Source organism: Oncorhynchus tshawytscha, linkage group LG08 (assembly GCF_018296145.1).
Source record: "Oncorhynchus tshawytscha isolate Ot180627B linkage group LG08, Otsh_v2.0, whole genome shotgun sequence".
Taxonomy (NCBI): Eukaryota; Metazoa; Chordata; class Actinopteri; order Salmoniformes; family Salmonidae; genus Oncorhynchus; species Oncorhynchus tshawytscha.
This window is the reverse complement of record NC_056436.1, coordinates 25,294,128-25,401,269: the sequence shown is the minus strand read 5'-3', so window position 1 is coordinate 25,401,269 and position 107,142 is coordinate 25,294,128. Positions and strand designations below refer to the sequence as shown.

The window sequence follows — 107,142 nt, the reverse complement described above, 5'->3', positions numbered from 1 at the left end:
TCACAGGTTAATAGTCTTTCAGGAGGTAATGTTACAGTAATAATCCATCTCACAGCATCAACTTTAGTGCAACAATCTCCAAACATTAGCATCAGAGGGGTATGTCACCAAGAAAGATCAATAAGTTAGCCTGTCAAACGTTGAACCCTCCAGAGGGGTATACTACAAAGCTAGATCAAGGAGTTAACTTGCCTGAATATTTTTTAAATACCTTTGTTTTTTTGGGGGGGGGCTTGAAATGGGGAAGACCCAGGACAACAACACAATATCAAAGTCCTATAAAACACTATTTTCATCATTCTCATTCAGTTTGGACATTCTAAATGGAAGAACATAAATCAGCAGTACATAACTAGAATCAATATTGCTAGGGGCAACAAGAGATATGTCCAAGCTGAGGGACATGGACACATCAACATTAGAAAAATGTAAACCCTCACCAAATAAAAACACTAATATATTTATTTATTAAACTCCTTGAGATGAACCAACTATGTAGTTTCAAGGGGGTCCTGTGAGTTCAAAGGACGTAATGACTTATGTCATAACTTCTATATCACACCTGTACAATACATCCATGTTAAGTTTGGTTAAAGGTAGATTCAACAATATGACATCATCATTTATGTTAACTGCAGGAATTAATTTTACTGTTGATTTTTGTAAGTAGGAAGTTGACCCATATGATGATGTCATATTGCAGTGTACCTTTAACCTGCTCTGTGCTTGTAAGAGCTGGCTCCAGCTCAGCCTGATGCCCTGACTGACTTTATTTTTTATAAAACTAGTTTCTGATATGAACCTGGAACAATACAGCCTAATCTCTGAGCCGATTGCGTCTCGAACTTTGGCTACAAAGTTCAGACCCTTTACCTGCTGTTACTTTTGACCCAGAACAGAAACAGAGAGAGGTTAAAGGTCAAATGTAGAATGCTGAGTCCACTTGTGACTCCAAATGCAGATGCTCAAGTGTATTATTGCTTTTATAAATAAAGTTAATATATATTTGCACCATATGAAGTTCATATATGTTGATATATATTTGCCAAAAAAATAAGTTCATATTATGTTCATCTATATTTGCACCAAATAAAGTTCACATATATACAGTACCAGTCAAAAGTTGACACACCTACTCATTACAGGGTTTTTCTTTATTTTTTACTATTTTCTACATTGTAGAATAATAGTTAAGAAATCAAAACTATGACATGACACATGGAATCATGTAATAACCAAAAAAGTGTTAAACAAATCAAAGTGCATTTTATATTTGAGATTCTTCAAAGTAGCCACCCTTTGGCTTGATTACAGCTGTGCACACTCTTGGCATTCTCTCAACCAGCTTCATGTCACCTGGAATGTTAATTTGTGGAATTTCTTTCCTTCTTAATGCATTTGAGAAAGTCAGTTGTGTTATGACAAAGTAGGGATGGTATACAGAGGATAGGCCTATTTGGTAAAACACCAAGTCCATATTATGGCAAGAACAGCTCAAATAAGCAAAGAGAAATGACATTCCTTCATTACTTTAAGACATGAAGGTCAGTCAATCTGGAAAATGTCAAGAAATTCTAACGTTTCTTCAAGTGCAGTCGCAAAAACAATCAAGCACAATGATGAAACTGGCTCTCATGAGGACGACCGCTAAAGGAAAAGAAGACCCAGTGTTACCTCTGCTACAGAGGATAAGTTAGAGTTAACTGCACCTCAGAAGTTGAAGCCCAAATAAATGCTTCACAGAGTTCAAGTAACAGACACATCTCAACATCAACTGTTCAGAGGAGACTGCATGAATCAGGCCTTCATGGTCGAATTGCTGCAAAGAAACCACTACTAAAGGACACCAATAAGAAGAGACTTGATTGGGCCAAGAAACACAAGCAATATACATTAGACCGGTGGAAATTTGTCCTTTGGTCTGATGAGGTCAAATTTGAGATTTTTGGTTCCAACCGTCGTGTCTTTGTGAGACTCAGAGTGGGTGAACGGATGATATCCACATGTGTAGTTCCAACCATGAAACATGGAGGAGGTGTGATGGTACTTTGCTGGTGACACTGCCAGTGATTTATTTAGAATTCAAGGCACACTTAACCAGAATGGCTACTACAGCATTCTGAAACGATAAGCCATCCCATCTGGTTTGTGCTTAGTGGGACTATCATTTGTTTTTCAACAGGACAATGACCCAACACACCTCCAGACTGTGTAAGGGCTATTTGACCAAGAAGGAAGGTGATGGATTGCTGCATCAGATGTGCCTCCACAATCACCCAACCTCAACCCAATTGAGTTGGACCGCATAGTGAAGGAAAAGCAGACAAGTGCTCAGCATATGTGGGAACTCCTTCAAGACAGTTGGAAAAGCATTGAAGCTGGTTGAGAGAATGCCAAGAGTGTGCAAAGTTGTCATCAAGGCAAAGGGTGGCTACTTTGAAGAATCTAAAATATAAACTATATTTTGATTTGTTTAACATTTTTTTTGGTTACTACATGATTCCATATGTGTTATTTCATAGTTCTGACATCTTCACCATTACTCTACAATATAGAAAATAGTAAAAATAAAGAAAAACCCTGGAATGAGTAGGTGTGTCCAAACTTTTGACTGGTACTGTATATTCATATATATTTGCACCATATAAAGTTGATAGGTGGAAGGCTTAGTGTTGATTGGTGGAGGGAAGGTCAGACATAGTCAGGTAAAGGTCTCTGTCACCATGACGACCTTAGGGATGAGTTCATCAGAAAGAGAATCACATATCCGTATTCTACATGACAGAAAATCTTATCTGTTCTACACAATTCATGTCTATCTTAACGTTCTGTAATGTTGTGCCTTCCTGAGCAAACAAACAAGCAAACATAATTTACTATGACTCACAGATCAGGCACAACACACACAGTACACACACACACATCTCTGTACATATAAATATATACACATTCAGTTAAAAACTAAAGAGATCACACACCCAGTTAACCAAACTATAGAGAATACACACCCAGTTAACCAAACTAAAGAGAATAAACACCCAGTTAACCAAACTAAAGAGAATACACACCCAGTTAACCAAACTATATAGAATAAACACCCAGTTAACCAAACTAAAGAGAACACACACCCAGTTAACCAAACTAAAGAGAACACACACCCAGTTAACCAAACTAAAGAGAATAAACTCCCAGTTAACCAAACTAAAGATATTAAACTCCCAGCTAACCAAACTAAAGAGAATACACACCCAGTTAACCAAACTAAAGATATTAAACTCCCAGCTAACCAAACTAAAGAGAATACACACCCAGTTAACCAAACTAAAGATATTAAACTCCCAGCTAACCAAACTAAAGAGAATACACACCCAGTTAACCAAACTAAAGATAATAAACTCCCAGCTAGGAGACAGCTTTCAGGCCGCTGTTTATATTACATTCACATTTTTTCTAATTTCATATTATCTTTTAGTATTATTCATGAAGATTTGAAAATAACATGACATGCTGTCTTCTGTCACCATCCAGTCTTCTCAGCAGAGTGAGGAATACAAAACAGAGATGAAGAGATAAAAACAGAGAGAAGAGTCACATTTGTGTGTATCAGTGTCGCTTCCGTCCCTCTCCTTGCCCCAACCTGAGCTCAAACCAGGGACCCTCTGAACAGATGGACAACCATCACCCACAAAGCATCGTTACCTGTTACTCCACAAAAGCTGTGGTCCTTGCATAGCAAGGGAAACAACTACTTCTAGGTCAGAGCGGATGAGGTCACCGGTTGAACACTACTAGCGAGCACCACTAAATAGCTAGCCATTTCACATCGGTTACATGTGCGCACTTGTAAATATGTGTGTTTGTCTATGTGTGTATGTGTCAGAAAGAAGACTCGTACTGCAGTAGTTCATAGAGCAGAGGTCTGTCCCTGTATCGTATGCCTGCGGCTGCAGGCGTCAGGTACTGTAGTAGGTTGATGGTCCTTCGCAGCCGTCTGTCCACGTAGTGAGCGTCCCAGGCTGGGTAACGTTTCCTGGGCATGTCAATCTTTATCAGAGGACCTTCGAAATGCCTCGAGGTGGGGGGCTCCAAACGCACCTGGAACACCGGCAGACAGCCTTCTGCGATGATGTCATCACTGTGAAACGGGGCAGCAAGGTGGGCTGGGGTGGGCGGAGCTGAAGGGGGCAAGGGGTTACCCCACAGCAGCTCATCACACCAGGTCGATGCCGGGGTGGGGTGTGTGTGTGAGGGGTGAAGAAGGCCGTAGTATAGAAGCATCACCAGTACTCCACCCGTAAAGGACAGGTAGACACCACACAACGCTGGAACCGCGTAGCTGTCTGTCTCTTCATGGTCACGATACACATACCTGTAACACATACGCACACACACAAAACTGTTATGATATCCACGCACACACATTTGTCTCTGTACAATCATGAGAGATACACCTATTTGAAGATAAAACACATACTGTAGGTGTGTGCCTGTCTGTCTATCTGTCTGTCTACATACCACAGTCCAGTAAGCAGTGTGTTCTCAGCCAGTACCACAGAGTAGTAAGCCACCATGCGTCCCCTGGTTTGTCCCTCCTTGACGTTGAACCAACAGAAGATGTAGACGATGCCCACCACCATGTTAAACAAAACCTCCTCCCAGCGAGACATACAGAAGTCTGTTCCGCCATGCACCACCCACAGGGCCATGCCACACCAGTGGAGCACCACGAAGATGCCAAAGTACAGGTGGAAGAGGGATGCGAAGAGGGCGAGAGAGAGAACGCGGGAGGAGATGGTGAGGAGGCGCCAGAGAAGGTGGAGGAGGGCACCGCGATAACTCAGACTGCGCTGGTCGTCTCTGGAGTCGCGCAGGAGCTTGTGGTACGAGGCCAACACCCAGGATAGAGACAGAAGAGAGCCTAGACTAGATATACCTAGGGAGAGAGATGGAGTGACTCATCTTGATAGCTGTAATACCAGTTGACCAATGAGTGTGTGTGTGTGAACTGTGTGTATACGTACACTGTAGAGTCTCAGCCCGGTTCTGCTGTATCATAATACAGAGCTGTAGTACTAGTTGAGGAGCTGACTCCAGGAAGGTCTCCAGTAGCCGCAGCATGTTGACGTCTGCGTACTCAAACATCATGGCCCAGTAGAACCTCCTCTGTGCCTCCTTATGCTCCTTCATACGGTGGGACTGGATACCCAGGTATAAAGTACGGATATACCTGGCGGTCAGAGGTCAATAATTATGGCAGAGAGTGAGAGAGACGGTTTGTGTATAATGAATCAGATTAAACACTGAGTGCCCCAGGCTGTGCTTGTGGTGTGTGTGTGTGTCTGTGTTTCTCTTGTGTGTTTGTGTATGTGTGAGCATGTGCGTAGACATGCTCATACAACCATCTGGGCTGCATCATATGAGCTAATTTCATACGACATCAATAATTCACTGGTCACATACAGTAGAAACACATGCACGCACGCATTTCACCAGATAAACCTGCAAGATGCCGCATCACAACAGAGTTTAATTTGGCAAAAAATTGTATGTCGCTATCCATCATTCCCCTCCCCCCTTCACTTCTGTTCTGCGTGTTCAAGCTCTTTTTTTCTGTCAATTCTACTTCCTCCCTCCATCTCACAGTGATCTAACTCAATCAGACTGAACCATTCCACACACACCACTCTTTGGGAAAGACTCTATTAGGGAGATTGTTACAAACGTACACACACACTAGCTCTTAAGCCCACTCAACATCTCCCTCAGGCACCTAGGCCATTAAAGATTAGTCTGACAGAGAGAGGGAGAGAAGGAGAGAGGGGGGAGCGGAGAGGGGTTACATACAGGATATCCAAGTGGAGTGGCATGCCTTTGACCTTTGGTGTCCGGTCAGGATGTTTTGATGTAGTGTTTTTCCAGTTTGATGGCTAACTAGCCTTGTGACTATCAGCTCCGCTAGCTAGTTAGCTATCCAGCTAATTGTCTAGCTGTGTCAGACACAGACAGTGGAAGTGTAGAGAAAACACAAGAGAAGATGGAAATCGATTGAGCCCAAATAGGTTCAAACTGTTTTTCAGGTCAATGCTGGTTCTGCATATGTGCCCTTCCTTGCTAATTATATAGGCCATTAGTGTATGGTTTGAGTAGCCTAGCTAATACTTACAGCCAATCACATCCTAAATATCACCTCCTTCACTGACTTCCAGTGTGTGCGTGTGTTTGTGTGTCAGCGGCAGATACTCTTTCTTCTTTGTTCTCCACCTGTGCACACATGGTGAGGTTAACACGTGATCTAGTACATGGACTTTATTTGATAGTAGAGAATAGAGAATGGGAGAGGAGAACAGAGGAGAGAAGAGGAGAAGTGAGGAGAATGACCTAAATGGCCATGTACTCCTTTTATCTCCACCAGGCACAACCAGACTGGCCACCGCTCACAGCCTGGTTCCTAGCCACTGTGGTTCCGCATTGCTTGCTCTTTGGAGTTTTAGGCCGGGTATCTGTATAAGCCAAGGGGAAAATTGTGGTGTAGATATTGGGGGATGAACAGTAGACGTGTGGTCCTGGTGGTCCACCCCGGATTTTCTTTTTGACATTTTAAAACGCATTCTCTGCAATTCTACACAGTTTGAAATGACTTATTATGCCTCTCTCGAGTGGTATTTTGAGGGGTATATGGAGGGGTATTTTGAAAACACAGCACAAGTGGAAGGATAAGTAGAAGGCCATCCAAACCCTCCCAAAATAAATATATACATATAAATATATAATTAGGAAACCAGCTAACTTCCTGCATTTCAACACCTTTTGTCATGGGGCAGAGAGAATAATGTGCAGTTTTATAATGCTATTCTACACATTTTCTCATGAGTCTGAGAACATTTAGCAGTTTTAAAGCAAATTTCCTGCAATTCTACAAATCTTTCCATGTGGCAGAGACAAAAATGTGCTGTTTTATAGCTTATCTCATGGTATTCTTCACATTTTGACATTGTCACACACTGACCTTAGAGAGCCTTTTTATGTCTCTATTTGGTTTGGTCAGGGTGTGATTTGGGTGGGCATTCTATGTTCTTTATTTCTGGCCGAGTGTGGTTCCCAATCAGAGGCAGCTGTCTATCATTGTCTCTGACTGGGGATCATACTTAGGCAGCCCTTTTTCCCCACCTGTGATTGTGGGTAGTTGTCTATGTGTAGTGGCCTGCGAGCACTACGTAGCTTTACGTTTGTTATTTCTTGTTTTGTTGGAGACATTATAAATAAACTAAAATGTACGCTGACCACGCTGCGCCTTGGTCCATTCATTTCGACGAGCGTGACAGACATGAGGCAGAGAATTTTGCCGTTTTAAAGTAACTGTCCAGTGTAAATCTCACTTTTAAAAGTTAATAACTCATACCCAAATAATGATGTTGACTCATCCTATACTTGTATTTGTGGCCAAAGCATAAATTGGAGAAAAAACACTTAAAAAAAAAAACATTTCAAACAGTCCTTCAAAAATAATTTCTATTTCCTCATAGAGGATGATGTCATCCTCCTGAGTAGGATGAGCTGGCCAATCAGCGGTCTACTTGCATTAACATTTTTAATGATTGGTATATGCCCACACCATTCTGTTGTTGGGATACACCCACACCATTCCAAAGCAGAACAGCTGTGTTTTAACATACTTCATTTTCCTTCCAAATTTAAAAAAAACTCATATTGTAATTAATTCTAGGTCATATTTCATAGAAATCTGGAAACACTGGACAGTTAGACTTCGGGCAAAAACACAAAAATAGTTCCTTTAAACTGTATAACCGATCAATGCACCATCACACCAGGTCATTTAATGTTTAAAAAAATAACTGAATAAGATTTTGGCTACAGAAGTGGCATTTCGTACCAATCTCTACAGCTTACGTCCAAAAACATATCCTGTGAAATGACGAGTTACTAGCTAGCTACAAGTGTCTAGCATAGCTAACTTTTTTGTGCCCCAAGTTCCCAGTTAAAGCTAATTTCCTGCAATTCTACAAATTTTGACATGTTCATATGCTATCTGGGGGCCCCACAACCCAATTAATAAAAATAAAAAAAGAAGTATTTTAAAGAAATTATTGGGGGGAATGAATCAACCCATTCTGAATATTGGGTAGGACATATGTCCTACCCAATATGGTATAGGCACTTTGTGACAACTGCTGATGTAAAAAGTGCTTTATAAAATACATTTGATTGATTGAAGAAGAGAGGGGAGAACAGGGGGGCATGCTCTGTCCTTACCTCTAGACCTGCCCCAGCTTTAGAATGTGTATGGTGATCTGTCCTTACCTCCAGACCTGTCCCAGTTGTAGAATGTGTATGGTGATCTGCCACAGCCAGACTGAGGCCACTCTGACCCGGTCTGTTCCAGGATAAACCCCCCTGTGGCCAGTTGGCCCTTGCCTGGTCAGCTTTTCTCTCTCTCCTCCCATGCTGCAGTCCACTGTCCCCAGCCAGGTGGTCAGACACTCTCCGCTGTAGTCCTGGATGAACCAGCGGAAGCTCAATATCTGAACTACAATCGACGGCACCAGCACCAGGAAAAGCGTCAGGCCAAACCACAGATAGTCCTGTCTGTCATAGTAGTCTGCAGCGAGAAGCAGATCTGTTCCCACATCCCAGAAGAAGACAAGGAGAGCCAGGATCAACCAGAGACAGTCCAGCCACAGTCCCTCCTCTGGTGGGCAGCGAGTCTCCCTCAAACTCCTACCACCTCCAACTCCGGTACCCCCGATCCTTCTATAATAATGATCATAATAATAATGGTAAAAGGCTCAAGATGAGAATAGCAGAGACTCTCTCTCTCTCTCTCTCTCTCTCTCTCTCTCTCTCTCTCACTCTCTCACTCTCTCTCTCTCTCTCTCTCTCTCTCTCTCTCACTCTCTCTCTCTCTCTCTCTCACTCTCACTCACCCAGTAGTGTCTTTCCCCAGCAGGTTTCCCAGACAGTTGGAGCGACAGCCCCAGTAGCAGACAGCAGAGTGACAGCAGAGACAGATGTGGATAGCTGCAGAGTCCAGAGGCTGACAGTCTTCCTCTGTGTCTCCATCAAACACCCCCTCCCCCACTCCTTCCTCCATTTCTCCCCCTCCATCAGACTGCGCTGCCATGTTCCTCCCCTTTCCTCTCGTCCCGAACCAAAACACACCCTCCTCTGAACCCACGTCACTTCCAAAATACCTCCTGTCCCTCCCCAGCCGCGGTGTTTCTGTCTCTGACTCTCCCGGGGAGCCATCAGAGCCGGTCACCGCACGAAGGCGGCTGCCCCTCTCCCTCCTCCTTCTCTCCCTGCCTCCTCGCCCTCCTCTCTAGGAAACACTCTATCCCCTCTCCTACCAGGCGCTCCTTGCGACCAGCGGCAGCGGTTGAATCCGTTCCTATTCCTCTCCTCTTCCAGCCAATCTTCATCTCCCAGTCTCTCGCTCCCTCTGCATCTTCTACATGGCTGTACTCACCACGGTCATCTAGGGAGACAGTGGCTTGTTATGACGTAATGCAGCATCTCCCAGCTAAGAGACGTGTGTGTGTGTGTGCTGAGACATGAGTGTGTGAAAAGCCAGTGAATTAATCCTCATCTATGCGGAACTGTGGTAGCATTTCAGCCTTCCCCAGCCTGTCTCTCAACCTGTCACACATACACCACAGCAGCCTATGAGCTGTCCGCTCCACCTCACTGCTTGAGCCCTCTGCGCTGCTCAGCTCAGGTCAGAACGCACTCACACACACTCCGCCTCCTAGCGGCAAGACTAGACACAACATCTGCACATCTGTACATACACTCTCTCTACCAACCCCCCTCTCTTCCCTTCCTCAGCAGGCTTCAGGCCAATAGCTCAGCCAGCCTAATCACCCAGAACATATGTGTGTGTGTGTGCGTGAGCCCTGCCAGAGGAAGGAGACGGGAGAATAGATGGAAATAGAGAGAGAGGGAGAGAGGAAGGAGAGGGGAGAAGAGATGGAGATAGAGGGAGTGAGGAAGGAAGAGGGTGTGGGAGATGGGAGAGATAGTGGGTAGGGGAGGAGCAATTATAATGATTTAAGAAGAGGGGGATGAGAGAGGGATAAAGCACAAACCAGCCTCTTCACTCTTTCATTCTCTCCCTCTCTCTTTCTCTGTCCACTGGAGATTAGCCTCTATGTTGCCATGACTACCATCCCAGGGTGGCTGAAGGGGAGTCTGGTAATTTGGTCTGTGAAGGAAAGAGAGATGGAGAGAGAGAGAGGTAATCAGTTGTAATTTGTTCTATAATCAATTCTCCTATTTCTCCATGTTTTTCCTAATGTGTATCAGTTACAAACCACACTAGTCTACTGGCTACACAGACTCTTATGCATGCTTTATATTAAATTGGACAGAGTGAGAGAGGAAGATGTACTGCTCACTTGAGATTAAAATAATAATTGTTTTTTAGAAGCGGGATTGTATGTGATTTTAATTGATGTGACACTTGGTGCTCTGCTTTGAAATGTAGTCCTGTGGACTGTTAGATAACTAGTGTTTCTGAATGCAGACATCTTGGTTGGGTTTCCCAAAGTCAACGTTTTTTTACGAAATCGTTGGTTACTAAAGTGCAATATTAGTAACCAGTTTCAAATAAGCTGATGAAAATATATGATAATAACACAAATGCGTCAGGACTGACAGTTTCAATATTGTGCATATATACTTTTTTACCAATTACATTTTTGTTTGTTTTATTCAAATCAAATCAAATCAAATTGTATTTGTCACAATGTTATGTTATTTGTTTGTGTGTGTAACCTAGGCATCTTGCCAGATTCTCTTACCTAATTTTGGGTTTGTGTGTGTGAGGCTGCAAAGGGCCAGGATTCCACTCTAGAATCATAGTTTCGACTGATCCTACAGTTTTGTTTCGGTACTGCAGTTTAACTGTTGCCCAGCTCAGAAAGACAATTTCCACAGATGGCCACATAGAAAAGTCAGATTTGAAAATTCCTAATAAGACACTTTAGTCATCACCTTTGTGCACAAAACATCCATTGAATTATTCAAATAATTGTAGCTGAGGCCAATTTTTTTTAAATCACTCAAAGATATTAACAGCCGAACATATGAACATTTTATATTCATCCAATGTCTGCCATGTTTCTGGATGACGTCGTCGCTGCTGAGTGCTAGTGTGCATGTGACGTCGGTCCGTATAAACCGGATACAACCCGAATATAGACGGTTTATGAATCAGTATATGCGAACGTGAGTAAATTACCTTGAAAACAACGGTCCGACATCTTGGATCTTAATACACCTCAGAATTGTGATGTCAGTGTGCATGTGTGTGAAGGCTTCCCCCGGTGGTCAGGGGTATGTGTTGCATGCTGAGCTCTAGCAGGTCATACACCAGGCTGCTCTCCTTCAGCAGACTCACCAGCAGCTGCTCTCTTTCAGCAGTCCTACCAGCAGCTGCTCTCTTTCAGCAGTCCTACCAGCAGCTGCTCTCTTTCAGCAGTCTCACCAGCAGCTGCTCTCTTTCAGCAGTCTCACCAGCAGCTGCTCTCCATTTATTGGACCAGGTCTCTCTTGGAAAAGAGATGTTATCTTAATGAGAAAAAAACTGTATAAATAAAAGGTTAAAAAATATATATAATTCAGCAGTCTCACTCACTGCTCTTCCTCTAGCAGTCTCACCAGTGGCTGCTCTCCTTCAGCAGTCTCCGACAATGCTGAATAAATGTTTTGCCTGCGATACTGATGGCTATATGAAGACTAGTAAAGGCCAAGTGCACTACTTTTGTGAAAAAAATATTTTGATTTGTATTTTATTTGGAATATTTCAGAAAAATATTGTGGTCTGTCAAAAAGCAGTGTCACTTGCCACATCATTTTGTCACACTTTGCTTTTTGAAAGACCAGTATCTTGAAAACTTGACTGCTGACATGCAAAAATTTTTGGGACTGTATCAGAGGCTTAATAAAAAAAGAATCATAATTGGTTAAAATTAGGTTGGGGTTAAAGTAAAGGTCAGTTTTAGATTTTGGTAGGCCGTTTTACAGGGCAGAAGTGTTTTTATAGCTTCTCCTGTTGCATTCCACTTAAACCGCGACATTTGGTCTCCATCTTCTGGCCACAAACATTTGGTTCACCATAACCCAATCACATTTGGAATGGGATTTTCCCATTCGTACTGACGGTTCATTGCACATAGTGCATAACTGTAGCTAAAATATATGCAGGATAGTCTGAACAGAACCCACAAGAGGTCTGGAGTATAGTAACCTTCCCATTGCTCGCACACACAGCAACCAGGTTAAAGCTTTTCTTTGTTGAGAAACACACAACTGTCACTTGACTCAAATCTAGAAAATCTGATAAATAACAGTGTACAAAACATTAAGAACATCTTCCTAATATTAAGTTGCAACTCAACCTTTTGCCCTAAGAACAGCCTCAATTCATCTGGGCATGGACTCTACAAGGTGTTGAAAGCATTCTACAGGGATGCTGGCCCATGACTCCAATGCTTCCCACAGTTGTGTCAAGTTGGTTGGATATCCTTTGAGTGGTGGACCATTCTTGATACACATGGGAAACTGTTGAGTGTGAAAAACCCAGCAGTGTCGCAGTTCTTGACACAAACGGTGCGCCTGGCACCGACTATCTTACCCCGTTTTAAAGGCAGTTAAATATTTTGTCTTGCCCATTCTCCCTTAATGGCACACATACACAATCCATGTCTCAATTATCTCAAGGCTTAAAAATCCTTCTTTAACCTGTCTCCTCCCCTTCATCTACACTGATGGAAGTAGATTTAACAAGTGACATCAATAAGGGATCATAGACTGACCAGGTGAAATCTATGGTCATGGAAAGAGGTGTTCATAAGGTTTTGTACACTCATTGTATATGACAACGAAGTCAGATGTAAAATTGGATGGCAATGATTTTATTATATTCAGAAATCAACACTTAAGAAATTCACAGTCATTTTATATACACTGATCTATTGCACATATAAAAAAAACAGGTTTGATACACCCAGCTCACATGTGTTTTAGACTATACATTTCTGATCCCCATTAAATTAAGATACAAAAAAAAATAATTAACCATGGTTTAGCATTACAATACATTATATAAGTGGATTTAAACCATCCAATACTTTTTAGTTCATAGGAAAATTTTCCAAAAACGGTTGTCATTGGGATGAATTTAGAAAAACTGACACTTAAAATGAGATTCCTCATTCCAACTTTACCATTGGAAACAAAGAAAAGGCAATGATTTAGAAGTAACCCCCACACTCATCAGAAAAAAGGTAATGAACCATAAAAGTATCATAAATGATGACTTCAACGTGTTTGTTCTGACAACAACCATATAAAGCATGTATATCATATAATTCATGTTGCGGTTTTTCAGGGTTATTATTTTAAGCTGCCAAATAAGACTTACTATTTTGTTCAAAATATACATAAAAACAGTGCACATTTTTCTGTCAAAACCCATAGTGGCATGCACCACAGTAAACATCTATGCTGAAATTCACACGGCTTAGCAGTAAATGTGCCTATGACGCTATCCACTGTACAGCAAGTCAAGGAACTATCCAGTGTTTTCCAGTTATCCAGTGTTTTGTTTGTTGACGATTTATTGTCTGACCTCCAGTATTTAAAGTGTTGTGTTAGAAGGTATGGATGTTGGTGTTAGTGCTCTTCCTTGTCTCGTCCTATCTTCTCCTTCTTCTCTTTCTCGTCCTGCAGGGCCGTGCCCAGTTTTTTGATGAGGACAGAGAGGACCTTGTCCAGGGGGTCCATCACTCCCCTCTGGAGCCATTTGGGAATTGTAGTCCTTGCGTGGTGGAAGCCTAGCTTCTGGAGAATGTAGTCCACGCCGACAGGATCGATCTTCCGTCCCGTCCAGGAGATGAGCCTATGGAAATTAATTATTAAGACCGTGTCAAGAAACGTCAGAGATGTATGACAAAAGGGTTTAGGGTTAGTGTATAGGCCTAAAAGTGGGCTTATGGAGTAGTTGACATGCTCAGGTGAGGGGTTAAGGAGTCAAACACAGGGATCATATACACATACTACAAATGTATGCACTTACTGTACTGTTAGTTTGGATAAAAGTCTCTACATAGTGGCATATATTGGGTCTGGTTTACCTGAGTGTGGGCTCCAGCTGCCAGGTGTTGCACATGAATTCTCTCCAGTCCACCGTAGTGTAGTTGATGCCATCCTCCTTGTCTGTGGAGTTCTCATCATTAAGGGCCGTTGGGCTCTTCTGGCCAGGCCGAGTGGCAAACATCCGGGGGTTGAAAAGGGCTTCAGACCAGGGAAGGGAGAGAGGGAGAGAAACTATAAAGAGTGCCTTGGTTCTCCTTTCTTTTGACTACTAGTTCCAAAATCAAACAGCACCTTCAACTGAAATTCTATTTTAGTTGTACCTTTGTTGCTCTTATTGTCTATATAAAGTTCAGTACTATTTATCTAATGTAAAGTACAGTTTATTGTTCTAGGTTGCGCAATGTAGTGTGCTGCTGCTGTTGACATTTCAGGTGCTCTCACCCTTCTCTTTCTCCTTCAAGTAGGCAGAGACCAGGTCATGCAGGAACATGATGAGCTCTGCGTCCATGGTGACACAGATGTGGTCGGTGAATTCAGTCACCAGGCTGCACTCCACCTTAGGCTTACTGTTGGAGTCTGAAACGGACGGGAAACAATAGTGTCGTTACCTTGCTTTCCAACAAAGATATATATATATACACACACATACACACACACACACACACACACAAACATATGTGGACACCTTCAAATTTGTGGATTCTGCAATATCAGCCACACTGGTTGCTGACAGGTGTATAAAATTGAGCACACAGCCATGCAATCTCCATAGACAAACATTGACAGCAGAATGGCCTTACTGAAGAGCTCAGTGACTTTATGTGTCGCTGTCATAGGATACCACCTTTCCAACAAGTCAGTTTGTCAAATTTCTGCCCTGCTAGAACTGCCCCGGTCAACTGTAAGTGCTGTTATTTTTTGGGAAGTGGAAACGTCAAGGAGCAACAACGGCTCAGCGGTAGGCCACACAAGCTCACAGAACTGGACCGCCGGGTGCTGTCCTCGGTTGCAACACTCACTAACGAGTTCCAAACTGCCTCTGGAAGCAATGTCAGCACAACTATTGTTTGTCAGGAGCAGTTGTACACAAGCCTAAGATCACCATGCACAATGCAAAGGTTCAGCTGGAGTGGTGTAAAGCTCACTGCCATTCAACTCTGGAGCAGTGGAAATGCGTTCTCTGGAGTGATGAATCTCGCTTCACCATCTGGCAGTCTGACGGATGAATCTGGGTTTGGTGGATGCCAGGAGAACGCTACCTGCCCCAATGCATAGTGCCAATTGTAAAGTCTGGTGGAGGAGGAATAATGGTCTGGGGATGTTCTTCATGGTTCGGGCTCAGCCCCTTAGTTCCAGTGAAGAGAAATCTTAACACTACAGCATACAATAACATTCTAGACAATTCTTTACTTCCAACTTTGTGGCAACAGTTTGGGGAAGGCCCTTTCCTGTTTCAGCATGACAATCGAACACCTTTGGGATGAATTGGAACGCTGACTGCGAGCCAGGCCTAATCGCCCAACATTAGTGCCCGACCTCACTAATGCTTGTGGCTGAATGAAGTCCCCGCAGCAATGTTCCAACATCTAGTTGAAAGCCTTCCCAAAAGAGTAGAGGCTGTTATAGTAGCAAATACGGGACCAACTCATTATTGATTCCCATTATTTTGGAACGGGCGGCAGGGTAGCCTAGTGGTTAGAGCATTGGACTAGTAACCGAAAAGTTGCAAGTTCAAATCCCCGAGCTGACAAGGTACAAAATCTGTTGTTCTGCCCCTGAACAGGCAGTTAACCCACTAGGCCATCATTGAAAATAAGAATTTGTTCATAACTGACTTGCCTAGTTAAATAAAGTAAAAAAAATAAAAAAACGTGATGTATGATGAGCAGGTGTCCACACATACTTTTGGTCATGTAGTGTCTCTCAGATATAGGTCAGACACTTCAGAACAAAATTCCTTTAGATATTTTGGGGACTGTTGTTCCATGCAGTGAATCTGTTATTCAATATGGGCTAATAAAGGCCTAACATAATTTTCAAGGGGTATTACAATTCAAAATCAAATAGCTAAATGATCCTTGGGATGACCTTCTTAAAACAATTCCATATAGCTTAGTAGACCCCCCCCTCGACTTAGACTCTTATGGGTTAAGTGTCTTTGAACAGGGTATGGTAGTAGGTGCCTGGCACACCGTTTTGTGTGTGAAGGACTGCAACGATGCTGGGTTTTACACTCAACAGTTTACCGTGTGTATCATGAATAGGCCACCACCCAAAGGATATCCAGCCAACTTTACACAACTACTGTGGGAAGCATTGGCATCAACATTGGCCAGCATCCCTGTGGAACTCTTTCGACACCTTGTAGACGCAATGCCCTGACGAATTTAGGCTGTTCTGAGGGCAAGGGGGTGGTGCAACTCAATGTTTTGTACACTCAGTGTATAACTCAACTGAGCCTACCAGTCAAGGAGGGTTCCTCAGGATCCTGAAAGTTTTTGGAGCTGAAATTCAGTTGCATCCTGGGAAGGGCGAAAATTGTCTCCGTCTCGTGGTTGTAGCTGGAAGAGCCGCTGAAGCTGCTGAGCAGGCTTGAACTCTTGGCGGCCGCCCCGCTCTCTGGGTTGTTGGCGTGTACGTTGCGCAAGAGGTTCAGTTCTGGGGAACAGGATACATTAGAATGAGGCAGAGGTCTTGAATAACATTGGGTCAAAGGAAACAATAGACCTTGAATTTGACATTGGTAGTATTTAGTACCCTTTACCCTCATTCCTCATGGCAGTTACGTAGTTGAACCACTCTTTGACCGTGGCTACTCCGTGAGGCGGGTTTTCGTGCCTGCGACGGGTGATTTTGGTGATGGTGGCCATGGGGCTCTCTAGCGCCCCGCAGGGTTTGGTTTCCATAGTGTTGTGACCCAGATTAAAAGCCAACGTCTGCACTATGTAGGTGGACTCATCAGTGGAGCCTGATTGGATAGAAAATAGGTTGAGGTTAGAGGTATTTAGGGCAACTTGCTTAGGGATGATGTGCCACTTTGTTTGTATGCCTATATGAATGTAATGTGGTTGTTCATAATTCTTTTTAGTTTTCGATCATTAGATGTTTGATTTATTTTTACCATTGAGGACCACTTTGGAAACAAAAGTATCAATTAAAACACTTAAGTCCTATCCTCTGGGAAGACACTGTACATATTGTTGTATAGTTTTTTACCCAAATAAATCCAAATTCCCCATCCCTCCTCTCAGTCTCTTGAAAGCCTTACCGTCCTCCAATATCTTCTGAGCCTCAGTCAAGAAAGCTATGTTCGGCTCTTCCAGGTGGAATAAGGCCCAGGACTTGGAGCGGAAGTTGGGCCCATGGAAGCAGGCCAGGGTCATGTGGTTGCCATGGAGACTAATGGAGCCACCCAGTTGCACTGCGTCTTCTGGAAGAGGCATCTGGAAGAGGGAGATGTGGCACCCGGCGATCACCTTCAGAACTCCAGGCCAGTGTCGATGGTGGGCCGCATCCATGTCTAGGAGAGAGGAAGGGAGAGATCCGGAAGGTGCAATGACAATAGAGGGGGAAAGGGACGGAAAGAGTGGATGAGCATTTAGATTGAAACCAGTCCATTTATTTGATGAACCCGGGAACCCAGTCATAATGGATACTTACACAGCTCTGCAGCACCTTTCTCAATGTTGATGACCGGCGCCTTGGGGGGCAGGTAGGGGACTGGACCCCATGTGGACAATGCTCGTTTGCTTGTGTCAAACTGCTGGGTGAAAAACTCCTGCAGCTTCATCCCAATCTTGATGAGGTCGGGGGTAGTGGAGCGCGAGATGATCACCTGGAAGATATCCCACTGCAAGTCCCCTTGGACAAATATCTTACTGGAGAGAGGGAGGGATAGGTAGAAAGAGAGGTAAAAAAAGAGGAAAAAAGAATGAGAAAGAGAAGAGGGGGAAGGGACAGAGGGAGAAAGGGGCCACAAATGAGAGAGAATGAGAACATACAAGAATGTAGCTTCCAGGGGGGTTATAGCTATACATTTTCTCTGGTAGGCTCGGCTATCTTATTGACCTTTTCTCTGATAGGCTTGTCTCCACAGTGCACAGGTTGACCTTCCACTCATCCTTAAGCTTCAGGTCTGCGTTGCTGAAGACGCCCATGAGGATGCTGGAGCCCATGTAGTCCACACGGGCCTCCGTGGAACCCATGGTGATCTGGATGTTATGGCTGGGCTGTTGGTTGGGGTGCTCCGAGATGTGGGCTTCAACAAACATGTGTTGTTAGGATCGGCAGAGGGATTTCAAGTTCTACTCGTTTGACAGGGATATTTAAGTTAGAGGTGGATGCATTTATCATTTAAAAACACCAAGACCCGAGGCCAGAGTTCAATCTTTGACATCCATAACAATGTATTTAGGAATCGCACAAAAACAGTACATGCCAGTGGCATAATACATGATTCCCCATCCCTGTACTTACAGACCATCTCCAGGGTGTTGACATCTATATTGCCCCCCACCACGCCGCCTTTAGAGTCCAGTTTGGAGCGGCCTAGACCCACGGACATGCTGATTTCTCTGTCTCTGTTACTACCCACTGACAGACGACCCTGACTCTTCAGCCCACTGGTGGTCCAACTAGAGGTAAACAAGAGCAAAGGGGGAAAAGTTAGTTCCACCCACCTCCTCATGAATAATCAACATCTGCTTTCTATGAGGCATGGTTTGTTTCAACAGAAATATTTCAATGTTTAGAATCATAGCTTTGGTAAGGGTTATATGTCAGATTGTGTTATGTTTTTATAGGTAGTCAGATATAGACATTAAGTCATATGCTGATATGAATTATAAGGAATAGACTTAAATCTGTGTCTGGGAAACTGGCTCCTAGTGTGTAGAGTATAGTGTGTTGAGTGGGAGGGGTAAAAGGAAGACATACGTGTTGTTGCCCATGACATTGCTCATGTTCATCTGAACGTTGAGCTGCTTCAGGTTGATGGCGAACACCACTAGTGTCTCCCACGGGGTCCCCTGGGGGCCGGCTGCCTTGCCGCTCTTATTGAACGATGGCGTGGACGTCTTGGTCACAGAATCTGCATGGGAAGGGAAATACATTACCGTTCAAAAGTTTGGGGTCACTTAGATATGTCCTTGTTTTCGAAAGAAAAGCCTTTTTTTTTACCATTAAAATAACATCAAATTGATCAGAAACCCTTTTGCAATTATGTTAGCACAGCTGAAAACTGTTGTACCGTTTAAAGAAGTAGTACAACTGGCCTTATTTGGACTAGTTGAGTATCTGAAGCATCAACATTTGTGGGTTCGATTACTGGCTCAAAATGGACAGAAACAAATAACTTTTTTCTGACACTCGTCTGTCTATTCTTGTTCTGAGAAATGAAGTCTATTCCATGCGAGAAATTGCCAAGAAACTGAAGATCTCATACAACGCTGTGTACTACTCCCTTCATAAGAACAGCGCAAACTGTCTCTAACCAGAATAGAAAGAAGAGTGGGAGGCCCCGGTGCACAACTGAGCAAGAGGACAAGTACATTAGAGTGTCTAGTTTGAGAAACAGATGCCTCAAGTCCTCAACTGGCAGCTTCATTAAATAGTACCCGCAAAACACCAGTCTCAACGTCAACAGTGAAGAGGCGACTCCAGGATGCTGGCCTTCTCGGCAGATTTGCAAAGAAAAAACCATATCTCAGACTGGCCAATAAAAATAAAATATTAAGATGGGCAAAAGAACACAGACACTGGACAGAGGATCTCTGCCTAGAAGGGCAGCATTCCGGAGTCGCCTCTTCAGTGTTGACGTTGAGATTAGTGTTTTGCGGTCAAAGTTATTACGGACAAAGTTATTCCCAGTCTTAATGAGGGATAAAGTATTCATTCATCATTCTAACTGCATTTTAAGTCTAGCTTGTGAAAACAATCTCCATACTAAGCTAAAATAAACAACATTAACACAGTTTTAATTAGATAGTGTTCCTTGATGATGCTGAGCACTCATTTTTGAGTTGGTACCTCTTCTGGGGGCAGAGGAATCAGAGACACTCCTGGTGCGTCCAGGGGCCGGGGATTTGAGGTGGGAGGACAGGCCCCCGGGGGACATGTTGCTCCCAGTGGAGTGGTCTGAGAACACGTTGGGGGACTGGGGAATGTGCTGCCCAGTGCTACCGTCCCAGGTCCTCCAGTAGGCTTTACGGCTGGACTCTGGTGACAGGTGTTGGGCCATGTTCTCTACAGAGTCTGGGGTGGCTGGACCCGAGGCTGGAGGAGAGAAGCAGGTTCAGGTAAAGGGCATGTTCTGAAACCAACACAGGTTTGGTGAAAACATCCCTAAGGTTTTAAAGGGACTGACATTAACAGAGTCGGAGAGTGAGAGAAAACAGAGTAACTAGGAAATAAACCCAGTCAGAAGTAAAAATGTTGATAATTTATTACACAAGGAAAATTACACTCACAGGGCGCAAAGGCCTATCGAGGAGTTGTGTTTCTACCTGTTGGCATGTTGATGGTCTGGTCTCCTAGGAAGAGGCGTCGGGCGATGCTGCGGCGGTACCAGGCTCTGGGGAAGGCCAGGATTTCACTCAGCCTCCGCATGTCATACTTGAAGGAGGCAGAGCCGATGTCACACACAGCTAAGAGAGAGAAAACATTCAAAGTTGGCCAGGAATACCAATGTCTGTGGATTAAACCATCTTGGCAGGGGAATTGAAATGTCAAAATGAATCAGCTTCATTGTCAAGATACACATGACATTCCCATTTTGAAGACCAAAGATTGAGCTCAGGTTAGACAGTGTCCAACCATTAACCCCGTTCCAAGGCACCTGAGATATTGATGAGGGTGGTGTCCATCTTGCCCCCCTTGCCAGGTATAAAACTCTCGATAAAGGTTGGTCCTCCGGTGCGTCTCATTCTGGACAGGCTGACCTTGACGAACTCCAGGTTGATGCTGAGGGAATCCTTCCTCCCAGTCACAGAGGACGGCTCTTCATCCACTGTACCTTAAAGGAAAGAACAGCTATGAGGCGACACTTCATAGCGCTGTTTTAATGCTACACATTGAACTGATGGAAGACTGAACAAGCCTGCTGTGAAAGTACACTATCACTATGAGGCATGCTGTACAGCGTAGTTGGTAGACTTCACTGCAATATAATGCACAGTACTAAACATAGGCTATAGAACAGGGGATAAGGCAGCCGACTGTACCTACGTCAGACAAGTCCCAAGATGTTTGTGGGCGTCGTACAGCAAAATTAACTATTGTGTTCGTGATAGTCTCATCTTTCCATAGGGTCCATAATAGTTTGTAGGCCAAAACTGTTCAGACGCTACAGACGATTTTGAGAGAAGACTGATTTTCGGGATGTCTCATGATCTGACAAACACTGCTCTAGCTGTCACCACAGATGCGGAAGTGCAACATCGGCGGATGCGGTGGATTGAGACACCCGTATCCAATACAAAAAAAATATAGATATCTCTAGTTTAAACTGACAGATTTTTATGGGGAATTTATGATGCTAATTACAGTGTCTTCAGAAAGTATTCATATTCCTGGACTTATTCCACATTTGTTGTGTTATAGCCTGAACTTTAAAAAAAAGTTCTCACCCATCATCACACCAAAGTTTGGATAATTTATTGAAAAAGAAATACAGAAATACCACTGAGTCAATACATGTTAGAATCACCTTTGGTGGCGACATACAGCTGAGTCTTTCTGGGCAAGTCTCTAAAGAGCTTTGCACACTTGGATTGTACAATATTTGCTAATTATTTTTTCAAATGTATTCTTCCAGCTCTGTCAAGTTAGTTGTTGATCCTTGCTAGACAGTCATTTTCAAGTCTTGCCATTGATTTAAGACGATTTAAGTCAAAAATGTAACTAGGCCACAGGAAAAGTCAATGTCATCTTGGTAAGCAACTCCAATATATATTTGGCCTTGGGTTATGGGTGAATTTGGCTCCCAGTGTCTGTTGGAAAGCAGACTGAACCAGGTTTTCCTCTAGGATTTTGCTTGAGCTCAGATCTATTCCGTTTCTTTTTATCTTAAAAAACTCCCTAGTCCTTGCCAATGACAAGCATACCTATAACATGATGCAGCCACCACCATGCTTGAAAATATGAAGAGTGGCACTCAGTAATGTGTTATGTTGGATTGGCCCCAAACATAAGAGTTTGTACACAGGACATAAAATTAAAATGTTTTTGTTTTGCAGTTTTACTTTAACACAAACAGGATGAATGTTTTGGAATTTTTAAAATTCTGTACATGCTTCCTTCTTTTCACTCTGTCATTTAGGTTAGTATTGTAGAGTAACTACAATGTTGTTGATCCATCCTCAATTTTCTCCCATCACAGCCTTTCAACTAACTGTTTTAAAGCCACCACTGGCTTCATGGTGAAATCCCTGAGCGGTTTCCTTCCTCTCCAGCAACAGAGTTAGGAAGGATGCCTGTATCTTTGTAGTGACTGTCTGTATTGATACACCATCCAAAGAGTAATTAATAACTTCACCATGCTCAAAGGGTTATTTAATGTATTTTTTATTTATTTATTTTTAAACCTACGAATAAGTTCCCTCCTTTGCAAAGCATTGGAAAACCTCCCTGATCTTTGTGGTTGAATGTGTTTGAAAGTCACAGCTTGACTGAGGGAACTTACAGATAATTGTATGTGTGGGGTACATAGATGCTGTAGTCAAAAAGCACGTTAAACACTATTATTGCACAAAGTGAGTAACTTACACAGAGTGTAACTTATTATGTGACTTGTTAAGCACATTTTTACTCCTGAAGTTATTTATGCTTGCCATAACAAAGGGATTGAATACTTATTGACTCAAGACATTTGTGCTTTTCATTTTTTATTAATTTGTAAAAGATTCTAAAAACATAATTCCACTTTGAAATTCTTGGGTATTGTGTGTAGGCCAGTGACACAATCTCAATTTGATTAATTTTAAATTTAGGCTGTAACAACAAAATGTGGAAAAAGTCAAGAGGTGTGAATACTTTGAGGGCACTGTCTATATTTTTTTAGGATTTTAGTTTTAGGTAAATAAATAATAAAAATCACCAGGAATTCAGTTAAGAAGAAGTTTCATTAAAAAAAAATCTGTTCCCAAGTATTACCATGAATAAATAAGGAAATGTGATCGTGTCTCAATGTAATAAAGGAATGAAATGGGCTTAGTTTCAGGTCAATGTTCCGGCACCCGACCATCCACTCCGAAAAAAAAACATTCAAATTGCTATAGAATATTAGAATATACATGAGAAATGTTAAAGTTGAGAAACTTTCCACTACACTTTTCCATACCTAGAGGTCCTGGGCCTGGTGCCTGCCCTGTGACAGCAGATTTCTGTTTCCCTGCCCCGTAAGGGTGGAACACGTAGAGGGAGAAGTCTGACATGCAGGCAGTGAAGCTGAGCCCTGAGGAGTTGCTGGGGGGGGCGCTGAGGTCTGACTGGCTGCTGCTGTGATGGGTCCGGCCCAGAGGGCTACCCAGAGATGGAGAGGGACCTGGAGATTAGATCAAAGAGGTTTTATTATGGACCAGATAGGCTTAGAAAACAAAATGAATCCACTCACACACCTAGAAGTTGCTTTACAGGTGCTTTGGAGTGTTGCTATCTATACCTCCTTTGCCAGGGGGTGGTTTGAGGATGTGTTGGCTCAGGGGGGTGGAGGAGGGTGTATTTAGGCCATCGGTAGGTTGGGTGCTGGATGGGATCTCCAGTTCACCGCGATTAGAGGAGAATACCAGGTCTAGAGATGGCAGTTTCAGCATACACTCCACTCTGGACATGGGCAAGCAGCTGAAGCGGATCTGAGAGGGCTAGAGACATTGAGTCAGATTAGAATAGAATTTGAAAACGTCATTACTTTGAGTGTGGTGTCTCAGGGATTGGACATTACGACAGCAAAACATACTCATATTGTACAATGGAGAACAGAGTTACAAGAACTGAGCTATGGGGGCCACAGTAAGGCGGGCAGACAGAGGTAGGTTACCTGTACTCTGACATAAACCACCACATCCACAGGAAAGGAGGAGTAGGCAGAGGTGGATGAGGACACCAGGGATGTGGTGGACTCCTCCAGGGGCTCCACTGGATCAAACTGGCCTAAGTCCTCCTCCTGAGAGTTTAAATCTGAGACACACAGAGACAAAAAGGGGTCAGCTTTGAGCAACGGTTTTGTAAGTTGTTGATGTTTTAGGTCCAGCAAACATTTATGGATTTTTTGCACAATTAAAATCCAAAGAGGTGAGGTGAACAGGTGATCTATTTGCAATGGAATGACCTACATACCAGTATAGTTCCTTTCCACCGGTGTGATGGGAATGGTCTCCAAGGCTTTCTCCAGGAAGTCCAGAAGACAAGGGCTTATGACCATCTCTTCTGGGAGGGTCTGGAGGGCCACCCAGGCATACAGCTTGGCTGTCTTCACCCCACCACTGCCCTTGCCTTTGGCTGCAGGGGAGACATGATCGGAGTTTGGACAGGGTCACATATACAAGGCCTACACCCACCAACATTGGTAAGAGAGTGAAAACACAAAGTGAAACAGATATTGGGACAGATTTAACAAATGTTTTTCGCTCCCAAGGAACTGAAACAAAAAAGGTAAGAAATAAGATCTTGTGCTTTCATTTACTTTTTGGGTCTACATGTTACAGTGTCAAGAAAAAGTATGTGAACCCTTTGGAAATACCTGGATTTCTGCATAAATTGGTCATAAAATTTGATCTGATCTTCATCTAGGTCACAACAATATATAAACACAGTCTTCTTAAACTAATAAAAAAAAATTATACGTTTTCATGTCTTGAACACACCGTGTAAACATTCACAGTGCAGGGTGGAAAAAGTATGCAAACCCTTGGATTTAATAACTGGTTGACCCTCAATTGGCAGCAATAACCTCAACCAAACATTTCTGTAGTTGCGGATCAGACCTGCAAAACGGTCAGGGAGAATTTTGGATCATTCCTCTTTACAAAACTGTTTCAGTTCAGCAATATTCTTGGGATGTCTGGTGTGAACTGCTCTCGAGGTCATGCCACAACATCTCAAATCGGTTGAGGTCAGAACTCTGACTGGGCCACTCCAGAAGGAGTATTTTCTTCTGTTGAAGCCATTCTGTTGTTGATTTACTTCTGTGTTTTGGGTCATTGTCCTGTTGCATCACCCAACTTCTGTTGAGCTTCAATTGGAGGACAGATAGCCTAACATCCTCCTGGAAAATGTCTCGATAAACTTGGGAATTCATTTTTCTGTTGATAATAGCAAGCTGTCCAGGCCCTGAGGCAGTAAAGCAGCCCAAACCATGATGCTCCCTCCACCATACTTTACAGCTGGGATGATGTTTTGATGTTAGTGTGCTGTGACTTTTTTCTGTAAGTCTTTAGCTGACACTCTAGGATTAGAGATGAACCTCATTGAGCATTTTGCGCTATGCTCTTGCAGTCATCTTTGCAGGACAGCCACTCCTAGGGAGAGTAGCAACAGTACTGAACTTTCGCCATTTATAGACAATTTGTCTTACCGTGGACTGATGAACATCAAGACTTTTAGAGATACTTTTGCAACCCTTTTCAGCTTTATGCAAGTCAACAATTCTTAAGTCTTCTGAGATCTCTTTTGTTCGAGGCATGGTTCACATCACGTCTCATTGATTGGAGTCCAGGTTAGCCGACTGCTGACTCCAATTAGCTTTGAGAAGTCATTAGCCTAGGGGTTCACATACTTTCCCCAAGCTACACTGTGAATGTTTTAACTATGTATTCAATGTAGACAAGAAAAATACAATAATTTGTGTGTTATTAGTTTAAGCACACTATGTTTGTCTATTGTTGTGACTTAGCTGAAGATTAGATCAAATTTGATGACCAATTTACACAGAAATCCAGGTAATTCCAAAGGGTTCACATACTTTTTCTTGCCACTGGAGAATATCTTTGCAACAGCGTTTAGAAAAACAGCCACTCTGCGTCTATCCACCCATCCCCTAAGTGTTTAAAACGGAATGAAATCAAACCGGATATTAAAAGATTCCAACACAGAAATCACTGGCGTCTTCAACATTCACAGATCAAAGCCTTGGACAAGACAGATTGAGCATGCATTAGATTTTAATGGGTGGGTTGATTAAGGATGTCTATGGGCACGATGGAGACGTGGCGCTCTACTGCAGGTAAACACAGAAGGCGAAAGGGCATGCAGGTAATGATGAGAGCTCTCAGTACCTGATGGTAGAGGTGGGGATGGGGGAGGAAGGAGCGAGTTAGTCTTGCTTTGGCCAGCATTGGGAGGGTTGTGAGGGCCGCTATCATTCATACCATACAGCTTGGACTCTTTGGAGAGGGTGCGGGGGAGGGAGGATCCGCGTGAGGCATCAGGCGACTCGGTCTTTATGGTCTTGGAGTTGTAGTGCAACTGGGGTTGGAGGAAATTGAAAAATGGTTTTGCATCAGAATAGTTGAACTCTTAGGTCATCAACGGCAATATAGATCTTACCATTTAATGCCTCCGATTGATGGGTCATCGTTTACACCATTCTATAGCTAGAGGGAAACAAAACCGTAATGGCCTGAAAGCAAAATAACCGACCTTGACATCTACTCCAGGAATGTAAAAGACAGTGGTCTCCAGGTCACTGGATTTGGTCTGCAGAGAGGAGGGCACCTTCTTCCCGGCCAGGAGCTGGGTGGTGGAGGTATAGGTGGGCTGGAGCTTCTTCTTCTTGGGTGGAGATTCCTGGTCCAGACTCCTGGAGCTGCGGTCACAACTCCTACAGTACAGGAGGAGTAGGAACACTTTGGTTACATAGCATTCTTTGACAAAGAAACTTTGGTAACACTTTACTTAAAGCCTGCAGCTATAATGCTTTATAACTTGTCTAGATTATAATAAGGCATAGGTCTCTCTATATATCAAAATAGTTAGAAGATCCCGAGGGTTCAGGTGCCGTACCTTCTGAAGGAGACCTCCTCGTTCTCCGGCTGCTGGGTAGTGGGGTGCAGGACACACTTGCCGCTGTCAATCTCCACGCGCACGTCCAGCTCAAAGTCGATGTTCCTCTCGGTGACCGAGCTCATGAGGCTGCGGTTGGTGGGCGTGCTGGGCCAGCGCTCGCTGAACAGCTGGCTGACGGCAGCGAAGCCCGATGGCTTCCTGTGTGGTGGTTGGCTGTGACAGAGAGGAAAGCAGGGTCATCAGCAGGCACAAAAACAGGAGGAATAAAATAATAAATAGTTTGAATTATTATTCTCCATTGAGCATGTTTTTTAGTCCAAGAGTAGGCTTAATCTGGGTCCAAGAAACAGGCCAAATAAACAGTATTGAGAGCGGACTCACACAGGCCTCCTGAAGTAGCAGGAAGGCCTCTCGCGGTCAAACTCTTCCTCCTTGTCGGAATCCTCTGAGGAAGAGGAGGAGAGCTCGTCGCGGCGCATGTCGTCGTGCTGGAAGGGAATGCCAGGTGAAAAGACAGCAGGGGTGGCAGGGGCACTGAACACTGAGTGGGGCCCTTCGCTAATGGATGGGAAATCATGAAGGTGATGAAGATGAGGATGGAGTCGCTCATCAATGGTGATAGACAACAGATCCATTTCTGTCTCCTCCGGAAACTTCAGCAGAGGACAGATGGGAGGTGTTGAGAGGGGGACAGTTAGACTCTCTCAATTAGAAAAGGTCAAAAATGTTTAGTGATATAAACTCTGTAGCAGATAGCATCCTGCTCAAAGGAACTGTATGCACGTGTAGTACTAATTCATTTATCACGATTGTGGATAGAAAATTGTCATAACCAATGTGTGTGACTAACATCTACTCTAACTTAGCATATATACATACAGTACCAGTCAAAAGTTTGGACACACATACTCATTCAAGGGTTTTTCTTTATTTTGGCTATTTTCTAGATTGTAGAATAATAGTGAAGACATCAAAACTAGGAAATAACACATATGGACTCATGTAGTAACCAAAAAAGTGTTAAACAAATCAATATACCTGGAGGTGTGTTTTGGGTCATTGTCCTGTTGAAAAGCAAATGATAGTGGGACTAAGTGCAAATCAGGAGGGATGAAGTATCATTGCAGAATGCTGTGGTAGCCATGCTGGTTAAGTGTGCCTTGAATTTTAAATAAAAATCACTGACAGTGTTAACAGCAAAGCACCTCCAAACCTCCTCCTCCATGCTTCACGGTGGGAATCACACATGCAAAGATCATCCGTTCACCTACTCTGCATCTCACAAAGACAAGACGTTTGGAACCAAAAAACTCAAATTTGACCTCAAACCAAAGGACAGATTTCCGGTCTAATGTCCATTGCCTGTGATTCTTGGCCCAAGCAAGTTTCTTCTTATTATTGGTGTCCTTTTGTAGTAGTTTCTTTGCATTAATTCAACCATGAAGGCCTGCTTCACGCAGTCTCCTCTGAACAGTTGATGTTGAGATGCGTCTGTTACTTGAACTCTGAAGCATTTATTTGGGCTGTAATCTCAGGTGCTGTTAACTCTAATGAACTTAACTCTGTGTCTTCCTTTCCTGTGGTGGTCCTCATGAGAGCCAGTTTCATCATAGCGCTTGATGGTTTTTGTGACTGAAGACACTTTCAAAGTTCTTGAAATTTTCCAGATTGACTGACTTTCATGTCTTAAAGTAATGATGGACTGTCGTTTCTTTTTGCTTTTTTGAGCTGTTCTTGCCATAATATGGACTTGGTATTTTACCAAATAGGGCGCTCTTCTGTATACCACCCTGCCTTGTCACAACACAACTGATTGGCTCAAATGCATTAAGAAGGAAAGAAATTCCACAAATGAACTTTTAACAAGGCACACCTGTTAATTGAAATGCATTCCAGGTGATTACCTCATGAAGCTGGTTGAGAGAATGCAAAGTGTGTGCAAAGCTGTCATCAAGGCAAAGGACGGCTACTTTGAAGAACCTCAAATATACACTTTTTTGGTTACAACATGATTCCATATGTATTATTTGATAGTATTTCATGTCTTCACTATTATTCTGTAGAAAATAGTAAAAAAAATAAAGAAACCCTGGAAGTAGGCGTGTCCAAACATTTGACACACACACACACACACACACACACACACACACACACACACACACACACACACACACACACACACACACACACACACACACACACACACACACACACACACACACACACATGTCATGACTATTGCTAGATATAATATATATTACTAGAGGATACAATGTCCTGTAATACAGGTTGCCATGTGCATTAAGTTTTTTTCCCCCCACAGGAGGCTCAGAGATCATGCAATGCTCTGGGAGAGGACATAGGACAGAGATACAGAATGGGAGATAAAGAGGATTAAGAGGATGATAGGATGAAGACACCTGGGTAGAAAGAAGCTGCAGGACAACATCTGGTTCCAGGACAGTGGATGAAACTGACAAACTCCCAAAACGGAAAACATTAAAAGCCCTCACAAAAGACAGTATTAGTCATAAACAACCACCAACTAAGAAAGAAAGAAAACTCAATGTCACCTCTAGTCATGGCTTTGATGCACACTTATTCTGAGGTTGGCCAACGTAAGGGTTTACAGTTTTAGGCTCAAACTATACAACCTAAGGTTTTGAAGTTGGCCATGCATAGTTGCTGTGGTTTGGAAAAGACATCTGTGTTTGAAGGAAGTTGATTAGGAATTCCATAACAGGATGGGAAGGTGTGAATCAATTGTAATACTCAAATATAATTTGAACCACTTAGTACCTACATGCATGGCATACTATGCATGTATACTACAATGCACATGCATAGCCTATCCATATCTACGTAGCAGCAAAATATTGTCAATGACGTAGCAATGCAGTGAATACATCGTTTTCTTTGTAACACATAACCAGAGGCAACGGCTGGTTGAAAGCCTTGTTATTCCGAGCATATTATTCCCTACTGACCATATTGCAATTAGAGTTGTATTTGAATGCGTAAAATGATTAATTAGAGTGCACTTGACTAGTTCATCTCTAGCTATTATAGATGGCAAGGAATGACTCAAACCAAGATATGACAATCAAGCATTGATTGATAGTTCTAGCCTATATCTCACCATCCTGTTTGGAATGTCCACGTTTTCAGTTTTAACCAATTTATTAGAAGAAAGGAGAAAAACTGGTTATTTTAGGATTTTCATTTGTTCGGGATAGTTTTTTTGGGGTTTTACAAATACCTTGAAGACTTCTCCTGGACTGACCGGTCGGTTTGTAGAGTCCTGATTATTAATCTTCAGTTGAACAGAAAGAGAACAATGGAATCCATCCAGAAAATGAAAGTATGGCATGTTCAGGATGGGATTTTGCGCTCAAAAAAGGCACACTTAACTCTCCCTCAAGCTACAAGCAAGCGAAAAAGCTAATACTTAGCTTCCGCTGACATAGAGCGTTTCCACAATGTTTAGACACACACAGTCAAGAGGCCTGTCATAGTGATAAACAAACAAGGACATGGAAGATGAAATGATGCCATAACTCAGGGATGCACATCTCCAGTTCTCTTCAGCTGCTGTACAACTGCCATGTTGGAGAATTCAATTGTTTACAGCCCTATCTCAGGGTCTACATGGTAATAGCTACCATGAAGACTATTTCAATACACTACCATGTCCTGGATGTTGAAGGTGACTCTCGGTCCTGGGGAGGACGCATCAACTCTGATGTCCGGTAAGTCATCAACGTCTCCTATTCTGGAACTGAAAGGGAAATAAGAATAATAACAATCCAACCCATTGGAAATTCAATTCACTTCCTGAATTCCTGATTGACCCCACGACTGCTAGGTTCCAGCTGCAAACAAGGATTCCTCTTCCAGTACCTTTGGCGTTCAATCCTTTTGAGTGGAGGCCTCCCTGCTGCTGTAGAGATGCTCTTGGAACGGTTATAGCTGGGTTTGTATCCCAGACCCCACTTGTCCTTCAGAGACGCAGCCTGGTAGAAAAGCAATGATCAGGGCTCATCAGTCATGGTGTCCTTTCCATTTCAGCTCAGGTTAATGACATTTTACATTTTAGACCGGAAAATGCCAGTTGAATAAAGGGTGGTATTAAATGAGTTGTCTCACCCTCATGCTGGAGCGTCGTAGTTTCTTGCGCACGTCTCTCCTGATGTCGTTGACGGCCACAGACTCCAGCTGCTGGTAGCGCTGGATCTCCTGGTTGATTGTGCCTTCACTTGCTCCCAGTTTCCTGTTGAAGGGTGGGGAAGGGAAACATGATTGATCCTTGTTTTAGGTGATAAAATATACAACATGAGGTTATAATTGCATTTGACAGGAATAACTCTTACTTGAGGTCATCAATGACTTTGGCCTGCTCGTTCAGCTCTCTGATGTCCACTATTCTTTTGTTTAACTTCCCCCTTCTGGGATCCACGATCTGGTTGCCCACTGCCGTCTGCCGCCTGAGGTCTATGGTCTCCTGTGGAGTATAGAGGACAAATGACACCCTGTAATTCACATATTACACCACAGAATGTTTGGTTATTTATATAACCTAAATTACCAACATTAAATAACCTGAATTAGATTACACCTCCACCAACCTGGGTTACTGTATTACACCACAAAAAAAGTATTAAACCAAGCATGAATTATTACACCAAAGTTACATAGCTCACCACCTAATCCACATTTTATACTCACACCAATAATCAAGTTATACACACACATAAACAGCAGAGAAATACACAAAATGGAAGTCACCATCACCATAATCCTTGAGACCAATTGATGACCCAATTCTCAGAAAAGGAAGTAATCACAACATGTGTAACCAGGTGACAAGGGATCCAAAAGTGCTTAAACCCCACAAAGTCAATTGCTAAGTGATAGTATTTTGTTGGCCCTCTGAGATTACCACATTTCATGGTGTAACTTAGCAATTGAAATCTATTCTGCAGCTTGAAACATGGACGGGAGTCTTAATGCCACCCTAAACGTGATTGTGGGGCCCAGAAGATAGGAGACTAGAGGGTGGGGCAGTACATACACATCCCCAGGATATGGGTCTGGGAGCCCTGGCCCTGTTCCCGCTGGACTGGGGAGGAGAATAGTCGCTTAGGTAGTCGGCTGGTACCGAGACGCTCTGGACACTGGGGCTTTTCAGGCCCAGGATGCTGTTTACTAGCCGCTTCCTGAACGTGAGCCTGGGACTGAGCCTTGGGCTGCTGCACTCTCCCTCTGGGCTCCCCTGCAAGCAACGGTAAGGATACACCCAAGGCAAGGTTCAACTGGGTGCATGGACTTCAGTAGCTTGGATAGCTTTTAGCGCTGTCACAGTGGTGGGATGGGGTTGACGTGGCTTGAACAGATATGCAAAGCCTTAACACTCACAGTGGATTTTGACATTTTTGACACAGACTTAGGGTTTTTACACACACAGAGCTTCAATAATCTCTTACACAAACAGTCTTTTAAAGCGTCTCGTGGTTGTACTGCAATAGAATCACAGGTATTAGCAAACTCCAACAGGGTATTAAACACACTCAGACTTAGGCAACAATTCCAACTATTTTACGGAATTACAGTTCATATAAGCAAATCAGTCAATTGAAATAAAAATTAAACCATGGATTTCATGATTGGAATACAGATATGCATCTGTTGATCACAGATACACTATATATTCAAAAGTATGTAGACACCCCTTCAAATTTGTGGATTTGGCCATTTCAGGCACACATGTTGCTGACAGAAGTATAATTGAGTACACAGCCATGTAATCTCCATAGACAAACATTGGCAGTAGAATGGCCTTACTGAAGAGCTCAGTGACATTCAACGTGGCACTGTCATAGGATGCCACCTTTCCAACAAGTCAGTTTGTCAAATTTCTGTCCTGCTAGAGCTGCCCTGGTCACCTGTAAGTGCTTTTATGGTGAAGTGGAAAGGTCTAGGAGCAACAACAGCTCAGCCGCAAAGTAGGCCACGCAAGCTCACAGAACTGGACCGGCAAGTGCTGAAGTGCGTACAAATCTTCTGTCCTCGGTTGCAAGACTCACTACCGAGTTCAAACTGCTTCTGTAAGCAATGTCAGGAGTTTCATGAAATGGTTTTCCATGGCCGAGCTACAGCATACAATGACATTCTTGACAATTTTGTGGCAACAGTTTGGAGAAGGCCATTTTCTGTTTCAGCATGACAATGCCCCGGTGCACAAAGCGAGGTCCATACAGAAATGGTTTGTCGAGATCGGTGTGGAAGAATTTGACTGGCCTACATAGAGCCCTGACCTCAACCCCATCGAACACCTTTAGGATTAATTGGAATGCCGACTGCGAGCCAGGCCTAATTGCCCAACACCAGTGACCGACCTCACTAATGTTCTTGTGGCTGACTGGAAGCATGTCCCCGCAGCAATGTTCCAACATCTAGTGAAGAGCCTTCCCAGAAGAGTAGAGGCTATTATAGCAGCAAAGGAGGGACCAACTTCATATTAATGCCCATGATTTTGGAATGAGATGTTTGACAAGCAGGTGTCCACATACTTTTGGTCAAGTAATTGTACCTTAAAAAAAAGAAGTAGGGGCGTGGATTAGAAAACCAGTCACTATCTGGTATGACCACCATTTGCCTCAAAACATCTCATTTGCATAGAGTTTATCAGGCTGTTGATTGTGGCCTGTGGAATGTTGTCCCGGTCCTCTTCAATGGCTGTGCGAAGTTGCTGGATAATGGCAGGAACTGGAACAAGCTATCCAATATGTCAATCCAGAGCATCCCAAACATGTTCAATGGGTGACATGCCTGGTGAGTATGCAGGCCATGGAAGAACTGGGACATTTTTAGCTTCCATGAATTGTGTACAAATCCTTGCGACATGGGGCCATGCATTATCATGCTGAAACATGAGTTGATGGCGGCGGATGAATGGCGCGACAATGGACCTCAGGATCTCGTCACTGTATCTCTGTACAGTCAAATTGACATCAATAAAATTAAATGGTGATCATTGTCCGTAGCTTAAGCTTGTCCATACCATAACCCCACCGCCACCATGGGGAACTCTGTTCAAAGTTGACCACTCGCTCACACTACGCTGTATGCCATCTGCCCGCTACAGTTGAAACCAGGATTCATCCGTGACGAGCACACTTTTCCAGTGGCCATCGAAGGGGAGTATATGCCCACTGAAGTCGATTACGACACTGAACTGCAGTCAGGTCAAAACCCTGGTGAGGACGATGAGCATGTAGATGAGCATCCCTGATATGGTTTCTGACAATTTTTGCAGAAATTCTTTGGTTGTGAAAAACTCTTTGGTTGTGCAAACTGGTTGTGCAAATAGTTTCATTATCTGTCCGGGTGGCTGGTCTCAGAAAATCGTGCAGGTGAAGCAGCCGGATGTGGAGGTCGTGGGTTGGCATGGTTACACATGGTCTGCGGTTGTGAGGCCGGTTGGACGTACTGACAAATTCTATAAAACGATGTTGGATGAGGCTTATGGTAGTGCAATGAATATTCAATTCTCTGGCGACAGCTCTGGTGGACATACCTGCAGTCAGCATGGAAATTGCACGCTCCCTCAAAACTTGAGACATCTGTGGCATTGTGTTGTGTGACAAAACTGCTTATTTTAGAGTGGCCTTTTATTGTCCCCAGCACAAGGTATACCTATGTAATGATCATGCTGTTTAATCAGCTTCTTGATATGCCACACCTATCAGGTAGATGGATTATCTTGGCAAAGGAGAAATGCTCACAAACAGGGATGTAAAGAAATTTGTGCGCATAATTTGAGAAATAAACTTTTTGTGTGTATGGAAAATGTCTGGGATCTTCCATTTCAGCTCATGAAACATGGGACCAACGCTTTACATGCTGTGTTTATATTTTTGATCAGTATACAATTCAAATGTTCAAAGTGATTTATACAAATATTCAGCATGGTTATCATGTTTAGGCAAAGACTGAAAGACTGACCATATGGATGGTGGGCGACATGGTGTCAGACTCATCCTCATCAGAGTCCACCATGTTGATGGAGTTGAGGTCAGCGATGTCGTCCACATCCTCCTCGCCAGTCAGCGAGGTCAGCGTGTTGCCCAGGGCGTTGAGCCGCTTGCCGATGTTGGGGTCCATGTGGACATCGATACCACACATCTTCCACAGCACGTTCAGTGCCCAGGTGCCCGCACTGCTGCTTTCTGAGGGTCGTAGAGGGAGAGAGAATATTACCCTACACTAAATCCATCTATCACTCAATACAAAACAAAGATCTTGTTCACAGAGAAGTAGAAAACAGCTGTGCTGTGTCTTGGATAACAGCTTGACAATGTTCACACGGACCCCTTTCATAATAAACACAAGGTTCAATGCTCATTATCAGCGCAGTACTTACCTGCAGACGGCTGGCCTGTGGTTCTGGAGCAGACTTCATATGTGCCATCAGGAACAACACCTACAACAGCAAAACAAACAAAATTACATCAAAAAGGGGAACAGCACAGTGTAGGGAACCACACTGCAAGAAGTAGGGCACAAGTAGACCTTAATTAGGGTGGAATATCAAAAGGTATTGGTCCGTTCGATACACAATATTTGGGTGAAGCCCTTCCCTATGTAATTTTATCTACTTATTCTTAAACTTCAAAACTCAGCTTTCCCAGGCCCAGCTCTAAATACAGACAAGCCATCCTATTTTCATGCTTTTTTCAATCCCAGTCTGCATGTAAAAGTCAACATCTCGCGGTCCAATCACTCACAGGCGTTCATGATCATGTCTCCTCGGATCTCAGGCTTCCAGTCGTCCCAGGACGTCTCAAAGCCCTCGGCGAAGCGGATGCAGAAGTTCTTGAAGTGGCCTTTGCTGACCAGCGACTCAGAGGAGCAAGCGGTGATCAGCGTGCTCTCGATGGTTAGCACCAGGGCCGAGCCTGTGTCAAAGTCAATGCTGTGGTTTGCCTGTGAGAACGGAGGTTTAAAAGTGGAGTAAGATGTTACAGTTAGGCCATCAGATAAGTCTAACACATGGATAATATTTAGGCTTAAGTGTCAGTCGTTTGTTGGAAATAGTGGTAACATTTTATTTGACGGTCTGCCTATAAACACTATTAAATAGTTTCGTAACAATTAAATGAAGTCGACACACACACACACACACCAAATAATGTAAGAGGGGCGTTGCGCCACCTTGTTGTTCGCACTACACCACTATGTAAAAAAATTAAATAAATAAAAATAAGTAAATTTATTTGTTATATTTGTTATCAAGGCCAGGCACCACACCCTAATAGTATTTTCTTTATTTAGATTGCAGGAAATGTCAATTAAAAGGTGTTTAAAAATGCACTAACCCCCTTAATAATATAATGGTTTACAAATAGTTAAAAACATTGTAATAATTGTTTATTGGCAGAGCCTCAAAATAAGTAGGTTACTGAGAATAGGAAACGTGCCTGTGTGTAATGTTGAAAAACACATTGCTCCTTGGAAACACCCATTTAGTTGCAGCCTGTTATAAAATTCTGCAAAGTTGATGAAAGTGTGACATTGTGCGTGCCATACCACTCCATGATACATGAAAACAATAGAGCTGTTCCAATTGAAGGTAATCATTTAAGATTCTTGAAATGGTGAGAAGTTAAACCAGTCAAACCATTTCAAGCTTAAATGAAGTTATCCCAGTAGTATCAATAAAATGGTTGGTTGTAAACTGCCATAACCTGTTATGTCAGCATTGTATCAAGACTGCATCATAAACACTAATGACAGGTTGTTACAAGTAAAGCAGTAAGACCACTGAATAACATCACACAAGTGTTCAAAAGAGATTGAATAGGTTGTAAGGTTACTTTTCGTGCATATTTTTTCTGGCCTACAGATCTGCTGGCCCCAGCTTCAGAGCGGATGCCTTCGAAACCTGGTATATGTCCTTTCTATGGAGATAAGGGATACAATTATAACTTTAACTAACTTGTAGGAGAACTCACCAGGGACAGTGGATGTAGTCATCAAATTCTAACTGATTAATCCCCAATATCTATTTTCCTATATCAGTCAGTCATTCACCAAGTCACAAAAGCAACCTTTAGCATTTATGAAGACATTTATCTTGGATACATTTTGTAATTTGCTGCTAATAAAAAATTGTTAACTGCACTGACAAACCTTTCCCCACCATTCCTTTCTCCACCATTCCCATGTTTCCTACATTTCCAAGTTTATCAAGGTAGGTCTAATTACATATATACAGCTACATACTACTGCAGCGAGCTATATATTTATATATACTGAACAAAAATATAAACGCAACATGTAAAGTGTTGGTTCCATGTTTCATGAGCGGAAATACCAGATCCCAGAAATGTTCCATAAAGCACAAAGAGCTTATTTCTCTGAAATGTTGGGCACTAATTTGTTTACATCCCTGTTAGTGAGCATTTCCCCTTTGCCAAGATAATCCATCCACCTGAAAGGTGTGGCATATCAAGAAGCTGAATAAACAGCATGATCATTAGACAGGTGCACCGTATGGCCACTCTAAAACAGGCAGTTTTGTCACACAACACAATGCCACAGATGTCTCAAGTTTTGAGGCAGCGTGCAATTGGCTGACTGCAGGAATCTCGACCAGAGCTGTTGCAATAGAATTGAATGTTCACATCTCTACCATAAGCTGCCTCCAACATCGTTTTTGAGAATTTGGCAGTACACCCAACCAGCTTCACAACCACACCAGCCTAGGACCATATTCATCTGTAATAAAGCGCTTTTGTGGGGAAAAACTCATACTGACTGGTGTGCCAATGCCACCCATGGATGCGCCTCTGCCCAGTAATGTGAAATCCATAGGTTAGGAATTTAGGTAATGAATTTATTTAAATTGACTGATTTCCTTATATAGACTAACTCAGTAAAATCATTGAAATTGTTGCGTTTATATTTTATTCAGTATAGCTAACTATATTTAAATAAAATCAATGAAGCTCCAATGAAGCATTGTGAGAATGGTTGAGAAAAAAACAAGACAATTTGGATCAGTTCTTTAGAATGAAATTACCTATGATTTGATGACTACTCACAGAGAGTGCCACTTTCAGACAAGAATATTTCTTTCAATTTCGCTCATATCAATATAAAACACACAAACAGTTCCAGGACAGGATCTGAAACAGAATTGATCTAAGACAAAATGGGTCTAAGTGTATAAGACAAAATGGAGCACTGTCAGGGTTGAGGTAAAAAATATCCCACACCATTTTAACATGCAAAGGTTTTCTCCTTAAAACATATATGCAATCTTTGGTTGCAAAAATCATTGTTCAGATCATCATTCTCCTCCTACCAGTGAGGTGTTGGTGATGGGCAGACAGATTCCCAGGTCGTTGACGGTGAGCTGCAGGAACAGGGTGCTGAAGGCCTGGGCAGAGGTCTGCTGGATGCCCGGCAGCTTGTCCACCACCTCCTTGGTGGCCATGTGAATGTCTTTGTTCAGTGCCAGACGCTGCTCATTCCAGTTGTCATAGGCCGCCTTGTAGTTCAACCAGAAGAGTACAGCTGCAATGAGAAGGGAAAAAGGGATGACGTTTCACTATAGAGGTTATATGATTTAGACATTTTTATTTAGAGAATTAGAAAACGTAGTCTATTATCAAGGCCTGACCTCTGTCAAAAGCCACAGGCTGAGCAAAGACGATTGGCCGGTTGAGTGTGATGAGGACCGCCTCTTTGTCTGAGGAGCCACTAATCTCCTCCTGAAGGGCGTTCCGTAAGCCAATACGAGTGCGGAAGTAGGCCACCTGGTGAAAGTCTGAACCTGCCTCCTCATAAACCTGTGGAGAAAAAAAGGGTTATATCTAACAAAACCTGATTGCAGCAGCCAATAGAAACTAACACAACCTATATTGATTTGCTGTAGCCTACCTGGTGTTTGACTATCTGGCCCAGGGCGAGGTTCAGATCCACTTGGCACTTCCCAAACAGTTTGAGATAGCTGCTGCTGCCGCCAGCCTGGGCTTTACACTGGATCCTGTTGGAGAGCTCCAGCTCTATCAGCCCTGTCTCGAAGCGCACCGCTCTCATGGACGGAGTGGTGGCCGTCATCTGGATCCCCTGCAAATCACAAGTGTTCAGGAAAGTCAATTTATTTAATTTTCAAATGATTAGGACATGTGACGATAGGTGGGTATATATGCATATTGCAGGACTTTTCTTGCTTCTCATACTGGTACCTTAAACATCAGACTGAGTGAGTAAAGCAGAATCTTGGGCTTGTCAGCGTCTGTCGAGATGTCGTGCTCATTCCATAGAGGGATGGGCTGCTCTCCTCCTGCATAGACACAAACAAGCATTTACCCAAAGTGTCTAAGCAAAATACTGAAACATAACAACTTTCAGTGTTCTTGTGTTATACAGCGGGACAGACCTGATACTTTCTGGATGACCTCGTTGACTTCCTTCATGAAAACCTTCTGCAGGAACACCAGGTGGTTCAGGAGGTCCGTTGTGAGGTTGTGCTCAAAAGAACCAATCTAGGTGAAGGGGGATTGAAATCAATGAAAATAACAAAGGCCTGCAAACTGAATATGCTCATAATTACCACATTTCAGGGCTCTACAGTGTGACCATTTTACTCGCATATGCGCCTAAATATTTTGCTGTGTGACCTGACATTTATATTTAGGAGCACCAGTGTACCTAGAAAGAATCCTTAATTTATCTTTATTAACACAAATATTTGTAATTGTTCTCCTAAATGTCTTTGTGTGGGCCTACATTCTTCAACATAGGTGCACACGTGCTCCTTGTAAAAAAGGTCAGCGTAGAGCCATGGCTGTATAGACAATGTTTCAATCCACAAGGATCTTTGTCAGGTCAAACGGAGTGCTCACCACTCCAAATACACTGAGTATACAAAACATTAAGAACACCGGTGTCAAGAACTGCAACTCTGTTAGAGGATTCTTCAAAGTAGCCACCCTTTGCCTTGATGACAGCTATACACACTTGGCATTCTCTCAACCAGCTTCACCTGGAAGGCTTTTCTAACAGTCTTGAAGGAGTTCCCACAAATGCTGAGCACTTGTTGGCTGCTTTTCCTTTACTGTGAGGTCCAACTCATCCCAAACCATCTCAATTGGGTTGAGGTCGGGTGATTGTGGAGGCCAGGTCATCTGATGCAGCACTCCATCACTCCACTTCTTGGACAAATAGTCGCTACACAGCCTGGAGGTGTGTTGGGTCATGATAATCCCTCTAAGCACAAACCAGATGGAATGGCATATCGCTGCAGAATGCTGTGGTAGCCATGTTGTTTAAGTGTGCCTTTAAATTAAAATAAAATGTAAACATTTTTTGGGCGGTTTTGGAGCAGTGGCTTCTTCCTTGCTGAGCGGCCTTTCAGGTTATGTCGACATAGGCCTAATTTTTACTGTGTATATAGATACTTTTGTACCCGTTTCCTCCAGCATCTTTACAAGGTTGATTTGTACTTTTCGCACCAAAGTACGTTCATCTCTAGGAGACAGAACGCGTCTCCTTCCTGAGTGGTATGACAGCTGTATGGTCCTATGGTGTTTATACTTGCGTGCTATTGTTTGTACAGATGAATGTGGTACCTTCAGGCATACAGAAACTGCTCCCAAGGATGAACCAGACTTGTGGAGGTCTACAATTTATTTTTCTGAGGTCTTGGCTGATTTCTTTTGATTTTCCCATGATGTCAAGGAAAGAGGCACTGAGTTTGAAGGTAGGCCTTGAAATACACCTCCAATTGACTCAAATTATTTCAATTAGCCTATCAGAAGCTTCTAAAGCCATGACATCATTCTGACCCACTGGAATTGTGATACAGTGAAATATAAGTGAAATAATCTGTCAGTAAAAAATTGTTGGAAAAATGACTTGTGTCATGCACATGTCCTAACCGACTTTCCACAAATTTGTTAACAAACTATATTTTTGGCGTGGTTGAAAAACTAGTTTTAATGACTCCAAACTAAGTGTATGTAAACATCCGACTTCAACTGTATGTATGTCGGTATGCATGTATGCATGTATGTATGTATGAGAGGTCGACCGATTATGATTATTCAACGCCGATACCGATTATTGGAGGACCAAAAAAAAGTCGATATCGATTAAATCGGACAATTTTTTATTTATTTATTTGTAATAATGACAATTACAACAATACTGAATGAACACTTATTTTAACTTAATATATCAATAAAATCTATTTAGCTTCAAAAAAATAATGAAACATGTTAAATTTGGTTTAAATAATGCAAAAACAAAGTATTGGAGAAGAAAGTAAAAGTGCAATATGTACCATGTAAAAAAGCTAACGTTTAAGTTCCTTGCTCAGAACATGAGAACATATGAAAGCTGGTGGTTCCTTTTAACATGAGTCTTCAATATTCCCAGGTAAGAAGTTTTAGGTTGTAGTTATTATAGGAATTATAGGACTATTTCTCTATACCATTTGTATTTCATTACCCTTTGACTATTGGATGTTCTTATAGGCACTTTAGTATTGCCAGTGTAACAGTATAGTTTCCATCCCTCTCCTCGCTCCTACCTGGGCTCGAACCAGGAACACATCGACAACAGCCACCCTCGAAGTAGCGTTACCCATGCAGAGCAAGGGGAACAACCACTCTAAGTCTCCACTCCAAGAGCGAGTGACGTTTGAAACGCTATTAGCGCGCACCCCGCTAACTAGCTAGCCATTTCACATCGGTTACACCAACCTAATTTCGGGAGTTGATAGGCTTGAAGTCATAAACAGCTCAATGCTTGAAGCATAGCGACGAGCTGCTGGCAAAACGCACGAAAGTGCTGTTTGAATGAATGCTTTCGAGCCTGCTGGTGCCTACCATCGCTCAGTCAGACTGCTCTATCAAATCATAGACTTAGTTATAACATGATAACACACATAAATACGAGCCGTAGGTCATTAATATGGTCGAATCCGGAAACTATCATCTCGAAAACAAGACGTTTATTCTTTCAGTGAAATACGGAACTGTTCCGTATTTTATCTAACGGGTGGCATCCCTAAGTCTAAATATTGCTGTTACATTGCATAACCTTCAATGTTATGTCATAATTACGTAAAATTCTGGCAAATTAGGCGGCCCCAAACTGTTGCATATACACCGAATCTGCGTGCAATGAACGCAAGAGAAGTGACAAAATTTCACCTGGTTAATATTGCCTGCTAACCTGGATTTATTTTAGCTAAATACGCAGGTTTAAAAATATATACTTCTGTGTATTGATTTTAAGAAAGGCATTGATGTTTATGGTTAGGTACACATTGGAGCAAAGATACGCACTGCATCGATTATATGCATCGCAGGACACGCTAGATAAACTAGTAATATCATCAACCATGTGTAGTTAACTAGTGATTATGATTGATTGATTGTTTTTTATAAGATAAGTTTAATGCTAGCTAGCAACTTACCTTGGCTTACTGCATTCGCGTAACAGGCAGTCTCCTCGTGGAGTGCAATGTAATCAGGTGGTTAGAGCCTTGGACTAGTTAACTAAGGTTGCAAGATTGAATCACGGAGCTGACAAGGTAAAAATCTGTCGTTCTGCCACTGAACAAGGCAGTTAACCCACCGTTCCTAGGCCGTCATTGAAAATAAGAATGTGTTCTTAACTGACTTGCCTAGTTAAACAAAGATTAAATAAAGGTGAAACATTTTTAAATTTAAAAACAAAAAAATTGGCCAAATCGGTGGCCAAAAATACCGATTTCCGATTGTTATGAAAACGTGCCTAATTAAATCGGCCATTCCGATTAATCGGTCGACCTCTAGTATGTATGTATGTATGTATGTATGTATGTATGTATGTATGTATGTATGCATGTATGCATGTATGTATGTAAGCATGTATGTATGTAAGCATGTATGTATGCATGTACAACATACAAAGTTGCACAGAAAAAGCCATGTGTCAGACTTGCCAATAAAAAGAAAAGATCAAGATGGGCAAAACAGACACTGGACAGAGGAACTCTGCCTAGAAGGCCATCATCCCAGAGTCGCCTCTTCACTGTTGACGTTGAGACTGGTGTTTGCGGATACTATTTAATGAAGCTGCCAGTTGAGGACTTGTGAGGCGCCTGTTTCTCAAAATATACACTCTAATGTACTTGTCCTCTTGCTCAGTTGTGCACCGGGGCCTCCCACGCCTCTTTCTATTCTGGTTAGAGTAAGTTTGCGTTCTGTGAAGGGAGTAATACACAGCGTTGTACGAGATCTTCAGTTTCTTGGCCATGGAATAGCCTTCATTTCTCAGAACAAGAATAGACTAACGAGTTTCAGAATAAAGTTTTTTGTTTCTGGCCATTTTGAGCCTGTAATCGAACCCACAAATGCTGATGCTCCAGATACACAACTAGTCTAAAGGCGGTCAGTTTAATTGCTTCTTTAATCAGAACGGTAATGTAATGTATGTATATAAAGTATAGTCAGGAATACTGGAGCTACTCTACTTGACTGTGGCAGCCTCACCTCAGCCACACAGCGCAGGTAATTCCCTTGGAGGTAGTTGCCCTGCTTCATGGGGATAGGGAAGTCGTCGGTGAAGTCCGAGTGGCCCTCGTGGTCCTCCATGATGTACTCTCCGGACATGGTGACTGGCGGGAGGTTGAGGCTGGCAGAGGGGGGCATGGCGGACATGGTGTCCACCGGAGACACCTTGGACTGAAAACATAGCTTGTGGTTGGGCAGCTCAAACGTGAACCTTGTCTGGGCTCCTGCACAGAGAACAAACAAGGATGAGGAAGTCCAATTGAAGTCAATAACGTTATCAATCAACGCAGAGGAAATTAAGAAAACATTGCCATATCACAAATAGTAACATCATGTACATACACAGTGATAAAAATACAATATCCCATTACCTAAGTCAGGGGTTAAAGCTTGGTGCTACGCTACCTGTCATGCCGTGGCTCTTCATACGGCCCATCTTGTACTCAGCCTTGAGGGAGGGCAGCAGGGCCGCTCCTATGGTGATGCCGTCCATCATGGCACTGAACTTGAGGACGATGGGCTTCTTCTCCAGCCCCTCCGGCAGCTGGGGGAACTCGTTGGCCTCCACAGGAGTCTGGTTGATGCTGGACGCCTTGTCAGAGGGCTGAGGGGTGGGAGTATCCTCCCTGTTGGAGGGTGGCCTACAGAGAAAAGAACGTAGTTCAGAATGAAGACAAGTATTGCTTAGTCCATGAAGGAGATACAGAGGAAAGGAAATGGTTTCATCTCTAAATGTTACAATTCACAGAAGTGCTTTCCTCTCATACAAGATCCTTTTGGTGAGGACCACACTGAGCAAGCAGTTCTGCCTACTCAGCCCCAATTCATGGCAGGGGCTCTCCTAGGAGATACCTTTTGATTTCAATGGGACTCAAAGTATATATAATGCAACTTATGAATAATCCAACCATTTCCTCACAGAGACTCACACGTTGGATGGCTGGCGGATGAGGTCAGAGATCTGTTTGGAGAGCTGGTGGGAGCTACGGACCATCATGCTGTGCAGCGTGGCTGGGTGCTGGGGGATGTTGATCATGATGGCGCCCACCTTGAACACAGCGGCGTTATTGTTCTTCAGGCCCCGCTGGGCGCTGTACAGGGCCTGGGACTTCGCTATGTTGCATTTCACAACTGTTCTGGAATGGTAGAGCAGAGTGTCAGCGTTACAAATATGACTGTTTGACTACAGGTTAATACAGGACAACGTCGATAGAGCAACAACAATGTACAAATATGACTGTTTGACTACAGGTTAACACAGGACAACGTCGATAGAGCAACAACAATGTACAAATATGACTGTTTGACTACAGGTTAACACAGGACAACGTCGATAGAGCATCAACAATGTACAAAAATGCTTGTTTTGGTCATGTTAGACAACAAGCACACTAAACATTAACAGGCACACAACGTCATCCATGTTATGGGGGCATAAGAACTACAGGGTTCTATATGACCTTGCATTGCATTGCCGAAATTATCAACAAAAAAACTAACAAAATAATAATATTGATCACGATTACAGGAGGAATCACTGTCATATGGCTGATCTATAAAGATGATCTACCCGCCATACACTTAAAGGAAGGAACACAGAAACAGAGGAGAAAAGGAGTGGGTGATTATCAGACTAACATGAAGAGGGAGAATAACATAACTAGAGCTGTACACTGATGAAACACTGCGTTACCACAGACTCGAGACAAAACGAAAGCTGTGCCTAAACTTAGTACTACATTGCATTGCTATGTGCCAAGGTGCAGTAGTTATAAACACATACAGAAACTCTTGTTTGGCAGTGCTGGTAGGAGATGTAGGGAAATCCTCCAGTCTATTCAAGACGATGGAAGAGAAAGCCAGGGAAAGTAAAAAGAAAAAAAAAGAGAGCAAATGAGATAGACTATTCACGCATAGATATACGGAGACAACAGACTAGATTAGAATACTTATTCACCATCCTTCAACTGCCAAAAGTACTTCCAGTGTTGCCAGCCGAATATGTGCAGTCCTTTGAATATTTCTAGGATTTGTTTAGAGTGAAGTAACTGTAGGAATTACTCACACATTAGGTTGACATGCAATCAGTAGGCAGGTTTCCATCCATTGAACAAGATTGATTTGACAAACGCAAATGTCTCAAAAAATAAAATCACTGCGACATGTGTAATGGAAACGGCAGATATGAGACATTTCTAAAGACAGACAACATTTTTATCCATTAGATAGGGGTGGATGTGATGGGCACGTGATGTGATCACGCAACTATAAAGCGGCACTTTAATTCTACATTTTTACTGCCGGCAAAATCAAAATGTTCAACTATAAAAAAAAAAATGTTTCTTTGTAGGATAGGTATTGTCCTGACGAAACACTTCACTTCGCTTCTTCTCTGGTTGGCTGGCAAGTTTCACTATCCAATCATTTTAGATCTACAGGACTTCAAGTTTCAACATGGGACAGACTGTGGCGATACATTGGCATGATAATTATTACAATATGACATTATTGCATTCTATCCACGCTGGCTTTCGCGGGCTATTTAAGACATGAAACAGATTGGTCTGACGTCATTACGTCCAGCTGTTTTTATTGACACAAGGGGTGCATTCGTAAATTCGCTCTGGCCATCTACTCCAATTTCAGAGCACTCGCGTCTGAATGTACCAGAGTGCAGAATAACTGATGTATTTACGAACTCTCAACACCCGTTGAATATGGCCATATATGGTCAGTAAACATTGACAAAACAGCGTAATTAAATTGTTACCAGCATCAGTTGCAGTCACCAACGCTCTGGATAACCAGCTCTGCTAGGGAGAGTAAAATGGTCAGAGTGAGGTGTTCTCTCATTTTTGAAGAGGGAAAGCTAGCCAACGTTAGCCAGTTAGCTTGGGTGCATGACTGCCGTTGTGAGGTTAGAAAGCTCGGATCAACCCTACTACTCGGCCAGAGCGTCCAGTCAGTGTGCGCTCTGAACGCTCCCAGACGGAACGCTCTGAATTTAAGAAAGCCCAGAGGACACTGAGCTCACTCTGGCACTCCAGATTGGCTTTACGAACGCACCCAAGATAGTTAAATGGAAAAGCACCCAATTGTCGCATCCATTTTCTATATTGAGGCAAATGTTAAATGTCGACAAAATCACTGGAGAAGTTCAATCGAAACATAGCTACAGACACTGTGGGGTAGGAAACTCAAACGTTCATAAATAATCTTAATGGTTACCAAAATGACAGGCAAACAAATTAGAAACGGAGTGTATTTTAGGTTAATTAACAGACCTAATGCACAGTATCAAACTTCAATCCTCAATGTGGCAATTCAAATTAAACAGTTATCAACTTAAATTGGAGCAGTCCTTACTGAATGTCTGGGGTTATACCCTCCAGGAGCACAATGTTAACTCCTCCTATGTGGGCTGATGCACAAGTCTCTGTCATCTTCTGGTGCAGTATGTCTGAAAAACAGATTTGGGAATTATAATCCAGATATGGCACTGAATAACGTAATACAAAGAGGCGGTGTATTGAACTAGTGACAAAATAATAAGAGCTAAGAGCCTCACCCTTCATCTTCTCCTTAAGTGTGAAGCTGCCGTGGATCTTCTTTAGCTCTGCCTCCATGGTCAGGCCCCCGATGTCTGCCTCCAGGTGGGTGCGGTTCACAACGCCGATGCCAAACACGATGAGGGTGACGTGCTGTGGCTCACAGCTCACCAAGCTACGCCGTCGGCCCCCTGCTCCGAGCCCGGCCGGAGGCTTGTTGGTGGGGTCCTGCTGCTCGTTCTCAAACATCACCCTGCACAGGGGCTCCGAGGGGCTGCGGCCACCGTCTGTACAGCACACATAACGCACACACACAAAATGATCGAACGATGAGTGTGAGGCTTTCTTAAGAGCCTAGGGGGTAGGGGCTAGAAGTGGCTAAGTGGAGGGAGAGAGATAGCCTTACCCGAGAGGCAGTTCTCAGGGGAGCTCTTCTCCAGGATACCGGTGGGGTCGGAGATGAGGGAGTAAAAGTTGAGCAGCTTGTACATGTTCTGCCAGCACTCTGCAGAGGGCTCGCTCTGCTCTGACACTGTGATGGAGTCTGAGTCGTCCATCTGGATGGTCATGTGGTCCGCCACATCCCGAGAGCCCTTCCGCGACACCTTGATCAATTGGATTGATTGAATTTATTAGATACCAATTAAAACAGAGCATACATCATTTGATAGGTCACTTAGAAATATAGTCTATATGATTATTGTGAAATAAAGATACATACTGGTTGGTGTACCTTGGAGGTACGGCGCTCCGAGCGACCAAGCGTGTTGCGACCCCGGGGCTCCCTCCTGCCCAGCGTGTCCAGTCCTGACTGGGGGCCGTTGGGCAGTTGACCCCCCCCTCCACCTCCACCCCGCTTGCTCTTCTGAGCAGTGTTCCCGCCGCCGCCAGCCCCACTCCGCCCGGCTCCGTTGACGCTTCCCCGCGAGCTGCGGCTAAAGTCAGAGGAGCGGAAGTGGCGGTAGGGCCGCACCTTAAAGGTGGGTGTGGGGGAGGCAGAGCCGGCGGTGTAGCGACTCAGCTTGATGTCTGTCTGTGTGGCCTTGATGTCGTCCACCATGGTGCTGAACTGGTGGATGAGGCGCACCAGGGCCATGTCCACACGCTGGCTGATGGCCTGGCAGGCGATGGTGAAGTCGCAGTGGAAGGTGTTGTAGTGGCGACGATTCAGGTCGTGAAAGGCGAGGGGAGCAGCGGCAGCCGTGGAGTTTGGCGGGCCAGTGCTGGTAGACTTCTCCATCACCACAGCGTTCAGGCTGAACGTCTCGATCAGCAGGGCAGGCTTGAACTCCAGCAGAGGGAGGTTTGGCATGCCCTGCCTAGAGAGGGAGGGAGAGAAGATTACCTTTACATGGCAGGATATCTTAGAGCAGGGATCATTAACTAGATTCAGCCACGGGCCAAGTTTTTCTTTTGTCAGAACATACTAAAAAATACATTTTTAGACTGCAAATTGACTGCAATAAGCACAAAAATGTATACTATTTGTCTAAAACATAATCATTACAAAACATTGATTACATATGGGGACATTGCCCAGCGTAGGGTGCAGTCTTTTGGATGAGATGTTAAAATGGGTGTCCTGACTCTGTGGTCATTTAAAATCCCATGGCTTATTGAAAGAGTAAGGGTGTTCACCCCGGTGTCATGGCTAAATTCCCAACCTGGACACATTTCATCATGGCCACCTAAATCATCCCTCTAACGGGCATATATCCCTCCTCACCTCTCTAGCTGATGTGATGAGCGGTCTGGTACAAAAATGGTCGCCGTGCATCACTGAGGTGGGTGCTACACATTGATGGTGGATGAAGTCAGTTTCCCCCTACTACAGTATTGTTAAGGGAATTTTTATCAATGATGACTAATTATGTATACATTTCAATCAGGATGTACTTATCAGAATACTATTATGTTACTGTGTATGTATGAATTTTCTTTCTTGATCCCAGTACTGAATATAATGTGTGTGAATGTGGTCAAGTTAGAACAATGACTGTCTGTTCCTTGGTACAAATGAATGAACAATATCTTCAGACTGGCTAGAATGCTTATCTACACGAGAAAACCTTGACTCGTAAATTATATTAAATTGGTAGGGAGACGGATGTGGGAAGGCTTGAGATACAGCCTTTGTACTGGAACGGAGATGGCACGGGTTGGTGTTGAAACTAATGACGTCATTTTCAGTTTATAACCTGTGGTAGACTGTATCGTATTCAGTACTCTCGTGAATAAACTCTGCTGTTTGACTTTAAGACTGGGCTCTGTCTATTATTATAGAATAAGGGTCTTACAAATCCTTATGAATTGACAGTGTGTTTAATTTGAATTGGGTATTAAAACAGAGCAATTTAATTCCTTTACCAAGTATGTAAAGTGCCTTGAGAACCTCAGTTGGCAGAAAAGCCAATTATTATTAATTATTTGTATACGATCAAGTCTCTCTATTATGCAAAAAAAAAAAGACCCCTTACTCAGTACTTTTTGAAGCATCTTGGCAGCGATAACAGCCTCGAGTCTTCTTGGGTATGATGCTATAAGCTTGGCAAACCTGTTTTTGGGGAGATCCTCCCATTCTTCTCTGCATATCCTGTCAAGCTCTGTCAGGTTGGATGGGGAGCATCGCTACACAGCTATTTTCAGGTCACTCCAGAGATGTTCGATCGGGTTCAAGTCCGGGCCACTCAAGGACATTTGGAGACTTGTCCCGAAGACCCTCTTTCGTTGTCTTGGCTGTGTGCTTAGGATTGCTGCCCTGTTGGATGGTGAACCTTTGACCCAGTCTAAGGTCCTGAGCGCTCTGAAGCAGGTCTGTACTTTGCTCTGATCATCTTTCTCTCGATCCTGACTAGTCATCCGGTCCCTGCCGCTGAAACACTTACACACAGCATGCTGCCACCACCATGCTTCACCATAGGGATTGGTGCCAGGATTCCTCCAGATGTGACGCTTGGCATTAAGGACAAAGAGTTCAACCTTCGTTTCATCAGACCAGAGAATATTGCTTCTGTCTTTTGGCAAACTCAAAGCGGGCTGTCATGTGCATTTTACTGAAGAGTGGCTTCCGTTTGGCCACTCTACCATAAAGGCCTGATTGGTGGAGTGCTGCAGAGATGGTTGTCCTTCTGGAAGGTTCTCCTACCAATACAGAGGAACTCTGAAGCTCTGTCAGAGTGACCATCGGGTCCTTGGTCACCTCACTGACCAAGGCGCTTCTCCCCCAATTGCTCAGTTTGGCTGGGCAGTCAGCTCTAGGAAGAGTCTTGGTGGTTCCAAATGTCCATTTAAGAAGGATGGAGGCCACTGTATTCTTGGGGACCTTCAATGCTGCAGAATGTTTTTGGTACCATTCCCCAGATCTGTTGCTTGACACAATCCAGTCTCTGAGATCTACGGACAATTCCTTCTACCTCATGGATTGGTTTTTGCTCTGACATGGACTGTCAACTGTAAGACCTTATCTAGACAGGTGTGCACATTTCTAAATCATGTCCAATCAATTGAATTTACCACAGGTGGACTCCAATCAAGTTGTATAAACATCTCTGTGATGATCAATGGAAACAGGATGCACCTGAGCTCAATTTCAAGTCACATTGCAAAGGGTCTGAATACTTATGTAAATAAGGTACCTCTGTTTAAAAATTTTAATATATTTGCTAAAATTTCTAAAAACCTGTTTTTGCTTTGTCATTATGGGGTACTGTGTGAAAATGTATATGGATTTTAAGACTAACGTAACAAAATGTGGAAAAAGTCGAGGGGTCTGAAAAATATACAGTGCATTCGGAAAGTTTTTTTTGCTCAAAAAACATGGTGGCCAAATAAAACCACCCCTGGGCCAATTTCATCCCGAGGGCCACCAGCTGGGCAACCGGGTCTTAGAGATTGCACCTTTAAGACTATTGGGACTCGCTAAACATGATTTACTTTAGATACTTGGTTTATTTACCTTTTCAACCGTTTATTTTTCCGCTCTTTGGACGTGTCAGAGTCCACAATGTCTGCTCTGAGACACTCCAAAGTGCCAGAGAAGGAGAGGTGCTCCCCGAAGTACATCTTGTAGCTGAGAGGAGTGGTGTCCTGGGCCTGGATCCCTGTGTGACTCAGTAGAGGCTTGAACACAACCTGTGTGTTGTGAGGGAGGGGAGAGAGAATCATCAGAATTATAACACTCACTCAGTCAGTCAGTCAGTCACTCACTCACTCACTCACTCACTCACTCACTCACTCACTCACTCACTAGGTTACCTGAGCGTCTGCTAGCTGAACGGCGGCGGGACACTGGTTGCCCTCCTCAATGTCGGCCATCATTATGTCATCTTGGCTGGTGCTGTGCTGAGAGTGCTGAGACTGTGTTCCATCAAGAGTGTTCTGGTCGCTGGACAGCACCGTGTTGAAGTCTGATGCTGATGGGATGGTGTGGAGGTTACAGGTGATGCCTGAGGAGCAACAGAAAGACACTTAGGGTGACCTTATTTTAAAAATTATTTTACTGTGAGCAATCAGGGTTGGTTACATCACCAACATTTCCCCCAACATCCACAGAATATTCTCACAACATTCCCCATACCTGTCTGCAGGATATTGTGCTGGGAGCGGTTGACTGGGGACTCCTGGGGTACAGCATTCCCTCCGCCCCGGTTGCCCACAGCGTTGGACATCCAGTTGTAGAAGCTGACGGAGGAGGGCTCAGACAGCAGGGGGTGTTCCGTCACCACATCTGGGCCCACACTGTTACCTAAAGGGGGGAGCAAACAATGTCATGTTGCAGTCCAATTCTATACCAATTCTCTATCATGATAGTTTGAAAAGGAATCAAAGTACTATAAAAATACGGTGGAAATTCCCTATAACCCATGCTTTAGGAGAATGTTCACACTTTCAGGAATGTATGGGTATGGAATTGGAACCCAAACCAAGTCAGAACCAGGATAATGTGAGCGTACCTGTGCTTTTGGTGGTGGTTTCATTCCTCTGGGGTGTGCCCTCCAGCAGGTTGTGCAGGCTGGGGAAGCTGCCTGTCAGGTAGCTCAGCAGACTCTCCTTACGGGGACTGTCCTTGGCAGTCATGCCCACGCGACTCACATGGGCAGGAGAGTCAGCTGCTGTGTCCCCGCTGGTGTAGCTGAGGGACTGGTATGGGTGGGAGCCCTGAAGAACATACACCAATATCATTAGTGTGAAAACAAATGCATTCCTATGGTATACTAATGAAAAGTGGTACCGCCCTGTCGCCCCTGTCCACCCATATAATTAATTATAATGGTACAAAGTTAAAGTAGACAATGCAGACAGACGGACGGGTGGATAGACATACCTTTACCTTTATTTTGAGGGCAGATTCACTGTGTGTGTGGGACTTGGAGAGCTTCCTCATGATCTCCACCCCGCTAACTGGTCCAGATTTGTCTCCTGTGGGCAGGGGGCGGCTGCATGCTCCCTCTAGCAGCATGGTGTGTTCACTCACTGTGGCTGGACATTATAATCATTATCAAATTCATTAACACGTGGGGGGACTTTTCAATATAATTGGTTTAAAAAAGTACATCTGTCATGTATTCATTTACCAGAAATGTCATCGTCCCAAAAAGAACATACGTTCCTACCTGCGTCAAACTCAAACTCAGCCCCATCAGCACTGGTGTCACTCTGCAGCGCAGCTCCGTTGTCCAGGCCCTGGCTCTGGTCCTGGAAGGTCTGCTGCTGGGGGGTCTCCTTGGGTTTGGGCAGCTGGTTGGGCCTCATCAGGCCAATGGCCTTGAAGCCCTGGGTCACCACAATAAACTTCATCCACTGCCGGGCCAGAGCCACCAGCCCCTTCTTCAGGGTCACCAGGGCAGGCAGCCCGTCATTCTAGTGAGGACAAGATCAGATGGGTTTAATAGTTAATTAGGAGGTAAGTTAAGGTAGATCCATAAGAACTATTTCCAGCCCAGCACTAGCACACATGATTCAGTCAGTCATGGTCCAGACTGAAGTTCTCAAGCCTCTAAACACACATCTCACCATGGTGGCCTCCTCTATCACAGTGTAGTCAGCCTGCTGTAGGTAGCGATGCAGGATGTTACACAGCAGACAGGAGGGGTTCTCGTGGAGGTAGCGTGCTCGCTTGGTCACCCTGTTGTACTTGCTCCGAAAGGGGATGTGGATACTCTTTTTCTGTACAGAACAAGGGAAAGAAAAGGAAATGTCTCTCATATAGAATAAGAATCACCGTTATTTGCCAAGGACATTTACATGTAACCTCCATTTGACCTTGTGAAATGGTGCCGACAGCAATAGACAAAATATACAGACAAAATATAGCCAGAGGAATATACACAATCACCATACAGTATATACAATACGTGGAAATATAGGACAATTAAATAGATAAAAAGCATTGGAACCCTCAATCTGTGCAGTACTGACCTCCAAGGCTTCAGTCATGATGCAGCCCATGACAGCACACACTCTCAAAGTGCCCTCCATGTCAAGCTTACGCAGAGAAGACTTGAGCTGGTCGATGGGGACCAACCAGGCGCCAATCGCTGGCGTCGCTGTGCTTAGGAGATTCAGCTGCCTGGAGATGGCCTGTGAGGGGGAGCGTACGTTGGTGGGGGCAGCGAAGCTGAACCAAATCTCCTTGATGGTGAGCTTCATGCTACTGGAGTCAGGGGGTGGGGGCATGAGGAGGAGGTCCTTCTTCAGGTCGTCAGACTCCACCCCTTCATCCTGCAAGAGCAATCCACACAGCATAAGCCAATGAGAGAACAGGAGCAAGAGAGAAGCAAGTCTATATATTTTTTGTGAATGCTTTCTGTTACTGAAACGAGGTTGTATCAAGTACTTGTACAACAGTTCAAAGTGACGGACAGTGATGAGTTACCTGATCGTCAGAGTCTGAGTTTCTGTTGGCATCAGAGTTCGGTCTTGTCGCGTCGTTAGGCAGATTGTCATCAGATACATCGGTGCTGTAGCCGCTGCCCGTCTGAGAACACGTTGAGCCGTTAGATTTGGACATGCCAGTCTTCACGCCCGTACCCGACTGTCCCATGATGCCAAACGCACTGTACAGCACTGCACCCGACTGACGCCCACCTGCACACAGACAGGCACACAATCAGGCAACAGTGTTCAGTGATGGGGTAAATAACATCAATTTAATAAATTCAAATTAAATTAAGTTAATTCAAAGTGAATCTAAATGCCAATGTCTATAAATAGTGCCTTCAGAAAGTATTCATACCACTCGACTTAGTTCACATTTAGTTGTGTTACAGCCTGAATTTAAAAATTATTCTCACCCATCTACACACAATACCCCAAAATGACAATGTGAAAACATGTTTGTATGAATGTTCGCAAATTTTTTGAAAATTAAATACAGAAATATCTCATTTTCATAAGTATTCACACCCCTGAGTCAATTTGTAGAAGCACCTTTGGCAGTGATTACAGCTGGATTGTGCAACATCTTCTCATTATTATTTTCAAAAGTCTTCAAGCTCTGTAAAATTGATTGTTGATCATTGCCAGACAACTATTCAGGTCTTGCCATTGATTTTCAAGTAGATTTAGGTCAGAACTTTAACTCGGCCACTCAGGAACATTCACTGTCTTCTTGGTAACATGATGCAGTCAGCACTATGCTTGAAAATAATGAAGAGTGGATCTCAGTAATGTGTTGTATTTGCCCCAAACATAAGAGTTTGTATTGAGGACAAAAAGTGAATTGCTTTGCAGTACTACTTTAGTGCCTTGTTGCAAACAAGATGCAAATTTTGGAATACTTTTATTCTGTACAGGCTTCCTTCTTTTCACTCTGTTAATTAGGTTAGTATTGTGGAGTAACTACAATGTTGTTGATCAATCACAGCCTTTCAACTAACTGTTTTAAAGCCACCACTGGCCTCATGGTGAAATCCCAGAGCGGTTTCCTTCCTCTCTGGCAACTGAGTTAGGAAGGACGCCTGTATCTTTGCAGTGACTGTCTGTATTGATACACCATCCAAAGTGTAACTAAGAACTTCAACATGCTCAAAGGGTTAAGCACCATTTTACTCCTGAACTTATTTAGGCTTGACAAAACAAAGGGGTTGAATACTTTTAGCTTTTAATTTTTTATACATTTGTAAACATTTCTAAACACATAATTCCACTGACATTATGGGGTATTGTATGTAGGCAAGTGTACATATATTTGGCAATGACACATTACCTTTGACAGTAAGGTTCTCGATGCCACACTCAAACATGATCCAGCCCCACTTCTCCAAGGATGCGCCGGTCCGGGCCAGGTCTGCAGCCACCTGGTTCTCTGTCTCATCCACCAGGGAAAACTCATCCATTTCCTCCAGGCTGAACAGTACTTTGGACTTCTCAAAGGGGATGGCCGTGATTGCACATGTTCCTATGTCTAAACCACAGGACAGGAAAAAGGACAGGTCACAACTGTCTAACACGTAATATTATGTTAGGGCAGGGGTCTCCAACTCCAGTCATGGACAGCCTGCTGGGTGTGAAGGATGGTGTTCCAGCCTAGCACATGAAGAAAGAAAAAAAAAGCCGTAGAGCATAACATTGAAAATAGCAAATTCTTACCTGTGGAATCCAGGCCTCGTAGTTGGCTGTGGATGCGGTGGATGTTAAGCTTGGCAGCGATCTCCTTGCCCTTCTCGATGCCAGCGTTGGAGCGCAATGAGCCTGAGGACTGTGGCTGCATCTTGGTGGCCGATGCGTACTTTTCCAAGTTGACGGAGGGACGGCCATGCTCTGCTGTGTTGGGCGTCTCCTCCACTATGCCCCTATGAAGACCGACAGTAGGGTACGCATGTGTAATAATAATAATTTGGTGGGTGCTTATATTTGTCCTATTTCAATGTTAAAAATATATATATATCCTAACTCCCCCTAAGACACCATTGGAGTGGGGTGACGGCCAGGGTCTGCCATTATCAACAGCGACCCTGGAGCAAATAAGCAATAAAGCAGAAGGGGTGTGGTATATGGCCAATATACCACGGCTAAGGGCTGTTCTTAGGCACGATGCCATGCGGAGTGTCTGGACAAAGGCCTTAGCTGTGGTATATTGGCCATATATCACAAACCACAAGGTGCCTTATTGCTATTATAAACTGGTTACCAACGTAATTAGAGCAGTAAAAATAAATTATTTGTCAAACCTGTGGTATACGGTCTGATATACCATGGCTGTCAGCCAATCAACATTCAGGGATCAAACCACCCAGTTTATAACTAGGTTCAAGTACCTTGCTTAAAGGCACAGAGATTTTTCAGCTCAGGGATTCGAACTTGCAACCTTTCAGTTACGGACCCAAAACGACTACCTGCCGCCCACAGGTGCGGTGTAACTGTGTGTGTGTGTGTGTGTGTGTTTTTTGTGTGTGTGTCGTAAGGAGACCCGTGCAAGCTGGTGGAAATGAGGTTACCTGTTCATGCGAAACTGTGTGGCGATCCTGTCGAAGCACAGAGCAACCAAGGAGACGTGTGTGATGTGGCTCTTACTGGAGTTGGAGGGAGAACACTCTTCTACCGAGGCCTGGAGCAGGCACAGGTTCACCTGTACAGTCAGAGACAAAGATGTGTTGGACTTTTGAAAATCAACTCAGGAAAGGAGGTCAGCATCGGACTGCTGTCGACTCCTGATAAGTTCACTTCAAATTAGTGCGAACTCTGTTTAAGCCCAATACAATTTTCTTGGCACAATGACACAATTCCATGGCACAATTCCTACCTTGGGAATTGACACGTTAGCTTGCAGGCCCTTAATCTTCACGTTGTCTGGTTTGACCGTCAGGTCCGTTTGGACATGGGGAGTGTTGAGGGAGCCTGTGGTACCCTCCGTCTTTGATAGCTTGTTCTCCTGCTTGGCTGAGCTCTATAGTGGGGGAAAAAATGTCAAAACAAGACAAACTTAGGGTTCATCTAAAAATCGCACTCTATTCTCTTTATAGCGCTACTTCTGGACAGATTTACCGATTGGTGAGGTTCACCTACAGATTCAGTTACTGTGGACTTGCTGATCTGATAGGCTTCATTGAGGACCTTCCCATGCAGGTCATCCAGAATGGCTGCAGGGTGACGGACACTGACGTAGTGGACCATGGACTCAATGTATCTGAAAGAACATACATTGTCACTGTCTTGAGCAATATACTATTCCTGCAATATGCCAAGGAGAGTGGTTGGGCACAGTTGCAGTGGGGAGACACTGATGGCAGATGGAAAGCTAATATGGTCAGTATTTTCTATGAGGAGCTGTTCTATAACATTACCTATAATGGTATTTCCACAAAAGCCTTTGGTGGCTATGACATACTAGAATTTAGTATTAACCCAGTAGCTGTTACCTGTCCAGAGCTTCAGCCACCAGAGGGGTAAGCACCACATTGATGGCCCCCTTCACCTCCACGATGGCAGTGGTTCTGGTCTGGGAGAGGGGCTGCTCCATGGTCCAGTCCTCAGTGGTGGTGTCGTCTGTGTTCTCCATAGCCTTCTTATCCAGAGGTGTGTAGGGTTGGCTAAAGTCACATAGCGAGAGATGCAGTTACAGATGTGAGTGTGAAACACATATCGAGCAGACCATAGAGATCCAAGTTAAGCAAAATAAATTCTAAATACTTGTTTGTGTCTCCCATCAACGAAAGGCCTCTGTCAAGTAGAGAGCTGGCAGAGAGGCCTTGTTTCACCACCTACAAAAATAAGATGAAGGGTTATGAATTTAGGGTACACCATGGATGAACAAACACATACAGTCACACACAAAAACACACACACAGTCTATGAAATCTGCCATACTCAGACAGACCACAGTCCGGATCCGGACACAGAACAGGATCAATACGTACCGCAGGTCGATTTATACAGTACAAGTCAAAAGTTTGGACACACCTACGCATTCAAGGATTTTTATTTGTATTATTTTACTATCTACTACATTGTTGAATAATAGTGAAGACATCAAAACTATGAAATAACACCTACGGAATCATGCAGAAAACAAAAATAAATTGATTAACCAATCAAAATACATTTCATAATTGAGATTGTTCAAAGTAGCCACCCTTTGCCTTGATGACAGCTTTGCATACTCTTGGCATTTTCTCAACCAGCTTCATGAGGTAGTCACCTGGAATACATTTCAATTAACAGGTGTGCCTTGTTAAATGTTAATTTGTGCAATGTCTTTCCTTCTTAATGCGTTTGAGCCAATCAGTTGTGTTGTGACAAGGTAGCCCTATTTGGTAAAAGACCAAGTCCATATTAGGGCAAGAACAACTCAAATAAGCAAAGAGAAACAACAGTCCATCATTACTTTAAGACATGGTCAGTCAATATGGAAAATGTCAAGAACTTTGAAAGTTTCTTCAAATGCAGTCGCAAAAACCATCAAGCGCTACGAAGAAACTGGCTCTCATGAGGACCGCCACAGGAAAGGAAGACCCGGAGTTACCTCTGCTGCAGAGGTTGAGTTTATCAGAGTTACCAGCCTCATAAATTGCAGCCCAAGTAAATACTTCAGTGTTCAACAGACATCAACGGTTCAGAGGAGACTGCGTGAATCAGGCCTTCATGGTCGGATTTCTGCAAAGACACCCCTACTAAAGGACATGAATAAGAAGAGACTTGCTTGGGCCAAGAAACACAAGCAATGGACATTAGACCGGTGGAAATATGTCCTTTGGTCTGATGAGGCCAAATTTTAGATTTTTGGTTCCAACCGCCATGTCTTTGTGAGACGCAGAGTAGGTGAATGGATGATCTCTGCATGTGTGGTTCCCACCGTGAAGGAAAAGCAGTCAACACGTGCTCAGCCTACGTGGGAACTCCTTCAAGACATTTGGAAAAGCATTCCAGGTGAAGCAGGTTGACAGAATGCCAAGTGTGCAGAGCTCTCATCAAGGTAAATGGTGCCTACTTTGAAGAATCTAAAATCCAAAATATATTTTCATTTGTTTAACACTTTTTTGTCTCCATATGGGCTATTTCATTGTTCTGATGTCTTCAACACTATTCTACAATGTAGAAAATATTAAAAATAAAGAAAAATCCCTGAACGAGTAGGTGTCCAAACTTTTGACTGGTACTGTGTGTATACAGTATATACAGTTGAAGTCGGAAGTTTACATACACCGTAGCCAAATACATTTAAACTCAGATTATCACAATTCCTGAAATGTAATCCTAGTAAGGACTCCCTGTTTTCGGTCAGTTAGGATCACCACTTTATTTAAAGAACGTGAAATGTCAGAATAGTAGAGAGAATGATTTATTTGAGATTTTATTTCTTTCATCTCATTCCCAGTGGGTCAGAAGTTTACATACATTCAATTAGTATTTGGTAGCATTGCCTTTAAATTGTTTAACTTGGGTGAAATGTTTCAGGTAGCCTTCCACATGCTTCCCACAATAAGTTGGGTGAATTTTGGTCCATTCCTCCTGACAGAGCTGGTGTAACTGAGTCAGGTTTGTAGGCCTCCTTGCTCATACACGCTTTTTCAGTTCTGCCCACACATTTTCTATAAATTTGAGGTCAGGGCTTTGTGATGGCCACTCCAATACCTTGACTGTGATGTACTTAAGCCATTTTCCCACCACCTTTGAAGTATGCTTGGGGTCATTGTCCATTTGGAAAACCAATTTGCAACCAAGCTTTAACTTCCTGACTGATGTCTTGAGATGCTGCTTCAAATATATCCACATATTTTTCCTCCCTCATGATGCCATCTATTTTGTGAAGTGCACCAGTCCCTCCTGCAGCAAAGCACCCAGACAACATGATGCTGCCACCCCCGTGTTTCACGGTTGGGATGGTGTTCTTCGGCTTGCAAGCCTCCCCCTTTTTCCTCCAACCATAACAATGGTCATTATGGCCAAACAGTTGTATTTTTGTTTCATCGGACCAGAGGACATTTCTCCAAAAAGTACAATCTTTGTCCCCATTTGCAGTTGCAAACCGTAGTCTGGCTTTTTTATGGTGGTTTTGGAGCAGTGGCTTCTTCCTTGCTGAGCGGCCTTTCAGGTTATGTCGATATAGAACTCATTTTACTGTGGCTATAGATACTTTTGTACCTGTTTCTCCAGCATCTTCGCAAGGTCCTTTGCTGTTGTTCTGGGATTGATTTGCACTTTTAGCACCAAAGTATGTTAATCTCTAGGACACAGAACGTGTCTCCTCCCTGAGCAGTATGATAGCTGGTTGGTCCCATGGTGTTTATACTTGCCTACTATTGTTTGTACAGATGAATGTGGTACCTTCAGGCGTATGGAAATTGCTCCCAATGATGAACCAGACTTGTGGAGGTCTACAATTTATTTTCTGAAGTTTTGACTGATTTCTTTTGATTTTCCCATGATGTTAAGCAAAGAGGCACTGAGTTTGAAGGTAGGCCTTGAAATACATCCACAGGTACACCTCCAATTGACTCAAATCATGTCAATTAGCCTCTCAGAAGCTTCTAAAGCCATGACATCATATTCTGGAATTTTCCAAGGCAGTCAACTTAGTGTATGTAAACTTCTGACCCACTGGAATTGTGATACAGTGAATTAAAAGGGAAATAATCTGTCTGTAAACAATTGTTGGAAAAATTAGTTGTCATGCACAAAGTAGATGTCCTAACCGATTTGCTAAAACTATAGTTCGTTAATAAGACATTTGTGGAGTGGTTGAAAAACTAGTTTTAATGACTCCAACCTAAGAACATGAATAGACTTTGTTTCTGGCCATTTTGAGCCTTGCAATCGAACCCACAAATGCTGATGCTCTAGATACACAACTAGTCTAAAGAAGGACAGTTTTATTGCTTCTTTAAGCAGTGCAACAGTCTTCAGCTGTGCTAACATAATTGCAAAGAGTTTTCTAATGATCAATTAGCCTTTTAAAATGATCAACTTGGATTAGCTAACACAACGCGCCATTGGAACACAGGAGTGATGGTCGCTGTTAATGGGCCTCTGTACGCCTATGTAGATATTCCATTAAAAATCAGCCGTTTCCAGCTACGATAGTCATTTACAACATTTACAATGTCTACCTTGTATTTCTGATAAATTTGATGTTATTTTAAATGGACAATTTTTTTGTTACTTCTCTTTCAATAACAAGGACATTTCTAAGTGACCCCAAACTTTTTGAACGGTTGTATGCATGCATGTATTTTTTTATTTTTTTAAGGAAATCAGTCAGGATTTTAACTTACTGCTCTTGATAGCTGTAAAAGTAGAAGGCACAAGGAGGAATTTCTAAATGTGGTAGAGCATGGGCTGTTTTCCTCACGTCATTCACTGATAGACCTTGTCAGAAATGTCCAGTTGAGCAACTAGAGCATGTTAGCTAGGTAGGTAAGATAGCTGGTTAGCCCATCTAAATCTTGTTGTTATCATGGCCAGATTACATGCCCAGGGGCCTCGACCCCAAGGGGGCCCATAATGATTATGTTGAGTCACTGTGTAGGGTTGCAGGAAATGTGCTACAAAACTGTCAAATGTTTTGTCTACCAACAAGACGGGTGTGAACAGTTTGTTGTAAAATGTTTTGGAAGGTGGGGGTTTGTTACTATGCCGAAAAATAACAATATCCATCCGGACCCTTGCAACCTAGGAAATTTGCCTGACCGAACCTTCTCAAATAATAGTTGAATACCGCTGATCTATATAGTGTGTGTTTCTTACCTTAAAGCTGGGAACAGAGAGCTGGTCGAAGGAGGCGGAGCTCTCCTCACTGGTGGGTGTGTCCAGGTCCAGGGGGCGATGCAGTGAGGACTTGGAGGTCCTCTTATTGGTGGGCTGCTTCTGAGACCAGTTGGACACCTGGGGTGTATTCAGAAGGATAAACGGTCAGAAGGTTGAATAGAGCAGACATAATTCCCTATTCTACCTGACAGACAATCATACAGGGGTGTCACATTGCCGTACGATACATGTCTTAATTTTCTGATCAAATCATATAATAATAATTAGTTCAGGGATAATACACTATTGTGTACCAGCCTTACCTGGTAGTGGGCCAGGTAGCTCTGGTAGCAGGCCATGACATGGGGCTGTCGAGTCACCAGGCCTGGCTCGGGAGTCTTCTCCACCTCCACCGAGCACTCCTCCTCCAACCCCATGGCTGATACAAAGGAGGCCTGCGACTGGTGGCCAGGGATGGGGTGGGCTGGCAGCGGGGGCAGCATGGGGGGCATGGGCAGGGGCCTGGGCTCTGTGATGAGATCCCCATTCAACACATAGGTGAGAGGTCCCTCCACACTGTGGTAGATGGAACTTCGGCTGGAATCAGATTCACAACAGATTGGTTTAACTACTGTAATCATGCATCGTTTCCCTTTATTTCACTAAGTAAAATGACAACACATTCTCTAAGAAAGAAAAAGGTTAGGTAAGAGGGGGAAGGGTTGGACTGGAGGGGCAGTCATTTAGCAGGTACAGGTCCAACCTGTAGTGGTCCATGTGGTAGGGCTGCTGCTGGGGCTGATTCTGCATCTGCTGCTGCCTCCTCTTCTTCTTCCTACCAGGGTAGGTGCCTGGACCTTCGTCTGCACTGCTGATGGGCTCAAAGTCCTCGGTTGCTGAAAAGTAAGCCTCGCTGTCCGCCACCGACATGCTGGAGTCTGCTGAGCGATACTGGTGGAAGGTGCTGGAGTCTGCGGACGGCGTGAACGGGAAGGAGCTGTAGCTCCGGCGCTGGCGAGGAGAGTCCAGGACGTTCTCGTCGCTACGGGAGACCTCACTGCTGAACTGGACGCCAGAAAGGGGCGGTGGGGGCTTGTCGGTGAAGACTGCCGCCGACAGGCTCTTAGTGCTGCCCATCCGGCCAGATTGCACGGAGGACTGGCGCTTGAGGGGTGAGCGGAGAGAGGAGTGCTCCTGGGCACTGTTGGGTGACACTGGGGTGCCCTCAGGGAGTTCTGTAAGAGTACTGTGAGGAGAGAAGGAGGGGTTGAGAATACCAAGATAATGCACTTTTGTCAGCTACTTCACTAGTATATGGGCTGTTGGTGAATTGTGCTGCATTCATCTGCTACTCACTCTGCAGTGCTCTTGCCATTCATGGGGAGCATGCGTTCCTCAGTGCTAGGAGACGGGCTGTCCCTCTCCCCGGCCAGTAGGGGCAGTGCTGCGCTGGAGCAACTATTTTCCTCGGAAGAGGAGGCCGAACTGTGGGAGCGCAAAGGCACCTGCAGGCTCAGGTGTTGGCCCCGTATTCCGAGCTCAGGGGCCGGACTGGGGGTACAGGTGTCTCCCTTCACCCCCACACCTTTACCTACAAGAGAGAATACACAGTATGTCACAGTACTGTAGGTTGGGTGTGTTCCAGATACACAGATCAAAGCTAAAGTGGAACAGACCAGCAACCCTATAATTTAACACAACTATCACAGTGAACCCAGATATGACCTCCGTGTCAGTCTCCAATCCCAGTGAAAATGTTTTATTTATTTTGATAAATACATTGAAACACTCGTACCGTTAGACAGCTTGGCCGTCTCCTTGGTGACAATCCACTCTCCAGGCTGCAGCAGTGATTGGCCGTAGCACATGTCTGACTCAACACTGGAGGAGGAGAAGGCCAAGCTGCAGGAGGGGGTCATCTCCTCCAGATGGAAGAAGTCCAGGCCCATGTTGGTACCCCCGTAGAAACAACAGCCCCCCAGGCAACCACACTTGTTCCTGCTGCGCTTGTTGCGACCAGTCTCATCTGGCCACAGGAACCATAGCCTGGGAGGAAAGGAAAGCGAGAGAGAGCACTCATGTCTCTGATCTGATGTATGCATGTGTGTCTGTCTAGTCTATGTCTGTGATTGCTACTGGTGATGGCAAGACCAATTTTCTCTAGGGTCCATTTCTCCCAAATTTCTTTGGGATCAATAAAGTGTATTAATTCCTTCCTTCCTCCATTCCTACCTCTTGGTGTGAGCGTCATGGAGCTCCAGGAACTGCCTCTGCACCTCGTACTTGGCCGGGTGGTCCGCAGCCAGTGCCACGTCAGCCGTGATCAGGGCGAAGTTGACCGAGCCAGCCTCCAACCAGAAGGATCTCCGCAGTACAGCGGGCTGGCCAAGCCCTAAGCCCTGACCTGGAGAGGGTCCTGGCCGGACCCCGTCTGACTGGGGCTGCTGCTGTTCGATGTACTGGTGGATATGGACATCCTGCACCACAGCACTGATCCCTTCTCCCACCGCCTGGTTGTGCAGGTTGCAGTTGGCCAGTCGGATGGCACCCGTCTAGGTAAAGGCAAAATTGGAGCAGTATTTCTCAACTCCTGTCCTCAAGCCTGAGAACGTGTGCCCTCAGGCATGGAGGGAAGCTAAAGTCATTCCGCTACAAAAAAAAAAAAAAAAAAAAAAAGCCCCCTTACTGGCTCAAATAGGCAAAATAATTGTGTTTGACCAGATACAATGCTATTTTACAGTAAACAAATTGACAACAGAATTTCAGCATGCTTATAGGGATGGACACTCAACAAGCACAGCACTTACACAAATGACTGATGATCGGCTGAGAGAAATTGATGATAAAATGATTGTGGGTGTTGCCTTGTTAGACTTCAGTGCAGCATTTTACATTATTGATCATAGTCTGCTGCTGTTAAAATGTACGTGTTATGGCTTTACACCCCCTGTTATAATGTGGATAAAGAGTTACTTGTCTAATAGAACACAGAGGGTGTTATTTAATGGAACCCTATCAATTATAATCCAGTTAGAATCAAGAATTTCCCAGGGTAGCTGTTTTGGCCCCTTGCTTTTTTCAATTTCTATTAACGACATGCCACTGACTTTCAGTAAAGCCAGAGTTTCTATGTATGCGGTTGACTCAACACTATACATGTCAGCTACTACAGCGACTGAAATGACTGTAACACTCAAAAAAATCTAAGTTTATTGGTCACGTGCGCTGAATACAACAGGTGTAGACCTTACAGTGAAATACTTACTTACAGGCTCTAACCAATAGAGCAAAAAAGGTAGTAGATGAACAATAGGTAATTAAAGAAATAAAACAGTAAAAAGGCAAGCTATATACAGTAGCGAGGCTACATACAGACACCGGTTAGTCAGGCTGATTGAGGTAGTATGTACATGTAGATATGGTTAAAGTGACTATGCATACATGATGAACAGAGAGTAGCAGTAGCGTAAAAGAGGGGTTGGCGGGTGGTGGGTGGCGGGACACAATGCAGATAGCCCGTTTAGCTAATGTGCACTGGTTGGTCAGCCCAATTGAGGTAGTATGCACATGAATGTATAGTTAAAGTGACGATGCATATATGATAAACAGAGAGTAGCAGCAGTGTAAAAAGAGGGGTTGGGGACACACACACACACACACACAATGCTAATACTCTGGGTAGCCATTTCAGGAGTCTTATGGCTTGGGGGTAAAAACTGTTGAGAAGCCTTTTTGTCCTAGACTTGGCACTCCAGTACCGCTTGCCATGCGGTAGTAGAGAGAACAGTCTATGACTGGGGTGGCTGGGGTCTTTGACAATTGTTAGGGCCTTCCTCTGACACCGCCTGTTGTAGAGGTCCTGGGTGGCAGGCAGCTTAACCCCAGTGATGTACTGGGCCGTACGCACTACCCTCTGTAGTGCCTTGCGGTCAGAGGCCGAGCAATTGCCGTACCAGGCAGTGACGCAACCATGCTCTCGATGTTGCAGCTGAAGAACCTTTTGAGGATCTCAGGACCCATGCCAAATCTTTTTAGTTTCCTGAGGGGGAATAGGCTTTGTCGTGCCCTCTTCACGACTGTCTTGGTGTGTTTGGACCATTCTAGTTTGTTGCTGATGTGGACACCAAGGGACTTGAAGCTCTCAACCTGCTCCACTACAGCCAATGTCAATGAGAATGGGGGCGTGCTCGGTCCTCCTTTTCCTGTAGTCCACAATCATCTCCTTAGTCTTGGTTACGTTGAGGAATAGGTTGTTATTCTGGCACCACCCGGTCAGGTCTCTGACCTCCGCCCTATAGGCTGTCTCGTCGTTGATCAGGCCTACCACTGTTATGTCGTCTGCAAACTTCATGATGGTGTTGGGGTCATGCCTGGCCATGCAGTAGTGGGTGAACAGGGACTACAGAAGGGAACTGAGCATGCACCCCTGAGGAGCTCCAGTGTTGAGGATCAGCGTGGCAGATGTGTTGCTGCCTACTCTCACCACCTGGGGGCGGCCCGTCAGGAAGTCCAGGATTCAGTTGCAGAGGGAGGTGTTTAGTAACAGGATCCTTAGCTTAGTGATGGGCTTTGAGGGTACTATGTTGTTGAACGCTGAGCTGTAGTCACTGAAGAGCATTCTCACATAGGTATTCCTTTTGTCCAGGTGGAAAAGGGCACAGTGGAGTGCAATAGAGGTTGCATCAGCTGTGGATCTGTTTGGGCGGTATGCAAATTGGAGTGAGTCTAGGATTTCTGGGATAATGGTGTTGATGTGAGCCATTACCAGCCTTTCAAAGCACTTCATGGCTATGGACGTGACTGCTACGGGTAGGTAGTCATTTAGGCAGGTTGCCTTTGGGTTCTTGGGCACAGGGACCATGGTGGTCTGCTTGAAACATGTTGGTATTATAGACTCAATCAGGGACATGTTAAAAATGTCAGTGAAGACACCTGCCAGTTGGTCAGCACATGCCCAGAGCACACGTCCTGGTAATCCGTCTGGCCCCGCAGCCTTGTGTATGTTGACCGGTTTAAAGGTCTTACTCACGTCAGCTATGGAGTGTGTGATCACACAGTCATCCGGAACAGCTGATGCTCTCATACATGCCTCAGTGTTGCTGGTCTCGAAGCGAGCATAGAAGTGATTTAGCTCGTCTGATAGGCTCATATCACTGGGCAGCTTGCGGCTGTGCTTCCCTTTGTAGTCTGTAATAGTTTGCAAGTCCTGCCAAATAAGACGAGCGTCGGAGCCGGTGTAGTATGATTCAATCTTAGTCCTGTATTGATGCTTTGCCTGTTTGATGGTTCGTCACTGGCGCTTCCTGTTTTCATTTTTGCTTGTAAGCAGGAATCAGGAGGATAGAGTATGGGTCGGATTTACCAAATGGATGGCGAGGGAGAGCTTTGTAAGCGTCTCTGTGTGTGGACTACAGGTGATCTAGAATTTTCTTCCCTCTTGTTGCACATTTAACATGTTGATAGAAATTTGGTAGAACCGATTTAAGTTTCCCTCCACTAGGAGCTTCGCCTCTGGGTGAGTGGTTTACTGTTTGCTTATTTCCTTATACAGCTGACTCAGTGCGGTCTTAGTGCCAGCATCTGTCTGTGGTGGTAAATAAACAGCCACAAAAATTATAGCTGAAAACTCTCTAGGCAAGTAGTGTGGTCTGCAATTTATCACAATATACTCTACTTCAGGTGAGCAAAATCTAGAGACTTCCTTAGATTTCGTGCACCAGCTGTTGTTTACAAATATACACAGACCGCCCCCTCTCGTCTTACCGGAGTGTGCTATTCTATCTTGCCGGTGTAGCGTATATCCCGCTAGCTGAATATCCATGTTGTCATTCAGCCACGATTCCGTGAAACATAGAATATTACAGTTTTTGATGTTCCTTTGGTAGGATATTCGTGATCTTACCTCGTCTAATTTATTGTCCAATGATTGCACGTTGGCGAGTAGTATTGACGGTAATGGCAGCTTTCCCACTCGCCTTCTCCGGGTCCTGACCAGGCAATTCGGCTCTTCGTCCTCTGTACCTGTGTCGCTTCCTCTTGCAAATAACGGGGATGTTGGCCCTGTGGGGCGTTTGGAGAATATAATGTGCTTCCTGCTTGTTGTAGAAAAAATCTCAGTCTAATCCGAGGTGAGTGATCGCTCTCCTGATATCCAGAAGATATTTTGTTGCAGTTGCAGAAACATTATGTACAAAATAAGTTACAAATAATGCAAAACCCCCCACATAATAGCACAATTGGCTGGGAGCCTGTAAAACTGCTGCCATTTCATCCAAATTTTATCCAAACACTCAACAAAGGGCTGCAGTTAGTCTCAGAGTGGGTGGCAAGGAATAAGTTAGCCCTAAATATTTATAAAACTGAAAGCATTGTATTTGGAACAAAACACTCACTAAACCCTAAACCTGAACTAAATATTGTAATAAATAAAAGTGGAAATTAAACAAGCTGAGATGACTAAACTGCTCTTGGAGTAACACTAGGTTGTAAACTGTCATGGTCAAAACATAATGATGCAGTAGTAGCTAAGATGGGGAGAAGTCTGTCTATAATAAAGCGATGCTCTGCCTTCTTAACAACACTATCAACAAGGCAGGTCCGACAGGCCCTAGTTTTGTCTCACCTAGACTACTGTTAAGTCGTGTGGTCAGGTGCACGGCTGGCCCTTGGATGTACACAGAGAGCTAATATTAATAATATGCATGTCAATCTCTCCTGGCTGAAAGTGGAGGAGAGATTGACTTCATCACTACTTTTATTTATGAGAGGTATTGACATGATGAATGCACCGAGCTGTCCGTCTCAACTACTGGCACACAGCTCGGACACCCCACAAAAGGTCTCTTCACAGTCCCCAAGTCCAGAACAGACTATGGGAGGCACACAGTACTACATAGAGCCATGACTACATGGAACTCTATTCCACATCAAGTAACTGATGCAAGCAGTAAAAAAAAAAAAAAAAAAAAAGATTAAAAAACACCTTATGGGACAGCAGGGACCGTGAAGCAACACACACACAGTACTGTATATATGTGGTAGTGGTGGAGTAAGGGCCTGAGGGCACACAGTGTGTTGTGAAATCTGTGAATGTATTGTGAATGTATGTATCTGTGAATGTATTGTTTTAAAATGGTATAAACTGCCTTAATTTTGCTGGACCCCAGGAAGAGTAGCTGCTGCTTTGGCAGCAGCTAATGGGGATCCATAATAAATACAAACATTACACACTTTTGTTCTAGTGTGGAAGACTTGTGTTACCTTGATGTTGGCTGCACAGCTGTGCTCCACTATGAAGAGGTCAGCCCCATCCACAGCCAGACGGGTCATGGTGTACTTGAGCTCCTCAGACGTCCGACAGTGTCCAGGCAGGCAGGACATCTACGAAAGTAGAGAACAGAATAGTTACAATGGTTAATTATTGCCTTCGGAGGTCAGACTCACATTGTTACACAAATATACAAAACCAGTAGATTTGACAAACTACAGATTTTCAAGTGTGTGATTTCCATGCGCAGAAAAAGTGGGAGCGTATTACCTTGGAGTCACACACACGGCGGTCCACCCCGTGCTGGCAGATGACAGAGGGCTTGGGCTGCTCCAGCTGGAACTCCCGGGAGAAGACATGGAACATGTACGTCTCACCCCACTCCATCACACTGGCCAGCTGAGGAACAACACATTCATTAGATATACACAAAATAGAAAATGCGTACACACACACACACACACACACACACACAAACCTGTGGCACGGTGACTCTCCCCGTGAGGGCACCAGCCTGCATGTCTATGAGCCAGGCGTACTCCAGGGTGTCTGTGCCTAGAGGCAGCCCCTGGGCTGAGAACATGGCGTGGGCACGCATCTGCAGGCCAGACAGACTCAGGTGGCCATCCCTCAGAACACCATCAGACGTGGGCCGCTGTGTGGACACAGGAAATAATATTAATAACTTTTTGCAGTGTAAAGACAGATGGAATTAGCTTCAAATATGCATATATACGCATCACAGAAACTAACATTTTGTGGTTCTACATTAAGCATGCACATGTACAGGTAACAAAATAAAGGAAACACTTGAGTAAATGAGGGATACAAAGTATATTGAAAGCAGGTGCTTTCACACTGTGGTTCCTAAGTTAATAAAGCAATTAACATCCCTTCATGCTCAGTTGCCAATTATTTTGCTTACCATGGCTAGAAGAGATCTAGGGGGTTTAAATGGGGTGTGTATGTGTGAGTGTATGTGTGTGTGTCTCAGTCACCAGATCTCAACCCAATTGAACACTTATGGGAGATTCTGGAGTGGCTCCTGAGACAGCGTTTTCCACCACCATCAACAAAACAACGATGGCATTTCTCATGGAAGAATGGTGACACATCCCTCCAATAGAGTTCCAGACACCTGTAGAATCTATGCCAAGGTGCATTGAAGCTGTTCTGGTGCCCAACGCCCTATTAAGACACTATGTTGGGGTTTCCTTTATTTTGGCAGTTACGTGTACATCTATCATACACCCATCACATGCACACATCACAAAAATACCTCTTAGAATGGCTATTTTCTGCAGTTTGACTGTCAAATGGTAGTATTGTGCTTCTGTGCCATTCAAATTTTTAGCCAGTTGATCGACATTCACTGTACTCTCAAAAAACTGAGCAACAACAAAACTCAGCTGTCTATTATCCTCAGCAGAAGTCAGTTCTGAAGGTCATTGCATGAGGGAAGAGATTACCAGGGCATTTCAGGTAAAGCTCTAAGCTCTTAGCTCTGAGGCTCCTGTAATAACAAACCCAGGGCTACTGCTTAAGCATACAATCATAAACCATGATTGCGTCATAGCTACACCAATCCAATGCTTTTACATCCTTGTGAACATGAACAAGTGCACCCTTTGGAGAGAAGGTGGAGGGTTACTGTATGAATCTATCCCTAAAGATGGTCCCATCAATTGTGGTCGACTCACCTGGTAGTTGTCACTGATGAAGATATGAGCTGGGGAGAGCACAAGCTGGAGCATGGTCTCCTTATAGCCCTTCTTCATCTCAAAACAGAGCCTCTCTAAGAACCCAGAGGGGCCCTCAGGACTGTCGCTGCCACAGTGCTGTCCAGACAAGTGGAAAGAGTTAGAAGAATGGGTGTGTTTAGGGGCATCTCCAGTCCTAGAACTGGTGCAAAGTGGTGCTAATAGACCCATAATGTGTTATTTGTTGATAAAAATGGGTGGTTGTTGGATGGGTGGGGGAGGATTTACCATGGGCAGGCGTCCGTGCACCTTGTAGAGATTGATGAGGACGGTGATGTCCCAGGGACGCAGGGCCAGGGGGTGAAGGGTGGCAGCAACCCTCCCGTCATCGCCCAGGCCCAGTGGAGACCAGCCCAGGATGGAGGAGGTGGACAGGTAGGACAGCACAGGGCTGGACACCGCCTCCTCAAAGTCTGTGTACATGTCGTCCTCACCAAAGTAGTTCTCCTGCAGAAAGGAGGAGGGAAGGGTGGATAGATCAATCTTATGACTCATCCCTCAGATTTACTCAAATTTCCCATTCCTGGGAAAGTATTAGGATGAGTCACTGGAGTCTGTGTGTTGTGTCCCTGACTGTACCTTGATGGAGACAAGGGCCTTGAGCAGGGGCCCGTAGAGGATGATCTGGGAGTCGGGGGACATCTCCATCTCCACGTGGAGCCTGTCAGGGGTCAGCTCCGAGGGGTCTGTCATCACTCTACTGTTAGGGGCAGAGCGGCGAGGCGGTTGGGGTACAGACGAGTGCTCAGGGGGGCGCAAGGACGACAGCATGGCATCCTCCATCTCCGACACTGCAGGGAAGGAGAAACACTTGCATACATAAGCACAGAGTAAGACCATATAAAATAGCAGTCACCAAACAGTGGATCGCGATTGACTGGTCTATCTCCAAGGCATTCCTAGTCGATCACAAAACATTTATTGAAAAAAACTGACGATAAAGCCTTGCCATCAGCTGGACGACGGTGTCCCCTTTTGGTCAGTCTTAGCGAAGGGGGAGAGCTGAGGGACGATAAGACCGTGAGAGGCAGACCCTCTGATGCTCTCCCTCCACTGAGACTGATCAGATGCAGGCACCATCAGTCCAGTAAAATAAAGCAAATTGTTTAAATTCATGCTCACTCAGCTGTGCCTCACAAGTCATACAACAAATGATGCTATATTACCAGTGTGATCATATACTTCAAATTTTGAAATATTATTTTAAAATGGCCTAACAATATTAACATTGGCAGGGTAATTCAAGCATAGCCAATATGCAGTGATAATGAACTGGGCCTATAGCCTACAAACCTCATTGCTACAGAACTTTTAATAGGTTCATGTTGCAAAGGCATACGTGTTTTAAGTGATGTTTTTAAAACATTCTGAGCAGTAGATCTCGGCTCAGCGGTAGACTCAGAAAATGATCTTGGTTCAGAAAAGTTTGGTGACCACAGATCTAAACAGACATATGAACAGTATACACGTATTAACACAGACATGAACTTAAAACAAAGGAGGCATCTGTTTACAGGACTGCTTGAGCTGTTCGTCTGATTTCTGAGGATAGATAGGGTGCCAGGTGTAATCAATGATGAGCAGGAAGTTTGGGACAGTCCAACAGTCCACCCAGCCAGCCCTGGAGAACAAGAAACAAATTATTTACTTATTTCTCAATTAAACAAGCATCACAAGGCACAACCACACAATTTGTTAGTAAATGATGGGTAAATACTGGTGGAATACTGTAAAATAAAAGAGCTAGTGGGTCTAACTCACTCTGCATGGGTGATGTTCCTCCAGCGAGACTTGTTGAGTTTGGGTGGGCCGCTATGGCTCTGACTCTGGCTCTCCACAGGCATGCACATGTCAGGGGACAACTTGCTGTTCTGGTAGTCCTTGGCCAGGGTGAGCAGCGGGTACCTGCTGGGGTGGCAGTCTGGCAGGGACAGCCGCAGGTCTGTGTCTTCAGCCTGGGGTTTACACAGAGACGCAGACTTATGAGTGCCCACATGGGTTAAGTACAGTAAATGCGTCAGCAAGCTTCAGTTAGGCTGGTGGCTAGGCAAACCGAATGAGTGTGCTCACGGACTCCCTTAACGTGAAAAAGCGGCAATAGTACTGTTTGCCCATTTTGAGATTTTATTTTTAAAATTATTTTTAAATCACCTTTATTTAACCAGGTAGGCCAGTTGAGAACAAGTTCTCATTTACAACTGCGACCTGGCCAAGATAAAGCAAAGCAGTGCGACAAAAAAAACACAGAGTTACACATGGAATAAACAAAAGGACAGTCAATAACAAAATAGAAAAATCTATATACAGTGTGTGCAAATGGAGTAAGGAGGTATGGCAATAAATAGGCCATAGTAGCGAAGTAATTACAATTTATCAAATTAACACGAGTGATATATGTGCAGATGATGATGTGCAAGTAGATTTACTAGTGCGCAAAAGAGCAGAAAAAGTAAATAAAAATTATATGGGGATGAGGTAGATAGTTGGATGGGCTATTTACAGATGGACTCTGTACAGCTGCAGCGATCGGTAAGCTGCTCAGATTGCCGAAGCTTAAAAGTTAGCGAGGGAGATAAGTCTCCCAACTTCAGTGATTTTTTAAATTCGTTCCAGTCATTGGCAGCAGAGAACTGGAAGGAAAGGCAGCCAAAGGAGGAGTTGGCTTTGGGGATGACCAGTGAGATATACCTGCTGGAGCACGTGTTACGGGTGGGTGTTATGGTGACCAGTGAGCTGAGATAAGGCGGAGCTTCATCTAGAAAAGACTTATAGATGACCTGGAACCAGTGGGTCTGGCAACGAATATGTACCGAGGGCCAGCCAACGAGAGCATACAGGTCACAGTGGTGGGTGGTATATATGGGGCTTTGGTGACAAAACGGATGCCACTGTGATAGACTGTATCCAATTTGTTGAGTAGAGTGTTGGAGGCTATTTTGTAAATGACGTCGCCGAAGTCGAGGATGGTCAGTTTTACGAGGGTATGTTTGGCAGCATGAGAATAGGAGGCTTTGTTGCGAAATAGGAAGCCGATTCTAGATTTAATTTTGGATTGGAGATGCTTAATAGGAGTCTGGAAGGAGAGTTTACAGTCTAGCCAGACACCTAGGTATTTGTAGTTGTCCAGAACCGTCCAGAGTAGTGATGCTAGTCGGGCGGGTGCGGGCAGCGATCGGTTGAAGAGCATGCATTTAGTTTTACTAGCGTTTAAGAGCAGTTGGAGGCCACGGAAGGAGTGTTGTATGGCGTTGAAGCTCATTTGGAGTTTTGTTAACACAGTGTCCAAAGAAGGGCCAGAGGTATACAGAATGCTGTCGTCTACGTAGAGGTGGATCAGAGAATCACCAGCCGCAAGAGTGACATCATTGATGTATAGAGAGAAAAGAGTCGGCCCGAGAATTGAACCCTGTGGCACCACCATAGAGACTGCCAGAGGTCCGCACAACAGGCCCTCCGATTTGACACACTGAACTCTGTCTGAGAAATAGTTGGTGAACCAGGCGAGGCAGTCATTAGAGAAACCAAGGCTGTTGAGTCTGCCGATAAGAATACGGTGATTGACAGAGTCGAAAGCCTTGGCCAGGTCGATGAAGAAGGCTGCACAGTAATGTTTTTTATCAATGGCGGTTATGATATCCTTTAGGACCTTGAGAGTGGCTGAGGTGCACCCATGACCAGCTCTGAAATCAGATTGCATAGCGGAGAAGGTACGGTGGGATTCGAAATGGTCATTTATCGGTTTGTTAACTTGGCTTTTGAAGACTTTAGAAAGGCGGGGCAGGATGGATATAGGTCTGTAACAGTTTGGGTCTAGAGTGTCTCCCCTTTGAAAAGGGGGATGACCGCGGCAGCTTTCCAAGCTTTAGGAACGTTGGACGATACGAAAGAGGTTGAACAGAATAGTAATAGGGGTTGCAACAATGGTGGGGGATAATTTTAGAAAGAGGGTCCAGATTGTCTAGCCCAGCTGATTTGTACAGGTCCAGGTTTTGCAGCTATTTCAGAACATCTGCTATCTGGATTTGGGTGAAGGAGAAGCTGGGGAGCCTTGGACAAGTAGTTGCAGGGGGTGCGGAGCTGTTGGCCAGGGTTGGGGTAGCCAGGAGGAAAGCATGACCAGCCGAGATGAAATGCTTATTGAAATTCTCAATTATTGTGGATTTATCGGTAGTGACAGTGTTTCCTAGCCCCAGTGCAGTAGGCTGCTGCGAGGAGGTGCTCTTATTCTCCATGGACTTTACAGTGTCCCAGAACTTTATGGAGTTAAAGCTACAGGATGCAAATTTCTGTTTGAAAAGCCAGCCTTTGCTTTCCTAACTGACTGTGTATTCGTTCCGGACTTCCCTGAAAAGTTGCATATCTTGGGGACTATTTGATGCTAGTGCAGTACGCCACAGGATGTTTTTGTGCTGGTCGAGGGCAGTCAGGTCTGGAGTGAACCAAGGGCTATATCTGTTCTTAGTTCTACATTTTATGAAAGGTGGCATGCTTATTCAAGATGGTGAGGAAATTACTTTTAAAAAGAACAACCAGGCATCCTCTACTGACGGGATGAGGTCAATATCCTTCCAGGATATCCGGGCCAGGTCGATTGGAAAGGCCTGCTCGCAGAAGTGTTTTAGGGAGCGTTTGACAGTGATGAGGGGTGGTCTTTTGACCACGGACACTTAACGGATGCAGGCAATGATCACTGAGATCCTGATTGAAAACAGCAGAGGTGTATTTGGAGGGCAAGTTAGTCAGGAGATGCTGTAGCCATTATAGACTTACTCACAATAGTCCGAATTAATCAAAGATAACTCAAGAAATCGGTCATTTGGCCTCCCGAGTGGTGCAGTGGTCTAAGGCACTGGGTTCGAGTCCAGGCTCTGTCGCAGTCGACCGGGAGGCCCATGTGGCGGCGCACAATTTGCCCAGCGCCGTCCGGATTAGGGAAGGGTTTGGCCGGCAGGGATGTCCTTGTCCCATCGCACACTAGCGCCTCCTGTGGCAGGCCGGGCGCAGTGCATGTTGACACAGTCGCCAGGTGTACGGGGTTTCCTCCGACACATTGGTGCAGCTGGCTTCCGGGTTAAGTAGGCATTGTGTCAAGAAGCAGTGCGGCTTGGTTGGGTTGTGTTTCGGTGGACGCATATCTCTCGACCGTCCCCTCTCCCGAACCCGTACGTTTTTTAAAATACAAATTGTACGTCTAAGAAGTTTGTTGCAGTATTTCAGTATTTCAGGAAAACGAGTTGTCTTTCATTGAATGACAAAATACTTTATTGAAGAATCCCTACAGTACACCAATCACAGACGAATGGGCGTAGACTTCAGCTCCCGCACTTTGGCTGAAAAAAATAATAAACTTATCGAAATCCAAAACAAACTAAAACATTACAAAGAGTTGTCATAATATATGCACAAACTCTTCCGAACGGTTTCGGCTGGGAGCATGCGGAAGCCTTAAGGCAGGGGTTCTCAAAGTGGGGTCCGCAGAGGTACTGCAGGGGGTCCGCAATCTCTGTTCTTAACCCTGTTCAACACGAGTCTGGGAGGCTCACAGGGACATTGGTATCCACAGTAGTCCTATACTCCATCAATTACACATTTTTCAACTCAATACTTCTTGTATACTGATGTAATTTAAGCTTTAAAATGCACTATAATTTAAGCTTTAAAACCGCTAAGTTCTTTGCCGTATGGACAAATGTGTAGAATTGCAGAATATTGGCTTTAAAGCTGCAACAAACATCGCGCTGCCACATAAATCTGTAGATTGCAGGACATTTGATTGAAAACTGAAAAATTGCCTGTCCAATGCTAAGAGACAGGCCTTTAAAATAATTCCCAGGGCCCCAAGACTTGGTTTGTCCGGACATGCACCGCCGAAGTCATAGCCAAACTCCTTGTATGCTATTTTTATCTCACTCGATTTGTTTTCTGATTATGAGGGGGTCCATGATACATTTGCTATCACAAAAGGGGTCCCAGGAGTGACTGATATGGCGCCAACAGAGATGGTTGCCTCGCTTCGCGTTATTAGGGAACTGTGCAGTATTTTGTTTTTTTATGTATTATAAGCATTTCGCTACACTCGCATTAACATCAGCTAACCATGTGACCAATAAAATTTGATGAGCCAAAAAGTTTGAGAACCCCTGCTGTAAGGGTATTCCATACTTCACATGATCAGGAAATCAGGAAAAATCCCATCTGCTATTAACTACTCACCCTCAGACAGAACTTTGTATTACAGGTGGTAGGGACATACTCAATAAAAGGCAATGTGAAATCAATGATCAGAGTCTCCCCACAAGCAGCCAGGTACACTGAAAGACAAAGGGATAATATCAAAAGTGCAGCCAAAGTGTAAACATTCACTAAATGAACTATTTTGTTTACTCCTTGCGAATTATTGAGTTTGTTCATCATTGAATTCCAACAGCTCTCTCACCATTCTCCTGTTGCTTGGTGGAGCAGTCGATCCAGTTGTGCTGGTTGGCAGCCCAGATCATCTCAAACTGATGGAAGAGGACCTTGAACTTCCAGGCGTAAGGGACAAATGAGTAGATATCTGGGGCGCTGTCGCTGGCCCAGTCCCCGATCAGGTCTGGACATGGACAGAAACAAACCAAATACATGACGTTAAAGGGATAACCCACCATAGAAATGATGGTATGGGCATACTGATTCTATATATTTAAGTAATAAGGAATTCCTCAACCACGCTTACAAATTGGGGAAGACAAACATTCTATCCCATTGACCCCTATTATTAAAAAAAGCTAACTTGGCTGTAGATTTTTTGTTATACAGAAATAACAGAACTTGCTTATTTTTATTTAATTTAAGTAGGCAAGACAGTTAAGAAAAAATTATTATTTACAATGACAGCCTACCCCAGCCAAACCCGGACAACGCTGGGCCAATTGTGCACCACCCTATGAAACAACCAATCACCGGCAGGATGTGATACAGTCTGGATTTGAACCAGGGACTGTAGTGACGCCTCTTGCATTGAGATGCAGTGCCTTAGACCGCTGCGCCACTCGGGAGCTCTGATAAGCTGCTGTGTTGTTCAATGTACATGTAACCAGGTCAAAAATCTCTACCTACAGTTTGTAATGTTTCTAAGTAGGTAAATAGAGCCTGCAAGAAGAGCCATGTGGCTTCAGGCTACCCGGCATATGTGGGAGAGTGGGAAATGTGGGGACTCAGTGTCCAATAATCCTACACATAGCTGTGTGTGTAAAATATTTAATCACATGTATGACATTTAACTTAATTTGGATAGTCCTTTTGTAACTCCGCTCACTACTTGTAGCTATATAGTCTGTTTGTAACGCCACTCACTACTTATAGCTGTATAGTCCATTTGTAACTCCACTCACTACTTGTAGCTGTATAGACTGTTTGTTCGTGTTGTTGGTCTTGGCATGAGGAAAGCCCCACAATATTTCACTTTTCTAAGTAGTTAGAACTTTTTGTTGTTGTTGCTTTGAGCAAAATGGGTAACTTAGGTAACCACAGGTTGTTTTCCCCACAGGTGTGCAGGGCCGCAACTTCTATCCAATACCGACTGGGACTGTACTGGTCTAGAACACATCCATCGGTCTGTATCGTCATAACAAAGTATATATACATGTTGTTCAAATGTACTCAAAGTGCGCTGCCAAATTAATATCCTTTCTTCCTTCAAATACCATGGCGCAAATCGTTTTTTTCTCCTCCGTCTCCCTGCACGCAGGGCCCTTGCACGTTGCCAGAGCAACCTGACACACAGCTTTGAGCTAGAAACGCAATCTCTACCAGGTTGAACATGGTGAGATTGTAACTCCTAAATTGATAGTGCAGTTTGCTTCAGGGATTTTACAACTACTTCACATGCTGATATTGACTGGTATTATTGTGTGTAGCTACGTTTTCTAGCTAGCTACCTACCTACCTAGTTAGCCAGCCAGCCACCCTTTCTAGAGAGAGAATTTGCATTGAGGTTTTTGTCGTCGACTCTGCAGATTTACACAATATTTACTTTGCTCCCTAACTTATTATAACCTTGAAATGGAAAACATTTTCACAACATACAGTGGGGCAAAAAAGTATTTAGTCAGCCACCAATTGTGCAAGTTCTCCCACTTAAAAAGATGAGAGAGGCCTGTAATTTTCATCATAGGTACACTTCAACTATGACAGACAAAATGAGAAAAAAAATCCAGAAAATCACATTGTAGGATTTTTAATGAATTTATTTGCAAATTATGGTGGAAAATAAGTATTGTGCAGTGCATGTCAGAGCAAAAACCACGCCATAAGGTTGAAGGAATTGTCCGTAGAGCTCCAAAACAGGATTGTGTTGAGGCACAGATCTGAGGAAGGTTACTAAAACAATCCTGCCACATTGAAGGTCCCCAAAAACACAGCGGCCTCCATCATTCTTAAATGGAAGAAGTTTGGAACCATCAAGACTCTTCCTAGAGCTGACCACCCGGCCAAACTGAGCAATCGGGGGAGAAGGTCCTTGGTCAGGGAGGTGACCAAGAACCCGATGGTCACTGACAAAGCTCTAGAGTTCATCTGTAGAGATGGGAGAACCTTCCAGAAGGACAACTATCTTTGCAGCCCTCCACCAATCAGGCCTTTATGGTAGTGGCCAGACGGAAGCCACTTCTCAGTAAAATGCACATATCCTTCAGGTGCTAAAAGCCATCTGAAGTAGAGGTCGACCGATTATGATTTTTCAACGCCAATACCGATTACTGGGAGGACCAAAAAAAAGCCGATACTGATTAAATCGGCCGATTTATAAAAAATAAAAGTATTTGTAATAATGACAATTACAACAATACTGAATGAACACTTATTTTAACTTAATATAATACATCAATAAAATCAATTTAGCCCCAAATAAAATGAAACATGTTCAATTTGGTTTAAATAATGCAAAAACAAAGTGTTGGAGAAGTAAAAGTGTAATATGTGCCATGTAAAAAAGCATGCCATGTAAAAAAACGTCTAAGTTCCTTGCTCAGAACATGAGAACATATGAAAGCTGGGGGTTCCTTTTAACAGGAGTCTTCAATATTCCCAGGTAAAAAGTTTTAGGTTGTAGATATTATAGGAATTATAGGACAATTTCTCTTTATACAATTTATATTTCATATACCTTTGACTATTGGATGTTCTTATAGGCACTTTAGTATTGCCAGTGTAACAGTATAGCTTCCATCCCTCTCCTCGCCCCTACCTGGGCTCGAACCAGGAACACAACGACAACAGCCACCCTCGAAGCAGGACCTCAGACAACGGTTCACAGGACAACAACCCTAATCACACAGCCAAGACAACAAAGGACTGGCTTTAGAACAAGTCTCAGAATGTCCTTGAGTGGCCCAGCCAGAGCCCGGACTTGAACCCAATCGAACATCTCTGGAGTGACCTGAAAATAGCTGTGCCGCGACAATCCCCATCCAACCTGACACAGCTTGACAGGATATGCAGAGAACAATGGGAGAAACTCCCCAACTACAGGTGTGCCAAGCTTTTAGCGTCATACCCAAGAAGACTCAAGGCTGTTATCGCTGCCAAGGTGCTTCAACAAAGTACTGAGTAAAGGGTCTGAATACTTATGTAAATGTGATGTTTCAGTTCTAAATTCTAAAATATATTTAGATTTGTTTAACATTGTTTTGTTACTATATGATTCCATAAGTGTTATTTCATAGTTTTGAAGTCTTCACTATTATTCTACAATGCAAAAAATAGTAAAAATAATGAAAAAACCTGGAAGTTCTCAATGGGATTAAGGTCTGGTGAGCTTCCTGGCCATGGACCCAAAATATTGATGTTTTGTTCCCCGAGACACATAGTTATCACTTTTGCATTATGGCAAGGTGCCCCATCATGCTGGAAAAGGCATTGTTCGTCACCAAACTGTTCCTGGATGGTTGGGAGAAGTTGCCCTCGGAGGATGTGTTGGTACCATTCTTTATTCATGGCTGTGTTCTTAGGCAAATTTGTGAGTGAGCCCACTGAGAAGCAACCCCACACATGAATGGTCTCAGGATGCTTTACTGTTGGCATGACACAGGACTGATGGTAGCTCTCACCTTGTCTTCTCCGGACAAGTTTTTTTCCGGATGCCCCAAACAATCGGAAATGGGATTCAGAGAAAATGACTTTATCCCAGTCCTCAGCAGTCCAATCCCTGTACCTTTTGCAGAATATCAGTCTGTCCCTGATATTTTTCCTAGAGAAAAGTGGCTTCTTTGCTGCCCTTCGTGACACCAGGCCATCCTCCAAAAGTATTCGCCTCACTGTGCGTACAGATGCACTCACACCTGCCTGCTGCCATTCTTGAGCAAGCTCTGTACTGGTGGTGCCCCGATCCCGCAGCTCAATCAACTTCAGGAGACGGTCCTGGCGCTTCCTGGACTTTCTTTGGTGCCCTGTAGCATTCTTCACAACAATTGAACCGCCCTCCTTGAAGTTCTTGATGATCCGATAACTGGTTGATTTAGGTGCAATCTTACTGGCAGCAATATCCTTGCCTGTAAAGCCCTTTTTGTGCAAAGCAATGATGACGGCACATGTTTCCTTGCAGGCAACCATGGTTGACAGAGGAAGAACAATGATTCCAAGCACCACCCTCCTTTTGAAGCTTCCAGTCTGTTATTCGAACTCAATCAGCATGACAGAGTGATCTCCAGCCTTGTCCTCGTCAACACTCACACCAGTGTTAACGAGAGAATCACTGACATGATGTCAGCTGGTCCTTTTATGGCAGGGCTGAAATGCAGTGGAAATGTTTTTTGGGGGGATTCAGTTCATTTGCATGGCAAAGAGGGACTTTGCAATTAATTGCAATTCAACTGATCACTATTCATAACATTCTGGAGTATATGCAAATTGCCATCATACAAACTGAGGCAGCAGACATTGTGAAAATTAATATGTGTCATTCTCAAAACTTTTGGCCACGACTATGTGTAGAATACATTTGTCTATAGACTGAGAGGAAAGGGTGGTCTTACCTGTGAAGAAGTTCTTCTGGGCGTAAATGAAGTGATAGGTGGCCTTGTACACCTCTATCTCACAGTTCCAGGACTGGGGCATGTTCCATACACAGGGATAGCTGGCAATCACATGGAACTGAGGGGACATGTAAAGGTAATAGTTTTTTGGATGGGCTGTGTCTGATTTATTTTCTTACTGTCCTTTTTTTAACATTTATGAATGTGTTATTAAATGTGTTTCTATGGGCTATAGTCGTAAAGGCCACATTTTTGTATATACTTTTTTATACCCAAAGGGGTCCTAAAATTCTAAATCAAATAGTGAAATGATACATGGTATGAATTTGAATCCCAAAAATCACTCTGTTGCAGTACAAAACTTGTATTGGAAATTCAGGCTATGGCTTGTGGTAGAATAGGACCCCTACATATTCCTATTGTACAGTACTTACAGCCAGCATCTCAGCCTCCAGTAGGGTCCTGTACTGCATGCTGGTGGTGGTGTCAACATGGAGCAGCTGACCTTTGATTGTGGGAGAGTAGCCTGGGGAGAGAGAGAGAAGAGAACGAATGCTCACAGACAGTCCAAGTTTCAACTTTATTGATGGTAATATTGATTAATGAGTCAGAATTAATGCATGCTTTCACGGCATCCCTCCTCTGTCTTACCCTGTAACCATAGACCTAATGACTAGTGGTGTGCCGAGTAGTCGGATAAAACAAGAATTGTAACAGATATGGGCAATTGTCCTGATACGATTATGATCCAAGTATTTTTTGTTATTATCCGTGATCGGAAAGTAAGTCATTTTCGGGTGCCAGCGAGCATCTTTCAATCAAATACAAGGTGCTATGTGGTCTAAATAACTCAACTGGCTAGTTTTCCTGTCTGTAAAGAGAAGGGCGGGCTCTACGTTGATTCTGCTGCTCTGATTGAATAGAGCGAAGCTGTATTTCACCCGACCACTTCTACTTGCATGTTTCGGTTTGATAATTTATTGATGCTGCCTTCTGTTAGCCTCCTATGGGTAGGACATTTGCTCAAGCTATCAATGTGCAGCATAGTATCTAACAAGGAGGCTGAGGGTAGGGAGAAAAGATGACTGAGTGACAGCAAACTGCCTTCTGCAAGTTGAGGTCAGACACACACACTGCTCCTAATCTGCAGTTTATTTTGCAGGGAGATTGGTATTTTGACTACATCTATCTAGGCATATTTAAACAATTATGTGTTTTCAGATCACGAATATCATCCGATCCTAATAGCAACTGTTAATTATGGATACGATTACGAATATGGTCAGGTCGGCACACCCCTACTAAAGACACACACTTTCTTCTAACCTCAGTTGTTTCTCTTAGTGTCCCACTCACCAGACTCCCCCACAGTCATGGGGATATTCACTTCCAGATAAGAGCCTGCTCCGACATTCACGTGGACAGCATTGGTTTCCTAAAAGAAAAAAAATCAACAGAGCACATAATGTGAGAAACACATGATCCCATTGTGGAATGGATTATAATAGTTTAGAGCTATTTAGATCTGCCAGGAGAGAGAGTGAGAAGCCTGGTCTCCTAGTACCCTGTTTTTGGTGAAGAGCAGGTCTATTGTGGCATCTGCGATGATGTTCATGCGTAGCTCAAAGGCTAGGATCTGTCTGGGTTTGCCAGGCTGAGCCACCTCCGTAACACCCAAGGACTGGTAGTCTGCCGGGAGGAAGAACTTCCACAGGCAGTCCCTGCATACAGAAATATAAATATTAGTAATTATATTCCTATGGTCTCTGCACACAGGAGGGAATGCTGTTGTGTCTGGTGAATTGCCAATTATGTTTTATGTAGTAGAATAGTTAGTTTGTGTGTGAACCTCTGCCTGTCTGCCCAGGGTCCATAGTTGAAGTCAGTTCCTTTTCCACAGACTATGTCCAAACCCCAGCAGGGAGGTAGATCTTGCAGTTTGGTGCCCTCTCCACACAGCTCTGGATCCCCACTCTCCTGCTCCTCTGGGACCAGGCCTGACAATACACATACAAGAATATGAATTACTAATGACTTTACATGTATAAAAAAACAACTATTCAGGACTTTTTCGATCCTGGCAAACAGACCAGAATTCTACACAATATGGTCGTACCTGGTTCATCCTGGTAATAGTAGATGTCCACGTCATTAGACTGCATGACCACAAATCCTTCTCCCATCAGTCTGGGCGGCCTATGGAGGACAACAGAGGTTGTATTCTTTTGGATTAAGAGGCTAGGTTTCAGGGTCGATGGTCAGCTCACTTATCGTTCAGCGGGCCTATGTAATGGGGTTTAGGGTCAAAGGTCAACTTACTCGTCGTTCTGCATGCCCAGGTAGCGTGGGCTGGGTACGAGCATGACGCGGACATTCTCTAGAGAGCCCTTGACGATGTGCATGTATTGGTCCAGGTGGCTGGAGGGGGGTTTGGTGGCATAGGTCAGGAAGGCATCCTCAAAATTCACACATATCGTCTGTGGGAGGTGGTGGTTCCCAAATGCTAAGCGACCCTGGAGAAATCCACACGATACAATGATGAGAATTAAACATAAGTGCACTTTCAGATAACCTAGCGTGTGTGATGTCTCAGATGTAGCTAAGCTAACGGGAAACTTACTGTGCTGATGTTGACTTTGATGACGGGGATGAGGGATCTCCAAGATGACGACGGGTCAGGAGTCTCTGCTTTGATGTTAACACTGTCCAGGCTCTTTTCTCGTTCCTCTCTTCCCCTCTCCTCGTCTTTTTTGAGAGGTATGAGGGTGGGGTCCAACCCGAAGGTCTCCTGTAGCCGTGCGTAGAGGTCTGTGCGGTTGTAAACGTGGAACTCAAATCCATTTACTGTCACGTAGAGCCTGGTCTCAGCCTTGGGGTCTGGAGAAGAGAAGAACAAGATCTGTAACTTTGATATGATGGTCAAGAAGAGTACAAGCCATTTGAGTTATTGCGGCCTCCCACCACTCCTACACCTATGGACTTGTTTCCCATATCAAAACAATGTGTCTTGAACAATCCACTGACCGTGCTGTTTCTGCTTAGGGTTATACATTTTCCACCAGCGGAATATAAGGAAACCATCTTGTATTCTGTAACACAAAATACATTGAAGGTAGAATAAAAATAGTATTAGAATATAAGCATGTATTGTACAGAGAGTAGAATACATAACACTGTAAAAGTAAGCACCTGATGGACATGTCTTCGTTGATGAAGTACACATCTCTGAACATGACCTTCCCCGACAGCACCGAGAAGGAGAAGGAGCCTGTGGAGAGGGAGAGGACAGACAGTCAGACAGTGATGCTAAAACTGATGCAAGTAGGTCACAGATTCACACTGAATTTCAGACACGCAAACATTAGATTCTTCACACTGAATTCCATAAATAAGGCACCTGGTAGCCAAGTCTGAGTCTGCAAATCTCTGGCAAGGTTCATAATTCACGCATCTGCAAGCTTGTTTCATTACATTATTTACACTCACCAATGTGAATGTAGCCATTCTTGTAGAGTCTGTTGATGATGAGGGTTAAGATGAGGCCAATGTTACGGGAGTTGTAGTAGGTCAGGTAGATGATCCATCCACAGGACAGAATGGTGGCTGGAAGAGAAAACAGAGCACAGTTAGTTAGTGTCATTGATGTCCCACCATCCTTAGTTCTGGAGGAAATGTTTGGTACTGTCGTAACGACTTCATTAAGGTTGTCACAACAGTGACACAATAGCTGGTCCACGTCCTGCCATGACTCAAGTGAAAGATGGGTTACCATTAAGAATGGAATTACACCCCTGGTTACCACTGACTCAGAGGGTTTAAACTATGTCTCATATTGTTATGATAGTGTTAAATGAGGCTTCACTCCTGTATACTCGGAGTTAAGTGCTCCCCATTCATCAACTCCAATTTGAGAAATGGGTGCGATTCACTGCAGCCAGCCCTCTCTCTAACTCAGGTGTTTTTCCACCAGCACTCTTAGTCTAGAAAATTTCGTCAACACTTACCCACAAGTAGCCACACAAAATTGGAGTCATGCTTGGTGAGGAAATCATCTAAGTCTCCAAAACTAGGGAAGGTGCTGTCGTTGGCTTTGGCATCCATGACTACAGCTGCGGCTCAGTATGACAACCAGCACTGAAACAGACCAAATGGTATCATAAGATGAGTTTACTGATTATCCCAGCAGAAAGCCAAATAACTCAGTGTTTCAAAATCAATTACTCTGGGAAAACGCCAGACATAACACATTTCTCTTCTAGCACTAACGCAGATTCTACTAGTCAATTAATCATCAAATGCCTTTGCTTGGTTGAATTAGGTGTGCTGCTACAAAAATGAACAAACGTGTGCAATAGCTGAGGGACCCTGAGTAACGGATTGAAAAAGCCTAACTAGTTGCCAACATTGTTAAAAGAATTGCATGACATGTTAGTAAAGGGTCATTCCATTTGATTTCAATCACTTTTTGAATGGACCACTTTTGATTTGAATTAAACTTTCATACTTATTTGCTTATGGTAGAAATGGTCAGAAAGTGACTTTTTGGACTTCAATGCAAAAACATTTTAGGAGATAGAGGTGCTCAGGTGACCCATTTTGCATACACCACCCTGCCATGAGACATCCCAGGACTTCTTCACTGGAAAAGATATACAGTTGAGTGTGATGTGATTTAAAAGCTTACAAGCAGGGTTGTCAAACTATTTTATTATTAAAATGTTTTATCCTTTAATTAAAAAAAAAAATTTTTTTTACAAAAGGTAAAATCCAAATGTTTTCATTTTCACATTATGTTGTAGTTTGACTAGAGTTGGGTGGTATCCCGATTGTCATACCATTTCTGTACTATATGGTATTACCGGAAGTGCACACAAGGGGCGCTATTTCTAAAATAATATGTATGGTTTTCTTGGACGCACAAAATAATTTAGGCAACAGGGATCTTGATCCAGGAGCGGATTGAATGTCTCTAGTCTGTGTACCAGTCTTCTTAGCTAACATTCCACTCCATGTCATTGCCAAACACTGGCCTTTAGGCAATCTCAACGTTCAATATGCAGCTGGATTTACGACAGAGTTGCTCATTGGTTGTTGGAAATTACATAAACATTTTCCAGGACAACACATACAGGCTGAAAAATAGAATTAGAAATTATAACAAAGTCAAAAACAAACATTTAGCTGTTAGCTAGGCAAGGTGTTGTATTTTGAGGCTTAAAATCAAAGCAGAGGTTTTGTGGTTGGATTTGCAATATGTATTTAGTTTGAGAACTTAGACATGAGATAGCAACTTTTGACAGACTGGTATTGTCTGGACAAAAAAAACAAAATGTTTGCTTAGCAATTGGTTACAAACGTGTTCTGTTGAGAAAAAAAAAGTATAGATTCCAAATATTTGGATAATTGTTGTGAATGAAGGATAGCTGTGAGGGCTATCGAATCAGAATCAACTCCTCTGTCCTCCTCGAGCTAATTAAGGATAGAATGTTCATATTTGAAGATGGCAGAAAGGCCAGTCTCTTTGGCAATGGCAAGGAGTGCAATATTAGCTAAAGAAACTGGTACTCAGGCTAGAATGTTTGCTGTAACCAAGAAGCTTGATCTAGACATATAGCCACTTAGCTAGCAAGTTAACAAACCAAATGCATAGCTGGAGCCCTGAGCTGGATTTAATTTATTTGATTTAGATTTCTCATAGTTATACTTAAGTCACTGCTTATAACTAACTATGGGTTAAACACAGACCCCCACGAGGTCGTGATTTTCAAATATACCATTTATACCAAGTTATCGCCCAAGCCTAAATTTGACCCTATTTTACATATTCTGAGGTGCTTGTTTTATGCCCGCCATCAGTTGAGACACAGCATACTCTTGAATACAGGGTAGGTGTAGGGCTGTGGCAATCACGAAATTTCATCAGCCGGTGATTGTCAAGCAAATAACTGACGGTCTTAACTAACATAAACACATAATCTCCTGGCTTCCATTGATGCAGACCTTTGGAACATCTACATTTTAAAGTCTAATAAATCCATGTAATCTAGTCTACACCATCACAATAAATGCATTATTTATTTTAGGACAGGTCTAAAGGAACATGTCAAGAAAATGTAGTCTATATTTCAGAAGAACAGAATAGCATACTCTGAGTTGTCCTTATGTTAGGCCCTGAGCTGGCTATGCCAAATGGCTAGGGGCTACACTAGTTCATTTAGCAGAAAAGATTTGCTTAGAATTCCATGGCGTCATTTTATGGTATGAAGAAACCAATTGAACAAAGCTGAATAAAATAAAGGATATTTTCTCCAAACGATTTGAGGGAGTGCGCACATGCAGGTATTCTGTGTTGAGCGGTTTACAAAGAAACAGGTACTGAACAGGTATGTGCTTGATTTAGCATTAGTAATGTAACTTTATTTGTGATACAAACATTGGGCTATACGTTTTGATTTTTAATACATTGTAAGGCTGCATGATGCAACTAATGATGATTTGTTTTTTGCGCAGGCTGTACACACTTCATCAGTCACTCATTCACAATTTGACAAGCACTTGATAATGCCTTGAGTTTCATGGCGGCATCCCCCTTGTGTGGTCATAATGCACCATAAAAAAATCCATGCCTTTAGTGGCCAGTGGCCGTTGTGCCCTTCACCCTGAGCGCTGCACACTCAATAACGTGATCGGGTCTTTCTCACAGGCTACAAGTGAAGACAGACTCATCGGGAATGCAAATGCATGCGTCCTTATCCAATTCAGAGGTGCATATTGAAGATATTGGAAGAACTGTCCACATTTACTTTTCGTCAGCCAACAAGATGAGTAGGCCTAACAAACATCAAAAGCATTAGCCCATGTCACTCTACTATCCCCCATAGTACAAAGGTTGACTTACTCCATTCTATGCGAGAAATAAATATTACAAACATAGTCTGGGATAGTTGTGGGATGCGATAGAGCCCAAATTAATACAACCACTAGCACTAAAAAAACATTTTTTTAAGCAATTTGGCCGACGCAACAGATCAGAACGTTTAGCCTAAAATATTGATAGCCTAATAATTTATTTATTCACATTATAAGCACAGCAATGCACAAATGGTAGTAGGCTATATGCACAAATGTTCCATTACCAGGAAAACACCATCATCAAAAGTGACCGCAAATGCAATTATGCATGCATTGCTTGTATTATAAAGGTGCATTTTAATGGTGAAAATGATCTTCCCCAAACTTCAAACTCACACGCTGCTTATGTATGCCAGTTAGGCTCTACACCCCTTGTAAAGCGGATTAATGTGCTTAAGAAGTTATTTGGCCACTTTAGTTGATACAAACCGTATCAAAATATATAGGCCTATGGGCAAGGCCACATGAAGTGTGAGACTTTGATTTGAAAAATTTGCTAAAAAAAAGTATTTGTTTCTTTTTCTGGGGATCATTCACAAGCAACAATACATAATTCACAAGCTAATATTGTCACCCATCAGATCCACCTTATTTTTACATACACTAAATAATAAACTCAGCAAAAAAAGAAAACGTCCTCTCGCTGTCAACTGCGTTTATTTTCAGCAAACTTAACATGTGTAAATATTTGTATGAACATAACAAGATTCAACAACAGACATAACCTGAACAAGTTCCACAGACATGTGGTTTCATGCATGTTAACATAAGAAGCGTCCTCCCTAAGTTTGCTTTATTCACCGCTTTAGCACATTCTGCCAACCCGGACGTCTTAGCTGTGTCTGAATCCTCGCTTAGGAAGACCACCAAAACCCCTGATATTTGTACCAAAACAATTCTAGCTTTTACTTCTAAAAATTCACCTTTCCAGAAACAAGTCTCTCACCGTTGCAGGTTGCTATAGACCACCCTCTGCCCCCAGCTGTGCCCCGGGCACCATATGTGAATTGATTGCCCCCCCCACCTATCCTCTGAGCTCGTGCTGTTTGGTGACCTAAATTGGGACATGCTTAACACCCCAGCCATCCTACAATCTAAGCTTGATGCCCTCAATCTCACACAAATTATCAATTAACCTACCAGGTACAACCCCAAATCTGTAAACACATGCACCCTCACAGATATCATCCTAACGAACCCGCCTTCCAAATACACCTCTGCTGTTTTCAACCAAGATCTCAGCGATCACTGCTTCATTGCCTGCATCCGTAATGGGTCTTCGGTCAAACGACCACCCCTCATCACTGTCAAATGCTCCCTAAAACACTTCAGCGAACAGGCCTTTCTAATCGACCTGGCCAGGGTATCCTGGAATGACATTGACCTCATACTGTCAGTAGAGGATGCCTGGTTATTCTTTAAAAGTGCCTTCCTCACCATCTTAAATAAGCATGCTCCATTAAAAAAAAAATGTAGAACAAGGAATAGATATAGCCCTTGGTTCACTCCAGACCTGTCTGCCCTTGACCAGCACAAAAACATCCTGTGGCGTTCTGCAATAGCATTGAATAGCCCCCATGATATGCAACTTTTCAGGGAAGTTAGGAACCAATATACACAGTCGGTTAGGAAAGCAAAGGCTAGCTTTTTCAAACAGAAATTTGCATCCTGTAGTACAAACTCAAGTTCTGGGACACTGAAGTCCATGGAGAATAAGAGCACCTCCTCCCAGCTGCCCACTGCACTGAGGCTAGGAAACACTGTCACTACTGATAAATCCACAATAATTGAGAATTTCAATAAGCATTTTTCTACAGCTGGCCATGCTTTCCACCTGGCTACCCCTACCCTGGTCAACAGCCCTGCACTCCCCACAGCAACTCGCCAAACCTCCCCCACTTCTCCTTCACCCAAATCCAGATAGCTGATGTTCTGAAAGAGCTGCAAAATCTGGACCGATACAAATCAGCTGGGCACCTACAAATCAGCTGGGCTAGACAATCTGGACCCTCTCATTCTAAAATTATCTGCCAAAATTGTTGCAACCCCTATTACTAGCCTTTTCAACCTCTCATATCATCTGAGATTCCCATAGATTGTAAAGCTGCCGCAGTCATCCCCCTCTTCAAAGGGGGAGACACTTGTTGTGTATTTACTATCATTAAATTGAAGACTTATAGTTTTTATCAAAGATTCTCTGTAATTAGTATTATGCGATCAACTGATTAATCATGTAACTGTAATTAACTAGGAATTCGGGGCACCAAGGAAAAATATTCAGATTACAAGGTTATAATTTCCTAATATAACCTTTCAGATATTTTCATATCTGATCCATAGTCTTCTGATTAATGAATTATTTACTTTACCTCACGTTAGTCTCATTCCAAAAGTCGTAAATTGTTGGTTATCTGCACGAATCCAGTCTTCACTATGAGTCATCCATACATCAATTGTCTTAAATAATTGATTTATTCCTAACTAATTCACAGAAATGCACAAACAAACAAGGTAAATGTGGTTACAAGAGATGATAGGAGCATGTGACCTAGTGGGCTAAACCGGCGGCTTATTAGACAAAAGGGGAAGTGGGGGTCAACTAAGAAGTCACTACAGAGTGATAATTATAACAATTGAAATGCTAATCCTTTGCACATGGATGCTCACTCATTCGGGAACAATTGCAATCAATATATATATTTACGCTCAGTGTGTCGTCTTGATCGCTGGTGAAAAGTTGTTTATTTTGTAGAATTGTCTGTCTCTCTCCATCTTGTGGTTAAAATGGATAGTTCAGTGACATTCGTTTCGTTATAGAATGGATGTTTCAGCGGTTGCCGGTCTTCGCATTCAATGATACCGAATTCCTAGCTGCAGACTAGTAATTCATATCAAAGACTTGTTCTTATTCTGTCGGTATCGATAGTCTAAGAGTTTAACCACGTGGTATGGTTAAAAGATTCAGCAATGGTCTACAACCTTTGTCCTCTCCGAATGGAGAAAAACATGGTCTGCTGATGATTTCTCAAAGTTGGATTTTATTCAGAATTGCAGAAAAGGGGCTGTCCCAGGATGCCTGACCCTAACTGGGCTCAGGGGCGGTCCTCTGATTTAGTTCAAATCAAAAGGGAATTGTATTTTCCTTCATTAAACAGTCCAAAATCATATTACACAATTTTACAAACAGTATTATACTCACTCATCTTATACAACAATTAGATGTAAACCTCATATCTGAGGCCAAGAGCTTCCCCAAGTTGTAACAAACGGAACAGTTCGCAGCTGGATTCTTCACCGATCTTTTATACTTTCTCCTAAACATGAAATTTGTTCGTACCTCAAGTTCTGTGAGGTGAGAAAAATTCCTTTGTGCTTTATGAAAATTTACTCTGCCTCTTATACTATGTGGCAGGATCTTCTCAGGAATTTACGACCTCTCTCGGACCACAGCAGCCTAGTTGAAGGAGGCAAGGTGGAGGCAGTGAGAGGGGAATGGGGCTTGCTATACCCAAAGAGGGCAATGTCATGACACACTCTAGACCCAAACTGCTACCTTTATCTATCCTACCCTGCCTTTCTAAGGTCTTTGAAAGCCTAGTTAACAAACAGATTACCGACCATTTCGAATCTCACCGTACCTTCTCCGCTATGCAATCTGGTTTCAGAGCTGGTCATGGGTGCAACTCAGCCACGCTCAAGGTCCTAAACGATATAACCTCCATCAATAAGAGACATTACAGTGCAGCCATATTCATCGACCTGGCTAAGGCTTTCGACTCTGTCAATCACAACATTATTATTGGCAGACTCAACAGCCTTGGTTCCTCAAATGATTGCCTCGCTTGGTTCACCAACTACTTCTCCGATAGAGTTCAGTGTGTCAAATTGGAGGGACTGTTGTCCGGACCTCTGGCAGTCTCTATGGGGCTGCCACAGGGTTCAATTCTTGGGCTGACTCTCTTCTCTGTATATACCGTGGGGCAAAAAAGTATTTAGTCAGCCACCAATTGTGCAAGTTCTCCCAACTCAAAAGATGAGAACTGTAATTTTCATCATAGGTACACTTCAACTATGACAGACAAAATGAGAAAAAAAAATCCAGAAAATCACATTGTAGGATTTTTAATGAATTTATTTGCAAATTATGGTGGAAAATAAGTATTTGGTCACCTACAAACAAGCAAGATTTCTGGCTCTCACAGACCTGTAACTTCTTCTTTAAGAGGCTCCTCTGTCCGCCACTCGTTACCGGTATTAATGGCACCTGTTTGAACTTGTTATCAGTATAAAAGACACCTGTCCACAACCTCAAACAGTCACGCTCCAAACTCCACTATGGCCAAGACCAAAGAGCTGTCAAAGGACACCAGAAACAAAATTGTAGACCTGCACCAGGCTGGGAAGACTGAATCTGCAATAGGTAAGCAGCTTGGTTTGAAGAAATCAACTGTGGGAGCTATTATTAGGAAATGGAAGACATACAAGACCACTGATAATCTCCCTCGATCTGGGGCTCCACGCAAGATCTCACCTGTGGGTGAACCAAACGGGGGGACCTAGTGAATGAACTGCAGAGAGCTGGGACCAAAGTAACAAAGCCTACCATCAGTAACACACTACGCCGCCAGGGACTCCTGCTTAAGCCAGTACATGTCCAGGCCCGTCTGAAGTTTGCTAGAGACCATTTGGATGATCCAGAAGAAGATTGGGAGAATGTCATATGGTCAGATGAAACCAAAATAGAACTTTTTGGTAAAAACTCAACTCGTCGTGTTTGGAGGACAAAGAATGCCGAGTTGCATCCAAAGAACACCATACCTACTGTGAAGCATGGGGGTGGAAACATCATGCTTTGGGGCTGTTTTTCTGCAAAGGGACCAGGACGACTGATCCGTGTAAAGGAAATAATGAATGGGGCCATGTATCGTGAGATTTTGAGTGAAAACCTCCTTCCATCAGCAAGGGCATTGAAGATGAAACGTGGCTGGGTCTTTCAGCATGACAATGATCCCAAACACACCGCCCGGGCAACGAAGGAGTGGCTTCGTAAGAAGCATTTCAAGGTCCTGGAGTGGCCTAGCCAGTCTCTAGATCTCAACCCCATAGAAAATCTTTGGAGGGAGTTGAAAGTCCATGTTGCCCAGCAACAGCCCCAAAGCATCACTGCTCTAGAGGAGATCTGCATGGAGGAATGGGCCAAAATACCAGCAACCGTGTGTAAAAACCTTGTGAAGACTTACAGAAAATGTTTGACCTCTGTTATATACCCTTTGTTGGCAATGAAAAAGTATTGAGAAACTTTTGTTATTGACCAAATACTTATTTTCCACCATAATTTGCAAATAAATTCATTAAAAAGCCTACAATGTGATTTTCTGGATATTTTTTTCTCATTTTGTCTGTCATAGTGTAAGTGTACCTATGATGGAAATTACAGGCCTCATCTTTTTAAGTGGGAGAACTTGCACAATTGGTGGCTGACTAAATACTTTTTTGCCCCACTGTATTACTGATGTCGCTCTCACTGCTGGTGATTCTCTGATCCACCTCTTTGCAGACGACAGCATTCTGTATACCTTTGGCCCTTCTTTGGACGCTGTGTTAACTAACCTCCAGATGAGCTTCAATGCCATACAACTATCCTTCTGTGGTCTCCAACTGCTCTTAAAACGCTAGTAAAAACTAAATGCATGCTCTTCAACCGATCGTTGCCCGCACCTGCCCACCCGTCCAGCATCACTACTCTGGACGGTTCTGACTTAGAATATGTGGACGACTACAAATACCTAGGTGTCTGGTTAGACTAAACTCTCCTTCCAGACTCACATTAAACATCTCCAATCCAAAATTAAATCTAGAATCGGCTTCCTACTTCGCAACAAAACATCCTTCACTCATGCTGCCAACATACCCTCGTAAAACTGACCATCCTACTGATCCTTGACTTCGGCGATGTCATTTACAAAATAGCCTCCAACACTCTACTCAACAAATTGGATGCAGTCTATCACAGTGCCATCCGTTTTGTCACCAAAGCCCCATATACTACCCACCACTGCGACCTGTAAGTCCTCGTTGGCTGGCCCTCGCTTCATACTCGTCTCCAAACACACTGGCTCCAGGTCATCTACAAGTCTCTGCTAGCTAAAGCCCCAACTTATTTCAGCTCACTGGTCACCATAGCAGCACCCACCCGTAGCACACGCTCCAGCAGGTACATCTCACTGGTCACCCCCAAAGCCAATTCTTCCGTTGGCTGCCTCTCCTTCCAGTTCTCTGCTGCCAATGACTGGAATGAACTGCAAAAATCTCTGAAGCTGGAGACTCTTACGTCCCTCACTAGCTTTAAATCACCAGCTGTCAGAACAGCTCACAGATCACTGCACCTGTACATAGCTAATCTGTAAATAGCCCATCCAACTACCTCATCCGCATTTATTTATCTTGCTCCTTTGCACCCCAGTATCTCTACTTGCACATTCATATTCTGCACATCTACCATTACAGACTTTAATTGCTATATTGTAATTACTTCGCCACCATGGCCTATTTATTGCCTTACCCCTCTTATCCTACCTCATTTGCACATGCTGTATATAGATTTTCTACTGTATTATTGATTGTATATGTTTGTTTATTCCATGTCATTCCAACTCTGTGTTGTTGTATGTGTCAAACTGCTTTGCTTTATCTTGGCCAGGTCGCAGTTGCAAATGAGAACTTGTTCTCAATTAGCCTACCTGGTTTAATAAAGGTGAAATAAAATAAATAAATAAATGTGACTAACAGAAATGGAATAATGTGTCCCTGAACAAAGGTGGGGTCAAAATCAAAAGTAACAGTCAGTATCTGGTGTGGCCACCAGCTGCATTAAGTACTGCAGTGCATCTCCTCCTCACGGACTGCACCAGATTTGCCAGTTCTTGCTGTGAGATGTTACCCTACTCTTCCACCAAGGCACCTGCAAGTTCCCGGACATTTCTGGGGGGAAATGGCCCTAGCCCTCACCCTCCGATCCAACAGGTCCCAGACGTGCTCAATGGGATTGAGATCTGGGCTCTTGGTGGCCATGGCAGAACACTGACATTCCTGCCTTGCAGGAAATCAAGCACAGAATGAGCAGTATGGCTGGTGGCATTGTCATGCTGGAGGGTCATGTCAAGAAGAGCATGCAGGAAGGGTACCACATGAGGGAGGAGGTCGTCTTCCCTGTAATGCACAACATTGAGATTGCCTGCAATGACAACAAGCTCAGTCCGATGTGACACACCGCCCCAGACCATGACGGACCCTCAACCTCCAAATCTATCCCGCTCCAGAGTACAGGCCTCGGTGTAACGCTCATTCTTTGGACGATAAACGCAAATCTGACCATCACCCCTGGTGAGACAAAACCGCGATTCGTCAGTGAAGAGCACTTTTTGCTAGTCCTGTCTGGTCCAGCGACGGTAGGTTTGTGCCCATAGGCGACGTTGTTGCCGGTGATGTCTGGTGAGGACCTGGCTTACAACAGGCCCACAAGCCCTCAGTCCAGCCTCTCTCAGCCTATTGTGGACAGTCTGAGCACTGATGGAGGGATTGTGCGTTCCTGGTGTAATTCGGGCATTTGTTGTTGCCATCCTGTTCCTGTGCAGGTGCTGTTACACGTGGTCTGCCACTGCAAGGATGATCAGCTGTCCGTCCTGTCTCCCTGTAGCGCTGTCTTAGGCGTCTCACAGTATGGACATTGCAATTTATTGCCCTGGCCACGTCTGCAGTCCCCATGCCTCCTTGCAGCATGCATAAGGCACATTCACGCAGATGAGCAGGGACCCTGGGCATCTTTCTTTTGGTATTTTTCAGAGCCAGTAGAAAGGTCTCTTTAGTGTCCTAAGTTTTCATAACTGTGACCTTAATTCTCTACTGTCTTTAAGCTGTTAGTGTCTTAACAATCGTTCCACAGGAGCATGTTCATTAATTGTTTATGGTTCATTGAACGTGCATGTGAAATAGTGTTTAAACCCTTTACATTGAAGATCTGTGAAGTTATTTGGATTTTTACAAATTATCTTTGAAAGACACGGTCCTAAAAAAGGGGTGTTTCTTTTTTCCCCTGAGTTTATATATGTGTGAAATTTGTTTTGATTTAGAATGGACCGTTATCATGCACCTGTATCGAAACAGGGGCATCGGGGAAAAAATACATCATCTATGCACTTAAATAACAAATAGAGGACGAGGTAGGCTATACTCCTGTTGTAAATATAAGCAACTTGCTTAATATTAGGAAAGTTGAAAAATAAATATAGTAGGCCTAGCCTATAGAAAGCTGATTCTCCTCTTTTTAGTAGAGGCCATCACTCTGTTCTCACCAATTGCAAAGCCTATAGAAATGTTGTGCAACATAAGCTCGTGGGCTCTCATGAAGTGTTTAATTCGATTTTCTATTACATTTGCATTGATGTCAGAGTGATTAGAGGGACAATAGAGTGCTGAGTACCAGGTAGTTAGCAAGTTTAGTAGGCTACTAATGAGCATCAGCAGCATCAGAGATTGGAGAGAGCCTAATTAACGTGATTAAGCGGTCATGTGGAATTTGACTGCCTTCATGACTCAAGACCGCCGGTGTGGCAGTAATACAGTCACAGCAACAGCCCTAGGTGAGTGTCATTTCAATCATAGAAATATAATTCATTTTGTGGACATATCCCTTCAGAATACTGCAATTTAACTGGTCCATCATTTAAATATAATTGTAATTATAAATTTTACTTCCAATTACTACCACAAAGGTGGCTGCCGGTCCATCCACCATAGAATGTCAACTTAATAGAAATGTCTATTAATTTATATTTATGATTTCAATAAGTTATTATTCTACACTGTTCAACCAATCCAGTAAATTCCCACCATTTACACTCATGGGAATTGGCCTACATTGATAAGGATAAATTCAAATCTTTCTTACATTAGAAATATGAAATGCATAACCATTGTAGCAATTGGAAGGGAACAGTTGAGATAATGGTGAAATTATTAGACCAAAGGTGAGTACGACAGTTCACCTGACAAGACTGAATACAAACATTACACTGTTGATTTTATGTGCATTTTACATTTACTGTACTTTTCCGCATTTGTTGATAACGAAATCTAAAAATACTCTGAATTCAGTAACATGATAGGACCATTCCTGGAAAAAGTGAAGTAGCTGCAACATAAGACTAAAACATTAGAAGAGTTTAAGTGAGAGGACTAACATGTGTCTCCAAGTGGCCACACACCTCTTCAAAGTACACAGTTCCTAAGCAATTTGAATGCACTTTTATGACTCAAAGAAGAGTCTTCAACTATAAGGTACTCCCCCCCCCCTTTTTTTTTACTCTCCTAGCTGTAGCACTATAGCAAGGACACTTGTATTTGTTTAGTCTGGAACACAACCCTGCTTACCCGCCATCACACAATTACTGTCGTTCTTTACTCAATACAAAAACAGCCAATTATAAATCACAATCCAGAGAAGGTGGGCATGATTTGAAAGCTTGTTTTATTGCCAACATGACTAGCTACGTTATAAAATACAAGCTTACAGTGTTAAGCTTTCACAAGGCAATTCAACTTTTTTTATTTTTTCGCATAGAAAGGAGTCATGAGTGCATTCATGAGCATATGCCGCAGCTCATTTTCTTCACAATAAACAAACATATGCTCATTCTGTTCAGAACAACCCCAGGGTATGAAAACGTAATCTTGTAACTGTACATCAAAACAGAGATCACAAATGTTGACACTGTGTATGACATGAGTTTTATGATTTGGAAATGTTTAATGTACATTTGGACTCGCGGGTGTTTGGCTTACTTGTATGAGATCAAAGCGTTAATTATTATAATCCTCAACATCTGATCTTTCAAAATACATCAAGTCAGCTTAATTTACAGCATTTCCCTCACCCAAAACAAAACATTTGCAAAAGTTGCACAATTACTAGGAGGGATGGAGGAAACTTCTTGTCACGCGGTGCTCAAGTTCCTAACAGCTGTCAGTCAAACCCCATAATGCACTGTGAAGTGAAGAGCCAGAACGTTGATGTCATGTACAGCATGTTACTGTACAGCCATTACGTTCCAATTTAGGTGTTTACTAATGCCCAAATCTACCATTTTCAACCCGTATACGAGTGTAAAGAGTTAAAATCCAAAAGTGGAAGTAGCGTCATAGGCTCCCTTTCATTCCCCTGAAAACCAGAACATACAGTTGCTGGGGACTCAGCTGAGGCTAAGTTACAACAAATTCAAAAATGAAAAGAATCTGAGTTTAAATGCTTTTAGATAATTGATGTGAACGCGGCAATTAGCAGTTGAAACAATTACAAAAGTGTCCTCACCACTGTTAAGGTAAAAAGCTGAGGGATTGGGCTGGAGAAATCTAACCATTCAGATTCATAGACAGAGCTATGGATGCAAGGACTGACCATCCATGATAACAAAATTATTAGTTTTAACCATGTTTTGATGGTATACAGTGTTTGTTTACATTTACTTTGTTTACAAGCATTGGAGTAAAACAAGCTTATATTTTGGGTTCATGAGACATTCATAAGAAGTTATTTTCATAAATCAATGAATACATCATTCATATATAATTTTAAAAATGTAGCAAATGCAGATTGACCCTTTAAAAAAAGGTAAAAATATTTTATATATTTTTTAAACTCTAGAAATTACAAAATAGTTTGACAACCCGGTTTGTAAGCTTTTAAATGATAATCAAACTCAACCGTTTATATTTTCCAGTGTTGAAGACATGGATGTCTCATGATAGGGTGGTGTGTGCAAAATAGTTCAACTTTGTTCTCCTAAATGTTTTGGCATTCAGGACCAAAAAGTTACTTTCTGACCTCTTCTACCATGGGCAAATATATATAAAAAGTTTTGTTCAAGAAGTGTTTGAAATCAGATGAAACGACCCTAAAATGACCAGACATAGCCTAGTCTGCAGCCCTTGTGGTTCAGGCGTAAGCTTGCTCTCCAACAATACTTGAAGAGTATTGTTTAACTTGGACACTTCCAAGTATTGATTGAATGGGGCCCAGTTTCTCAGGCAGGTAATGTTGAGTGGGGCAAGAGTGAAATCTCTTAGCTACCTGTGTGTGAGTAAGGCTCAATGCACAAGCATGGTGTGGTAGTAGTCCAGTTGTTATGCAGAAAAAGAGGTCAGTAGTTGTGAACACACACAAGCAAATCCCTACCTAATCCACCTTAGATCATGCTGTGTAGAAGGGGGGGTGGGGAATGCACGGGACATAAGCACTGCCGTTCATAAACACTCCTGTGTGTGTGTATTAGTCCGGTTGTGTGAAACCAGAACTGTGAATCAGGCTTGTCTGATGAAGCGACAGTTTTTCCTGAAGGTTCAGAGTGATCGTACGCCTAAAGTGATACGAAACATGCCATGGTAGTAGATTATGAGCAACAGTTATGACAAGAATAGAATACTATCTAGGTCCTGCCAGGCACACTATCTGGAAATCTACCTTTACAACCTAGGACATCACGTGACAATGTTATTTCCTTGTGTCGGTGAGGCTCATCATGTTGGCCCAGTATGCTTAAGCAGTGTCATACAGACAGCAAGTCATCTCACACAGACAGCAAGAGGATTCATTCTTTGAATCTTTCAAGGCATGCTCAGACATGTTGCAGGAGAAAATTGGATGTTTGATAACAGCACAATCAGTGAAGCAACCATAATGACAAATAGTTTTGTACTAACTAGCCGCGTGATAGTCATACATTTGAGTATTTCTATTTGTTTGCAAGTTAGGTAGGAAGTTAGTTGGAGGCAAGCTAGCTTCATCAGCCAGCTAGATAAGTGGCTTTCAGAACAACAAGTGAACCTTGCACTCTCGCTAGTGCAGCGTATCCCAAACTCGATCCCTAGGACCCAAAAGGGGTGCACGTTTTGGTATTTGCCCAAGTACTACACAGCCGATTCAAATATTGAAATCATCGAGCTTTGATTATTTGAATCAACTCTGTTGTGCTCAGGCAAAAAAACTAAACGTGGTAAGTTACCCAGGACCGAATTGGGTTCGTTTAACCTTGCACTAGCGACTTATTTCGTCACCATTTTCATGGATTGCAATAAATACAGCTAGCTGCTGTTCACGACCATGTTTAGCCTGTGACCCCCAGATCGATAGTATTTAACGACCAGGTGAAGGCCCCCCGGCTAACCCGTGATGAATGTTCTGAAAACGTATTTACTTAGTTAGCTAGTAGCTAATGTTAGCTATATTTGTTTGTTGTGGGCACGAGCGTTAGCTTGTACGGCCTTCCGCAAACAATTCATTTGAGATTTGCAGTATTCTCAGGTCATTAACTTAAACTATGAACAAAACGCATAAATATGGGGAAATTTGATGTAAACCGACAGACAATTGCTGCGCCACGTCTGCCTCGTAACATTTTTGACAGCCGTGGTTCCCCACCGCTTCAGGTAAGATAATGACGTTAGCTAGCTACTGTAGTATGTTACAACAGGCCGCACCCAACGACTTGGTATTCTTTATCCTTATAGAAAGTCTAAGGACAAAAAGAGAACACAAACCTTAATACGTTGTATGACATTAGATTTCATTTTTGCGCCAATTCTTCGGGATTTACTATTCCTTTGTTCTTTTAGACATCCTTAGCAGCTCTACAAAATATCTGCATGGCAGCAAACTAGTTGACAGTTCTTCCTCTCGCAGACACCAAACCCAACATTCGACCAATGGGTAAATCGTGGGCGATAAATCAACCAATTGAGACAAGGGATTTGACAAAGTACAACCCACTTTGAAAATTGATATTAATTTCAGCGTATCAACTGTAATGTTTTTATTATTATGCACGACCTGAGTACTATCTAATGCAGGGTTTCCCAACTGGCGGCCCACGAACCGAATTTGCCCCGTGGGTCGTTTTATTTGTCCCGCCGTGTAAGCGCAAAATAAATAAAAATACAACTTTTGTGGAATATCATTTTTGGATATAATACTGTAAAAACCCCAGAATCAGCTCCAATTTATTTTTAAATTAGGACTTATGTTCCCAAATAGCCCTAGGCATAAGAGGCATGTGATTGTATATAAATAATAATTGATTGGATTTTTATATAAAAATCCAAAAAGTGCTCTATATATAGCACTTTTCTACCAGCTGAGGTACTCAAATTGCTTTACATAGTAGGGGGAAACTCCCCTCATCCACCATCACAATGTGTAGCACACACTTAAGTGATGCATGGCAATCATTTTTGTTCCAGAACGCTCACCATACATCAGGTGGCGAGGTAAGGAGTGATATATGTCATTTAGGAATGAGGGGGATGATTAGGTGGCTAGGTTGGAAATTTAGTCATGAGACCAGGGTGGACACCCCAATATTGTAGTGGCGGGTATAATCAGGTATAACCGCTTATTTTTCAGTGTAGCCACTGATACTTATCAAAGTAGTGAAGGTATACGCGTATCAATCAATAGGGCTGATAGAACATATCGGAATGTTTAGCTTAACATGTTGATAAACTATTATGTCTTAATTAGTCGCAGAAATGTACACACGGCAGTAGGTCTAAGCGTCAACGTTCCAAAATGCAATTTGCGGGAAAATACCGTTCTAAAATTCGCACCGCACATGCAAGTGGTTTCATGGACAGAGATGGAAATGTCCGTTAGAAAGAGGGGGGATTTAAAGATGCAACAACTATCATGGGTTGCTAATATGATTAGGATAATGCCGTTGGCTGCTAGACAATGAAATAAAGTTGAAATTAAACCAATAGAACAGGGGAACGCAAAAAAATAATTTCCTCCACGTTTCTATGGTGGGATTTTGGCTATAGGCTATTTTGAATCTAGTTGATGATCCCTGATCTAATGCGTTTATGTATGAAATGTTTGAACTATACCCACTTCTCCAGGCACCCCTACTCTTACAATAAGTGCCATGGGATTTTGAATGACCTGTCAGGACACCTGTTTTAACGTCCCATCTGAAAGACGGCACCCTAAGCAAGGCAATGTCCTCAAATGTAATCAAAGTTTGAAATTGTTTTAGTCAAATATTACATGTTTAGGCTTCTTGCGTTCAATCTGGCCCCCCAGCTATCTGATCAAGAAAAAATTGTCCCGCGGCTGATTCTAGTTGATGAACCCTGATCTAATGCGATTATGTATGAAATGTTTGATCTTATAATCAATGTCTTTTTACATTGTCTTATATAATGTACTGTTTACAGCACATTTGGAAAGTATTCAGACCCCTTGACCTTTTTCACATTTTGTTAAATTATAGCCTTATTCTAAAATTTGATTAAATTAATGTTTTTCCTCAATCTACACACAATACCCCCTAATAAGTGAAACAGGTTAAACATTTTTGCAAATGTATTAAAAATAAAAAGGATGCCTTATTTACATAAGTAAAATCATTTAGACATCGTTTCTATGCACATTCTGTAAGACCAGTAAATGTGTAAACTAATTTTAGTAAATATGCATACCATTTTGTATTGACACATTTATTTATCATCATCATGGATGCATTGACAAATGTTAGAATAACATTTGAACACTGCATCAGCATGAAGGCCAGTGGGGTGAACAATATTAAGGTTTCATTGGCATACACCATAAACCACATCTGCCAATGAAAGTTTGTGAGAAAATAAGTTAAGGCCACCTGAGTCAAAGTTGATGAGTCAAAGATGCTATACGATAAAGATGCATTTAGAATCATGTCATCAAATGGCAACAATATGATAACAAGTATGGTTAGACATGATACCGATATGATCTGGTGTATCACATTATACCTCATAAGTTAAGTTAATAATTCATTCTATACACATCAAGATGTACATGTGAAAAACAATTACTAAAAATAACCTGTCTTGTCAACAATCAGCATGCATGTTCAGACCTACAGTACATATCCATAATTGCAATGTGCTCAAATTCAAGACTACAGACCATATCCCATGCAAATGGTTCATTATAACAAAACCAGAGGGTGTGTTGACCATACGTGCATCAGATGAAATTGTCCCTCTTGTAATTATCATTTTGCCAACCTAAAGCTCTACAATTGGCTACCATGTAAGCGTGAAGTATTGGCACTGAAAAGGGCAATTATGGTTCATAACCTAGACATGGCTGTTCTAGTCTGTCAGTCAACAGAAAGACTACATTAACTCTAGATTTCCTACATATAATTAAACATGTTGTACAATCAGTGTGCTAACATTGATATGAAAGGTATCCAAACATTCAAGTTTCATAAATAAAGAAGTCCCGCCAAGTGCTCGTTGTACCACACAGACACTGAAGACACCAGACTCACGCTTTCAATAAGACATTGAGTGTTTGGACTTTTAAATGGGACAGAGATCCTCCAAAAATTCAACATCTGAAATGTGGACCTTTGGAAATTCTGTATTGTTTTTGCACATTTCAAACACTGTTTAGTGGACAGAAAATTTCTCCCTAATAAAAGGCAGCTTTTGGACAAATCACATGTAAATGTCTTAACTATCACATCTTGAAATGGGTAAGTTTTATTAGTCGTATGTACAGGATACGCATGGTATACGTCAAGGTTATTATAGTTTTGTAATTTAATGTTATTTCTATTGTTTTTTATTTGAAATTCAGTTTAGTTTGTTAGATCAGACTTGGTTGACTAGTTTTTCTTTAGTTTGTTTGATAAAAACAGGAGCCATGTGTGTTGTGGGTCTATAGTTAGTTTTGGGGGGCGGGGGTGGGGCAGTAATACATAACGTGATAGGCCTAACATCTTTATATCACAATGGCTTCAGTGAGAGCATGGGCAGCACCATGGAGGCCACCTCCATATTGAAATAGTACATTTTCTTCTTAACAAGTAAACTTAATTGGCTGATCCCACCCGATGACCCGGCTATCATGACTCCAACCGGTTCATCAAGAGGGATCAAGTCTATGGCCCAGGACCGAGATTTGGAAACCCTACACTAGAGGACTCCATACAACTCCCATGTCCAGGAGATAGGTTTAAATTATAAATCAATCCTAATGTGACTTTGATTTAAAAGGATAGACACCAAGACTGGTGCAAGAATTATGGTGGAAGGAAACTCTTGCCCATGTTAACACAAATCCAATGCTTTTTTAAATTTAGCAGCAGATATAAGAATCAAGTACCTTTACCTGACAGAAAGGAAAAAACAAATGAAGTCATGGCACATTTGACATGTTTATGTAATATTAAACATGTATCACTGACTAAGCCCTTCAAATAGGTTAATAAAAATGGCTGCAACAGCAAAAACATAAGCAACACATTCACAAATCTATCAGTTCAAAGCCAGTCAGCTTGTGTGTGTTTCTGCTCCACCAAACAAGAGTCTGGTTCATCTTCAAGAAGACTGCGTTCCAGAGAGGTGGTCGTTCGGTTTCTCAAGCCTGATGACAGTTGCCCACGGACAAAGAATATTCTCTCCACGAACTCTTGGGATGCAGGGGCAACAACCAGATCCAGTGCCACAGCTTAGGATAAACAGCCATCCTTGCTAGAGGTGACTTTCTCACTCTCTCCCCCAGTAGTAGTAGATTGCAAGTGAGAAGGCACGGCACCTGGCTGTCAGTCTGAAGTTTGTCGTTGTAGATTGTGAACGGCTCCAACTTTACAAGCTGTTCTAGCTTAGCCCAGTCCGGCTCTGCGCTTGCCCTCAGATTTCTTCCCTGTTAGCTAGTGATAGCAATGCACAAACTAAGCCTATTTGAAACGTCAGCATCTACTGGCAGTACTTAACCACCATATTCAGAAGCTCAAAAACCCCATTAGAAAAAAAAGGTTACATCGTATTAGATTTGTTTAGAAGGGGAAATAAACAAATCATTTATGATGGCTTCCATTTTAGTTCATTTTGCAGTCAATTATACGTTTCAGCATATGTTATTATTTGTTTACTATATTGTTTTTACAATTTTAGGTTTTATTTTAGTTTACTATAATAACCTTGGTATACACCGTCCAATGAAATGCTTACTTACAGGTTCCTTATTGACAATGCTACAATAATAAGAAATAATTAAAGATAAGAAACAAACAAGTCATGAGGATAAGAGTAAAAGAGTCAAAAACTCATGAGCACATCTCGCTCCTGTACACTGGTGTAGAATGGCTTCCCAAATACAAAGGAGTGCAGTCCAGCCCTCAGCTTCTCAGCAAAAGCCATGACAATATTCAGGTCGCCTTCCACCATCAGGTCGAGGTCTGTCTTCAAGCTGCGCAAGGAGCGGAAAGGCTTCTTTCCCTTTTGCCTGAGGGTGGGGAATTCAAACATAAAAAAGTTGTATTACACGGTGTCCTGCTGTGCTGGGACAAAAGTCCTATTGAAACCAATTACATCTGCTTCCATAGCAGGAGGTAACTTACGTTTCATCTTCAATATATTTGAGTAGCGCGAGAGCCTTCCTGTGAAGGATCAGCAAGAACTGGGCTAAGTAAGTACTTCGCAGATTGAGGCCTGGCTTCAGCATGAACACCTGGGAACAACACCGAGAATCAACTATTATTGTTGGCCCTGATAAGCCAACAAAAGGGCGACATATGAGGAGACCATTTTTCAGCACCACAAATATTGTTGCTTCCTTATTTCTGGTGTCTTACCTCATCTATAAATAACTTCACCAGAGTGTCTTTATGCATAACATCCTGAAAAATATTTCTGAGAAAAAAAAGTGGAGCTTTTAGTGGTCACAAAAACAGAATTAACATCCACATCTTTCATGAACGTTAATGTAAACCAGACATACAAATTTGATACATATGAAATAAAATCAATCAATGTTGTTAAGGCATCTAAATAAACACAGGCAATTCCAATTTAATTGGAATAACAGAACAGGAGAGAAGAAAGCATACAGGTTGGGGGTGAAGGACTCATCGGTGTGAATGACAGCGTCGGGGGCGATGTCATCCTCGCTGGCTGCCTTCCAGAGTGTGCTGAGCTCCGAGCGCATGTAGAGGCGCTGGTTGTACGTGTGCTCATGGCAGGGTGGCATCTGCTTCACCGTGTTGATGTCCACGTCAATGTGCGTGGTCGGGTAGGGCGAGTACAGCACCTGGCGGAAGGGCAAGACAAAGCTGCCCGTGGAGTCCTTGGTTTGGAGAAAGGAGGGGGAGAGTAATGAGGGGGATCACAATGCCAAACTGGCAGTCTGTTAAGCTATGACCTTTTGTTCATTTTTTGAGGCCTTGGTTT

General features: G+C 43.3%; 3 protein-coding genes across 22 annotated transcripts in view; all 3 read right to left on the bottom strand.

Annotated features, from left to right (window-relative positions):
* Positions 1 to 2,556: 2,556 nt before the first annotated feature.
* On the bottom strand, positions 2,557 to 11,328 carry LOC112246850 (XK-related protein 6-like). The gene is made up of 7 exons (XM_024415422.2): positions 11,258 to 11,328; positions 10,104 to 10,219; positions 8,943 to 9,493; positions 8,320 to 8,769; positions 5,022 to 5,227; positions 4,516 to 4,933; positions 2,557 to 4,369 (listed from the first exon to the last, which is right to left on the bottom strand). The coding sequence occupies exons 3-7, from the start codon at positions 9,137 to 9,139 to the stop codon at positions 3,877 to 3,879; spliced, it is 1,764 nt and encodes a 587-aa protein (XP_024271190.1). The 5' UTR covers positions 9,140 to 9,493; positions 10,104 to 10,219; positions 11,258 to 11,328; the 3' UTR covers positions 2,557 to 3,876.
* Positions 11,329 to 12,911: 1,583 nt separating this feature from the next.
* Positions 12,912 to 101,603, bottom strand: LOC112246873 (transmembrane protein KIAA1109 homolog). Of its 19 annotated transcripts, none has more exons than XM_024415455.1 (89): positions 101,461 to 101,603; positions 85,962 to 86,091; positions 85,444 to 85,560; positions 85,147 to 85,225; positions 84,982 to 85,046; positions 84,578 to 84,834; positions 84,277 to 84,470; positions 84,074 to 84,153; positions 83,807 to 83,954; positions 83,522 to 83,678; positions 83,314 to 83,392; positions 82,392 to 82,483; positions 81,958 to 82,075; positions 77,382 to 77,537; positions 77,159 to 77,256; positions 72,707 to 72,900; positions 72,460 to 72,566; positions 71,525 to 71,736; positions 71,174 to 71,392; positions 70,886 to 71,023; positions 69,664 to 69,840; positions 69,456 to 69,584; positions 69,179 to 69,298; positions 64,151 to 64,470; positions 63,714 to 63,964; positions 63,275 to 63,509; positions 62,682 to 63,164; positions 62,242 to 62,515; positions 61,919 to 62,056; positions 57,866 to 57,936; positions 57,595 to 57,765; positions 57,221 to 57,362; positions 56,979 to 57,122; positions 56,674 to 56,804; positions 55,826 to 56,028; positions 55,443 to 55,640; positions 54,111 to 54,322; positions 53,654 to 53,956; positions 53,249 to 53,401; positions 52,849 to 53,095; positions 52,560 to 52,714; positions 52,189 to 52,393; positions 51,813 to 51,980; positions 51,491 to 51,681; positions 51,192 to 51,367; positions 47,958 to 48,555; positions 47,643 to 47,841; positions 47,257 to 47,523; positions 47,055 to 47,148; positions 45,472 to 45,522; positions 44,618 to 44,824; positions 44,094 to 44,329; positions 43,668 to 43,912; positions 39,563 to 39,668; positions 39,369 to 39,466; positions 39,061 to 39,249; positions 38,801 to 38,969; positions 38,483 to 38,694; positions 36,990 to 37,073; positions 35,901 to 36,099; positions 35,537 to 35,596; positions 35,119 to 35,342; positions 32,186 to 32,386; positions 31,485 to 31,615; positions 31,261 to 31,384; positions 31,015 to 31,127; positions 30,802 to 30,892; positions 30,374 to 30,427; positions 27,496 to 27,767; positions 27,112 to 27,327; positions 26,749 to 26,929; positions 26,385 to 26,574; positions 24,448 to 24,609; positions 24,149 to 24,288; positions 23,774 to 23,972; positions 23,453 to 23,656; positions 20,951 to 21,127; positions 20,619 to 20,759; positions 20,143 to 20,388; positions 19,051 to 19,204; positions 18,592 to 18,749; positions 18,184 to 18,373; positions 17,776 to 17,993; positions 17,384 to 17,635; positions 16,880 to 17,083; positions 16,579 to 16,773; positions 14,557 to 14,691; positions 14,154 to 14,313; positions 12,912 to 13,918 (listed from the first exon to the last, which is right to left on the bottom strand). In XM_024415455.1, exons 2-89 carry the CDS (start codon positions 86,056 to 86,058, stop codon positions 13,693 to 13,695), a joined length of 15,576 nt encoding a protein of 5,191 aa, XP_024271223.1. In that variant the 5' UTR covers positions 86,059 to 86,091; positions 101,461 to 101,603; the 3' UTR covers positions 12,912 to 13,692. The 19 variants fall into 19 exon arrangements, with proteins under 19 accessions (XP_024271223.1, XP_024271225.1, XP_024271232.1 ...); XM_024415457.1 differs by having other exon boundaries at positions 20,951 to 21,121; XM_024415464.1 differs by having other exon boundaries at positions 26,478 to 26,574.
* A 3,512-nt stretch (positions 101,604 to 105,115) lies between these two features.
* The window catches only part of LOC112246784 (guanine nucleotide exchange C9orf72-like), an 11,704-nt gene continuing 9,677 nt past the window's right edge, over positions 105,116 to 107,142 (bottom strand). For both annotated transcript variants that reach the window (XM_024415320.2, XM_024415323.2), the window contains 4 exons: positions 106,803 to 107,038; positions 106,548 to 106,605; positions 106,314 to 106,423; positions 105,116 to 106,198 (listed from right to left, as the gene is read on the bottom strand). In XM_024415320.2, coding sequence (XP_024271088.1) covers positions 106,012 to 106,198; positions 106,314 to 106,423; positions 106,548 to 106,605; positions 106,803 to 107,038 — 591 coding nt within the window. In that variant the 3' untranslated portion in view covers positions 105,116 to 106,011. The remainder of the gene's footprint in view (positions 106,199 to 106,313; positions 106,424 to 106,547; positions 106,606 to 106,802; positions 107,039 to 107,142) is intronic.

What these genes read in the sequence shown, in the direction of transcription:
- LOC112246850 (XM_024415422.2), bottom strand. Translation starts at nt 9,139, where the DNA reads ATGGCAGCGCAGTCTGATGGAGGGGGAGAAATGGAGGAAGGAGTGGGG. An exon ending in CTGGGGAAAGACACTACTGG is followed by an intron (nt 8,770 to 8,942) that starts GTGAGTGAGAGT and finishes TCATTATTATAG; the next exon opens with AAGGATCGGGGGTACCGGAG. An exon ending in CCGGGCTGAGACTCTACAGT is followed by an intron (nt 4,934 to 5,021) that starts GTACGTATACAC and finishes CTCTCTCCCTAG; the next exon opens with GTATATCTAGTCTAGGCTCT.
- LOC112246873 (XM_024415455.1), bottom strand. Translation starts at nt 86,058, where the DNA reads ATGGATGCCAAAGCCAACGACAGCACCTTCCCTAGTTTTGGAGACTTA. An exon ending in AGGCCCTTGTCTCCATCAAG is followed by an intron (nt 71,393 to 71,524) that starts GTACAGTCAGGG and finishes TCCTTTCTGCAG; the next exon opens with GAGAACTACTTTGGTGAGGA. An exon ending in GCCTGTGGCTTTTGACAGAG is followed by an intron (nt 38,695 to 38,800) that starts GTCAGGCCTTGA and finishes TTCTCATTGCAG; the next exon opens with CTGTACTCTTCTGGTTGAAC.